The sequence below is a fragment of the Excalfactoria chinensis genome, chromosome 23 (genome assembly GCF_039878825.1).
Source record: "Excalfactoria chinensis isolate bCotChi1 chromosome 23, bCotChi1.hap2, whole genome shotgun sequence".
Lineage (NCBI taxonomy): Eukaryota > Metazoa > Chordata > Aves > Galliformes > Phasianidae > Excalfactoria > Excalfactoria chinensis.
The window spans coordinates 2,656,487-2,799,825 of record NC_092847.1 but is presented as its reverse complement, the minus strand read 5'-3'; the positions used below and the strand labels follow the sequence as shown (position 1 = coordinate 2,799,825).

General features: G+C 47.3%; 3 protein-coding genes across 10 annotated transcripts; 2 read left to right on the top strand and 1 right to left on the bottom strand.

Annotated features, from left to right (window-relative positions):
- The first annotated feature begins 28,940 nt into the window (after positions 1–28,940).
- KCND3 (potassium voltage-gated channel subfamily D member 3) lies at positions 28,941–114,402 on the top strand. 7 transcript variants are annotated; one of them, XM_072355833.1, is made up of 9 exons: positions 28,980–29,077; positions 29,290–29,380; positions 33,966–35,128; positions 88,023–88,185; positions 97,833–97,934; positions 102,446–102,538; positions 105,042–105,098; positions 106,041–106,288; positions 108,440–114,402. In XM_072355833.1, exons 3-9 carry the CDS (start codon positions 34,020–34,022, stop codon positions 108,642–108,644), a joined length of 1,977 nt encoding a protein of 658 aa, XP_072211934.1. In that variant the 5' UTR covers positions 28,980–29,077; positions 29,290–29,380; positions 33,966–34,019; the 3' UTR covers positions 108,645–114,402. The 7 variants fall into 7 exon arrangements, with proteins under 7 accessions (XP_072211932.1, XP_072211938.1, XP_072211934.1 ...); XM_072355831.1 differs by lacking the exon at positions 29,290–29,380 and having other exon boundaries at positions 28,941–29,077; XM_072355835.1 differs by lacking the exon at positions 28,980–29,077 and having other exon boundaries at positions 29,183–29,380.
- Positions 114,403–115,255: 853 nt separating this feature from the next.
- On the bottom strand, positions 115,256–121,129 carry DDX20 (DEAD-box helicase 20). The gene is made up of 11 exons (XM_072355917.1): positions 120,916–121,129; positions 120,732–120,826; positions 119,895–120,063; positions 119,701–119,815; positions 119,477–119,619; positions 119,092–119,230; positions 118,715–118,773; positions 118,230–118,312; positions 117,754–117,859; positions 117,569–117,670; positions 115,256–117,174 (listed from the first exon to the last, which is right to left on the bottom strand). The coding sequence occupies exons 1-11, from the start codon at positions 121,091–121,093 to the stop codon at positions 116,060–116,062; spliced, it is 2,304 nt and encodes a 767-aa protein (XP_072212018.1). The 5' UTR covers positions 121,094–121,129; the 3' UTR covers positions 115,256–116,059.
- A 5,180-nt stretch (positions 121,130–126,309) lies between these two features.
- INKA2 (inka box actin regulator 2) lies at positions 126,310–134,646 on the top strand. 2 transcript variants are annotated; one of them, XM_072356068.1, is made up of 2 exons: positions 126,310–126,423; positions 132,852–134,646. In XM_072356068.1, exons 1-2 carry the CDS (start codon positions 126,388–126,390, stop codon positions 133,803–133,805), a joined length of 990 nt encoding a protein of 329 aa, XP_072212169.1. In that variant the 5' UTR covers positions 126,310–126,387; the 3' UTR covers positions 133,806–134,646. The 2 variants fall into 2 exon arrangements, with proteins under 2 accessions (XP_072212169.1, XP_072212170.1); XM_072356069.1 differs by lacking the exon at positions 126,310–126,423 and adding an exon at positions 130,872–131,343 and having other exon boundaries at positions 132,852–134,628.
- Positions 134,647–143,339: the final 8,693 nt, after the last annotated feature.

Here is a 143,339-nt window from a genome sequence, read left to right as displayed (position 1 = left end):
AGGACGTCATGTAATGATGAAGCAAACATTGTGAGCATCATTGTTAATGAGGCTTTATGGGTGTATGAAACAAATACACACGCTTAACTTGATTAGTGTTATTTTCCAGTTGGAACCTTATTTTAATAGAGATACCCTGAAATGACACCATTCATAAATAATGCAAGCAATGAAACCTTTCTCTTATCCCCCACTGTGCACAAATTTGAGCTTAAATGTGGATTTACAACCAAATGGTAGAACTTGGGGCTTAAAAAATGGCAGCAATGAAAGGTTGCCAGCCACCATGAGAGCTGGGATGGTCTGAGATGCTCCAAGCAGAGGGGCTAAAGGCACTGCAACTGCTCAATCCACTACTGCTGCAACTCACTTGCTATGCATCTTCCATATAATTCATATCTCAGAGATTGCCCACGATCTCTGCTCCTGTGCTTCAAACCCATCAGCTATCCCATGCCTCTTCCTGCTGCCCAGCAGCAGTGTTTGTGCTCCTTGCTGCTCCTTGCTGTGCTTTGGCTCCTCAGGCACTGAATATTTGCAAAGCACTCGGTGTTTGTTGAAATATTCTCTCTGGATTTAAGCTCAATATTTCTTGGCTTTTCCACTCTTTCTGAGCTGCCTTCTGCTCGCCGTTGCCAATTTGCCTTTCCTTCCCGGGTTGTTAATAGGACTGAATGGCGTTTGTGTAAAGATCCTTCTGTTCACAGCACCCCTCTCGGGGTCAGCAGATTTCAGTGGTATCCCTTATAAAAATAACACAGCAAAAGGAGAATAACTTGAAAAGTATTAGAGCACGCTTTAATGAGCTCAGGGCTCCTGGCTGTGACCCTGGAAGCCTGTTTATCTTTAGGCTTGTCCCTGAGCCATCGCTCTTCCCCAGCTGCCTCAGGAGCTGTATGAGTGCACGACTATGCAGCCTCAAATCCCATTTGCCTGCATGTAATCCGGTGCTTTTCCATGGCAAAAAGGTTCAAAACTCTGCACCTGTCCTCCTTTTGCAGGGATGGGATTATGGGCCTGTATAATTATTGTATCTTCGTGTCTAATTGGATTGCCTGGGCCATTTCTGTCAACATAAGGCTAAACTGGAAGCAACCTGAGAGTGAGTTTATTCATCCTAAAGAGCTGTTAAAGCTGTGACAAACAACAAAGGGAATGGGGACACTCACACCATGGAGAAGGCAGGCAGAGCTGGGATTCGTGCTGCATTCCCACCCAAGATTCCTCTCACCATTCTGTGCCCTATTTCGTCTTTAGCCATCCTTAATTTATTGCAGCTTGATATGCCATCAGTTCATGTCCTGGCACTATGAAGCCACAAGCTGGTGTTATAAGAGAAGCTCAGTGGTTCAAGCCAATTGCTGAGATGGAGAGGCAGGAAACATTCACAAGACGATGACAAATGTGTGCAGTGAGGTATAATTACACAGCAACAGATGGGATGCTTGTGCCGGCTCAAGTGTCAAAAGGGGGCAAGCGGGACGACATGGGAGCTCTTAGCCAGGATCTGTAGCAACACAGCTACAGTGCATCCCTCGCCACTGCTCCTGCTGTGATCTCCTCCTCTGGTTTTTAGCCAAGCAAGAACAGGTAGAGCTGCTGCAAGACATGGGACAGCACAGCATGCCCAGCCGGTGCTCAGCAGCCCGGTGCTCACAGCAGCTATCCTGCTCTGTTCCCCATCTGACTACCATGCACTAACGATGCCCTCAGCATCCTTACAACCACGAGTTTAATCTCGTGATGAATATTCATTTGCTCACACTGTTGCATCTTCCCTGGAGCCCAGCACTGTGGTGGCTGCAGTAGGAGAGCACTGGGCCACTTCCCTGCAGCACTTCTGGATCCAAACACGCAGAAACAACTGTGGGGGGAAACTCCACCGTTCAGCAAGTTTATGGGCAATGCAATTTATTTTATGACCAAATTAAGCCAGGCTAATGCTGCCTTTTGTATCAGACAATTCAGTTCTAGTAATTGCTACCCTGGGGGTCTCTTCTCCTCTCTCCATACCCAGCCCATTTATAACAGTAATGGCAGCAATGTGTGAGCAGAGGGAGGATAATAGACCTTAAATAGCAGCAGCATCCTCCTGGAGGAGAGAGACAGCTTTGTCTTCCCATTTCCAGGACTTGTTGAGCCCCAAGAGGCTACAGGGAGACCTGAAATGACACCGAGTTGATGTCATATAAGGGATGGGATCAGACTGCTGCCCTGTGCCCTACAATGAGTGCTGCTGGAGCTGCACACTGCTCCTCAGCACTGCCCCATACCTGCAGCAGCCTTTGCACATAGGCTGCATCATCAACCCACCTGCTCCTTCCCTCCCCTTGCTGTTATATTTGCCACCGATTCACAGTGTGGCTTTGCAATGGCCCATGATTCGAATGAGATAAAGCCTTTGCTTGCTTCTTTTTAGTACACTTAACAAAACAGTTGTGTATAAAGCCAAGATCTCCAAAGCAGCACGGCGAGGTGAATGTGGCTCAGCATTTCTTTTCAGATACGAGGAGCTGAAATGTCACAGAAATGTTGTTAAGAAGGAAAATCTTTTCACAGCCTGCCTTGACTTCTTCTAAAAAAAAGGTGAAAATAGCTGTAGGATCTGAACACGGCATTGCTAAAGGAATGGAAATGTCTGTGCCTGCAGTGTGTCTGCAGTGGCTCCGGGCTGCAGCCACAGCACTACAGCCCTTTGCCCTTCCCTTCTCTCTGTGCTAAATATACACCTCATGGGTCTGCAGCAGCACTGAGCTGCTGTCCAGGAGTGGGATATCAACCTCAGCCCTTTTATGCCTCCCATCCTCAGGTGGAATGAATGCAGAAATGACATTTCCATTTGCATTTGCTTGTCCCTGTAGTATGTGTCTCAGTAATGGGTGTTTCTGATTTCAGGAGCTCAACAGCCCAAATGCTGCCAGCTCCAAAATTTCCTATTGATTCCTCATACTGTCCCCATGGGGCAGCTGCAGAACAGCTGGGTTAAAAATCCCATTTGAGTTAGGGTAGGTTGGTCAGGTTGCAGTTGGATTTGATGATCTTTAAGGTCTTTTCCAATCCGAGCAATTCTATGGTTCTGTGACATTTCCAGCACAGGTGGCGGATTAAAGAGGCTTGCAGATATAGGAATTATTCAGCCACAAACATGCCAATATCGAAGCAATAATCGGCTTTACCATCAAGTCCTCTAATTGCCTGAGCCAAGGCGTGCTGCCTCACATAGGGGGCTGAGCTGCTCATCTTCCAACATCACTGCATGGGAGAGACGAGCGGGGAGGTTTCCTTGCACAGATCTTCATCCGTTTCCATTTGAAGAGAAGTGTGGGCCCTGGGTCTTTTATTCTCACTGTACAAATGCACTCCACTTCTCCATCTCTTTCTGCTTGACTCATCCTCCTCTGGCTGGCTGTAGAGAGACGGATCCCTGCACTTACATTGAGATGCAGAAGTAAGTACCAGGAAAGGTGCTGCTCTGCCAACTGTGGTGAATGGCAGGTTTTATAGATGGAGACAACGTGGCAGCTTTGTAATTGCCTTTTCATACAAGGATGAGCACAGAGCTGCAGTCTCACCTCAGCACTTCTGTTTATCCCAGCTTACATCTGGCCTGGAGCTGCTGCACTGACTCCTATGTGATCAGCAGCCAACGACTTCTCTGATAGTGCAATCAAAGCATCTTCTTTGCACTTCTCCTTCGGCCATGTCCTTCTGTGGCAATAATGGGGCCATCATGGAGCCCGGATTGGGTATGGCACAGAGTGAATGCTTTGCTGCCTGCACGCCAGGCTTCACAGGCCCAACCTAAAGCAGAAACACAACAGGATGCTATCTGGCATCTGCTCTTCTCTTCTGAGGACCTGGGAGCAGCCACCAACAGAGCTGCATTGAGGGGTTGGCCATTGCCCACCTCCCCATCCAATGGGGCTGGAGTTCCTTCCAATGCACCACTGAGAAACTCTTTCACTACATTTGCCTCTTGGGTAGCGATACATCACAGCCTAATTAAACCTTTAATCGAGATGCAGTAACAGCTATGCAGATATTAATTAGCTAAGTAGCATTGTTTATGAACAGCTCGTAGAATGCTGCCAACTGCCACGCAGTGCACAGACCTGTGCAACTGATGGCTCATTGGGCTGAGTGTTCCCTGCAGTGATTTCTGGTCATTTAGTGGGGCTGGTATCACAAATGACTAAATCCAGCTAATAATTACTTTAAGTGGACATTCATTAGCATTAACTAATAACCAGATTGTTACGACACCCACGTGCTTATCCGGATGTCTTCTCCTGTTTAATGACACAGAAACAAAAGTCATAGGAATTACTGATATTTACAGCTTATTGAGAAGAATGGCCTCAGCCAGGAGGAATAGATTAGCTGGACATTACCACATGTTGAGTGGAACCACTGCTAACATTTCAGGCATGCGTTTAATTGGTGTGCTTTGCTAATCTGATCACTGCGCTGCAAAGCAACCCTCACTGCATCTCATTGCACACGAGGCGATGGCTGTAGCACAACATGTTATGGAATTTTCTGCTTCAGGAACAAATTACACTGCAGCAAGCTATATTTGGAGGTCTCCGGCACTGCTTTCCATTCTGTGTCCTTTGATGTTTTATACATTTGTCTGAGCTGCTGTCTGCTGCTTGAGCTGGCTCGAAGTTATCAAAGTTTGATCATCTTTCAGCTATCAGAACACTTCCTGCAGCCCTCCTCTTTCTCAGGTTGAGATGCAGCCGAGCTGCAGAGACAACAGCAGGCATTACCCACAGCCACCGAGCAGCATCACCAACAGCCATCCCCACCAGCATCACCTCCCCCAGCATTGTAGGGTCACAACCACAGCTCTGCCCATGGAGCAGGAAGGAATTCCTTTGATTACATTCCCCTCTCCTCCAGGGCCCTGAAAGGCTTTATCAGTTCTCACCTAAACAAAATTATCTATTTTTACACTGAATCCATATGGGGAGCTTACACTCAGATGAGCAGCAATGACCGTCGAGGGAAGTATTGTTTGTCCTTTCTCATCGTGCAGAGGCAATACGAGCGCAATGGGAACCACCAATACAATTAGAAAGTGGCAAAAAGGAGTGAAAGAAATGAGGTCATGCCATGCAGAGAAAACAGCTACCAAAGCCTTGGCTTACACCATGCAGGACCAGGAGGAAATCAGACCCTGTGGTGATGATGATGGTGCCACACACTGCTGGGAGATGATGCTCTGCCCCACAGCCCTCCTTTCTGGAATGGGCAATAAAGGTGCAATTATGCTGAGACAGAAGGAGAAGGAAGATAAATGAGGGCCTTGCATTTATATAGCCCATTTCATCCCAAACTGTCGAGTTAACTGATTGATATACAAATTACATCTTGAGAGATCACTGTATCCTTCCCTGACACACAGATATGGATAACGTAATCATTATTTTTTTAAGGCAAACTCACTTATTAATGCGAACCCTACAATTGGGGTGAGCTCTGTGGGTAAAGATGAATCAGCAGTGACAAAACCTTGCAATATGGTGACAAGGGTGCTTAAGAAGGAATGGAATAATTTAGTTCCCGAGATCCTTCCGACACGATAAGTTCAAAGCCAAACAGAAAGCCCTCTCTCCCCCAAGGATTCAAAACAGACTTTGTTAAAATGTAATTAAGCACCGAGTCCCTTGAAATCAATCACTTCCAGAAACGAACGCCTACCTTGCTGATTAGATGGTGGCTAAGCCAGGGGCAATTAATGCGTTACTATGAAAATTGTTCACCATGAAAGCAACCCGTTTTGATGGGATAATTGCTATGAGAAAGGCCGGATGGTTAGTAACAGAAGTGACGTAGCTGGGAGAGGAGAACCAGCTGCGCTAACTGCTGCTAATTAGCAACGACCTGTTCTTCATTAGTGCTGTGTTTGATTGGATCTGAGCAGCTCAAGCCGGCACACACAGTCCCACTGGCTGTAGCCAAACCCTCGTGCTGCACCGCTCTGAGCAACGTGTTGCATTTCTCCATCACCCAAAGCATGTTTGATCAGCGTGGCTGAATGGAGGTGCTGGGGAAAAACGTTTGTTTTCTGTGCTCCTGCAGTTTCATGGCCAATCTTGCGCAGGTTGTAATAGTTGAGGCTTTCTAATTGAGCCATTATGGCATGGTCCTGTTGGCTGAGCACACAGCAATGTCTGACAGCCCGGCCACAGTGGGGAAGGTGGTCAGACAGGGAAGTGTCAGCAGAAATGCTGGGTCCCAGCGTGACTGTGGCACGCTTTGTGCTCCCCTTGAGCTCAGCACCTCCTGCTCTGCACCGTGGTTCCTCTGCTCCCAGAGGCAACGATGCAATTTCTTATGAAGTCTCCAAAATCAGAAATTTCAGGCAAGATTCTGCTCTACAAGCCCTCAGGAAGGTCTTTCAACAGCCTACAGACTCCCAGCTCCCAACAGAGAACCTCCTTCTCTGCCTCTGGGCTGAACCAGTCCTGCAATTCCTTTCTTCAAGGGCTCAGGGGTAGGCAGCCCCCCCCCCCCCACACACACACATATTAACCCCTGTGCTGCGAACCATGAGCAGCAAGAAGCTGAAGAAAGAACGCTATACAGGTCAGGAATGGTTCTGCCCATTAATTATTTGCTGCTTTGCTGGCTATTGATTACCTTTTTTGCAGCGTTGCTGTTTGTTTTTCTTTGCAATGGATTGGAGGCTTTTAATCAACTGTAATTGACTGTGATTACCACTTGCTGCTCCTGAGCCTGCCTGGCTCCCCATGCCCAGCAAGGGGCTGCCATATTCCAACAGCACATAGGGCAGCAAGCAGAGCATGGTGCCAAACCCATCCCGAACTCACACAACCTCCATCAGCCAACCACATCTATGGGAACCAACAAACCCAAGAGTTCTTCCCAAGCATTCCTGGCAGCACACACTGCCATTCTGCTGCCCTCTCTGCTTTGCAGGAGAATAGTGTGGCTTCTGGTGGAGCCTCATGGAAGTGATGGAGCCTCTGCAAACTTTCCACTTGCTGAACTTGGGAATCTCAGCAGGTGTTTCGCTTGCAGCTGGAGGAATGTTCGGATGTATGTCTTCCATTGGTTTAATGATTAATTGTATCCAGTGGAGAATTATCCCGCAGGCACCACAATCAGCACTCAGTGTTTCCAAATGTTAGTTTCTTCTATAAATGGATGTTAGCAGAAAGCAGATGGCAAAGATAATTCACTGTCTGCTGTGCTATCCTCACCCATTGTCTCAGCCTGTTGTGTGAGCCTCAGTCGGGACAGATCCGCTGTTATCTCCTCAGCTGCCGGGTATCAGGCTGAGACAGGGTGTGATTTATTGCCGCCTGGGTTTCATTACCAACTTGTTGCTCTGCGATGCAGTTTGAGATCAGAAGGGACCTGGTGAGGCTGAGAGGAAGGGGTTAACACCAGGGTGCTTTGCTTTGCAGCTCAGCTCCCATCCAGGCAATTGCTGGCAAGACCAAATGCTTGGAGGGCTCACCTGCTACCATCCCCTTGCTGTCCCTCTGGTCAGGCACTCTCCCATGCAGGGCTCTGCTGAGGGTGTTCTGATGGCACTGAGACTTCTCTGGTTTTTGTTAGCTTTGCTCTGCTGGCTTTTCCCAACAAGGGCACCTTCCACAAATGTTTCTGTAACCTGGCAGTCATTCCTTACCCCCCCAAGACACCGACCATTGGAAAGACCTGCACAATCTCAGCTCTCCCACTGCTGAGAGGCTGCAGAAATTTTAAGACACATCACCTCCCCTTTACCTTGTGAGATGAGCAGTCACTGAGGTGGATGCTTAGAGGAGAAACCCTTCCCCAAACCAAACTATTTTCCTCCTCGCTCTGCAACAAGCATCAGAACTGAAAACAGAGCTTCCAGTGCAGCATGCAGCTGCTCCACACCTCTGATTCTTATGACAGCCCATTAAAGACTGCCACAGCCATCTGTTCCCTCTGCTAGGTGCAGGACTTGCTGCTGGCTGCACTGCAGGGAGAGCTGGGCTGAATGTGGGGAGTGGCTGTGGAGGCTGCAATTAACCTTGATGTGAGCAGCTCAGCACAGCAGAACCCCACAGCCCCAGCACTGCAGGCACAGCACAGAGCCTGTTCATGGCTCTGTCCCCACTACACACATGTGATGCCTTCCAAACACTACTGCTGTAACCTCTGCTGATGGGAAATGCCGTGGGTACCCCATGTGCATGGGCACTACCTGGGCTGCAGCTGGGAGCTGAATGCCATTCAGCTGAATGGGAATGTGAAGTCAGCATATGGGGGCTCAAGGATCCATGTTACATTTGTGGGACATGCTTTGCCCAGACCAGACCGCTGCTGGCTGCACCCCCAGTCCCTGTCCCATGGTGCAGAACATGGCCCTCCTGAAATGGATCTGAATGCTCAAATTCAATGTCAAAATACAAAACCCTGAAGCACACGAGAGGAATCCCTCCTGTCCTCAGCAGCACTGCACAGCCCTGAGGCCAACAGCTGGCACAGGACTCCATCCCAGAGCCTATTTCTGCACAGCATTAGGGCTTGGAGACCATCCAGGGGCAGCTACTGCCATCCGTGCTGACTCTGGGCTGACTCACAGCTGTAACTCACACGTGCCACTGTCTTTATTCAGATTTCCCACTCACGTTGCAGCATCTGACCTTGCTAATTACAGCTTCATTCTTATTACTATTATTACTATTTCTTTTGTTTCTCCCCTATATATTTAGTAGTTTTAGAGAGAGGCAAAGCAGGCACTGATGAAGATGTCCTCATTACAGAAGTCAGCACTGAAAGGAATGGGAGAAACCCTTCCTGCACCTCATTGCAGGGAGGTTTGTCCCAAAAGGAGGGAGGAAAACCCTCTGACAGGTGACAGCCCAGCAGTGAGACACACGAAGAGCTCAGAATAAATGTCTCACTCCACTTATCAACCACAGTTCTCACTATTACTGTATTTTAAGTGCGGCTGCAGTTACTTGGACCTATTGATGCCTCCTGCACTGAATCAATCCTGTTTCCTGCAGACCACGGATACAAACCTGCCGTGCAGGTAATGAAATATTTTGTACTTATCTCAGTAACAGAGATAACGAGAAGTCACCTGGATTTCAGCTCTAAAAAGCAGCGCTGAGAGCAGGGAGCTGGAGCCCAACCACACACCCTGCTGCTGCTCGAGTCGTACTCCCTCTAGTGAACAAGAAATGCACATCTATTGCATTGCTCAGCTCACAAATGAATGGGACCTCTTCATTTTGATCTCTGTTGATTCAAAGAGAGGCTGGGCAGGCCATTACAGAGGCTGTCTCTCTCTGCCTTGACCTGCCTTGCTCCAGGGAAGACTTTGGGTTTTCTACCTGAACCAGTTGGGTGCTCTCCCACCTGCTGAGCATCTGCTGACTGCTTCCTGTATGTGTCTGTGAATGACTCTGAGATCTGAAACGATTCACACTGAAAGGAAAATTGAGCTCAATCGCCCCATTTTGTGATCATTGCAACAAAGTCTCTTCTGGATCATTTCTGAGTTCATATTCAGCGCAAGCACATTTTAATGAGTCTACTGCTGGGGATCTGAGTAACTACATTGAAACATGTTATTAAACCCCATCTTCCTCTTGTTGGCTTTGCTGCATTGCTTTTCTCTTTCTGTTGCTTTTCTTTAGCACTCATATTGCATTTAAACATATGAACGTGAATCCCATCCCACGGTGCCAGTGAAACCAAGCAGCCCTCTATCCATGCCCAACAAGACTCGTGTTAGCAAACACAGCATCATTCCTCCCTTACTAGCAAGGTGGTTTTCCAAGGAGCACTTTGATAACTGATCTCTAAAAGACTTCTGCCCATCTCCGCCGTGCTTTCCCTGCCACGCGTACTCCAGCATATGCCTGCAGTCTACAGAGGCGACACAAACAGATCAGCTGTCCTCATGACTGTGCTTTGGAGCTATAAATAACGTGCCGGAGTGAATGCATTAAGTTCTGTATGCAAAACGCCGTGTGTGAAGTGTCTGTTTGCACTGCTGATAAAATGTGTGTTGAAATATCCGTGGCCTCGATGTCTCATATTCACAGAATGGGGCTTGGCAGCCAAAAATACCACCTACCACGCATGCTGAAATAGCAGCACGTTAATCTGCTTAATTTTTCCATTCTCTGCTGTTTTGAAGGTCAGGTATTTGCACACTCTACCTACCTTCAAGCTACAACACAAAGCAGTAAAAAGCAGAAAATTTGGGCTTAGAGAGAAATGTCTTTGCATAGTCCTACAAGACCAAGAGGAAAGTTCAGTTGCAATGTGCTTATGGCTCCTTTGCAGCTGACCCCCCTGGACAGACCCACTCCTTTGCTCGTTGCAAAGACTGTTAGCTTACCAAGTTTAGGTAGATTCAAGCACTCTAAGTGAATGAATAGCAATAAGGCAAGCAGCCTATCAGAGGTCCCCTTTGTATACCCATTGACAATACCTCAACAATACTTTTTCTTCTCCTGGCACTTCAAAGCTCCACACATGGGATGCCCGCTTTGCTGTGGTGCTGTAGGCAGAGATACCGACATCAGAGCTTCTTGTTCTCATCGACACCATGAGAGAGATGTCAAACTCAATTCATATAGATCCAGGTGCTCACGAAAAGGAGATCACATCAGCAGGCAAGCATAGGAATCGATGTGATTATTAATGAGTGCTGGAGAGAGATGAAGGCTGAGCAGATGAATGCATGGAGAGAATCTGAGCAGAACCATTGCAAGGGGAAGCAGCAGGATAGAGTTACTGGTGTTGGTGTGCCTGCAAACAACAGAACCAGCCATTTCCCAGGTAGCTGGGACACCTCCAGCAACCCCTCTACCACATCCCATCTATATGTAGACTCTCATTAGGCATCATCTCCCTGTTCTGTTACTGCGACAGAAGGAAAAGTGAGGATGAATGCTTAAATGCTTTCCTCAATTCAGACTCAAAACAGGCTGCAGAGGGAAACCAGAGGTCTTTTTGACATGCTTTGAGCAATGCTCCTGTTGCCAAGAGGTGCTTTTCCCACCTCTCCCATCCAGAGGATGAATGGATTCCATTTCCTTCCAAAGAGATGTTATTAATTCAGGTGTCTACGTTATAAATGTGTATTCTGCTGATACGTTCTGTGTGTCATTCAAGCCAAAGTCTCCCCCATCTCCCAGTTCCGCAGCACAACAGTTACCACAGTCTGGAGCCAATTCACCATTGAGAAAAATAATTAGCAGGAAAGTAATTAAATTAATTGACCAGGGAAGTGATTTTATGAGGCTGTGGGGATAATTAAAACTAACACATATTTTGGTGCTTTTGTATGCTGAGTGCACAGAGATGCAAGGTTAACAGTCCTCCTTGGTTCCTTTCTTCACCCCCCTCTGTGTCCATTAGGATTAATGCAAACTGGGGTTACACATATGCATAATGAGCATTTCTCTTAATTATCTTTATGCAAATGGGACCCACGTTCTTGAGGCTCACCAAGATCCAGGCCAGAATCAAGCTCTACTTCTGCAAACAGAAGGGGAGGCAACTTTCCTGCGAGTCCTCATGCAGTTGGGGTAATGGTCAATGGGCATCTCACTTCAGAACCCACCTATTTGTGCACTCCAGTATTTATTCTCTCTTTGAAAGTTTGAGTTGGAAACACATCAGGTCACCCTGGGGAAAGGCAGCCATTTGTTTCTATTAGATGAGCAGTTAAGTGAAACGGAGCCAGGTGCCAAATTCCAGCAAGTTCTCCTGATAGCTGCCATGAATCATTTTGGTTTCTTTGTTTAATGGGAAACAGCTGATAACAGTTCACACCTTCGACACCTATAGGGACTTTGCAGCTTCCTAACCCATCCCTGCCCCAAAACCAAAGTCCTCCCTTCCACCTTCTTGCCTTCCTTGAACCAGAACAAGGTTCTTGAGGCTGGTTCTCCACTTCCACTCTTTTATGTTGTCCTTGGTGAAGCTGCTCTTTATTACAAGTCATCCCACTGAAAATTGGGCCAACGGGACTCTTTAATATTAAGTCACGCTTGGAGGAAGCAGCAGCTCATTCCATAATTACAGTTACTATCGTGCTTTAATGTTGATGTGGGTGTAATCTTCTAATTAACATATATCTTTTAAAGCGCTCAACTCCTATGTCAGAAAGCGCTGAAACATAATGCACTAAACTCAATAACAGCATAACCCACTTCCTTTCAAATGAGAAAGGAGGGAATGATTAGACATCAATGCATCATTCGCTAATGAGCTGTAAATCTCTATTAATTTATCTACCAGCTCATTATATAGGAGAGATGCTATAATACTAGAGATCGTGGGTGCAGAAAACCAGTTCAAAGGGCTCACTGTGCCAGAACTCCCTTCTCCATAGCAGGATTGGATCGTTTATGAGCATCAGCTCCTGTCCCTCCCCAGGGCTGGGGCAGCAATTGGTTGGGGTGAGGTCCTTACAGCCCCCAGCAGGTAGGAGCATAGATGGAGATGCTCCCACTGTAACAGACTGACAGCAGCAGAGCAGGCATTTTTCAATGGCACTACAGCACTCTGCAGAGCTGTGTGCTTCCCTCAGGAACAGATCAACCCTAAGTTTACCTTTTGGAGCCTGGCCACGCTCTGCTGGGGATTTGCAGCTTTTGTATTGACCCTTCTTATTGAGTTCATCAGGATAATACCTCTAAAGTCAGAGCAGATGTTTTGGTGCCCACACCACAACCTTCCCAGCAGCCAAGTTAAGGCAAAACCCCACAGCTGCAGTGGGGTCTGGGCACTGGGAGGCATCTGCCAACATACAGCCCTGAATACCAACCCAAAGGAGTTTTAAAACCTAATCAGGGCCAAACAAAGTGGGTAATTCCATGGATATTCCCTGGACTTTCCTCCAGTCCCATCTGCTTTTCACATGGAGAGTGCAAAGGGCAGCATTGCTCTGCCCTGGGCACCAAGATCATGTGCAGCACTGGGCAGTGAGTGTTGTCCTCCCACACTTTGCTATGGAGGAAAACAAGAGGCTTTTCTTTCTACACAACACAAAGGGAAAGCACACAGTGCAACTGTGCTCAGCAGCCTCCCAGCTTTGAGAAGAGCATTTCCATCAGGCCTGACTTTGCAGCATACAACAAGCAGTGGGTTTGGATCCTCTGCAAAGATCACAGTAAGGAGAACTCTGTGCAGTACCCCATCATTTGCAAGAAACCCCATTAATGCTATAGCAATCACACCCCACACATATACTCCTACACAGCCTCAGCAGTGCGGCATTCAGCCATGTGGGTGGGTTACAGAGGGGGAACCACGTTCTGCTTTGCAAAGCAAAGCTCCAGCACACAGCTGGGAGCCCAGCAGGGACTGAGGGGTGTTGGGGAATCAGTGCAACTGATCAGTGGCAAATAGGGAAATATAAGGCTTTAAATGTAGAAAGGTACGAACCCAACACCATGCCCAATGTTTCCCCAAACTTGTATAGATAATCATCCCAACAGACAGCAAATGCCACAGCAACCCCTCATGCTTCCTGTGAAAATCAACATACTTATCAGCATCAAATGGGAGCTATGAATATTTAACACACAGCATTGCTGCGAGTTTAGAAGTGCCTCCTATAGCCCTAACCCAGCCCTGTAACAATCCCTAAGGTCTCCCGGGATACTTTCTTAATAAAAAGAAATTAAAGAACCCATTAAAGCTAAGTCATTGAGTGCTGGAAGTAGCAGCCAATGCCAAATGCAATCTGTGCAACCCATCAGTACAACCTCGCTGCAAGTCAGGTGCACCTCCTAATGCATTTCAGATTTATTCCTTTTGCACGACGAAGCCATAAAGCTTTCTTTGCATTGCTAAGAAACAGCAAGAGCACTTCATGGAGATGATGCTGGTACTTAAGAACTGAACCAAAGCATCAGCCTTCCAATTTGCCTTCTGCGTGGTTTGAGTTCCCTGACCACTCCACTGCCATCTGCATGCTGAGCTTTGCACCAAGGAGCCAGGCAGGGAGCAAAGTGCAGCACCCAATGGGAGCCCCATGTAGAAGTTCCACCAAAGTCAATTACTTGCATGCATAAATTACACGGGGAGCTGCCAAGGAAGTCAGCCACAAATTCTATCGCGTTGAAGAGTAATTATGGCTTCTGCTTGTTAGTAATAAAATGATACATTAGCCGAGCTTACACAAAACACAAACACCTTCTGATTTCATTGAAAGATTAATGCTAATGGGCCAAATTGTCAGGCTGAACTTAATTACTCTTTTTTATCTTCATTAAACGATAAGCTGCAGCCATAGAAATTGCTCTGGTGACCTTGGGTGTGCACAGCCCCCAGCCTTATAGTGTGTCCCATGGGAGCTGCAGCAGCAGAGCAGAGCTGGGGACCAGGCCCAGAGAGGTGGTGGATGCCCCCATCCCTGGAGATGTTCAAGGCCAGGTTGGATGGGACCCTGAGCAGCCTGGTCTGGTATTAGATATGGAGGTTGGAGCTTGATCCTTGAGGTCCCTTCCAATCCAAGCCATTCTGTGATTCTATGATTCCCCTGTGGGGTAGGAAGCAGCTTTGCCTCCATGTGACCACCCAACGCTGACCTCTGCTCCTTCAAAGCAAAACAGAAATGGGGAAAGAGAAGGAGCCATGGTATGTTTGCAGAAGAACATCATGCAGCTCCCTCCCATCACCATGGCAACCCTCCACTGTGGCTCCAATTGATAAATACTTTGCAAATCCCTGCTCCTGTACGACGGCTGTTGCAAAAATCATACACCATTGCTCACAACTAAATGCACGGCATTTAAAATGTTCTCCGGGTGAAGAGTAATGGCCTGATTTTAGCCCTTGTACACCTGAACTGCTGTTATTTGCTGTGTTTTTTCAGAGAGTGAACAATTGCAGGCAGTTTCATTCATTTCTATGTCCAAGCAGGGCAAAGCAGGTTCCTGCTTGGTGTGTTGAGAGCTGAATGGCTTCCTGTGAGATCAGGGGAGAGGGAGAGCACAGGATCCCACCTTCTATGGTTGTTACTATAGGAAAGCTGCTGCTACACATCTGCCCCTCATCCAGTAGACCCACCCCAATGCTATATAGGGAAATGGTGGCATAGAGACATCCCTGCTTCTCCCTGGGCTCCAAGCTGGGCAGGGATGAGCAGAGAACCAGGGGAAAGGAATGCTTCTCATCTACACCCTCCTGCCCAGCTGAGCCAACAGGCAGAGACACGGTGCCCACAGAACCCAAGGGACTGCTCTGCTCTCCCTCCTCCCTGCAGCCCATCCTACCTCCAACACACTGAGTCAGCACCAGCCCTGCCCAAAGGGCCCTCCTGGCAAAGTTCAAATGACCAATTAGTGTCTCCATGTACTTTTAAGCTGCTTTCTAGCCTGCCAAGGCTGACTCAGTAACCTTTAAAGATGTAAAGCTTCTCATGGGCTGCTTGCAACCACATCCGCAGACATCGCTGCCGGGCGATGCAAGCAGTGCTCTCAGTCTCTCTTATACCATCAGTAATTTAAACCTGTGCTTCACTCCTCAGTATACAGAATAAATCCCAATTCAAAGCAGAGGGTGCAGACAAGCAATGGGATGCCTGGGAGGAGATGGACATTTGCTCTTGGGTCTGATTCAGAAGGCCCAGGGATGGGAGCAGTTAGATGAGGTATCCCAGTAGTTAATGAGGCTCAAAGTTCACAATTTCTGCCTTGTTAATTGGATTTTCCTGCCTTTATCTTTAAGATATTTGGTCTTTTAATGCCTTTCTCTGAAGAAAAAGCCTTTCAGCACCTGGAGCTTCTTCCCCATGAAGGTACTTATCCACTGAAATTAAGTTACAAGCTTCTTGATAAGATCAGCAGACTGAGCTCCTTAAACCTCGCTGTAAAACATTCTCTGCAGCACTTCCTAATTCTTTATGAATCTCTTCAGCTCCGTGACGTGGCAGCAGAAGGGTAAAAGCCAGGACAAGCAGCAGAAAACCCAAGTCCTTTTGCACAGCTAAAGGGATTGCTCTCAGAGGCAGTGGGCCCAGGAGATGCAGAAGTCATTAAGCAACCGAGTGCTCGACATCCTGCAGCCACCAGGAATCAATCCTACTGTTAGCTTCCAGTAAACACCAACTTGCCCCAAATGAGGTAGCACAAATCAGCCAGAACTTGTGCACAGTGAGTCACGGAACAGCCTGGGTTGGACCACAATGATTATCTACTTTCAACCCCCCTTCTATGTGCAGGGTCATCAACCACCAGACCAGGCTGCCCAGAGCCACATCCAGCCTGGTCTTGAATGCACTGAGGGATGAGGGCAATGCATGCACTGATGTACAGACCTACACCTTATGCAGTACCTTGAGCACTCCAGTATGACACAGCCATTTGTTACATCGCTGACCCTGCTGCTTTACTCATTTATAGTTCAATTGCCAGTTAAATGGGATCAAGTACCTCCAAACTGAAGCCATTTGCATTAAAAATAATACATCCATTCCCTTATACACCCCTGTATTGAGGCAGGTGCTGCTCAATCATTCGATCAGAGCCTGCAGAAAGCTACTGATTAATTAATGAGAGATGGATGGAAGTCTCGGGGAGGAAAGCAGACGTGGATGGAGAGCACTGAGCTCTTGCACTGCAGAGATGTCCCAGCAAGGAATGGGACTTTCCCTCCTGATGAGTACATGGTAATTAATTCTCTGCAGAATCCTTGCCTAGGAACTTTATTAAATCGCATTAAGACTAATGAATTGTTGTTGTTGCCTAATGATATAGTTGTTCCTAGTTTAATGAACTGTGTATTAACAGACATAGAACAGACATTTTGCTTTTGGGAGGGAAATATTTTAAATAAGAAATATATATTCTTGCTAATAGCATCGTTTGTTGGTTACATTCACTCGTAATGAATCAGTTGGATGATGCTGTCCCTTGAATACAGATTCTGCTCGCTAGAGGCAAACCAAAGCCCAGAACTGAAACGTGTTCCAACAGCTGATGCGAAGCAGATATTTTTGCTCCCGTTAATGCGATTTCTCTCTGCAAAATAAAACCTGAAGACCTCTCCTGCCAGCTGAGCACTCCTGTCTCAAATGATCTGATAGAGAAAAGGCACAGAGCAGGACGGGTGTGCTGGGAGAAGTTCCTTCTCGCAGCTGATAGTGCTGGTGTTTTTCCAGCTGCAGCCCAGAGCCCAGCATCCCCCCCAAAGGTTCACAGAGTGCCTGAAGGAGGGAAGAAAGTCTCCCAAACTTTTCCTGAGGATATCTGCTAGGGCAAAATAGTGACACTCCTAAAATAGGAGCTGCTTCAAAAGTCAGAATTGCTGCTGCTTAAGGAAAAAAAAGAGGACAATCATCGTCTCCGATGCTAATACATATAATCTTCAACACACTGCAGCCACCCCACAGATTAATTTCAGCACAGAGATTATGGTAATATACACAAAAAAGAAGTTGTGATATTGAGTTAATCAAAGATTTTTCACTTCAGTCCCTGCCTTTGGCTCCAATCAGCGGAGCCTGCTGCAAAGGAGAGTCAAAGGCCCCTATCATGCACTGAGTTGAACAGTAATTATTACAGGGAAAACAAAGTTTAAACTAGAGCGTTGCTTGATCTTGCTCTGACATGAGTTCCTAAAGCAGTGAGGACATGATGGGGATCAGCTGCTCCCAGGGCCAGTGCTCAGCTCCATAAGAAGTGCTGACCCGGGGTGGGCACTGCAGACCTGCTATGGGTGCACAACACAGAGCTGTAAATGCCTTGAGCAGCCTCATTCCACCTCCAGGACCATCTCTCAACCCCAACACAAGTGGCACAAAACTGCTCTGCGGGCCTCCTGCAGGAGATGGATGCATTCAGCTCATTGGGCAGCATGAGGGGCTGCAGCTGGGTGAGCAGAGTGGGGCAGTGCCATTTGGGCCCTGTGGGGCTGTGGGTCCTGGCCCCTCTGTGCCTGCAAAGCAGAGAAGAGGATGGGACTCCAGCAGCCTCCCAGCAGCACCAGCCTTCAGCCACACTTTAAATACAGTACAAAGAAATGTCAGCTGTGGGCAAACCTTAACAAATCACAGAACAACCACTTAACCCCTGACAGGACCGGTTAGCTGAGCTTAACTCCAGCTCTTTCTAATCAGCAGTGAGCATTCCACTCAGGCACAGCATCCTTCTAACCTGTCCTATGGCATTTTACATCTCAGCAGTGCTGCTGCAAACAAAGCAAGCAGCCACCTGTATGGGATGGGATGCATGCAGCTCTCCGTGCATGCAGCTCTCCATGCATGCCTGCTCTCCATGCATCGCTGTGCATCACACAAAATGCTCTGTCGTAAAGCCTTGGCACAGGTACCTGTTATGACCTTGCTGCTACAGCAGCGGAGCAATATTTCAAGGCTGAGTGGAAAAGCACTCCGAGGACTCAGTTCTCTGCTGCCTCCTTGCACATGAACCCACTGCTGCCACTTGACATCTCAGCACTGACACATGTCACGCTCCTCGCTTTGTGTTTTGCCAGTGAAAGCAAAGGAAATGGAAGCAGTGCCCCATATCAGGGTTTTGAAGAGGCTGCAAGGATGAGATGTCAATAGAGGAAAGCAATACACATGTAGGAATCTTCCCACATTTCTCTCTTTGGAAGAGCCCAGGGGAAGCTGTGCTTCCTGGAGGCAGTGGCATTTTTCCCCCCACATTTCCCTTTTGGAAAGCTCTTTCAATTTATGGCTTTGCAACGCACAAGTTTGATGCTGCTCTGCATTACTCTGAAGTGCTGTGAGTTTTAATTAGCAGGTTTTCAGTCTTTCTGGCTCATTATAACAACAGACAAGAAATCACAGTTAAATTAATAAATCAAGTTCCCATCCTAAATCACTGCTGGGCAGAACTCGGAGTGTTTTTAATGTGCCTAATTATGCTCAAGGATCTTGTCAGTCACAGCATTAGCCTGACTCTCGGGGACTTTGGGAAGCAGCAGTGGGTGCAGGGAGCACAGCATTATGCTCCTTTGCTCACCCACCACGGAGCACTGCCAACCCCAACACAGCAAACAGAGCTGCTTCAGCAGGACAACGCCACTCAGCTCGGCACAGATGGGTAGCAAACCGTGTCTTTATAAGCACAAAGCACCATTATAAACTCCTGCGACTGATGTGATTTGGGGCAGCAAGCAGCAGCAGGTCGCAGTGCACGGCCAGGCTCTGCCTGCAGTTCAGGGGCTGTGTGCCCTGCTCTGCTCTGCCTGCAGAGCCCACGGGTGTTTCTTGCCTTCAGAAAAACCTTCTGCTTCTCAGCTCCCCTCCCGCGTGGCTGCACAGCAGCCTCTTGAAAACAGACATCCAGCACCTCCGTCTGACAAGTGCGTGCCTGAATCCTGTCACAACATAAGCCCCGAGTACTTCACAGCCGGGGGAAAATAATGCCATTAATACAGCAAAGGGATCTAGATGCATTAGCTACACCCAGGAGAGGGCTCGCACTGCAAATCTTAAGCATCCGAGACAGCAGATGGAAAAGCAATACCAGAAGGGCTCTGACAAGCAGGGCTCTTGTCTCTCAGTTCCATTTACGGAGCTCTGAATCACCACAGCACAATAGGAATGGGCAGCAGCCACAGCAGCACTCCTGCAGACATCGCACTTCTCTGCTCCTCGGTGCACTGCCCTGCCTGCCCCACACCGCCTCCGTGCCACAGGCAGAGTGAAAGTCACCATTCAGCTTTCACAACAAGCTTAAACTTCAGAGCTTCAGCCCCTGAGATTGTTCTGCTATCAGCAATTGCTGCTCTGTAAGTATTGAAGTAAGGTTTCCATCCATCACTGAGCTCGAGATAAGAGCACCAGATGGGCAGCAGAGCACACCCTGTGCCCGAGGAGCACCTATCCAACGCAGCTGTGGATGCAGCAGAGCAGTGATGCTCTCATTTCTGATGGAGAGGGGGACGGTAAAGAAGCGCTGCTAAGAGGTTTCTCATTAGTAGAGAAGAGCTGGAGACGGCGTGATTCATTGTCCCCTTTTTGGGCAGCCTGCAGAGTGTGGCAGCAGCACAAATACAATTTCAGTCGCAACAAAACGCCGTGCCTTCGACCATTAGCTTTGCTGGGCAGCAGTAATCATCTCCATTTATTTATTTAATCCATTAAGTGCACAAATGTGCAATGCTTCTCTAAGTACCTCGGGGATAAAGGAGGTGAAAGCATTCAGAGCAGTGGAATTGAGGTGGCTCATGGCAGGGTTTGGTGCATTCAGCTCTCGTGTTCTCCAGCACCATTGCTGAGCAGTCAGCCCCAGCAAAAGCTCTGCGCCCTCAGCTGTACCCAATTCACTGCCATCTTAATGCAGGCATACAAAGAAAACTGGGGATAATTGAACATCTACGAAAGGGAAAGACAAAACAAAAGCCTGAAGTCCTCGGCAGCCTCTTTGAAGGCAAAAGAAGTGTAATTTGCCTGCAAAGATGAAGACGCTGTTAAAGGGAGTTGTGACAAGTCCAGGTTCAGAAGTGTTTTTGTTCTCCTGTTCTGCTGTGGCACTGAGTGCTGGCAGCCTGTAATTCATTCAGGAAAATCCACAAATGAAGTGAAGGAGAGAAAACGAGGATGCATTGCACAGCTCCTGCCTGCCCCAGGCCGGGAGGTGATGGACAGCACAGGGCTGCTGGCAGCCTCAATGCCATCCTCCAGCCCACACAGCCCTGAGCAAGCAGACACTCCTCTGTTCACCCTCAGCTTTTTGTCCTATCCTGGGGGCTCCTGTGCCTGAGTTCCAGATGCAAGCAGAAAATAAAACACACAGCAATTAACAGAGGAGCTCCGCGCTGCTCCTGCAGCCACAATGAACACTGCACACTTCAGGAGACCTCATGGAAACCAGTTCTTTAGGTCTGACATACCTTATTACACCTATAAAAGAAAGCAGAGCTCTCTAATTTAGGACCACTCTTGCTGGTGGGAGGAAGAACTCGATGGTTTGGCTTTTGGTGATGGGAACAGACGGCAGCAACTGCCCCGCAGCCCTCAGCCTATGGCTGCTGTGAGCTCCTGGGGAGTGCAGTGCTGCCCATAGGGGTCCCCAGCACTGACCCCCAACCCTGCATGCAGCCACCACTCACAAGCAAAGGGGAAACATTGCTTTGTGGGAAAGGCAGCACCATGGGAACACAGCCAGGTGCATCCCAATAACCCATGCAGAGCCCGGCCATCAGATGTACAGCAGCACAAAGCTCAGCCCTCCAGCATCCTCTGGCCTGCATCTTTGCTTTTGGATCCCTGCATTATGGCTTCCCCACAAGCCAACAGTCCATGCGTTCAAGGGGTAAAAGCAACACTAAGAAGGTAGATTTTCTTTTGCCTAATGCTTTGCTTTCCACACAAAATCCTTGGCTCACGTGCAGACAAGGCTGTGCCCAACCCAGGTGAACCCTCATTTATCCAATATCAACAAAGCCTTAATTGAGAGATCAATTGGGAACCTGCCTCGTCATGCACAATTTGGAGAGCTGACAAAGCCACCTGTAGGGGCTGGAAAATAAGTTCTGCCTCATTACAAAAGAAATTGCATCTAAATGAAAAACAACATGTAATAAGAGGTCTAAAATGCCTGCAAAGCACTGCCAAGCAGACAGGTAATGCAGTGATATATGGCGCAAGCTGCGTCTTTGACAAGGGTCACCCTTAATCATTCAGCAACCGAAGGAGCTGAACTCATTTCCTAAAGGTGGAAATATATGGGGTTTTGTTATGATGATGTGTAAATTCCAGGGCAGAGAATTAATGCTCCTGAGCCCAAGCCCTGAACCTCATGGATAGATTCAAACGTTACTAAGTGAACATATAGCAAAGCAGGAGCATCTTGACCAGGCTTCCCTGCAATGTCTGGGAGAGATATCTGAGTCAGAATATCCTTCATTCCCAGCTCCTGTTCAGATGTTTGAGATCATGGTAATAAAAGACAGTCTGGAAACAGTCAATGATGGTAAAATGATGTTTTGACATGGAGGTCATACATGGCTGATGGGGAAAAATGAACCAAGTCAGTGATAGAGGAGGTGCTGGAAAAATCCTCTCTAGCAGCTGATGAGGCTCCACTCAGCAAATCCCAGAGTGATGGATTCCACAGAATAAATCCCTCACTGTCTCGGTTCATCTCCACAGCTCTCTGCTTTAGGACCAACCACTTCATCTCAGCTTTTCCTCTTTATATTTGAAGAGCTGATTGCCTTCCCCGTTGGCTCTCTTCGCCTTTTGTTTTGTGCCCCATCCCAGTGCTCCCAGTTCCCTCCTAGCTCTGCTGCCCTGGGGATGAGCACAATGCAGTGGGGTGGGACACGGCCTTGAGCAGCACGAGCCCAACATGAGCTCCAACAGTAAGCAAGGAACCAACTTGATAAATGCAACATATCCTTCCAAACTGAACATCCCCCAACCTTATTTCTGAGCCGGGTATGTCACTGATTTACAACCTAACCAAACGCAGTGCCGTTTTTCAGGTGTTAGCATCATTTCCAAGTAAATCTCAGTAATATTTCAGCCCAACCCCATCATCTCTCAGCTATTTTTCCATCTCTGAGCTGCAGCAGTGATGATGCACAGGTGGGGCAGAGGCTGTGCAGTGCGCAGCAGTGTGAGGGAGATGCAAAGCATTGATTTTTGCTACACGAAGCTCTTTTGCAATGATGCAATACTACTAAAGAAGGCTGAGGAAACTGGCAACGTGTTGGCATCACAATGTGTTTGGGCAATTAGCTCATAAAAGGAGACATCAATCCACCAGAGTGAAATAATGGTAGGTTCACGTTGCTACATGCCCTGTTCTGCATTTGATGACAAATTATTAAGACCTGATGAGCAAATGTTCCCTTTAAATCATGTAAAGGTTAAATGATCTTACACAACGCTCAGGACTGCCCACAGAAAGCCAGACTCTGCTCCTGCTGCTTCTAGCTGGGCAGAGAGGAAAACACCATGTTGTAGGTGTTTGATCCTCTGTTAGGATCGAAGCAGGGCTGCGTTGGATGGAGCTGGAGCAAAGACCATGAGCCCCAACCAGGAAGGGAAGAGGTGTGCTGCCAGGACATCCCCGATCTCATCACTGCAGCAGTGTGGCAGCCTGGGTTAATCTCAGCTCTCAGAGCTTTCCTGAGCTGCCCCCAGTATTTCCTCTCCCCCCATCCCTTCAATTTCAGGTTTAATCCTCCAGTGCAAGTGGAACTCAGCCAACCTCTTGCCTTCCAGGTCGAGGAATAATCTGTATAATTTTTGTAAATTGGTAGAATGAAGTTAAGAACAATGACTGCAAGAGACTGAAGTAGCACAAGCATGCCTTAATTCTGCAAAACCTAAAGGAATCAGAGCTCCTCCTTCAAACCAGCATTATGTTCCACTGAACTTAAGGCGTGCTGGCTGTGCATCTGCCCAGGATGCTGCTGAAGAAGTGCTTCCTGCAGGGGAAGGAGCACACAGACCCATGTCAATGTGCAGAGTGATGCACAGCAGCTGCTTCTCACCACCCCTCAAAGCATTGCTGAGCCAGAGCGCAGCTGCAGCAGTGTCAGCAGCTAATTGGGGCATGCTGGAGTTCACACTTGGTCACCAGCATCCCAGCAGACAAGGCACGGATGCTAAGATGGAGAAGGAAGCAATGCGAGCCAGCGACATCACACCCAAAGATGAATCCAACCTGCTCATCTCTGCACCCCAAACCACAGAGAACCCATCCTGGGATGCAGGAGCTGCAAGAAATGCATCAGTAACATGGAGTCAGCAGCTCCTTCAGCACAGCCCCAGTTTGGTTTTAATTTACAGGTCGCGATGGACATCTAAACAAGCTCCTTTTAGCACTGAAAACGTTACAGGGACCATTTCCTAACAACAGGAGTAGCTTGTGGCCAAAGAATAAACGTTCTGCAAAAGCTCAGCAACAGCTCAGGCACTGAATGTCATCATCTCCCTCTGAAGGATAGTGCTGTATTGTCAGGATTATGTGAAATTATCCTCAGCTCCGTACGCGGCGTTTTTTTTCCAGCTGTGCATCTTATCTTCCTGCCTGAAGGTCAATTGAGAATTATCCACCCCTATTTTTGCTCACAAATGGGGGCTGTGACTGACGTTGGGAAGTGCTAACTAGGCTTATTCAGTACGGTTAATAAACATTACTGCAGCCCTTCTGAGAAGCAGCAACCAGCCACAGGGTTTGCTCACCAGAGCAACCAGTGCAGGTGTCATCATTGCCCAGCCCCAGGGCCAAGCTCACTTTCCAGCAGATGAGAAGTCATGCTATTGTGGAGGCTTTTATGGGCAGCGATAACACAATTAGCAGCAGCAGCGTTTGTTCAGTAGAGGTGTGGATGCAGCGCTTGGGGTCGGCTTAGTGGGCAAGGTGGTGATAAGCTGGAGATTGGTCTTGATGAGCTTAGTATCATGAAGGTTAGGACAGACCTGCAAGATTCTCATTCTTCACCATTCACTTGAGTTGCACACAAGTGGTTCTGTGGGTTTGTTGTGACTGTGTATATTTGCTGCAAGACACCTTACAGGAGGGGGACTCCAGACCCACACAGTGCTATGAGCAGTCCCTACCAAGCAGTGGGTAACAGCACATCAGTTCACACTGCTCTGACATCTCTCTTCAAGCACATGCCTGAGCACTCTGTAGGGCCAGCTGTGCTGCTCCAGCCCCATAGCAGCACCTCTGGCCAAGCCCCTGGGACCAGCCCCTTAAAATAAGCAATCACAGGAGCTCAGCTAGCAGATTTAGCGGCTCCTTCCCTGCATGTTTGAGCGCTTTAGATGATTTATCTGCTCAGAAAAGGATTATTTTTGAGCTTCTCTTTGCCAAAAATGTAAGCCTTATCAGATGGAAATCAGAATCTATTCTTCAGATCAGCAGCCCGGATCCAAGCTGAGGTGGAAAGGAGGTCACATGAAATACAGACACTTCCACAAACGTTCGCCTTGCTTTTCTCAAGCCTTCCACCTGCAGCTCTGATCCCAGACAAGCTGTACCTTTGCACACCGCTGCACGCTGCAGCTCCCAGCCAAGTCAGCAGTGCAGCCAGGCAATGGGATGCATCAAAGAAGCCACTCAGAACTGTTGCTTTGCGACGCACTGAAAAACCACATTTGCTTTTCCTCCTGGTAACACGTGAGCAACACACAGCTGGGGCTCGAGGAGCAATAAACACAACGTCACACCAGACCTATTGGTTGCCTGCATCGATTCTGAGCCAGAACCGTTTAGCATCGCTCTTCAGCTGATCTCACACAGACAAAGGCAGCCTCTTGGGCACCAGATCCATGCAATGAGGACAAGGCAGGGAAAAAGCTCCTCAGTGTTTTTTATATTGAGGAAAAAAACCTGCATTTCATATTTCATTTCAGGACATACAAGGAGCTGGTTCTCCTTGTGGACAACATCTGCAAATTCAGAGCCATCCAAATAAAAAGTGCCATCAAATGGTGAGGTTTCATCAATACCAAAGCCATCGTTTGATTGAACTCTATTTGAAGCCTATTACACAGATTTATTGCTTGCTATTTAAACATTTCCTACACTCCTATTTATGCTGGCTTCTATTATTCCCCACGACATCATTCTGGGCTGTGCTGCTTTGTGCACATTAATCCTTGTACAGAGAAATACTACAGTTAAGGCAGCATTAGCTAACATTTATTGTGGTTGCTGAATGCTTGTTTTCTTCCCCAGCTACTTTCTAAAGGTCTCTTAGTCAGAAGAACTGTGGTTTTTAAAGATAAACCTCCTCTCCTTTGCCAGCCCATCTCCAATCACCAAACCAGAATGACTGATCAGCTTTCTCCGGATCCTGCCACCAGTAAAACCAGTCAGATTTAAGAACATCCCCTTGAGTAGTTTGTATGGGCAATTAATGAGGAAATCAAGCTGAAGGCAGCCTGCTTCCTGCTCTGCTTTTGGACATAGAGATAAACCACGTCCCAGTAGAACCCCCAGACAACGTGTAGCTCACCAGGCCCAGGAGAAGGCAGGAGAACACCAAGCTCAGACAGCACCTGGGTAGCTCAGATGAAGCACTAGACTACCTGACCCCAGTCACTTCCATTACCAGCCCCTCCTGCTCTGAGCTCATGTAGCCCATGCAGCAGCACAAGCCCTCTCTTATATCAATGGGCTGAGCTGAGGATTAAGATCTGAATCCCAGGTTAGCCCTTGACAACACAGACAGAGCCTCCCCTTCATCCAACAGGCAGCTCCCGCACCAACGAGGCAGAAATAATGACCTTCCTGCATTCAATAATTCAAAATATATATATATCCTATTAAGCACAAACGCCAGTTGCAGAAATTGTCTGTAGGTGCAATTCTTTTTAACCTGCTCTAAGATAAAAGTAAATCTGTGTCTGCCTGCCAGCACTTCCTACACAGAAGGAAGAGGAAAGAGCAACAGAAGGGTGCAAGAGCTGCACCAGGCAGCATCACACTGCCTCACCCCTCACAAAGGAAGGACATAGAACTCTCTAAGCAACAGCAGAAGTACATTGTTGTATAAATTCAAAGAGTAGGACTAACCTTGTGCACTCCAATCTGCTCTGACCAGCACTCCAATCCCCCAGCATGCAGCTCACAGCACACAGCTGAGCCCCAAAACGCAGCTCCTGGCTTTTGTTGACCACCCATCACACCCTGCTGTGAGCTCGTGTCAAAGCCAACGTGCAGGAGCAGCTGTTCTCAGTTGGCATTTGCAGAGAAATAATTAAGGATGGATAGAGAGGAGCAGAGCTCAGCCCTTCTATAGCTGTGTGCCTCCAGTGCTGCCTAGCTGGGAAGGATGAGCTCCCAACCCCATGTCTAATAGCAATAAAAAGGAATCACAGCGTTGCAGGGCTTGTTTCCCCAGACAATAGTGAGCTGGGCCGTATATTGTTCTATGGCCATTGACTTGATTTAAAATGCACTCTTCAAAATGAAAGAACAACTCCTTAAATTTGCAGTAAATGTATAGCTCCACAGCTCTGATTTACTGGTTATGAGCCACCCAAGAACTGTGATTGCAATTTATTGTATTGTTGACTACAGCAGCAAATGCCTCAGCATCACTTTAGCTCTGCCATGTAACCTGGCCATGTAAACTTAATCATTTATTTCAGGTTGGTTTGTTGGTGGGGGTTTTTAAAAGTTTTTCTTTCATTGCCCCCACAACTTTCAGCACCGATGGTGACTTTGGCCCAACAATCCAAGCAGTGAGGTTGGCCTGGGCTCTGATCATGTGCAGTTTTTAGCGCTGGTTGACTCATAATTGTGAGAACTCCCAACTGATGGCAAGCACCAGGTACAGGAAGAAGCATATGGCCTCCATGGCCTGTCTGACACCAGGCTGCAGCAGGGAAGAACGCACAAAGCAGCATAGAATCCATGCACTCCTGCAGCACTTCCAGCCTTAAGCCAACAGCTCTGCTTCTCCCCTGGCTGGCACTGCGTGGGGTTCACTTTAATGCTAGCAGGTTCAACTTCTTTGGTAATGGAATGACAAAAAGCTGCTCTAAAAGTTTTAATAAGGTGTATAATTGGTTCATTAGAAGCTAAAGAGATTCCTAGAAAGCAAGAGAGAAAAGGAAAGGCAAAAAGATAGAAAGGCAGAGAGAGAGAGAAGGAAAAGAGAATGAAACACTGAGTGATAGAGAATGAGAGAGAAGGAATGTTTCCTCATCAGACTATTTGCAGCTAGCTTGCTTTTGACTTTCACACTCTATTTAAAAATACAAAATCAGGAGCAATAGAAAAGAGCTCCCAAATTAGCTTTTTAATAGAGATCGAAAGTTAAAAGGGGCCGAGTCATGGGGGAAAAGCTGTTCAGAAGCACAGCCAGGCCAGAGCTGGAGAAGGGGAGGCCAGAAAGCGCCGGAGCTGAGCAGAGGCAGAGCAGCACTGACATAAATCACAGCCATGTCTTTTATACCAGTAAAAGCCAAATGGCATTTTTCTGGTTTGACTTTCTTCTGTGCATCTGCGAGAGGAAAAGAGCAAGCGGAGATAGAGGAGGCACTTTTAAGAGTAAAGTGCTGAAGACATTTAGCAAGGATGGACTGTGGGCCCTTTGATGTGCTTAAATTCAGAGGAGAGTTTCTCATGGAAGTCTTAAGATTCACTTTGTACACAACTACCCATGTGTTTCAGTAGCCATACTCTACAGATTGCCATCGGTGGCATCAGCATGAGCTCACCAAGCAGGCTGAAGGCATCGTGGTGCAGCTCACTGCTGGGGGAGCAGTTCTAGGGGAGGATTATCCACAACCTGACATTCAGAAATGATGTTTGTCTTTAATACAGCTTGCACTGAGTTACTGGGGATCAGACAAAGCTGAGCCAGTGTGCTGGGTGGACTGCGGCTCTGGCACCAGAGATGGATCGCATTTTCTGAGCGCTGAAGTGGTTGGGGCTTTGTGGTTTGGTTGGTTTGCTTGCTTTGCTCTTTGTTTTGTTGTTTTGACTGTATTTTTCATGGGAGGGTGGGGTGGGCAGGGATGCTTATCCTTAGAAGCTTTCGGGGTGAAGGGGGGGGGGGAAGGGGGGAAAGACTTCTTGTAACAGAAAGACAGCAAATCACCTGGAAAACTGATCCTGCTTAGCGGCACATCCACCTTCCCCCGTCCCTTTGCTTCGCTAGAAGCCACAAATCCGGGTCTGCACCTGGGGAAGGCACGCGGTCACTCCGGGTGACCTCTGCCGGCGGCGGAGGGCGGGGGGGGGGGGGTCAGGGAGGCCGCAGGGTGAGACCCTCTCACCTCATCCTTCCGAGCGGACCCTGGACTGAAACAAGCCCCCCCCATCCTGCTCAGTGCCCCCGGCTCAGCCCGCAGCCCCCCGACCCCCGCTCGGTCCCGGGGCGCAGCAGTTCTTCTCCCCCCCCCCCCCCCCACCCCGTCCAGTTCCCCGCGGAGCTGTCCGCCGCCGCCGGTGCTGATCGCAGCTCTCCGCCGCCGCCCCGCGCCCGCGCACTCCGCGCCGCCCCGCGCAGCCCCGCGCCCGCCCCCGCGCCGCGCTCCCGGCAGCCGCATGGCAGCGGTCGCTCTCGGCTGGGTCCGCGGCCGGCAGCGGCGGGCAGGCGGGGAGAGGAGAGACGGACGGCGGTCCGGGACCCCGCGGAGGTGAGCGGGGCCGGAGGGACGGCGGTCGAGGCCGGGGAGGGGAGCGCCGACGGCGTGGGGGGGGGGGGGGGGGGGGCGAGGGGCAGGGGCCACTCCCGCCCGTCCGCGCCCCCGCTCCGCATTCCCTCTCCTGCTCTCACCTTCCTCGCCGCTCCGCTCCCTTCTCTCCCTCCGCTCCCTCCCCTCCCTCTGTTCCACCCTCTGCCTTCCAGCCCCCGAACTCCCGGCGATAGATTAAAGTGCGGAGCTGAGCTGGGGAAGGATGCGAGGCAATGGCGAGACAGCCGAGCTCCTCTATTCCATGTACGTATCTGTCTTACTTTATGGAAGTCACTAACTATCGCTGCGGCGCATCAGTCAGTGCCAGAGCAGCCCGGCAGAGCGGAGCACGACTGGGTTGCTCTCGCTTGGGCTGAGAGTTATTTATTGAAGGGAGGTTCACCGGCAAACATAACTGAGCAAGGATGCCAGCTCTCTGAGCACCCGGAGTCCAACTTCTGACCGCGGATGAAAGAGGGATGCAGAGAGGACTGGTAAGAGCTGCCGAGGAGCTGTGCAAACAGGAACGGCAGGATGAAAAGGAAAGGGGACGTGGGGGGAGAAGGAGAGGGGAGAACGAGAAAGGGGAAGATCGGCTTCAGGCCGGGGTATTTCTTTTCATTCCTGCCTCTTGCTCGGGCTAAGGCTGCCTGTGGGCTCACGGTGCCGGAGGAATGGCTCTTATCCAGGAGAACGGACCTGGAGGGGCACAGCGGCCGCTCCGGGAGGGACCGATGGAGTTCATCGCACACCTTTCCCTCCGGCCCCCAGCCTCGCCCGTGCCGACACGTCGGCCCGCAGCGTCGGCTCGGGTGTGCGTTTAATGGCTCCGGTTGCTGTGCCTCCGGTAGCTCCCATCACCCCTCCTCTGGCTGCATCCCCCCGTAGGTCCGTGCCCGCGGATGCTCCGGGACCTGGCAGCGATTTGAAGCTCCGAGCGGGGCTGGAAAGGGAGAGGGCAAACCCAACCGGCACAGGAGAGAGGCAGAGAGAGACTGACTCCACTGCAACGAGGGAGAAGCCGTTTAGTCATCTCTCTCTCTCTATTTTCCCAATGATGATTGCATTTTCTGATTGCCTCTGACTGCATTTAGAGAGGGAATCGGGAGGCAGGCACAGCTCACCTCGTACCCTGAGCAGTGGTGCTCCCTCCCTGCTCGTTCCCTCGGGCTCTTCCTGCCCCGGGGCGCTGGGAGCAATTCCTTGCAGGTAATGGGGTGCTGAGAGATGGGGCACCTGGGCTTTCGGGGTGGGAAGGACTTGGCATGAACTTTTTGTAAGCCTGTTGCTTTTGCTTCCATATCTCTACATCTGGTTGAATGGGTGCTTTGCAGAAAGTTTGGGAAGGGAAGGAAGGGATACTTGGCTGAAAGAGGATTTTGAAGCTGTGAGTGGCATATTTTGCTCTTAAGCGAGAGTATCTCTACTGCCTGAGCCTGACCCAGCTATGCAGAGAGAGCAAGAGAAGGGATGATCTCCAGGCTCTTCACTCCCATTAGCACTGTACTTCATCAAGACACTCACTTGTTTATCAGCCGTATTTTAAATCATCGCTGTCTGCTTCCAGAAATGGAAATGCCACAAGATTTTGGTTCTGTTTGTCTGAGTCTGTGAAGAGACATTTATTAAGTAAGGCAATGGCAATAGAAGTTAATGCGGTAAGAATCCGTTGCTTAGTTGCTGACCCTTTAGGTAAACAGCAATGACTTTCTCTGAAGTTTCCCTCCAGAGCTCCATTGATCCAGCAGAGCACGCCAGGGCTTTGCTTTTAGCCTGGGATCACATCAGGGTGCACTATGGGTGGTGGGAAGGGATGAAGATGGGGCTGGAATCCGCAGAGATGGGCTCATGCCAACAGCTTTCCTACCCCATGTACTTGCACCAGTAACCTCTCCTCCTAAGTGTCCATAGAAAAGAGTTATTTTCTCCACTGATGACTTTTTAAAAGTCGGATGGAGGCAAATGATTGTATTTTGTGCACCAGGTCTTCTCAATGTCGTCAACAGGCTACTGATACAAGTTGCTTCCAAATGGCATGCAGAAATTACAGTAATTAAAGTCAGAAATGTGTGTGTAGGCAAGTACGTGCTTGATAGAGTTGCAGTGTGTCTGTTTCCTACGCGAGCTGAGGAGACTCTGTCACCCGTACACTATATTTTGTGCCCAGGCAATTGCTTTCCAGCCTGAGATGAATGGTTAGCAGTTACCAAACCCAGACACAGAGGGCAGAAAAAGGGCTTCTTTCCATAGCTAACAGATAAACTGTTTGTTATGTTTTGTTTTAAGCAAGCTGTGCAGCTCTGACTTATAAATCCAGTCCCATCTCTTTTAGTTTTCTGCCTCTTCTTTTAGAGCAGAGTCCCAAAGATTCACAGGCAAGAGAAAGCAAAACCTTTCTGAGGAGGGACTTGAGTGTTCTTTGCCCTCTCAGTCCTTCCTTACAGACACCCAACTTACATCTGACAATGGCTTTTCTGAGTATTTTGAGGACCAAATGGGACAGATTAAAGCAACTTTGCAAACAGAGCTGTGTGCGCTAAGTTCACTTAACTGGCTGCGTTCCTTTCTATAGAAGAAATGGGAACTAAACCTCTATGGAAGAATACACTTCTCTTTCTCTTGTTTTAATCCCCTGCCTGTTTCATAGCTGGGGTATTAATAGCTTCCCCACATATAGCATGGAAAGACCCATTTTATCTTTAAAAATTGATTTAAAAACGCGTAAGTCACTTATGAGCTACCAGTGCTTCATTAGAACAATTATACATGAAGTATTTATAGAGCCTCGGCAGCTAATGTAGGTAACCTGGAATTTACAGCCAAAGTTATAAGTACAGAAGAGATTTCTAATAAGGTTCCCCAGAGAAATCAGGGAAGATGAGGAGCTGCTGCATTGTAGCTGCTCAGGTCAGTGTACAGCACCAATCAGTCCTGGAAGAACGACTTGTGGTGGTACCACTAATTGAAATTAAAAGGCACAGAAGAGAGTTTACCAGCAGGGAGATGAGGGAGAGGATGTGTTATCTTGGCGCCTTGGTTATTTGCCTATATGTATGTGGTGATGAATGATGGAAATGGTTGCCATCTTTCTGCCTCCTGTTTTGCAGCCCTGTTCTCAATGCAGTGTTGCCTGAAGTTGTAAGATCCACTGCTGCTAACAGCAGTCGGCAGCTCTGTCCCCAGGGAGTCCCTCCAGCTGCAGACTGGGGCGTGCAGTCAAAGTGGTGCAGAGCAAATTTGCAGTGCTGCGCTCTGCCTCTTCCATGGATAGAAGGTTCTGGTCTCCAGGGCTGCCATTCTGGCACCATTAGCTGGATATATTTGTTCTTTAGGGGGAAGAGAAAAAAATAGACCCTAATGATACGGAACAACCCTCAGTAGCGAAATATGGTGGGATATTGGCTCCAGTGCGTGCGTATGTGAAAAGTGTCTCCTTGGGATAAGCATCACTATGGATTATTCTGTTTCATAATTACAACACTTCTTCCAGCAGCAGTGAGATGCTCGCATGAGGGACTTCAGTTGTCCTTTAGATAGTAAAATTGCACAGAGAGATACTCCACATTAAAGTGATGAATGTTAATGCGTCCTGAAGAGGAAAGAGCATTCCTGGGAGCAGTTCAGTTGTTTTCGCCACAGATTGATTCCATCATTTTTTATTCAGTATTTTGATGGCTGTTGAAATCAATAATGCTGCAGCCTCACTGGCTGGGATGGCAGCTTTCATATAATTAAAAATGTTCGGAGTAAAATTGCATAGAAGGATACCATGTAGAGGATATAATTAGGCTTTGAGGGCTTGAGTCAGTGGAATCAATGGAATGGCCATTGATAGATTGGCTTTTGATAGGGCTCCTAATGCATCTCATATGATAATGGCACCTTTCTCCAGATAATTTTCTGGCAGACTTAGGAAAATAACGGGGAAGTAAAAGTAAATGTAAGTTAAAAGATTAAGTATTTTAAGAACTCGGACCAAAGAGTGAAAAGGAAAAGAAAATTCATGGCCAGATCAGAACCACAGCAAGCACTATGACTTCCAAAGAACGTTGGCTTCCAGTGGTTGAGGGTCTGGACAAGTTGGGATATATCCAGACTGCAGGGAGCATAATTCAGTTCAGCCTAATGGTCCTTTAGTTTTGTCTCTGCCTGCCAGGAAACGATCAGGGTCTCCTGGTAATAATCCTGCTGGAAGAAAGCTCTCCAAGTTTGGAGGCTTCCCTGTTCTGCTTTTCCTGGTACTCCATTGGTAACATTTTCCTGTGGTCCAGTGGAGGGAAGCAGTGTTTCAGTTCAGTAAAACACACCTCTAAATCCACGAGACCAGCAATAAAGTGCTGCTGAGCCCAGGTCCTTAATTAAAGGTGGAAGAAAATGAATGAAAACCAGAGAGGTGATCAGCTTCAATACATGTTGAGCTTTCTGACACCTGGAAACCCAGCTCAGTCCAGTTATGGCTCATCATGGCATGCAGTTTTGCTGGGTGATCTGCAGCCTGATTTCACTGACACTCCCAGCTCCTTCTTGACAGCTGTAGTTAAATGGATGAGCATGAGACTTACACCTGGGGAATTAGTCTTGTTTGTAAGGAGGCAAATATAAATTACTGTGTTTATACTACTTTTAAAGAGCTGTTAATGAGGAATCATTTGCTATTCAAAATTTCAAACCATAATAATGCCATAACCTCACCGAGTTGCATCTTCTTTAACATCACCCTTCATACAGAAGATGAGGGCAAGCCGGTGGTTTGAAGTTCTTGTGCCCATTCTGATTTAGCTCTTGAGCACGATGGAGCAAGACACCCTGACTGACTTTGTGCTATGCTTTTATCTGCTCTACCTTTCAGATGGAGCTGATCTGAGTCCTACCCGTCCCCTCCAGTAGCACGGCTAGGGGCACAATGGCTGCGGGGGTGGCTGCGTGGCTGCCCTTTGCCAGGGCAGCTGCCATAGGATGGATGCCAGTGGCCAACTGTCCCATGCCGCTGGCTCCGACAGAGAAGAACAAGAGGCAGGATGAGCTGATCATTCTCAACGTGAGCGGCAGACGTTTCCAGACCTGGAGGACTACACTTGAGAGGTACCCGGACACTCTGCTGGGCAGCACGGAGAAGGAGTTCTTCTTCAATGAAGACACCAAGGAGTATTTCTTCGACCGGGACCCCGAGGTCTTCAGGTGCATCTTAAATTTTTATAGAACTGGCAAGCTGCACTATCCCAGGTACGAGTGCATCTCTGCTTACGATGAAGAGCTTGCCTTCTACGGGATCCTCCCTGAAATCATTGGGGACTGCTGCTACGAAGAATACAAAGACAGGAAGAGGGAAAACGCAGAGCGGCTGATGGACGACAACGACTCAGAAAACAACCAGGAAGGGTCCATGCCATCCCTGAGCTTCCGGCAGACCATGTGGCGAGCCTTCGAGAACCCCCACACCAGCACCTTAGCCTTAGTCTTTTACTACGTCACCGGTTTCTTTATTGCTGTCTCTGTGATCACTAATGTCGTGGAAACTGTCCCTTGCGGCACGGTGCCGGGGAACAAGGAGCTTCCATGTGGGGAGAGATACGCTGTGGCTTTCTTTTGCTTGGACACGGCTTGTGTGATGATTTTCACAGTTGAGTACCTGTTGAGACTCTTTGCGGCCCCAAGTCGCTACAGGTTCATCAGAAGCGTGATGAGCATCATTGACGTGGTGGCCATCATGCCATACTACATTGGTTTGGTGATGACCAACAATGAGGACGTCAGCGGAGCCTTTGTGACTCTAAGGGTTTTTAGGGTTTTCAGGATTTTCAAGTTCTCTCGCCATTCCCAAGGCTTACGAATCTTGGGCTACACTTTGAAGAGCTGTGCCTCTGAGCTTGGCTTTCTCCTCTTTTCCCTCACTATGGCAATTATCATCTTTGCAACTGTGATGTTTTATGCAGAGAAAGGGTCCTCAGCAAGCAAATTCACCAGTATTCCTGCTTCCTTTTGGTACACTATTGTAACCATGACAACACTTGGGTGAGTATTACTTTTTCTTTTACTCAGCAGCCCGCAAGCATGTAGTAGGAGCAAGACTTAGTTGCTCCTAAGCAGTTTCCTGGATGCATGTTGCAAAAGGGAATGGAAGTGTTAAAGATTTGATTGTTCTTTGCCTGATAACTGATAAATTTGTGTTTATGAGACGTATGAAACAGAAAAAGCACTTAAACCCACTTGACAAATGCTTGGCACAATGGTAGGTGAATGCAGGAGAAGCAATCTATGGAGCAGTAGGTGCCGACTTGCTCTCGTTCTGCAGGAGAGAGAAGAGGAAAGAAGTTGGCAAGTAGTGCTTGGGTTTCTTTCAGACTTTCATTTGAGCCATGGATTTTACACAGAATCTCTGATGTATATTTTATCTCTTTTCACAACGTTGGTCACAGTTTCTATGTTTGGCATGCCAGGAGTGCCATAGATGTGCTGAATTCAAACGGATACTGTGGGCTGCTGCGCTCCTGCAGTCACTCAGTGATCTCCAGGACACGTTCTGTGGGATTTTTCTCACTTAATTTAGCAAGAAATGGGCTTCTCGTCCGTGTTTAGTGGTGAGTTTAAAAACTAATTGGCATACATTGTGGTAGAATTTCAAACACTGCTATGGACAGGTGCAGAGGTAATGGAATAATCAAAGCAAAGGAAACGTAGCCTGGAGGGCGCTGTTTTTTCCCTTCTATTTCACTCCTCCCTTACAGATATTTCTACTGAGATTATAGATTTGAGCTTCTGTATGAACAAAAGCCTTTGTCAGAATGGCTGAGCCTTCACCCTGACAGGGTTATGTAAAAAGAAAGTAGGCAATCATCTCTTAATGCCACCCATCAGGACACACAACGTTTGTCGTTACTTTGCAATGAGTTTTCCCACTGGAGAGCTCACACGGTTTAATGCTCAGACGTAGACAATCCTCACTCTTGTCCTGTGGTCACCGCTCTTTCCTCTAAGCTTGATTTGAAACACTTCTCTGTGCCTATTAGGCATGGACAGGCTCGCAATGGCACTTGTAAATTATTGAAGTCGTAATTCAGCTGTCAGGAAGGCGCAGAATCTGGTGACAGCTGGAAGTCTGAATTCTTCATTAAGTGAAAATGTCGATGTTTGTCATAGTCACCAGAAGGCTGCCTCTGTTTCTGTTCCATATAACTGCACCTATCTTTCTGTCTGCAGACACGTTGTGTTCACATGGATGTCCTTCTTTCTATCTTTGTCATAGGAAAACTGGGGTTAAGGAAACACTCAGTGTTGCTTGGGAACTAAAGTTCTTGGTAAAACCCATGCAGAAAGTGCTGCAGAGTGTAGTTAATGCTCTGCTCCCATCTGTGCTTGGTCTTGTTCCCTTTCCCTTCCTCACTGTACGCATAGGTGACAAAACAGAGTGATCCTGAGGACTTGAAGGTGTCCTCAGTCTGTTGCAGTCATAGAAATTGTTAATGAATGAGTGCTTTAAATGAGTCAACAAGAGCTAAAAACACCCAGATATTTAAGCATAGCTTTGTGTGCATTCATTGGAAAGGGACTGATAACATGCTACCAAAGCCTTAAAGCTTACACTTGGAGCATTACTAATTTGGGACTTTCTGTTGCAGGGTTTTAATTAAAATAGGTGTCTCTGGCAAACCGTCTGCCAGCTGAGATTGCTGCCATTAGCACAGACTTGTAAGGCAGCTCCTGAAGAGAGATGCCCTCTGCCAACACCTGCTTGCCCCAGGCACACCTGCTATGGGTCTGGCACCTTCCTGTGCAGTACAAAACCAAACCCCCTCTGCTGGCTTCCCAAACCCCGTGCTAGACTGTTCTTGTTGATGCTCTGTGCTATGCAGACCTCCTTGGGGTCGGCTGCTGCCACCAGCCCCTCACCCAGGGCAGCTTGATGGCATCGAAATCAGCCAGCTGCAGAAACAATTCTTTGGCCCCACGTCATTCCCATCTTCCTGGCATTTTCACACCAGAGTTCATCTCTCTCTCTTCAGAAATCACTTAGCAATGTTTGGAAGGATCTTGTTACTAATGAGAGCGCTGGCAATTCCCATCTCACAGCAGTTGCCAGAAAAGCAGCCGGAGTTCCTAACACGCTTCTTATTCCATCTCACTTCACCTCTCTAAGCAGTTGCCTGTTAGCTGCTGCCATCCCAGCCCTGCTCAGAGCATCCCAATATCATCTGCTTTAGCCACTAATTGAAACAGGGAATATACAGTGCCACAGTTTTTAAGCCAAATGTATACACGTGCGTATAGATTTCTTCTTTTGAACCCTGAGACTTAAATCAGGTAATGAACATTTCCCTGGCACTGGAATGTCTTTGCCTGTGGCAGTGTGATTTGCAATGTGGAAGATAACTTCTCCTGTGTTTCCAAGCCTGTTTTATATAAAGGAAAAGTTTACCGACAGTGCAAACTGAGGTTAAAGCGAGGAAAGCATCAACAAATGTTCCAGTTGACTAACGTTAATAATTAAAATAACAAATCCAAGCCAGATATTTGCTGGAGTAAATTAAATTTGTTCCATTGGAAGCAAGGAAATCATCGCCATTAGTGAGAGGCAGCCTCCGTGCACAGCCTGGTGCACAATCGTGATAAAGGGTTTTCCAAAAGAGGTTTTTCCTTTGAGCAAAAGGCACAAAAGCAACAGAGAAAATCAGCGGCGTATGGAGAGAGGTGCAGCAGCTTTTCTGGGATGGGAAACAAAGCAAAGGAATTAAATTATTCTGACCCTGCATCTCTGAGCTCTCTGCTGTGCTCCCTCCTCAGCCCCGCTTTAACAGAGGCTGTTTTAATTTAGCACGAGGTAAATTTTGCTCAGGAGGTTTTATAATGAAAGCATTACTCTGAGGTGCGTCTCAAATCAATCTGAATCACTGAATCAACTACTCAAAATTAATGCAAGGCCAGCTATCCGATCCACATAGCAGCACTTTTCTCTGCAGCACCCATCCTCTATCTGCCAGCATTTCTGCCCCCTCTTGCTTTTAACTCACTTCATATGCAATGGCCATCAGCTTTACACCCACACCGAGACAGTTTAATTATCATAATATTGTGTCACTTTGCTACCAGCACATTGTTTCCATCTACTCTTAACTGGGGTTTGCCTCCAGGGGGGCTGATCTCACATCTCTGTACCCCAATGTGACAAACAGGGATGCAGTGCCAAACCTCCCCCATCCCCGCTGCAGCCTGGGCTGCTTCTTCCCATGTCTTGTTTCCCTTTGCTGTTTATGGTTGTTTCCCTTTCACCTGACAGCAGCAGTATGTTTAGCCTCCCAGGCAGCCTCTGTAAGCACCGAGTGGCTGCAAACCCTCCTGCCCACAGCTGTCTCCATGGGGTCTGTAATGTCCCTTTGGGGTTTGGCTGCGCTGGTCACTGTGCTGGGACAGCAGAACCGTATCTGTAGAGTTGGTTGAAGGAGCCACGTCAGTGTGGGGAAGTCATACAGCAGATGTAATGGCCTTGCAATGCCTGCAGCCTGCTCTGCAGCAAGGAGGGGAATCCTGGGGTGCTTGAGGGGGGGTTTGGGCTCAAGCTTGGGGGCTGCTCCACTATCTTGAGGTTACCCAGCTGGAGCCTGAGGTTCTGCAAAGTATGGGGAGGGGAAGCGAGAGTGAGGTGATGTAACTGACCATTTTGTTATTTGTTTTGTTGATTTCTTGGGCTTTCTTTATCACTGGCAGTTAGTCTTGGAGGAGGAAGGAATGGGATGAAATGCAAGAAATGGAACAGGATGTGAAAACTCGCAGTGCCAAAGCGCTGCCGGCTGAGCAGCACAGCCTGGCTGAGCGCTGAGCACTGCAGGGCTGCCAGCATTGCCTGATGGGCATCTCTGCAGCACCACTCCATGTACGGCCCCGGGGCCCATGGGCTGATAGCAACCCTCATTCACCCTCCTTCATGCAACCCAGGAGGAGTTTGCAAAGTCATGGGAGCCATAAATCAGCTCTGGAGTGCTGCCATGCCGTGCGGCTCAGCCCCGTAATCCTATGTTATGTGTCACTACCTCAGTAACTGCCATTAAGTGGAATCAGAAATATTGCTCTGATAGAAATGCTGCTTTGTGTGTCTAACATCGTCAGTAGGAAGATGGATGAGCTGTGGGACGTGTCCTTTGTAAAGCGAGGTGCCAGCACATCATCACTCTCCCCATTTCTTTCCTATGGGCAACAATTCTTCTGCCCACAGGCCAGGGAGCAGCTTGAATTTAATATACAGACAGCCCAATCAGACAATGAATTGATGGAGCTACACAAAGAAGCCATTTGCTTGAGCTTTCGTTCTCCTGACTCCAGCTTCACCTTATATGAAGTGTGTATCAATTTCCTTCCCCTAATGGATTTACAGGTACTGTGCAGAACATCTCTGTATCAGAAGCAGAGACAGAACCTTTTCCTTCACTGCCTTGATGCAGATCTCAAGCAAGCATCTCATTTCTGAGCTATTTGCATTCAGCAGAAGTATTAAAACGCCCGTATTCATTCTTATAGCAAGTGGGATTCAGTGCATTTTGCACTCTAAAAAAAGGAACAAACCCAACCCTGAAAAATGGGAACGTATCTAAAGCTTTTTGTGGCTTTGGTTACTTCTCGTGATTGCACACACCCCATTTCTAATGGGCAAGGCCAAATAACTTTCCATCGAGGCAAACTCGTGCGAGAAGGATGTTATTTTGAATGATGCTGAGTAACGGCACTGCCTCAAACCACAACACGACTGCTATGCTTACCAATGGCAGAGATGCATCTATAGCAACTGAGCTGAGGAAGCTTTCGCAGCTCCTCATTCCTGCTTCCCTCCCCAGCCAGCAGCACGGCGAGTGCCTGAGAGACGCAGACTGCAGAGAGCATTGTATTTTCAGTGGGGATGAAGGGTAGCGATTGGCTTGCTGATTTGGATCCGAGTTATTTTTAGGCTCATAAAATGATAATTTCATAACAGCGCTGACCCAGTAAAAGTAATTAGTTTACAGCAATCAGCTGAAAATAGGGGACAGAGTAGCCACCGTCAGTATGAAGGCGGTGAAAGGGGAAGGGAACTTAAAGGCCTGCAACGAATTAGCCAAAACGAATTACATCTCTTAGCTGATTACATCCACACAGTCAAAATCTGCTCTCAGCGTTCGTTGCTGCATGGCCACAGAGAGCTGCAGGACCATTGGAGAGGTGCGGAGCTTTGGGGTGCTGGGCTCTGCATCCCTGCCACTGTGCCCATCTGCATGGAGGTACCCAGGGACAAGAGATGCTGTGGTGCCACCAGAAGACAGAGCAGGTTTGGGTGTGCTTAATGCAGCACAGGCTCCAGGAGCAGAGGGCTCAGCCTGGCAGCTGCTTTGTGCCTTATATAGAGGGTTGCTCCATGCCAAACCTGTCCCAGCTTTGCTGGCCACCCCAAGCAGGGCTCAGCCCCATGGCTTTCCCGGACAGGCACTGTCTGTGTCACCATTTACCAGCACTACGTTAGAGCACATTCAAAGGCTGTAATTCACCTCTTCAGGTTACAAGTAAGGGTGGAAGAGTTATTTAAAAATCAATATCTAGCAGAATGCCATTGTTCCAGCATTAAAACCTGCTGGGAAATTACTCGGAGGTATGTGGCAAGTCAAATCGCTGCCTGCCGGAGGAGGAAACAATTCATTACCTCTTTAAAAGGTGCAGATCTTTCCCTGCTTTTCGTTTTGGTTTGCAGCCTGAGGAGCGATGCTGCAACATCTGGCCCTTTCCTTCTCACACTCGTTAGTGACTTCTTTCTCTTCTGGTTCTGCACTGGGGATGTCTGTGTGGGGCTGTAGGGTTTGGGTCTGGGCTGCACGCTGCTGCTCAGTGCTGCACGTGGGGTCTGTTCCCCTACAGACACATCTGAAAGCACCGTGTTGAGGTGGGCAGCCGTGCAGAGCTGTGCTGTGCCACGAGACTTCAGGAGAGGCACCGAGCACAGCGCCCGGGGCAGCCTGCTGCTTTCATCTCGGCCTGCCATCTGCAGCAGAATTAAAACACAGATCAGCCCGAGCGTTTTGCCTTCAGGACTTTGCGAAATTTGGCTGCTCTAAAGCCCTCGAGAAGGATTGTTTGCTTCTGCAGAGAGCAGCCCTGCAGAACGGGGCCACGTGCCCCTGAAAGCTGAGCTCCAACAGAGCCGAGCTCAGAGTGCAGCGGTGCCATGAGACCTCCCAGTAACAAAGACGAGACCCCAGTCCTGCACTGCCCATGTTGCTGCCTTGCAGCAGTGGGAGCTGTCAGGTTGGCTTCTGGCAGCTGCTGTTGGCCCTACAACACGTCCTCAGCCCGCTGAAGTGCCCTCAGCTTTTTCGTGCAGATAATTATTTTTCATGTTCTTATTGCTTTATCCCTTCTGTGCGTGTGACTCCGTCTAAGAGACACAAATTGCTGCTGTTTCTCTCTTGCCTGTAGATACGGGGTTTCACATCAGATGTGAAAGCAGCAGATGATAAATTCCCATTTGCTTTCAGCCTTTAAGGTTTAAACGCACAGCTCTGAGATAACAAGGTTTCCCCCCCACAACCTGACAGCCCCTTTATTTCTTCTCTGTACAAAGGAAAACACTTTCACTATTACTTCATCCGCTTTGTTTTTGCACCCGGTTGCCACAGTTCTCACTTCCACGTCAGCACGCTCTTCTGGTGTGTAATTTGTACACAACGTGTCATCAACAGGACACACTTTCTACTTTGGTAGGAGCAGTAGCACAAGGGACTCATCCTCCTTAAATATTAATTACAGTCACCACGGTAAGGACAAAAATAATGCATTGTTTTTCAATTGGAAAGGATAAGGCAAGCCAGCTATTCTTGCAACCTGATGCTTGGCAGAAGCGACCTTTTGTCATCAGTATTAAAGAAGAGCTCCAACTGCTTCTTTCTGCTTCTTCAGAGGGAAGGCAGGAGGAGGCTGTTGTCCATCCAACAAACTCTGCACCATGAGAGCCTTCTTCCAGTGTCTGAAATGAGTAGAAATAGGACTAAAATGTTCCACTTTGAGCGTGAATCGATGGAGCGCTATTGCCAGCACACGTCTTTGCTGTCACACATCTCAGCCATGCCGTTGGTTCAGGAAGATGTAGCAGCTCATCTCCCACCCCGTGCGAGATCCTCGTTGCTCTCTGATCTCTGCATAGGCTGAACCACAATATGAAATCCCTTTCTTCTGCCGTGTGTGTTCTCTGAAGCTCCCTGCATGGCCACGCCATTGTGTGCAGATGGGCAAACGCGGGCAGCTCGCAGGAGGCAATCACAACTTCTCCTCGTGCCTCTTTCGTTCTCCTGCCTACTTGCATCTGCCCCACCGTCTGTTCCTCCATCCAGGGAGCATCCATCATGGAACAGGATGAGTCCTACTGAGTCAGACGCTCGGCTTCAGTTCTTGAAATGAGCTGGCATGAGATTCTCTCCTTGGCACATTGTGCGTAAAGACTACAGCCCTTGTAGATATTTTCCTGCTGCAGAGGAATAGTGGGCCAGATTAAATAATAGAAACATTCATTCAGCAAGGCAGTTGTTGAATGAAAATATGCAAAACAGATCAAATTAGGTAAAAGTCACTTCTCTTGCTAAGGGTCAACCGAGCAGTAAGCTAGGCTGAGGGAGACAAGATTTGGGCTGCAGAGGGCTGAGCGGGATGAATTCCCCTACTAATGAGCTTAGTGAATAAGCTCATTACCTAATGAGCTCTATTGAACAAGCTTGATTTCCAGTCTAGGGAAAGCCTTCTGAACAGATAAAATGTAGGTAAACAGCAACCTCCTTTTACAGACAGAAAACATATCTGTAGCTCCAGAGCAAAGCTGCTGTCGCCATTGGGTTCTTCCTCGGAGCTGCAGACAAAGTTGCAGTGCTTTGTTTCTTCCTTCATAGTGGGGGAAAAAAAAACCAACCATTTAAATGGATGGCTCAGAAAAAGCAACAAATGGTAGATGCTGTTTTGCAGGTTTAATCGTTACTTGGCAAATTCAGATACAAGCAAGGATGTGCACTAACACAGCTAGTTCCAACACAAGTGCCCTAACACTCTTCCTTTGGTGCGGCCCTCGGGGTGTTCTCCATATAAGATAACACTGGGTAGCCAACAGAGCTCCTCTCTAAGCACAGCCATTCTGTACTTCTATGAACAAATACTCCTGGAATGGATCTTTCTCATCAGGTCAGACACAACGGAGAGGTCTGGACAAATGGCACAAAGGAAAACTCACACCCACGCAGTCTTGTGACACATCTTGTGGGCAATTCATTGCCCAGAGAGGTGGGAGTCCAAATACCCGCTGTGTGAGCAGCAGTCCATCACGTACCCACACACAGCTTTCCATTATGTTCAATTCTGCCAGACTGGATAAGAAGGGAAAGAATAAGATATCAGTCGAGGAGACTCCATCTCCAGATGTCGAAAGAGAAAGCTTTACGTCTTAACGTTGTCTTCCATATAGTCACGCTTGTATTTATTTTGATTGTTCTTTTTTTCCTTGGCCAGTTGAAGGCTTTCAGCAGATACAAAGTGCTGTTAGGACCGTTCTGCTTCCATAGCTGTGCTGCACTCACACTCTGCCACTGCCCATCCTCTGTGTGTGCCCCTCTGAGCAGTGCTGGGGTGTATCTGAACAGGGGAAGGGGGAGAATATCCAAACTCTGCACTAAGAACCAATTGGTGATTTGGTGGGAGATGAAGGATGCTGAGGAGAGAACAGGTGTTCACCCTTCACAAATATATTTAAACCTATGCATGCATGCCCTCAAGTGCACATCACAGGGTAAATAAACATGCTCACAGCTCACTTGTACGTGTCAGTATATATTTGCATGATTGCAGCATGAAAGTCTGGCACCAAATGTACTGTGAACTGAAAATGAATTTCAGCAGCTTTTATGATTCATTTTTTGTCAGAAACAAATGAGGCTTCTGCAGCCTCCTCGTTAGCTGTGGCCAGCATAGATCCTCCATTGCTGCTGCAAAGGCAGCCCTTGGCCGCATGCTTCCTTCTGGGGCCTCTTTACTGACAGCTTTCCTCCTGCAATCTCATCTGTGTCAATAATCCTTTAATGGCTCTGCCCACTCTGATTGCAATGAGCCTCGGTGTGCCTCCATTGCAGGCAGTGGGTCCCAGCAAGGAAAAAGGAGCGTTGGTGGCAGCAGAATGGGTTTGAGTGGGGAGGGCTGAGATGTGCAGTGCTGTTATGGGACAGAAGTCACAGCAAAAGGGGCTCTGGGTCCCTTGAAGCACTGAAGTGAAGCACTGTTCTTCACCCACCTTCACCTGTGGGTATCTTGTGAGGAGCAGAGATTTCAGCTCCAGGCACTGGAAGCACTATGGCTAAGTTGGATAGAATTTGTAGCCATTAATAACTGCTTCCCTGGCAATATCAAAACAATGTGGGCAGATAGCGCTTCTACCTATAGCACTTGCCTGTACAATAAATCAAACCCGCCCGCTACATCATCACAGTCAGAGAGAGGGCATTTATCTGAACACGTGTGCTCAGTGCTTTACCTGCAGTGGGAAATGTTTGCTAGTGAAAAACGTCGGTGCCCAAAGCTCCATCAGATGTGGGAGATGTGCATGGGCACAGGGGGTGGGATGGCTCTACAGGAAGCTCATCCACAAACAGCTCCAGGGCTCACTCCCAAAGCACGATGGGGTCTAAATAAAATATCAAAGAACTCCGTCTCTTCTAGCAGATAAAAGGAGAAAAGAGGGGGAAAAATATAAAAAAAAAATCATCTCCCAGAGTTATGGATGGTAGAATAAAAGATGCTCAGCAGGTCTGTTCTCCTGCTCCAGAAGGGAAGACAAAACATGAGTTGGCAAAACGTGAGCAGGAATTGCTGCCTTCTCAGAAGCAAGGTTGGGATTTAATGATGAAATACCATAAATGATGAATGGACGGCCTCCTCTCACCATGGTGCAGGTAAAGAAACAGCAAAGCACCTTCCTGCTGCAGAAGGGAAACTTGGATGTGCCTCAGGCAGCTGGGAATTCTACTCAGAACTGCATTAAGGTGGAATGAATGGACTCAGTGCCAAACAGAACGCAACCACAGGGGTCAGTTTGCCATCTAAGGTGCAATGCAGCCTCTAGGTCTGTTTTTTCCACTCATCTTCTAAATGCAGTTTTCCATCCCATTCTGTTAAGCCCAGGCTCAATCAATGAAACAAAACCAGCATTATAATACCACGTATTGCGGCAAACAACTGCTGTCCCTCACAGGAAGAGATAAACCAACACAAAGCCCAACCAACTCTTCCACAGATGGAAGGGCTTCCCCTGTGCTGTGCTGCTCCCAGAGCCAGAGGCAATGACAGAAACACAACAAATCATCCCCTTCGGCAACAGAGGAATGGATGGGGTCCAGCCTTGGAATTTAACAGCAATCACTCTGCCTAATCACCATCAGTGTGTGTTTTTTCCTTGGATGGATCTGTCGCTGGTTCATAAAAAAACCACAAGACGACTGTCACCGTTAAGCAATTACATGCAGGGTGTGTAATGCAATAGCTGGTGTATGGGAGATTGGTAATCACAGCCTGAACCTCTGATTAATCAGCTGAGGCAAGTGTGGGGTCAGCTGTGGGAGCACAGGTGAGAGTGATGGAGCTGTGCTCCCGGGAGGGGTGGAGCTTGACTCCATCCCCTCTGAGACCTCATTTAAGGGCTGACTCCCACTGGAGCAGCATCTCTTGGAGATCGCTCACCAGGGAGGACTGCCCCAGCTTCTTCAGCCAAGGCACCACCATTGGTGAGTTTTCCCTTACTTATTCATTTATACCTTCTGTACATTTTGTTACCATTTGTACATTAAAGACCAATACAGTGTGTAATGCAATAGCTGGAGATGGTGCCACGAACACTTTTACAGCACGGGGGTGAATTTCATGCCCTTTTCTATGGAAACATGCCGAGGAGAAGAAATCAAGTGAGCAGAAGTCACAGCCCACAGCCCAGCGCATCCAGTGGGCTCAAAGGACATTTAAAACCTGCCATAAGCAGTTGAAGTCCCATGAAAATCGGGCTGAATGGGGATGAAAAGATTCATGAGGATTCTGTATGAGATGTGAAAAGCAATCACACCACTATATAAACCTATGATAGAAGATAACCATAAAATAAAAGACTTGAAGGCCTGACTCATTGAGCAGTTACCCAGTGATAGCTGGATACAGCAGTTTTACCAGTGCAAATTCATTTTAAAACATTGCCATTTGTATATGGTAGAAAATAACATCCCTCTTGCAAAACATGCAGCTGTGAGTGGTAGAACACAAAACCCATTACACAAAGCCCTGAGGAGGGACGGAGCAGAACCCAGCCTGACCTCTCCCAGTAAAACACATCACTTTCCTTAATAGGTACTCAAAGCTTTGTGTGATTTAAGAGGAGTTCTGTGTGTGCTGTCGGACAGAACTGTGTCTGATGGGCTGCACTGGAAGATGGGCACAAAGAAAATCCCATAGGCACAGCCTGTGTCTGAGCTGTGACTCAGGCTGCAGAGACCGATGCTCTCCCAGCTCGCTATTGACACATGGGATGGGTAAAAGAGATTTACCTTGGCATCTCATTCACTTTTCAATCCATCTTCTCCAGTACCTTGCTCCTCTCCTGCCTGTGCATGGAAAGGTCAGTCTGTTTAATTACAGCTGTTAGGCGCCCGTGTGCCATTTGCAGAACCGCTCAGGAAATGGAGCTGGGGTGCACGCTGCTGCCTTCTGCTTTGAATGCAACAGCACAGGCCTTCCTGCTGCAGCACACAGGCCTCCCCTGGACTAGTAACAAAGAAAAGAGGCAACTGAACTGAACTGAGTTTTCTCAGTATTTCTGTTCCGCTGCAGCACAAGAAACACCTGAGAAGCCTTCCCCACACATGGCAGATCTCAGCATTAGCCCTTCAGAGAGGCATGCAACAGCTCCTGAAAGTGATGGCTTGCAACAGCTCCGAAAAGTCGCATTTTAAATTTATTTCCATAATAATGAGTCTAGCGAGAGATTCTGTCAGCAAGATTTATTTGCATACCTCACATCTCTGTTTTCACGTCAGTTCTGTGCTTCCCAGGGCCATCAGTCCCTGCTCTCCATGCACTCGCTCTGCCTAGCAGGGAGCACTCAGCAAACCCAGCTCCGGTGCGTGCCCTGTGTGCCCAGGTGGGTTTCAGCCCCACCATTATGGTTCAAGCCCACCTGCTGGGCAGCTGCCCCCCCCCCCCCATCCCCTCCATAGGCTGCTCCTGGGGGCTGCAGTGGGGCTGAGCCACCTCCCAGCAGGGACTGCTCATCCCCTGGGTGTTACGAGACCATTTGTTCTAATTCTTGTTGACGTTTCATTTCACACGCTATTAAATGAACCTCTTCAGAAGGATGAAAGAGAAATTTGCTTTGGAAGGGAGAAATATCACATGTGCTTTAGTACCAAACAAGCTGATGATCTATTTTTCTGATCACAGTTCCCGTGTGCAGTGCAGAGCAGCAACTCAACTTCACTCATTGCTGCTCTGTTGTGCACCAAAGTGCAGCTTGTGGCTCTGGCAGCAAAGTCAGTGACAACACACACTGTGTTTCAGTGCTTCTGGTATCTCATTGCCATCCTTAAAGCAATGATAGGAGTTCTCAGTATGCTGTTATTCTGTTTGTCTGTAGGTAAGGCTGCAATGCCTTCTGTAGGTTGGTGTCCATCACCATACAATGTGAGATAATGGAAGGACAAGTGTAAGGGAACTTCAATGAATCGTTTCTTATTGGAGCAATTTAGCAATGCTGTACCATATCAATCACTTCTGTGCCAGGTCTGTAGAGTAAGCAGATCCCCTGACACACTTTATAGCTTTCTTTGTATTATTCAAAGTGACCTCATGGGAGGGAACAAGTAGCTGGAGGCAGCTGTGAATCTGGGATCTGGGATCACAGCTCCCACTACCCAAAGATGCATTGACTGATGTGGGCAGATGGAGAAACACGGAGCTTCCTCCTGCCTTCCATGGGCCTGAGATCCCATTGCGGTACAGCTGTCTGCCGGGGTGATTAAACACTAAGAAATAGGCTTTTTTACTAAAGAAAACAGCCCCCTTCCCATTCCTAAATCTGCTCTCATATGGGAACCGTAACACTGAGAACTGCTGAGCGGCGGTCATCTGTATGTGGCTAATTACCAATTTTATGGATGCTATAAAAATACATCTTGCAGGGAAAAATGAGGGCCATTATTTGCAGAACCGACACAGATTCAGAAAGGAAATACATCAGAGCCCGTTACTTTCTCCCATCCCATTTATCAGGAGCTGGGTGGGACGTTGGGAGGCACTGCAGGCAGAGACTCCAAAACAGGGAAGGATTCTGAGGACGATGTGAGCTTCAACTTTCTCCATATTTAAACCTGGATTATGTCACATCATATTCTTTAAGATATACCCCAGGGCCAGTCACTTTCGCAGTGAATAATATCCCATCACCCATTTCTTCCCATGTAATACACCGCCGCCTGCTAAATTCGTCGAGCTAATTAGCTCTTTCCCCCAACACTCGGTATGATTAAATCTGTATTAAAACTTTCAGCGCAGGAGCAGACACACCTGAGCGTCCCCTAAATATAGAAGAGGGCGATATTTAATGGGTTATTTTTAATGGATGCTGGAATTGCTGCGTAAATGGATTCTGATCTGAATTTCCTCAGCCTCCTTATTTTTGCACTCCTAAAAAGCTCCCTTCAATTGTACATCAGGCAGATTAGAAAGAATAATGGAGAAGCCTACCTGCTGCCATCCATCAAGCATCTTTCAGAGCTAAATTAACAGTGAGCACTTTATGCAAAAAAAAAAAGAAGGGAAGAAACTGGGTTTCTTGATCCTTCAGCTCCATCACTGTCTAAGATGTGTCAGATGAGACACAGCTGGACTCGTCACGCACTTTCCATGTGGTTTAAGCAGGGAGAGGTGAGCACTGAGATGCTATGGGATGCTGAATGCTGCAGGTGGGGAGCAGCAGCCGGCGGTACTGAGCTGCTGGAGCGCAGTGCAGGATGGATCTCTTTACTTTTCCAAGCCTTTCCATGTCAGTAGTTAGCAGGAAGCCATGCCACATTGCTGGGGCTCTCAGATGCCTCCAGAAAGCCCCACAAAGGTCTCTATGTGCCTCCAAGCCTTTGTGCTGCAGGTGCCGGAATTCACGGCGCTGTCGTGCAGGTTGGATGCAGGAGTTCGGCCCATTGCGCTGCACGGCCTCTTCCATTTGGGTCCACAGGCTGAGAGATAACGGTTCATCTCCATAATTACAAAGACATCCTCAGCAGGAGACAATAAGGTTGTTTCTTACAGAGGATTTGAATTACTTCAATTATCGCGTCTGCAGCCTCCCATTCAGGGAAGCGTGAGGGTTGGGAATACTTCAGAGCAATCAATTGTGACGGATTGGTTATATTCAATACAACCAGATAGGAGATTTTTGGGTTGTTTGTTTCCTTTAGGCAATACAAGCTCAGAGAATTGTAACATTTCTGCGCCCACTTCAGGGCTGTCTCTTGAACACAACAAAGGCACGAGCTGGAGAAGATGGGACTCATATTCTGAGAGTGATGCAGCAGCTTCGTGCTGAAATAACAGCCCAGCCACACATTTGGTCCCCAAAAACACTTTGTGAGCAAAGCCCAGCCGAGCTGAAGGGTGAACCTCTGGCACTGATGAAGTTCCCATGGCTCTAATTGCAATGCACTTCTTTATTCTCTCTTTTCTAGTCAATAAGAGAAACAATGGGCTGGTGGGATACAAAGAACTTGCTTTGTGCATTGTGAGTTCTCAAAGATGCTTTACAGCATTAGATAAGGAGCACAAAAGCGGAGCCGCTGATGTGTTTATTGCTGTATAAATATGTTTTCCTCCAGTGTCACTTCTGGCACGAAAGAAAAGAAACGCTTCCTCGTAAACATTTCAAAATGGCCAGAGGATGTAAAGCAGATCCTCATTAAAAGATTTGTAATCCCGTCTCTTGAAGGCATCCAGAAAAATGGATACGCCTCAAAAACCCACAGCACGTTAATGGCTTTTTTTTACATAATCCACTCCCATTTGGCCAGGCATCCAGCTTGCACTGCATCCGAAGCACACACATGCGTTCCTGCTCTTACATTGAGCAGGAGCTCTTTGCTGTGCTGTGCATTGACTCAAGGCCACAGCTCTGCACTCTGGGAGTTGGGAGCAACGTGAAGAACTCCACAGGTCTCAGGATGGTTCAGCAGCTCCTGGGTTATTACATTTCCTAAAAGCTCCCCCTAAGAAAAGATGATTTCTTTCTTCATTCTCACCTCCGATCAAAACCCCAACGCCCCGTGAGACCATAATGATAAACCAAAATCAGATCATGCTTTCAGCTGTGTTTCCTCGTTGGCCTTATAATCTCTTTTTTGGGAGATGGGGAAATTGTTCTTTTTTGAGTGACACACGTATTTATGAAAGCTGCAGTCCCTCTGCCCATAGAACCAGCTCAGCTCTCCATCCTCAATCAACAGCACTTTGCATGTATTTCATTCCTTCAGGCGTTGGGACCCTCCTGCCTTCATCCCCAAGCTGCTGCCAGGCATGCTGTGCTGGCTGTGCTCTGCTGCACTCTGCTCTGCAGCTCAGCCCTTCCCTGGCATGCAGCCTGAGCCACCTCCGCTCCCCCTCCAGGAGCTGGATGGAGCACACTGCTGGCACTAACAGTGCACTCTCCAAGGGAAGCAAAGTGGTCACGGTAGAGCTGGCTGCTGCAGCAGAGAATGGAAGATGCTTGCATTATCAGTGAAGTATAAGATATTGTGTAATAGGACTGTGCTTTGGAGAGCTTCTGTTGGGGGCATAAAGTATGTTATCATCTCAGGGCAACCTTGCAGCCTGCTGTTAACGTTTGCTTTGTGAAGAAAAAGAAGGTATAACCATAAAACCCCAAACCCTGCAACTTTTTTTCTCCATCTAAGTGTCACCTGAACGTTTCAATTGAGTAATTAGAAGTCCCACTCTTTGAAAAACCTAGTCATGAAACACAAAATAAGCCCTCGGCACGATCCACCTTACATAACTTCCTCCACATTTAAAAATAACCTGTGCAACCTTCCCAGCTCTCCGTGCACATCACAGCAGCTACATGAGCAGCACCTGCACCCCCCCACCCAGACCCCATCTCCTTGCTCTCATTGCTCTCCCTTGGCAGGAACCCCAGTCTCTGTGCATTGAGTTCAGCAGGGAAAGGATCAGTGTGATCCTCCCAAGTATGGATTTGGCCTCACCCCATCAGGGCCCAGAATCCAACTGAGCAATGGAAGTGCAAGGAGCTGTGTGTGTCTGCAGCCAGAAGCAGCATCACCCCGCATTGTAACTTGGCTCCTGGCTGACTGCATTACCAGAGAATCCTGAGTCTTACGTTATTCTGGTCCAGTAAATATTAAAGTCAGGGAAGAAACTCACGACGGGTCCCAAGAGCGTGAACACAAAAACAGGACTCTGGTTTTATTCATGCTGAAATCAAACAGTGCATTAAAAGCACTTCATAAGATCTCCCTGGCACTGGGCTGTACTGAATCCTGCACTGTTTGCACATGGACAGGTCTGAGTGCTCTTCTGTTCCAGATGAGGCTCCTGAGAATCATTCAAAAAGCAGCAAAAAAATACAAATAAAAATGGAAATCAGTAGGAAGTGCAGAGTGGAAAGGAATGACCACAAGAGAATGATAAATGTGCTGAAAAATAAGGAGAGTGAGGATATACATCAACACGGGTACATAAATCACACAGATGCACAATTAATTTGTCACGCCAGCTATGCCTGCGGAGCTCAAGCAATGCTAAAATATGATCAAGAAACCCAAGGCAGATCTCTTCTTCCCTGTCTGGAGTAAATGATTACAGCTGGATTGCCAAAGTTGTTGGATCCAGCTTGGGTGGCTGCAGAGAGCTAGTGGCACTGGGCAAAGCAGCACCAGGTGGAGCAGCATTGGGCACAGCAGCACTGGGCATAGCAGCACTGGGTAAAGCAGCACTGGGTAGAGCAGCACCAGTCAGAGCAGCATTGGGCACAGCAGCACTGGGCATAGCAGCACTGGGTAAAGCAGCACTGGGTAGAGCAGCACCAGTCAGAGCAGCATTGGGCACAGCAGCACTGGGCATAGCAGCACTGGGTAAAGCAGCATTGGGCACAGCAGCATTGGGCATAGCAGCACTGGGCATAGCAGCACTGGGTAGAGCAGCACCAGTCAGAGCAGCACTGGGCACAGCAGCATTGGGCACAGCAGCACTGGGCAGCTTGGGGCTGGTGTTGCAGCCACCAGTGGGATGGGATCCTGGGAGCCCTCGGCTGCTGTCACTGTGTGGCTATTTATAGGCTCAGGCTGTGTGCAGGGAACCGCAGGATGTTGACTGTTTTTCTTCTATGAATAAAACATGGTTATATTTCCTGGCTGGAAAAAGCTGAGAGCTGCTTCAGATTGAATGTTTTCCCTTCTGATTGGGCTGATCAGCTGAGCTGGTTCCTTGCACTTCAGACACAGAGATTTGGCCTGAGAGAATGAGTTACAAACACGAGGTCAAAATGTCCTTTGCTGTGACAGAATGGCACATTCTATTAATATTTTTTTGGGGAAAAAATGATATAAAAATTCATAAAAATTGCTTTTTCTACAGATACAGCAGGGTGCCTGCATGCTTAGCTTCAAGCAACCTCCCCTAAGCACCAACAGCACACACTGTGCTCCTTCTTCATTCCAGCTCTGTGCCATACCAGAATAAAACAGCACCTGATCTCCATCAGATCCATAGGTGACAGAGCAGAAAGAAGGCCCTGCTCCTCCAACACAGCGTAGCTGTGTGTTGGTCAGTGAGCATCCTGCTGCTTGCAGCCTGCCCCAACCCCTCTCCCTGTTGTAAAAGCAATGCCAGGTTTCCTGCACTGGCATCTCAGGTGTGAAGTGCCAAAAAGAAGGTCAGTTTAGCCGATGCGTCTTTCTATATAGTTTTGAAGTAGGTCAAGTAATAGAAGACTTGGCATCACTCTCAAAGTAATCAGAAGTGGAATTAAATTTAGATCTCAATAATGAAGGTGCTTGAGAAAGCCAAGAGCTCCAGGTCTGGTTCTGTGGTCCAAAGCAAGGAGCCACCCCGCACCTCTGCCTCCATGTCAGCAGATGGTGAAAGCACAGCGCTTTCATTGTAATAATTCTGTTTATTTATGAGCTTCTATTAAAAACCAAACCCACAACCTTACAGCTACCTCTGCAAGATGAAGAAATGCCATTAGCCTCTGTTTTTACAGCAGAGGTTACTGCAGCACAGGAAGACAAAGTGAGTTGCCAGCATTGGTACCAAAGTGATGCGACCAACCTGGAGAGACTGCCCAGCCTTCCCTGGTGCCTAATGTGCATGAGGCAGAAAGCTTGACTTTCAGGTAGAGAAAGGCTGAGCTTTCACTGATCGTTCTCATGGCTGGCTAAACTGCCGTGAACTTGGGTTCAGTTTTCTCTTGTGTTTCAAACTATCCCATAGGAGAAACCTGGCAAGAAAAAAGCCTGACCTAATGAGATTATCCAGGCTGCTGCTCTCAGGGCCAACCACACTGAAGAGGAACAGAAAGGAAAGCACATTACTGACCGATAAATAAAATAAAACTCATTTTTCTGATGTATTTTGTAAACTAAAATGCTAAAAGAACCTCTAAGGCTATATTAAAGCTGAGAAATATGTAACACCAAATCAATGTTAAAGGCCATCTCAGCATCCTTTTATCTAACCAAAATTGTAAACACACTGCTACATTCCCAAAGCATAAAATCCATTTACACTTTGCATACTTGAGAAGAAGTCTAATGCATTTTGAAAGCCACAAACCTAACTGCGTGCTACTCCCATTTAATACAACAGGGCTTAACAAGATTTGCAGGAGGCATGAAAGGCAAATTGAACCCTACAGTTGAGCATGCAATTTCAGGTTCCCAGCTGAGAGGCAAACCCGGTGATGGGGAAAATGCAACACCAGAAGAGATCAGAGCAGGATAAGGGATGATTGGAGAACACCGGGGCTCACAGGGCTGCAGCTGCTTGGAGCAATGCAGACAGCAGGGGAACATCCAATACACACTTGGAGGGGGCACAGGAGATGATGGGGGATAACATGTGTCCTTTTTCCCTTACACTCTATGCAACGCTGTGCCACGTTCCACGGTTCAGATGCCACGTTCTGAACTGTGCAATTCATTCCAGGGAAAACTGGGTTCCCTGCTGCAAGCTGAGGGTACAAACTCAATGGTGCTCCTGTGCCTTTCAGCCCCTGTCCATCTCCTTCCCTCGCCCTGCGCTCTGCCATCCCATCTCTGTAGCCCAGGGAGGCAGTGGGGGTTTCCATGGCAACCCAACAGAAAGCCAGTGGCTCCCCTCGCATGCAGAAATGGTGAATGGCTGAGAGCTGGTTTGGGAAAACCTGGAAATTCAGCCGAAAATAGGAAAGTTAATAACAGAAAGTGGTAGTGGAATGCTGCCCGGGGACTCCAAACCTTATCTGGAGGTCCTGCTATCGGCCCAATGCAATTTGCTGTCTCTCTTTTTTCACTCCAATGAGAAGAAAGTAAGATTTTGTTTCCTGCTCAGATGCGAAGCATCTCTGGCTGCAATGTTCCTTCATTCAAACCTGTTATTAGCAGCAGCTCCCCTCATTCTATTTAATGAAATAAAAGCGATTCTGGGGGACCTGGAGAGCAAAGAAAGAGAAGCAGAGCCCCAGATCCCCCCCCTAAGGAACAGATTCACTTGAAGGCATCTCCTGTTACAGTAAATGGGTGTAATTGGTGCACTGATGTCCTGCGTGGCTTTACAAGCGACAAATCAATCATTACACAAACATCCTTTGATAATCAGCGTGGTTACGTTAATTATGAGAAAATGCTTTTAGCAGCTGCAGTATGAGGATGCAATGCATTATTTCATAGGGATCGTATTACCCCACTTTTCTATCCCGTAATGCAAAGTCTCTCTAAATTTTCATACTTCAGTAGCTGAACTCAGAGTTTATAATCTACTCTGCCAAGTGCCAGCTGTGGAAAATGCAGAGCCTGTTAGCATCACTGTTATTAAATATTAAGTAATATTCCTTGGAAAAAGAACCATTACCACTTTCCAAATGACGGACATACAGGAGGATGGTTTCTGACCCAGGGGATCAATAGCAGCAGCTGTTGCACAGCAACATGGTGCAGCAGATTAAAACCGTAGAATCACTGAATAGCCTGGGTTGCAAAAGACCTCAATGCTCATCCAGTTCCAACCCCCTGCTGTGTGCAGGGTCTCCAACCAGCAGCCCAGGCTGCCCAGAGCCACATCCAGCCTGGCCTTGAATGCCTGCAGGGATGGGGCATCCGCAGCCTCCCTGGGCAGCCTGTTCAGGGTCTCTTTTCAGAAGCACTTTGCATTTGTCACAGCGAGTGGCAGGACATGGGATGGGATTCTGCAGCACACAGCAGTGCTGCTTTTAGATCCCTCACATCCTAATGACTGCAAGGGGTCAGACCTTTGGCTTTATCTCCTATTGCAGAGCTTTAAGAGAGCCTTTCAGGGGATTTTGGTCAAGCAGAACAGCCACATTAATTGTGTGGGAAACAGAAAGCACATGTTTCAGCACTTGCCACAGCATCTGTGTCATTTCTGCAACAAATCCTATTGCATGGCGCTGATATCTGGATGGACTCTAAGGCGGCACAGGGGAAGGCAGGGTGAGCTCAGGAGCCCTGCTGGCTGCATGCAGCACAACGTGTCAGAGCTGCCATTTCTCATCTGCACGGACAGAGAGGTTGAGATGATGGAGAGCTTTGACAGGAGCTTTGATATTTCAGTGTTATGGGAAATCAAAATGAAGGAGAGGACAGGAGGGCTGCAGCCAAACTCCAGCCCCCAGCAGGAGCCCAACAAGGCAGCACTGCCCGGCACCCAGCTGGGATGGCACAGCACTGTGCCATGGAAGGAAGCACGTCCCCACTGCGTCTTTCAGGGCTGTAAATCAGCACATTTCCAATGTCTATAGCAGTTTTCTTTTATCAAAGAGGGGCTCAGCCCTGTGTTCTCATCAATTTCCCCTAATCCTCCTGGTATTAGAAGATCTGGAAATAAACCCTCTTTCATATTTGGTGTGGTTTTGGAGTCTGATTTAGAAATGGTTCGAGATGAGCCTTTTTTTTCTCCCTTTGTATCAGTCATTTGATCTGATATATGATAAAGCAGAGATGAGTTTAAACTGATTCATCCTATTATTTTTTTTTAATGTTTAAATGTACTCCACCGAAGCTCCATCATAATGTCACACACTTTCTAAAATGCATAATTCATCCAACCCACCTCTTCTGAAATGCCAAGAGGATGCTGCGCCTCACCAGACAGCAGCAAATAGCTTTACAAACAAGTACACTAGGAAACAGCATCATTTAAGAACCAAAACCAACCCAAAGTGCACCACTGCAAGTGCGATCTCAGGTGGGGGAATGCAGACAAAGCCCTAAAGGGAGGGAAGGCTCTTTCAGAGCAGGGATTTGGTTGTTCTCTGTTGGGCACTGAGGGCTCTGTGCTTTGTAGCAGGACTCGAGGATCTGAAAATCACTGACAGGTGCAGATAAGACTCTTCCAACAAATGCCTGTCAAGGAACTGTGTAAGAAATGACATTGATTTTATCCCCATGCTGCTCCTATTTCAGGGAGAGCCTTTGTCGGTTCTATATTTAGCTGCTATATTATGTACCTCGCTAATAGTCAGGTAGAGGTTTGTCAATTTGGAGCCCAGCGGGGATCAGGTTAAGGCTCTGCAATGAATGCCACTTTGTGCAAAACTGGTGTTTGCTGACTGGAATAAAACAGAAGGGACGATGAAAGAAACCCAGAGAACCGCAGGCAGAGGAGTTTCCCAAGGCTGTGCAGCTCAGTGCTGCCCACTGCCCCATGCTGCTGCCCTGGGATGGGGTGGGCAGGGAGCACAGCACCCAATCACACAGCCCTGCTCTGCAGGAGACAGGCTGTCACAAAGCCAAAAGCAGCTCTCCACGTTCCCCCTGTGAGTCCGGGATAAATAAAAACCTAAGCAAAATATACTAAAATAATAATAAATAACCCTGTAAAAACACCACAGTCATTTTCCATCAAAAGCCCCGTGCATCTCATCAAACATTGAAGAGCAGACTGTGAATATCTGAAAAAATGACCTCACTGCCATCCTTCAAACCTTCCCTTCAAGCCTCAGAACACAGCAGTGCTTACAGCAGGGCACCAAATGAATCTGGAATCCTGTGGCCACGTGTGCTCGCCTTCACCAACGTGTTTGCACTCACAGCTGCTTCTCATATGGTGGGAACACAAAGCAGATGCAATGGAGCCCCCCGAGAACTCAGCCAGGCTCCTCCTGAAGCTGAACAGGAAAGGAAACGATGCATCAAACAGTTTAACACTGGTTGCAAATCTTCCAGAGGCTCAGCTACAATCCCAAGGAGCTCAATCACTCTCAGCACCACGGATGTTACCCAGATAGTCCCAATTATCAGCATATCTGGGCAGGTCGAAGTGAGAGGTGCTTAGACCCCAGCTGAGGACTCTGTCTGTAATGCCTTTTAAATGACTGAATCTTCACTGGTCTCTAATTAATCTCAAAGGGCTGATTGGAAGCTCTCTGAGCCCTGCGGAGAAAATAATGTGTATGGGATCCCTTAAAGAGCAGAGCAAGGGGAAGCAGAAGGTGAAGCTGGAGATGCAGGCTGGGGAGAGGAGGGTTACAGCTCCATGCAGGGGATGAGGATGTTCCCAATGCAACACTCGAGCAGCGTGAGTCACACTGCTGTCCTTTCAGACACTGGGTGGCTCCATGGGAGCACTACAAGGCCCTGAGCTCCGGACAGGAGCAGGGGAGACAAGTTTTCCCTTTCCTGTATCGCTCAGTGGTATAAATTATGGCTGCATAGCAAAGAAATGTGTTCATTTCTGCAAGACTTTGGGCACCGAAACGCCCCCGTGGGAGAAGCAAGGCAGAGAGCTGGTAAATGAGTGCAGGATGGGACACAGCAGGCCAGGGATCCATTAGCAGCTTTTAAGCAGAGAACATAATGCTCATCCCTAGAGTTGGCTGCTCATTGGCAAAAGGCAAAAACCCTTCTGCAGAGCATGGCTCGCAGCTGATTCACTTAGTTTTGAACGATAGGAGTGTCTTCTATCAAGTACTGTAACCTCTTTCACTGCTGCTATTTATTGGGTGCCTTGGTTTGTAGCAGGCTGCAATGGGAGCTACCAACAGCTGCTAAAATAGGAATTCTCTGCTCCAAAAGCTTCTGAATTCAAGAGGAGGTGGTTTAAAAGAGGCAGGAACCTACTGTGCAGATAAAAGCCAGGGGCACACCGACTGACTCCTGTGAAATGTGCCCCTGATCCAGCTAAAGCAAGTCAGCATTGATTGAGATGGGGCTTACCAGTAACACAGGTGCTTAAATGCTTTGCTGGATGCTGGCTGGGACACTGAAGGTCTTGATGGACTCAGCCCAGTCACTTTTGTTATGTGTTGCTGCATTTCTGTCACGAGCCTTGTGCCCCGTTTGCTGTCTGTAATGGTGGCTGTGATCTGTTAATGCTGAGTTTTACATTGCATTTACGTCCTTGGTGACATGACTTAAATCCGAGCCAAGACAAAGGTAAAAGGGGTGGGAACAAAGTCCCAGTTTAGCTTCTTTAGAGATGATGATTCCACTTAGGAAACAAAAAGCATTATTCAAGCGAGGATAAAAGATCTCTTCTATAGGAACGCCTAAATTTGCAGAGGGACACACAGCTTCCATGACTCATAGGAGGATTTACTATCAGTGCCACCTTTTATCACGGCAATTTCAAGCTCATCTGCTGCAAATGGTTTCAGATTGAAGTTCTGGGGTATGAACATGCAGGGAAATGATCCACTGAGTGCAGAACCAAACGTGGGGTTTGGCTGCGTGGGTTCCAGGTGCCCTTTTGCTCCTGAGCTACGTGACCACAGCATCTCTGTGCCTCAGCTTGCTGCTGAGGACTGAGTCATCCAGCTGCTGCAGCTACACCAGTGAAGGAAGTTAATGAAAGAGACAGAGCAAACATCCTGTTTTGTTCTTGATGCACGTAATTAGCTAAGATGTGGCTTCATTAACCAACCTTCCCTCCCCATAGGACAGTCTGCCATCACTTACAGAACACAAAGCACTGCACGGTGTCCCTGTGTACCTATGTCTTTGTATTACAAACCTCTATCACGACGTCACCGCGATAACTGCACCACTGTCAGCAGTGCCAGAGATGTAATGGGCCACTGAGGCTGATGTTCCCTCTCAGCTCTAGAGCTGATGCCTCTCTTGTGAACGTCTTACTGAGGCTGTGCATGGAGCAGAGCTGATTCTTGCTGAATCACTTGGAGGCTTTTTGCTGCTTGTAAATTACCCCCAGCCCGGCTGCTTCCCCTGCCACAAGCATTAGCACGCAGCATTTCTCAACTAGAACACTGAGCAGGCAAACCTTGGCCTGTGAACTGCTGCCAGGCTCTTCCTCACACACATCCCTCTATTCCTCCTCAACAACATTCCCCACTGCTCTGGTGCTGAGCTCTGGGCTCAGGGTCCTGTGGCCATTGGATGTAGGTGAGTGCCCAGTGAGTCCCTATGCCTGGTGAGTCACTGCACCCCAGTCAGTATCCTGGCTGGGTGACTCCTGTCTGAGGCTGCCAGGGATTTTTGCCATATGGCAACAAGGAGATCTGATTAGTTGACTGTTTCCTATTTGTTTTAATTAGTAGTTTATTAGCCATATGTTAAATTGCACATTTCAACTATTCAGCAGCGTTACTCGAGTCAGAACGCGTCTGGATGGGGTTTCTGTTGTCTCCAGAGCCACGTGGGTTTATATCATGTCACACAGGGGGAGTGCATGCCCACAGTGTCCCCCACCCCCATCCCACCCCTCTGCCACCCATGTCCCATTCCCCCAGAGCAACCTCATGCATCCCAGTGCTGCCAGCACATCTCCATTGCCCTTAGGAGAGTTCCCTATTAAGATTCCAGATGGCAGCAGGATTCCTCCAAGGACCTGCTTAGGGATTTTCCAGCTCCTTAGAGTTCTCTCAATGACCGGAATCAATGGCGTTTATAGACTTATTGAAGTTCCATTTTGCCACGTTCAGGTTTTAGCACTTCTGCACACAGAAACGCCTGAATGCTCTGCTAATTTTACCCTTGACTACTTCCACTTTTTCATATTCTTATCATCTTTCTCCATTATAGCACTACACGTCAAAGTAATTGCACAGAATTAAACATCAAATTCTGGTTTACCGGCTAGGCTAATTTGTTTCAGTTTGTTTTCCTTCTTGTTTTCTTACTCTTTTGAGAACCGTGAACATCTTTTTATACAGATACACTGATGGCCCCTCCGTGCCCCTTTTCCTCCTTCATAAATATTGCGTTTCACACTTCCACCTTCTCCTGCCAAACCTCTTTGAACTGGGTTATCCAGTTCCCAACGCAGCTGACAAATGCAGATTCCAAGATGTTGAGGTTGACTTTTTCACTCTCTTTTTTCCCTCCGCGCTGTGGGCTGTGATGGTCTGTAATGCAGCACCCCCTGCTCTCAGGCAGTACATTTAACCACCGTGTTACCCTGACTTTTTCCACTTGCTCCCCACGTGGGCTCAGATCAATCTTTTAGATTCTAATGACTGACACATTCTTAAACCACATTTCAGTGCCATGCTTACAATACATCCCAGGTGTGAACTTGCTTGCTGCCCCAAACCCTTACCCATCGCGAGGGTGAAGGTGCTGGTTCACAGCCTTGCTGCTGGTGCCCTCTGCTGCTGCTGGATGCAGGATGGGGCTGCAGCAGCCTGCTGCTTTCCTCCACCCCACAGACATTGGGCTGCTCTGCAGGCTGAGCACCCAGCCCTGACTTTGCCAACCAATCCCAAGCACAGCAGCAGTGCTGCTGTACAAATGGAAGGAGACTTTGACTAGCATGCCATGGAGAATGAGTTCTACCCAGCAGTGCATCCCAGAGCTTGCTTGTGTTACTCTTTCTTTGCTGAGATTAACAGGTCAGCCTATGCACAGGTGCTTCCTCACATGCTCCCCGCACCCCTCCCAGCTCCTTCAGTCCCCACCGTGGCACTGAGCTGAGCACAGCTGAGATGCAGACCTTGGCAGTGACAGCAGGACTGGGATGGGCACCCCATGCTCCTGCATCACAAACCTCTTGGTACTGAATATCCAGGGTTGTGAGAAGGCCCCGTGTTGCCACACTCTGCTGATGGCCTCTCCCAGCCCACCCGCTCTGCAGTGCAATGGGACTATGGACACTTCCTATGGCACCAGATGCTCATCTGTGCATGCAGGCAGTGAGAGAAACTCCCCCGAGGAGCTGAGGAGTGCTGTATTTACTCTCCCTTCCTATGAGAGATTATAATGTCACCGGTCATGTTAGTAAACACTGACAAATGTGACAGAACGGAGAGTTAATCCTTGAAGCCTGCTGGAACTAATTATTCTGTCCAATTTGCTGGCAAGCGCAGATAGAAACACACCCTGTGACCTCAGTGTAGTCATATTAAATATTTAAAGTGACTTACTAAATACACAAAGGCTCTGAACTTCCAGCTGATGTCATAACACGTAGATCCCAGTGAAGAACACAGAGCCAGCAGCTCAGCATGGGTGTGAACAACTGCAAGTGATCCTTCAGCTGGAAAAGAAGACAAATGAGACGGTATTAAAGCATCAGATAAGAAAAGATGTTCCCTTTATTAAAAAAAACAGCAGCACGTTCTTTACATTTAGCATAAAATCTGCTGTAATTACACAGCAGTTGGAAAGCAATTTGCAACGGGCTTTATTGTTCAGCATCTGTGCCAAACTCTCAGGGAAACATCCACCAGGGAATAAAGTCAAATGAGATGTGCCACAGTAACTACAACACTGAAATGTTTGCACGATGGAGACTGAAACCAGCTACAACACAATTCCACTTTTGTGCTGCTGTTTTTGGTTTGTTACTTAAGGGGCTCTGGGTTTCACTCCAGCTTCTCTTTCTCCTGCACATACACACCCTTGGAACACTATAATCCACACACATACGTTGGTAAGGCTGTATTACAGAATGAGTTATTGTTAAAAGGAGAATCGAGTCTGCTGCAGCCACAGAACAAGAAGCCTTCTAGGAGGTACCACCACCAGGGCTTCATTATTCATCGCTTCTTGTCCCTCTTTGGTTTTAATCTCGGCAATAAAGAGAAAGTAAAAAAGCTTGTAACAACTAATGACTTGCAAATTCAGCACAGCATCCCAGAGGACCCATTCCATCCAGCAGAGAAAATGAACTCGCACAAGGTTTGGTAGATGCCTAAAGGAAGCTGCCTTGTGCTGCTGCTTACCCTCTTGTAACCCGCACCTAACCTCACCTCAGCTGACACAGCAGAACAGAACTGTGATGGAAACAGACAACTCAGTGGTTGTTCTGCATGGAAGCCATGCAGCAACCCCCATCTGTCTCTGGTGTTGAAACCTGCACCCCTGTGCTGTGCAGAACAGGAGCCTGATGCTCTTTGGATGGCTCTTAGGTTCCATATTTGTCACAAATGACAGCCTCGGGTTCACTGGATCCCTGTTTATTCCTTCTTTCTCGCTGATTAAATAATATCCTTCATGACTTAATTGCAGACCTGCCTTTTTCTCCCATCCAGAACTGCACTTCTGAGCTCTACCTCATGCCCTGCCCCCCTGTGTCACCCCATCCCATCAGGCTGTGTGCCCTTGAGCCTCCAGCAGCTTATTAGTCTTACAAAATGCATAGGATGAAAAGCACATCTCTTTAAGCTCCGCAGGCTGAATTTTAGTCAGCACCATTGCGTGGATACAGATGGGAACAGACCTTGATTCTGGATGCTTACAGTGTCGTGCAATAGGCTTTAACACACTCGCTTGTGATGTAAAGTGGGTTCAGTGAGGAGTAAGTCGGTGCCCACGTGCCCTTTTAGATGAGGGGTGAAATGCATTGAAATGGGGAAATCAAAGTCTTAACAGGAAAATAATTCCTTCGTTCAACAGGAAAAGGAAAATTTCAGCTGTTGTTCAAAGCAACGTGATGGTCTGTGAGCGAGAGGAACCCACATAGATGTGATGATAGGAGGAATGCACTGTGCTCTGTGGACTGGAAGGAAAGCCAGGAATAACAGAGAGCAGGGAGAATCAGACAGACATTTACAGAGATCCTAGACTTTATTCAATGAATTATTTAAAGCCTATTTCTGATCTGGCACAGGAGTTCACTTGGTCTCCAGAAGGGAGTAATGGGAGCCCCATCACTTCTGCCATCCAATGAACAAACGCTTGGAAACTCACAGCACAGAACAGTCACTATTAGACTTGATCAGCCTTCCCTTCTTTGTAGCACCCGCTGTGTTTGCAACCCTGGAGCTGGCAAGCAGCCCTCACTTCACCAGTTCAGTCTGTGCATCAGAATGCATCACCGGAGCTCTGCACAGAGCCCCTTTATTCTCCACTGTTCTTGATGCCATGGAGGTCCTTATTACCTCTTCCTACACTGCCCTTAGCTCTCTGCACTACAGGTATCCATCATGAATCCCGTGGTTGGAGAAGAACCTAAAGAACACACAGTGTGTTGACCCCATTCACAGTGGCTGGGGCTGCCCCTAAATAACCACATTGCTATGGGTGAGCGTGAACAAGCTGAGATACGTAGAGACCAAGAGAGAGAATGTTTGAGTTCTGGGCAAAGCTGAGACGTGGGGTTTCTCTCCCTCCTATTCAGTGGCTGTAATTTCACCCCTCTGGGAAGAAGGAAAAAAGGCTGCAAGCGTTGAGATTATTACATTTGGTGCATTTATAGCCTGATAGAAGCTAAAAATAGGCTCCGGTGGTTGCTAAGTGCATTTCAAAAGGCTTTTCCTTAGAGGTAAAAAAAAAAAAGGGGGATTTGATTTGAAAAGCCAAAAGGTGGGATTTGTAACAAGTGGGCAAAGAGCTGAAGAGAGAACATCGCTGTTTGTGTCGGAACAGAGGAAGCAGGGAGTTTGTGTTCCCTCTGCTTCTCAAGGGCTGTTTGCAGGGAGATCTGGGCTACAAAAGAACACACCCAGCATTCTAATGGCACCTTGTAAATGCTGGTGGCTCTTTGTGGCTGCTTTCTGCTGAACTATTCCGTGTTGCACATCCCGTGTGAAAGAGGCCATGTAAAACAGTCGTGGATGATGCTGTAGTGCAGCCTGAGGTCTGTTTGCCTTCTGTCTGACTCACACAGCTCTTCTAAGGTCTGAAACAATGAAGTGCATGGACAGGCTGCCTTTCCCATTAAAAACACGGTGATTATCATTTGGCAATAAAGAAAAGGAGCCGCCAGAACAAAGAGTTGTAATTGAAAGACGTCTTATGTCAGAACAATTTTGGAGACACACTCCAGATATTAAGAGCCATTTCCTGCTGTAGTAACTGCTGGAGGAATAGGCGACCTGCAAACGTGCCTACCTGGCAGAAAACAGCCTCAAGATCATTAGAATTACGGCCCTATAAATAGTATGAACTATTCCAAGTGCTTAGATGCTACCAGAGCTCGTGCAGAAACAGATGCAGGGGGACAGGGCATTATGGAAGCTGGACCCCAAGCACTGCAGGCACCCAGCAGGCTGTAACCACAGCTCCCCAGTGTGAGAATTTAGGAGGTAGGAGAGGATTTAGGAGACTAAGTCAATGGTTCAAGGAAAGCAAGTGTTACATTAACAGCTAGTGATGGCTTGACATGAAGGGCACGTATGGAGAATGCACTGAGGACAAGGACTGGATGCACTAAAAGCCAACAGGTCCTTCTCCTCTGTACTCAGAAACCTCATTAGAGCAAAGCTCAGCTACTTCAAGTCATATCTGCTTTTATTTATCTTATTTCCATGAAAACCACTGTTACTTTTCATTCCTGACACAGCCCTACGTTGCAAGTCAGCGTGTGATAAAACAGCAGAACATTCGCTGGTGTCAAACAGAGGATTTCAGCCATAAGTTTCAGAGCAATGTGAGATATTGCTACGATTATTCCTCGTGATCAGCACGTTAATCTTTCCTTTTCAAACAAAATCTGAGATGATTGCCATGAGCCAGCACTTCCTCCCACCCCACACAGCTCCGACCCACTGGGTGCACTCCATCTGCATGACCTACACCAACATTGCCCTCCTGGGGGATTCTCCTGTCTCCCTCCTGGCTGCTTATGAGGGTGGATGGTGATAGGACAAGGGGGCACAGAAATAGCAAGGAAGAGCTAAACAGAACTCGTTACTCATAACGTCCCAGCAGTGCTCGGGATGCAGACCTCAGCAGTGCCACAGGATTCACACTCAGGGCGCAGCTCCCAGCAAAGCAGTGCTGGGTGAGCAGCTCAGTGTAGCAAAGCATTTCTCAAGGTGATTTGAGCCCATAAAAACATTTCTCAGTGTACGTTGTGCATTTTGAAGGTCACCCTAAGCCCATAAATACTGCTCAGCGCAGAAAAAGCAAGGACAATTTCATTTATGATGTGACCAGACCCTGGTGGCTGTGGGGACACAGAACATTTGCACGATGGTCCAGACTTGTTTCCTCCCTTGTGTTTTGGTGTGACAGAGCACAGGGCCCATCCTCATGGCACAGACATGGAAGTAGGAAGGGATGGGAGTGGAATCCAAGAGAGGATTTCACATCTCCCATCAGATCCCTGCATGACCTGGAGCTCTGCTTCTGTCTCCATCACATCAGTGACTGCAGTGCTCACCCCATCCTGACCCACAGCCCCGTCCCAGGGCAGCTCAGACCCCCAGTGCTGCAGCCAGAGGTTGGGGGGCCAGGCAAGGATGGGAGCAGCTCCCAGCTCCCACATCCAGCAGCTCTCAGCCATCTGACGCTGCTCCCAGGCAGCATTTTCTCACCTCAGACAGGGACAATGAGCCTAATGTGACTAATGTCTGAAAAGAGCTCTGAGGCAGCTGGATAGAAGCGTTAGCATTATGATTAATTCCATAGACTCATGTGGATTATAATAAGCACGAAGCCAAAGCGCTGAACAGAGGATGTATGATATTATTCAGCTGTGGCTTTGCGGGGTGTTTGCCTTTCAAAACCAGCAAAGAGGGCTGTGTATTAACCATGCAGGGCACAAAGCAGCTCTCCGTGTCCTCAGAGGGATGGGCAGATCACAGAGCACATCACAGAACCGGTGCTGCCAACAGCACAGGGCGCTTCAAAGCCTGGCACACAAGTGCCTGAATCACACCAAGGTTCAAAGACAAACACCATGGTGTTGATCTCACTCCTGTCTGTGTCAGGGCTGCGGTGGTGCAGTGTCACAACACCCTGTGTCTCAGTGCAAGCTCTGGCAGCAATGATATCAGAATGCTTCAGTGAGAGATCTCCTGTTGTTGGGGAGCTGTTCCTTGAAAACAATGCGGCCAGCAATCCTTCATCTCCAAACAGAATATCTCCCTTTTTCCTCACATCTCATCTACATGGAAGGAGGTGATAAGCAGAGAAGCAGCTTTTTAGTTCAAACAAACAAACGAAAGCAGAAGAAGGTTGTTGTGCAAAGCTATTTTGACACCTAAAGTGCAGGTGAGCTCCATGGCAGTCAGTATGCAAACACCCTGAAGCCTGGTGCCACTGCAAAATCAAATTGCAGCAGCAGCAAGGGTTAGAAGGCCATGCACATACACAGAATGGGGTTTGCAAGACCCACTGGTCCAGCCTCTTGCACACCAGTGTGATGCGGCCATTGGGATTCCCTCCTTCCTGGGAAGGACAGCAATATGGCAACAGCGATACGGCACACCTTGCAGGGAGGTGCAACAAAGCTTTAAATAACCACCGACAAACTTCCTTTGCAAAGGAAGAAAATTGCAAGTCGGTTAACGCCAAGAAATCTCAGGCTAAGACTGATAAAGCAGGGCTGCCTGCTGCATCTGTGGCAAAGGAATTAAGGAGTCACGGAGTGTTTCTGGCACAGCATCTCCCATAGAGTTCTCACTTTGTTTTTTACTGAGTGTCTGTGTCAAAAGAAGAGGCTGCGATTCAGTGCAGGAATGAGCTTCGCACCATTTGATGAGAGTCAGAAAAGCTGCATCTGTTTGTAACCGGGAGAATTTAGTGCAGAAACTTCAGATTTAAAGACTTGTGGTGAAGTCCTGTACAATAAAACAACAGCGGAGAAGAGAAGGCAGGACACCGGGTTCAAATCAGGTATCCCCAGGCTAAAACATTTCACCTCTTTGGCCAGTTAATTTAAAACAGGATTAATAACTCCTGCTTGATTAGGATTTTATGAAGCTTAATTAATTAAAGGTCATAAAATGCAATCAGACTTGCCTATGACAGATACCAGAGAAGTCGGGCCCATCAGCATGGCAGCTGTATCAGCAGCTCCACACATGGCCGCATGCAAAGCCAGAACGTGTGGCTCTGCTTTGCTCTGCTCCTTTCTTCAGGGCTTTTAATTCCTAAAAACACTGCAAATCCCCTTAAAACATGCCGTGCTGGGGTGGGTCGGATGGGCTGCTCGGGTTTGAGGGAGGATCAAGAAAATCAAATGCAAATCTCCCTGCAGTTTGTGCTTATGACTAAGAACTCATCACACGGGCTCCTGCGGTAACACGCTGCTGACTGCACCTTCCAGCCCTCCCCACCTCCCAAAGCCTCTGCCCCGTGCTGTGCCCAGCAGCCTGCACTCAGGGTCGCTGCTGGAGTAGCCGTGCCTGCAGCACTTCCAGCTGCTTGCTGATTGGGAAAGGCTCCAAAGCTCTTAAGAGAGCACTTCTGTCTGGGTGAAATTATCAGGGAGGATGAGAGTACAATTCATAGCCACAAAAAGCAAAACAAAGCCAAACCTGGCCTGAATTCGAGTAAAGCCACTCCAAATCCATGTCTGGCCTCACTTGGTGGGGGCAGGTAGTGATGGCCATTTGGGCACACTGCTACACTAAGAGCCCGGTATAAAAAAGCTTATATCCTATGAGTCTATATAAATACATTAGACAGAGAATGAAAACCGCGCTGAGATTAGGTTTCCATCTCTTAACATCTACGTACGTGACAGATGGGATTAGTAAATGAACAGACCACTGAAGGAAGGAGAGAGGATTAACAATGGAAAATAGGGAGGGTGGGGGAAAGGTAGAAAACCAGCAGCAGCTCTTTGGAAAAGAGACTTAGGGCAAATGGCGCAGGCAGCTTCCATTTATTTACTGCAGCAAATGAGAGATGCAGAATATGAATATGAAAGACCAATCTGCCTTCAACCCTGGGGGAAGCAGGGCTGAGGGCAGCCCCATAGGGGCTCTGTAATGCACTGAAGGGATCATCATCCCTGGCCCAATTCAACACAGGCTTATCAAGCCCAAATTCTGTACTCCAGAGAGTAACAAGGAAGCGGTGTCTGCTCTATGGAAAACAGCCTGTATCCAGCCAATGAAAATGTCACCTCTGAAATGGAAACTTACAGAAGGTAAATAAGAAAGCGAGGCAGTATCTGATTCCACTCAGTCCAAACAATGTGATACGAAACCACATTCGCTGTACAAAAGCCCTAAACATCTGTCTGGGCTGCAGCTCTGACCTACAACAGATGTTTGCAGATGTTCTGCTCTAAGAGACAAGGTAGTGGCAGAGCGATTCTTCCACCAGCAATGCCTCCTGATCTCCAGCAAACAACAGGTCATGAATTTCCTGACCCAGAGGCTGCTTCAAGCAACCGTATTTAACCCAGCAATGACCCATCAGTTTCTTTTTACATGCACGTCTGCATTTGTGCATCCTCAGCTCCTGCATATCAGTGTGGAATAGAGCCCCAAGCTGTAAATCCGATGCCTTTCACTTACACTGAATCACCTCGCTAGCACCGAAAGGAAATCAAGTATGATTTTACACAGCCAGCTTTTAGCCCATTTACAATTCTCTGCATTAATATTACCTTGAAACCATATTCTCTCCCTTCTGTCTAGACTGCAAAAAACATGAATTAAAGATATTTGAAAGTTATTTAAGACTCGTGCCCTCCGAACAGCTCCCTTAGAAGGTGAACCATTAAGTCTTGACCTCCCATTTGGAGCGGACTAAAACACTTTTTGCTGCTTGTTAGCAGATTAACAGATGAGACAGAGGGGAGTTAAACATAGCCGAGGTGTGAGAAGTAATTATAGGCTGCTGCATCAGGTTGGGAATAAGAAAAGCCAACGTTAAGTGCCTGCTCTGAGGACGGTATCTGTCTTTAATGGAAGAGGAATGGGACGGCTGAATCTGTTTCTTTCTCACAGCACAACTCCTTGCTTCTTGTATTGCAATCAGCTGTCCTCTCTTGCATTGCACTGCAAACCTAAGCTCTCTGAGGCTGCACTTTGAGCCACCAGCACTCCAATGACTAGATAAACATCTCTGCAGTGCAAGTGCAGTAGTTGAGCACCAGTAATTCCATCAGCCAGAGGTCAGGACTTATGCATTCCTTTTCTTTGGAGTTTATGGCTGATTCTTTATGCATGCACAAGAGCTAATTGCATCCAAGAGACTTCTGTGCCTGTTGGTCTGGAGGTGTATTGCCATATGTTTGGTGTATACTTAATTAACGCAGTACAGCTGCACTGCTTTCCATTTGTATTATAGATTAGATTTCTATTACACATCCAGGCAGGAGTCGCACAATTCATATTTATTAAAATAATTACCCCAAGATTTAGGTGGTTGGAAGTACTCAGTCAAGCAGCCCAGCGCTACTTTGCACAAGGAGCATAATTCAGCTACGAACCAAAACTGAATAGCAGGACTACTTAAGTGGTTGACATGTGAGTCAGAACATCAGATTTGCAGGCAGAGGGTAAAGCAGCCTGCTGAGCCTTTCTCCAGGTGCCGGTTCTTCAGATGTGAAGGCTATTGAAGCGTGACTTGCCTACTCTGCTCATACAGATCACATTCGAATCCCTTTTTTAGCTTCCTGCAAGTTTTTTTTTCCCTCCAGGCACCGAAAGTTCATTTCAAAACTGGATTTCAGAATGTGCTCGCTGGTGTTCAGCATCACTTCATGAAGCTCCTATGGATCAAAACCCACACATACCTGGGCTCTTTTTTCCCTTAGGAAGTTTAGAAGCTTGACTTCAGTCAAGTAGGCTTCCAGTATTATTTTCCCTTTGTACAACAGCATTTTGCATAGAGATACATCGAGAATGCAAGAACAGAACAGATCCAGAATGCAAGTGCATGCACTAAGCGTGGCCTAATTGCTTGGATCCAGGTTCTAATTCCAACTTCAAACACACTTCAAGGGTCTGGAATACTAAGATCCAGAGCTGTGCTTTGGGTTTGATAGAAAGGGAGCATCCAGCATTTTATGTGAACGTTATTGTCTCATCCAACTCTGAACTGAGGAAGTAATTTGACTAATTAAAGTCCAAATCTTTGCAATTATAGACGGCAACGCATGGCTGAGGAATAATCAAATTTACTTTTTTTTTTACCCATTCATTAAGCCATCAATATAATTTTATAAGCTGCTTCAGAGCAGCATGTAGGGAAGCAAAGCTCTGCAATTACCTGCAGAGAACTGAGGGCACAGCCTGGCAGCTCCAGCTGCTCTCACACTCTGCTTGCAGCCCATGCATCTCCAAGTGCTTCTGATCCCACCCCAGCTGGAAGCAAACGAGACCCCTGGTTGTCTCATACAGGCTGAGGAGCATGGAGAGGTTCCTACCCTTGTTTTGATGGAGGGGAAGCAAACTCCTGTGTGACTGAGAGCCGGCTGGTAGTTTGGAACTGAAGTTAATGGGGCTGTAAATCTTGGAGATGGGGGGAATTAACGGGTCACTTTGAATCAGTTGCTTCTGCAGTCCTTCTGTTAAGGCTTATTAGCATGGAAATTTCTAACTTTCCAGCTGAAGACTTTTGGCTGTTTTATGTTTAGATTTGAATTACAATGGACTTGCTGTAACTGGAGGGCAGAGATAGGGAGAGGCTGAGAAATATGCTTAAACAGCCGGTAGCTCCTTTTTTCTCTTAGAGATTGTTGCCTGCTTTATGGAGTCTGTTGTCTGAAAACAACGAGAACAACAACATAAATATTCAATAGAAATCCGAGGAGAAGATGCAAGAGAAAAAGCATGGGAGATTTGGTTTGAGGAGCCAAATGCAGTCCCATTGATTGAGCAGCCACAGCTCTGAGGGCGCTTGGTGCATTTCAGCTTATACAAAGGTCTCCCCAGGAGCAAGCTTAAGGGACTCTGCCTATGTGTCTCATAAGTCCTCCCATCTTTGTGTCCCTCCTCTCTTTTCCTAACCAGACCAGCAGCATCCAGCCCCAGCAGCCTATGGACGAGCAAGTAGAAAAGACTGTTGTACACCTGCCTGCTCCTCCTTAACTTCTCATGTTAATTAACATCTTCGGCTGAAGTGGTGCTTCTGACATTGTGCGTTAATAGAAGGAATAGAATCACATCTCTTAATGAGAAAAAGAAAGGTATTTTGCAAAGGTTCTCAACTCCAGGAGAGACTGTTCCCCCTGTTCTTGCCCCTCTTTATTACATCTGGCTCTGAAAAGCCATAGGAGTATAAGCTAGGCTGCTTGTAGGCGAGGAGCTGATAGGGAAACTTTATAGCACCACAATCACCAGCTCCATCCCACAGTATCCTCAGCAAGGGAACATTAATAAACATTAAAGAGGAGAGTAAGCTAGGCATCTAATTAAGAGCGGAGCAGCCTACCAGACAAGGTCAGTCCCCAGATGGGGTTGAAGGGCAGTGTAAGATAAGAGAATAAATTCAACGTAAAGGTCATCTATATGGATTAAACCATCTGAGCAGTCATTTCCAGCCCCGTCTTCTGCAATTAATATTTAATTAAAAATAGCAACACTATAAAGTTTAGCTTTTAGCCGGCAAAATTATTTCATGTCCCATAAAACCTTTAAATACGAGATGGTGCAGTCGTTCTCTCGCCCGACACAAAGTAGGCTTCTGTGGTTCTGAGTAACCTGATAGAGCTGAGTTACCCAAGAAAGTGTGTTTCAAGGACAGTCAGCCTTTGCACCTTAACAACTGATGGAAATCAGCTTCCAGTGACCAAAGGCAGCGTTTAAAAGTGGAGGGGTCCCTCCTGCCCGCACTCAATCTGGATTTAGGTGCAATTCATCACTGAATGTTCATCAAAATTCATGGCCATTCTACCTGGGTATTTTATCAGGAGTGCCTCCAACCTGCGGTTAGTGTCATTTTCTGTCTCCTATGACCTGGCAGCCCAAGAATTAGGCCACCAAAGCAGCCACCAGAGGGATCGCTGCTCTTCAGCTCTCGAGTCCTTTGCGACCTACTTCCAAGCTTTTAACCTCCACCATCAGAACGAGTTGGAAAAGGAGGTTCAGGTTCACCCTATGAGTGCTTCAGCTCGGAATATGCAGCTGAACGTCCATTTATGCTCAGTGTGGGTCTGTGCATCCCTTCGTGGGTTGGGAATTTGAGGTTAGGGTCTGGGTTTGCTGTTTGAAAGGTGCACACCAACGCCTCCCTGCAGGTAATAGGAACTTCCTTCTGCAGGAGCTGGAGATATTTTTCACAGCACTATGAAAATTTGAAGCAATCTGGTTCAAAGACTTGTTTTTACTCTCCTCAAAGCCAACCGTAAAAAATCCCTTTACTTCATGGGTGCAGGATCAATGGTTTTGTTCTTTAAGTGCTTGATAGAGCTTCCTGACTTCAGTCCTGGAACCTGGGGTCTGACTCTACTTATTTTTTACCTGGTACAGGGACAAAACAAGGAGTTTCTCATTGTTTTCAAGGGTACCAGAGATGTCAGTCAAAAACCCAAAGCTGTTCGCTTTCCTCATTGGCTCCCATAGCTGTGACCTTCCACAATAAGCCTTGCTGCCTTGCCCACTCCCTGCTGCATGTATAAATGAAGTTAGCATCCATCCACAGACACGCACACATAATACCCTCTGGTTTAAATGGCATTTATAACTTCAAAATATAGAGCAAGAGGGAAAACTGTTGAAGTTAAGCAAGAAAAAACACAGGCAACATAATTCCTACATGTGTGTAAAAAAGAATTCGGGGAGGGGGGGGGGAATCTTTTCAAGCATCAAATATTATTTGTTGCTAATTCAGGTTTGCAAACAACTGCCTATTGCTCCTGTTAAAATATGTCAGAGCTGTTAAATGCCTGCATAAATAATAAATGGGAAGGGCATGTACTAAGACTAAGGTCTCTCTGCATTGAGACATAGCACTATGTTTTATTGATAACAATTGGAAAGCCACAATGAAGTAGGAAAATGGTTCCTTTGCCAGGTTCCTAAATCCCTGATTCTCAACCAAGCACGGTCCAGAGGGTAACAGGTCTAACTTTATCATAGGGGCTCTACCAGAACACTTAGCCTTGTCCATAGAGATTCAAGAATTACAGTTATTCTTGGTTCCATGATTACGTTGAGGCCTTTGGCTGATGGTGAATCAAGCATTGCTGGGTCTAACAGAGGCTGTTCCACAGCATCTGCAGAATAACTGTAAGAATCTTCCTCTGATTTCTACCCGTGGTTAATGATGCTGTGATTATGGAAAAGCATTATGTCACAGAAGTGCTTACACTGAATATCTCAGTTGCAATAGTCTGGTGCCTCTCTAACAAAGTCTAAAACCCATTGGATGCGATAAGCAACGATAGAACTCAGTGCACATGAAATGACACAAGCATGAAGTGCTTCCAAAGGAAGTCAAAGATTCAAAAATAGCGACATAAAACACTTCCAGCTTCGTGAATTGTGTGTATTTGGTTGCAAAAAATCTCTGGTGATGGGATCCGATCCTTTCTAGTTTTGCACTTCAAAAGTTGCTTGTTGGTACACAGTCGGTGCACAACTCTTCACAGGCGGCTCTGAAGAATAAACAGGTTCTTAAAATAACCCCAAAACTAGAGCTTAATCAATTTAAAAACGAAGCCTTGGGTGTATCTTTCAAAGATTCCTTGTGCTTCACACATTTGCAGCACAGCAGCTGCAAAAACAGATTTTACAGCTCTTTTATTTACAACACCTTTGTTCTTTGCATTTATGTAAGAGCAGTTTCTGGAGGGTTTAGCTCTAGTTTAGAGGCTCAAGTAAAGCCCAGATATGCAAAACATTCCCTGTGCTGTGAGGATGCAGATGAAGAGTAGGGACCACAAGCCACATTGCTGCAAAGTCACTGCGAGTCAAAGCAGCCCTTCCACACACACAGGAACCTTATAGGTCTGAAACAGCCATAGAAGTAACCTTATGAAGCCCAGGATGGAGCTGTGCACAGAGCGTGCCCTTCCCCTGCAAGGGCTGAAGCAAGCGGGCTGTGCTCCAGCCTGCCCTGTTACGTGCCCAGACTCAAAACAGAGCAGCAAGTCATAGCAACAACTTGGGTTCACGCGAGTGCAAAAGCAGCACTTCTCTACTGCCAAAAAGCAATAGGAGTATAGGAGTGCTAAAAGCATCGACAGCAGCAAGAGGGTGTCAGGGGCCTAGAGCAGCCAACAGCAGAGCTGGGCACCCTAACACTGCCTTTGCTGCATCATTCCAAGTGCCTTCTAGGACAGACAGAGGCCTTTCATTGCACAGTGAAGGGCTTCTAGAAGGAACTTCTGCCTTGCTGGGTCAGCAAGCAAACCTTTCCCGCAAGCTTTTGTCACCTCCAAGACTTGCATGATAAATAACATCCAATTGTACACATTTGTTTTGCATCTCAGCCAAGCAGATGGCTTGGGAGAATGGAGGGGATATTAAATAAAGCTAAGGTGAACCTTCTGGGAAAATTCAAGGGGACTTAATTGTATAGTATTAACTTTTACCTATTTCTCCTTTTTTTATTTGGCAAATACTTAGGAGCAAACTCCTCATTTAATGAGGAAGAAAGCACAGATGAAAGGAGTTTTTTCTTTAACATCTTTAATCTGAAATCCTGCTGGTGCTGCATATTTTCCCACTGGGATGCTTAAAGGTGATGAGGTTACCCTGCAGTCTTTTACTGATTACGTCCCAGGCTAAATTAGCTATGGGATATGTACGTATATGTATAAAAACTGCAAGATAAACACCAGATTTTAAACTCATCAAACAGAGCCCCAACCCCTCTGTGATTTGAAAGAGAAAAGTGTTTTATAGCAGATGCAACGTGTGCAGTTTTATTACAGACCAAAGAGATGCACACACAAGACCTCTGCATTCAGTGGCGTTGAACACCTGACGTACCAGCTCGGTCTCTGAGTTTATCTGGGATAAACTGAGGTGCGAGAGGTGTTAAATGATTTCCAGCAGGGTAAGTCATTGCAGGACTAGGAATAGAATCGAGGTTCTCTCCCTGACCCAGCTCTGGCTAACTGATAAAGTTATATTTTGAACAGATCCACTCCAGCAGGGAATTGCTCAGTCACCTTGAGCCATGTAGGACTTGACAAGGAACAAACCTTTCTAGTTAACAGAGCGCCTTGTGTAAGGGCTGAAGTCTAATGACAAAGTATCCCATGGGAAGGGTCTGTTAATGGGAGGTCAAGCTTTTTGTCTCCAAATTCTGTCTTAAATCTGAGCAATATTGGCACAGACCCAGAGCTAACTGGTTGTCTCATAGAAGAGTATCACAGAATTCAATATAAGCCATAAACACAGAGATCAGCACAGCATCTTTTATCAGCACTGATAAATATAGATACTTCTTACATAATAAGGGACATTCGGGTCATTGATTTTCAGCAAGAAGTTCTCATTGATTTCCAATAGGAAATTCTGATCTTAAATATCGTATAAAATGACATTTTGATATTATTAATGCCAGCTACTGAATGATATGAATGTTTAATCCAAGTGTAAATAATGGTTATGAAATGGCGCACTGGACACCACGTCAGTGCAAACAGCAAAGTCCCTTATATAAAGAGCAAGAGAAAATACTGAGGATTAGAGGAAAAGAAATAATATCTCCCCTGTTTTAGCATGGGGAAACCGTGGAGGAAAGAGCTTACTCAGGCTGTCCAAGGTCACAGGGAGGGTCAAAAGTCACATCCCTCAGAGCATCTGCCTGCAGCTTTAACATACTGTAGATAACATCTCTATGTCTCTCGTGCCAATAAATCTTCAGGCAAAAAGAAGCTTAAACTGGAGTGGTGGAAGATATGAGAAGCTGGCTTTGGGGGAAAGTCCATGCCACAAATGACAAATAAAGAACAAATAAGTAAAAGTTATCAACCGAATAAATCTTAAAATAAAAGGATTTAGGGATGCTGTCATGATCTCATTGCTTACATCAAGGGCAAGCTGTGCATATCTTCATATCGTATTTACTGTTATGAAAACATAAACGGGATTACTAGGGCTTAGTGCTTAAGCAGCCTGTTTCATTAGGAAGGCAAGGAACTTTGTCTGTTCTGATATTAAAGATGAGGCAGGACAGAGAAAAGACAAAGAGTGTCCCGTTTTCCTGGTCCAAAGGACAACAATTCTACTAAATGAATAAAATATGGATCTCAGAACCTTACAGGTCTGTACCCCTACATCCAAACCAGGCTGGACTGAGCTGCATCGCCCCTATAAGGATGCATGTGAGCTCTGCAAAGCCATTCAGAACATTGGTTTCCTTTGGTAACCTGAAACCCATCACACTCACGTTTTCCTCCTACTCGATTCCTAAGCCAGACTGGTAAGAACTGTTGGTAATTTACATCACTTTGTATGGATATTACAGCTGTTGCACTAATCTGCAAGGAAAAGGTACAGCAGCTTCGTTGCCAGTCACAATATGAAATGCTGGCAGATCTAAATGGCATGTTGCAATGCTTTTGCAGAACATATTGCTAGACATTTGAGTTCCGACATCTCTCTTTTTTCTATGGGGAAGACAAAGGGTGAAAATGCATGCTGCAGATCTGGGCTCCTGTTTGTTTTGCAGCCTTTATGTTTTGTTTTGGCTCGGTTATGTTTGTTTGTTTGTTGCAGAATCACCTTGGGAGATGAGCCTGCTGCTATCGCTCCCATAGATAAATGCAAATAGTGCTATTTGAGGCGGTTTGTACCTGGAGGAAGTGCAGCGAATCAGTAACTGCAAAAGAGAATGATTTCACAGTCGAGTGTTTCTATGAAGGCACCAACTCAAATTCAGTGTTCCGAGTGCGATACCTACAGGGAAAAGCTCAGCTTTTCAAGGTGGCAATGAGAAGAAAAAGATTCTCTCTATGCATCTTCCTGTAGCATCTCAGGGAGAACAGAAGCAGAATGGGAAATACAATGTGCCTACCACAACCTCTGCTGATCTGGGAAAGAAGGGCATAAAGATGTGGCTGGTCAAATGCATAAGATATAAGCTAAAGGTACCTACGGGGACAAGAGCCACTCTGCAGCTTTGTCCCAGCATGCAGACCACAATGATTTATTCCTATAGCCTTTGTTACTCATGCAGTACTTAAACGCACTACAGGAAGCAAAGCAGGGTTTGATTTTAGTGACTGTCCCTTTGTGTGCTAATGATTTTCATTAGCAAGTTAATTTTCATTGCAAGCCTTTTGCTTTGTCATCTGGGAGATGAGAAGCCAAAAGTTCAACATCAACTTTCTGAGCATTGCTGGGGAGGGAGAATACTGTGCACGTTGCACAGTCTTGCAGCAAATACATCAGAACAGAATCCTGAAGCTCAGAGCTAAAGCAAAGCATGCACTGCACACCCCTACACACACCACTGCTCAGGCTGCTGTTGTAGAACCATCGAATGGCCTGTGTTGAAAAGGACCACGATGATCATCTCATTTCAGCCTCCTTGCTATGTGCAGGGTCACCAACCACCAGCCCAGGCTGCCCAGAGCCACATCCCTGCTCCCTAACCTGATGTGTTGCTCCATGTGACAGCAGGGTTTGTGCAGCTGGCTTTGCAAATTGCACAGCAGGGAACGTCGTGCTTTGGCAAAGAGCCCACCTGAATCCCAGAGGAGTGAAGGAAGAGAAAACAAGTTTTGACTAGTAACATATAAGGTGACACTATCAATCACTGACAAACCTGGACAGCTCCAGTTAATTTTTGCTCAGAATGATAAAATACTCCAGTGGTGAGGAAAATAACAGGGAGTTTCATGCAGGGCTATTTTTCTTCTTGTGTTTTTTGTTCCGTTTAGGAGAAAAATCACATTAAAGCCGCAGCAATTTTAATCAAATACGGACAAGGGAAATGGAAGTACCCACAGATAAGCCTATGCTGTCGATTGGCTTTTGTTGCTTTCAGTTAAAAGTTTATACTTTGTATATAAATACATATATATATTTCTAACAAATCCAAAACATTTCAAGAGAAACTGATATTTGGGAGCGTGGTCCCTTAGTCTGCCTTTGAAGAAAGAGGAGGTCTGAAATAGAACAGAATTATTCAGCCAGCTTCTAGACTCAGAACACTTCCCTGGAGGCGTAGATCTGGCAGCATGTAGGTGAATTTGATTTCTTACTCAGAAAAATTATCTACGCGTTATTAATATTAACACATTCTTAGAGGAGCAAATGTATAAGATGTTCTAAAATGCAGATAAAGATGGAGCCTGGGAGCCTAAACTGCGGGGTCCTCCAAATGAAGGCCAACCCAGAGGGGCAGCAAAGAGGAAAGGTGGTCCAGCCAGAACAAACCTGGGCTATCAGCTGCACTCAGAGGGGATGCTGTTTCCTGATGGCACATTTCTGCCCTGGAAGCAGCATGGGGTACCTGTGTGTGTGTGCATTGCTGTTGTCACACAGGGAAACAAGGATCTTTTCTCCCACTCATCCATCGTGCACCAACAGAATGAATTTTGGATTACTATTTGGTGCTTAAAGCTCATCAGTTTCCTTTTAATGAGGCACTCATTTGGAGAAGATAGAAGAGCAGCTAGCAGAAGGAAAAGCACTTTGCTTTCACCATCTTTTGCAGCAATTTTTTTCTATCTATTTAGTGGGTTTTTTTTTTCTTTTCTGCTACAGAGTAACAAACTGAGGGGAAGAGACCTAAAGGCTTCCAAAGAACCCAAATGTATCCATAGAAAAGAAAGCAGAAGGAACATTGTTATGAGCAAGCAATACTAAAGTCATGCAGCTTGCAGTAAGGCACGGAGCAAGCTAGCCACAGGTGATTTTCACATCCCAGGAGCAAATGAAAGCGTGATGAATAGGGATAGCATAATGGTTCTGCAATCATAACACAGCCCTTTCTGGAGCACACTTTGCATTAAAAGAGATGGGGGGGTGGAGAAGGAGTCATTAAGTATCTCAAGGAAGGTGGAACACAGCACGCCCACACCAGCAGCCTTCTGCAATGCAGGGGGAGCACCTTAGCTCAGCTTAGAAGAGCCAGGCACCAGTCCTGGGGACAGCCTTCCCACATTTGGCTTCCAAGTGCTGTAAGTCTATGGATGAGAACACATCAAACCTCAGCTTAGGCAGTAGGAGACCCAGAGGCTGTGCTCGAGCACTATGAGGGCGCTGCTGCTGAGCTCTGCAGCATGGCCTGTTCTGATGCTCATCTCATTTCTTCCAGCCCTGAAATGCTTCTCATTCACAACACCTGTCTGATCCAAAAGCATTTCTAATCCCTTTCACACCTCGCTATTTGATGACAAGCGATCCTCCACCATTACTTTTAAATATCTATATTTGTCAAATTGCATTTATTAAGGTCCATATTTGATAGAGTTAATAGGATGCGCAGAGAAGCACGCAGCTCATTATCTTCTAGACATGCAGTCTCCCCTTCACCTGTAGCATCTCTCACTTAAACCCAACTCACTTTATATGCTTCAATATTTGATCATAATTGCCAGGCTGCTGAAAACAGAACTTCTGATCAAGGAGGGCAATTCTATGCAAATTTACAGAATTATAGCTATTCTCCACTATAAAATATTACAGACTGTTCTTTAAAGAGGAGCTTAGGTGCTTAAATGTAATTAAAGAAACCAAACTGCTAAGGAGAGGATCAGAATTAAAACAGCTTCTCTCTTACAAAAGCAGCCAAAAAGCCATCCTGCAGGAGCTGTGAGAAATAGGTTGGCTGTGCATCTGCCTGTTATTTTAGCCAGCAGTGATGAGCTGCCACCTCCACACGGGAGGCAAAGCTGCAAATGCCACAGCAAGAGAAAACACCACACAAAGATGGAGAGCATTGGCCACTCATTTCTGCAGGGCCAAAGCTCTGGTCCCTCTCTGCTCACCCTGCAGGTGATGAGGGCAATGCAGGTTTTGGAGTAGGAACAGTTCTGCACCCATTTGGGGTACACAGTACTCCACCACAACACACTCCTTCTGCTCTCTCCTTCCACCCCTTGAAACTCTTTCCAGTTCCAAGTTCTACTGTTCCAGAAGCTGAGGCTTTCAAAAAGCCACTTCTTAAAAAGCTAATTAATTCCCCATAGGCTTCCCCCCTCCCCTCCCCCCGACTCCTTTTGACTTGGTAAATATCTCTGAGATTGCTTTTTCTATAATCAGTGTTAGCAGCTCATTAAAATGCACAGTATGTGTATGGTTTTGAATGTGACACGGCCCAGCATGGACGCTGAAGCTGCTTAAAAACAGAGACAGAAAAGAAACAGACGAGGATAACATGAAAGCAGAAAGCCAACATTGCTTATGAGTTGACACCAGAGTTAAGAAGTCGAGAGCAAGGAGCCTTCAGCCCGGCGATTAGGAGAGCAGTCTGATTGCACAGCACCCCAACCACTCAATTCAGCCTGCAGATTTCCACTGAGCTTTCTTTTTCAGAGGGTTTTAATGCTCTAAAAAAGAACTGATTCTACTATCAGGTAATTGTATGAGTTTTTCACTCTGAATAATAGGAGGATTCTTCTCCGGTTAATAATGAATGAAGTAAATTAAAAGGCCTTTAGTGTACGTAGTCTCCTTTATTTCCTGAGCATACCTTATGCCCCGTGGTGGTGGGAAACAGGTTAAAGGTGATGTTTTGGGTCACAGTAAGAAAACCCAGGTTGAAGGGATCACTCAGTAACAGGTGGCTGCAAAGCTGTTGGTCCACATTATTTGAATGCCTTTAATTCTCCGTTGGATAAAATACACCTCTGCTCATCTGCAGACAAATTGCAAATGATGGGCATACCAAGATGACCACAATACTGCAGTAACTCTGCTCAGCACACTGCCATCCCATCTTCACAGCACCCCAGGCATCCTGCAGCACCTGTGGCATGAAGGAGACCCATAAATGAAACAGGAGCAAAGCCCCATCACAGGCACTGCCCGCTGCTGTGTGTTCTTGGGGCCAAGGGGAGCCCTGCACCCTTGCACAGCCTGATTCTCATTACTGAGTTTGAGTGCCCACATTAGAATTTAAATTAAACTAAATATTGACCAAAGAAGAGCTTTCTGTTGGTTTCAGGGTGAAAAGCTAAAATTACCAAGGCAACAGGAGGCTGTGGATATAACATCATGCTTTCCCTATCAGGGAAAACCAGTGAGCTGCTTCCCAACCAGCAGCAGCACCCAGCACCCACACAAAGACTCTTGGGGCATCCTCAGTACTGCCACTGAGAGTGGAGGATCAGAAGCACAGGGGACAATTTGGCTGCATGCCGGTGCTTGAGGAAAAAGAAAACCGAGTTCACTCCTGGCTTTGTGACAACCAAAGGGAACAGAGCCAAGAGAACATCCATTACTGACAGCGAGGTGCAGAGGTTAAGACTGGGGGCATTTTCTACAAAGGGAAATACAGATCTCCCTATATGAGTTCTTCACCGAAGTCAATTCCTTCTTTTCTCTACAACTGTTACCTCAGCAGATTCTGTGTTCCTTTTTGTGGCACAGCTGTGTAGGTTCTATGAGGTGGCTGTACAGAAAAGCGAGATATCATACCAAAAAATAGCATATCACTGATGAGATGGAATGATGCAGCAAAGTGCCATTCTTGTTAAGGAATAGACAACCACCCTGCACGAGTTCTTAGTTACACGGGCCAATGAGAAGTTTCAGGCTTCACTTCCTATTCCTGTCACTTTCAGCTGTGACAATGACAGCTGGAGAGTCCCAGGTCTGCCATTGAGAAGAGCCAACAGGAGCTCTCTGCCATTCGGTCTAAGAAGGCAGAGCAGAGATGCAAGCACTTCTCCATTCAGAGAATGCAATTCCCAGCAGTAGTGTGGAGGGAAAGAGAGGAGTAGTGACAGCTTGGGTTTGCAAAGCACAAAGAACTAATTCACCTCGGTAACATTTCAGAAGGTATTTGAACAACTATGGTACCATCTTCTCAGTGAACGGGAAATAATGATATGCTTGATATTAAGCAAAGGGCTGAAGCTGGGAATGTGCTGAACTGGGACCACTGCATTAGCTGGAATACGTTCCCCATTTGCTGTGAATAATAGAGAACACTTGATTAGAAGCCTTTCATCAATGTAGGAATAGGGGCTTTAGCTTTCTGACCTACTTTCCTTGCCAGTGGAATTCTGGTTTTAGCTTAAACTCAAGGTCTGAATGTTACCCAAATTCAGACCATCTGTTTTAACAGCCTACAGGCTGAGAAGTCGATCCAAGCCAAGGAGAATAAATGGAACCAGTGTGTGTGTGCATATATTAAGTATTCTTAACACTCCGTGTATTCAATAACTGACTCAGTTTATTCTTGAGTCTACATAAACACTCCTGTTGCTTTAGGCAGGGAACGCTGCTGTTGTAAGGAACGTTTATGCCACCAGATGCTACCAAAGGCCTCCACAGTTAGGTCATAGCTCTGGAGCAAGTACAGCAGTGGGCAGGCTACAACTGACCCAAGTCCAATATGGCTTTGAGGAGGGTTGTTGTGGGCTGCCCAGGAGCAGAAATCCCCTCCGTGCAAGCCACTAGAAAACAATCTGCCCTTCTTCCTTATTTGTACTGGTAGAGAAGCAGCAGAACTTGCATCTCCTCCTCCTTTTCCACCTTGACTGAAGCATGCGCACATCTCAGTGCTGACAAAACAGTCTTTTCTTGACTCGAGCAAGTTCCCCACAGTTATCCTGAACCAGTAAGTTCCTACAAAACAGCTTCTGGCGCTGTAAGGAATCCCACTCAGTATGAGACGCTCCTCATTTCATTGCTTGCACTTTCATTAGAATGAGAAAAGAGCTTAACAGCATCAACAGTTATCAATCAACACTATGTCAAAGCCCCCCACTAAGCAACTGCTGACCACAACTCTTCACTAAGCCCAAACCAGCCTGAGTGTTGCAGATAAGCTCCTGTCGCTCCTGCTGATAGGCATCTACAGAACACAGCCCCTCACAGCTTGGCTGCTGGATGTAATTTCAGCAGAATATCCAGGGAGGATGAGAGCATCCGTGTAAACATTAACAACTAAAATATGCTAGAGCAAGAGAAAACAGAAGTGTAAAAAACCCAAGCCAAATATCGCAGAAGTTGAATACCCAGCTGGGGAGCTGCCCAGCTCAAAACAAGGCAGAAAATAAGTATACTTAATGTAAGAGAAGCCTAGCATGAAATCGCTCTGCGCTTCCCCAGACACAGCAGACTGCCATTCCAGTCTGTCACTTGACAGCCTGCTCACAGTCCTCGCATGTTGGCTGCTCAGCAGCTCAGTGGTGCATCGCGCCCTGCCTGGGTGTAGGAGGCTGGAAAAGCTGACATGAGATGTACCACGGCATCCTCACCGACATCCCATGGTCTGCATCCACTAAACAACTTTACCTTTGGAAAATACCATGCCAATATTAACTAATTAATCAACACAGCACTTAATCCAAGACAGCCATGAAAATATATGCTGAAAATGGCAATGGCACCTTTGGAGATCTGGAATGGGTGACAGGATAAATGCTGCTAAGGGGGAATGTGGCACGTGTGAGCTCTAAGAGCTCTGGGTTTGGTGGACTACATCCATCAGGGCACATGAAATCAGGAACGGGGCAGAGGAAGAGGGAATGAAACCCTAAAGGGAAGATCTGACTGGCACCAGTCCTGCGTTGTAGCTTTAAAGCCCCTGTTCATTTGTCATGTGCAAAAACAAGGGAGGAATGAGTAATACTTGCCTTTGTTTTCATTGCATCATTGGAAGTGACACGATCATTATTTCACTGGAGGTTCAAAGAAGCATTAGCATAATTACCTTGGACTTGTACCTATTAAACAGAGGGACATCAGCTCCTCTGAGCTGTCAGATGTGACACAGCCTCACAATGCAACTGAGACTTTCTGGCTGAATTTTAGTCATTTTCCCCCTTTGTGCAAACGAAAGCAAGGCAGAGTGATTTACTTGCAGTACAGAAAAGGATCTCTCACACCTGAGAAGCTACACACTAATTCCATGCTTTATTCTCTCATGCAAAAGGCGTTTCAAACCATATTCCTCAATGCAACACATTGCCTTGCTATTCTGTCCTTGCTGTCCTAAAAGCAGAAGGTAAGGGCTTGAGGGAACCTGCCTTTTGACCCTACAGCACTGGGCAAAAGGTTGGAGAGAAAGAAACTCTCAGCTGTTAATGGTGGTATGAAGCAGAACAGCAAAAGGATCTGAAGCAGCACGTGGCTGCTCTGCTAAGAGAGGTGTTAGGATACAGGCTTCCCAAATGCCAATTGCACTCTGATCTCCTCTACATCACAGGAACCAGCACCAACAATAACCATCCCATAATAATATTTTATGAACATTAAGTCCCTCCCTGGGCACATTCCTGATATCCACAGTGCCTGGAAAGCTGGCACGATAGAAGGCTGCTGGAAAAGAGCATCCTCTGCAAAGCTCCTCCACTATCCCCACAGTGCCGTTTGTTACTACAAACCCCTCTTTGTAAGGCTGTGAGCATTGCACAGAGAGAAAAGATCACCAGAAATGCTGCTGAGAGCCTATTTTTAGAGTGAGTCATTTGATGAGCTGCTCAGCACCTTATTTATTGCTGTCTCCAGCTGGAGGAGCTAAGCAGCATCCAGACACCTCTGCTGCTAAAACCAGAGCTCGGAAGCAGTGACCTCTATTTGAAAACATTTCCTTCATTGACAGAGAGAAAAACAGCAGCACATTATGCTGCCAGGGCTAATAGCTACTAATTACAGTGCATGCCATATGACCCCTTTTATACTCTAAGAACAAAGACGTCCCAAAACAAATAAATAAAATACTGAAGCTCTACGCTCACAGCCTTTCCCAGCCTACAGACTGAGCACTTAGAAGTGCTTTCTTAATGCTTTGCTTCTGGTTTGTTTGTTGGGAGGCTTTACTTGAATTTTACACCACGCGGACTGTGGGTGTGAGCCTCAATGCTCACAGAGCTTCCTGAGATGGAAATGCTGCTGTAAAGGAACACCAGGAAGGAGAAGAGCCCCTGCCATGTTAAGCATGGGGTGACCATGGTGAAGCTGCAGAGCACCTGTGGGTCACAAACCTCTGCATGCAGCAGCACACAGCCACAGGTGCAGTGTAGCACAGGCAGTGAGCAGAACAACCAAACAGCTGCAAGCTGGCCAATCTGCTGCCATCCAACTGCATTGCTGGCAAAATAAACAGCAAATGTGTTTACCTCTAGGCATGTTCCACTTCTAACCTAGCCAATCCTCAGCGCTTATCTCTGGATGTGCCCACAGCCATGTACAGGCTGCTGCCTCCAGCTTTCTCTGCAATGCCTTGCATTATTAACACTGGTAACTCAGCAGCACTTGAGGTTCTCAGAGCACTCACAACCTCACCCAACCAAGCGGGCAGAGCAGGTGACCAAATGCCATTTCAGCAATGGAAAACTGAGGTCCAAAAAGCTGAAATGATTTACAAAAGGTCACAGGAAAAAAATCTATCAAATTTGTGGCCTCTGTTGTTTGTATTAAAGGCTCGAGCATCCTGTTAGAGCCTCTGAGTGTTAATCATGACCTCGCTCTTCTATCTCCTTACTGCTCTAATGAGCTTATAAGTATAAGCAGGGGTAGAAAGACAGCAAGTTACTGGTTCCATCCAAGCCTCATCCCAACCCAAATTAAAGGCAGGTCTAATATCTGCAGCACTGACATTCACACACACACCTTCCTCAACAGGATAAGACAGAGTGCAGCTGCTGTGCCAGCCCTGAGCCACCCCTTGGCACGGCTCATCAAATGCAATTCAGGTCTGAATGCTGCCACAGCTTCGTATTCTGCCTTGTTCCTCTCCCCTGCAGATGTCAGAGTAATGCATGAACTCTAAGCCCAGCATGGCAACGGTGCTGAAAGGAATGCACACCTGGAGCTAACCCAGAAACCTTCAAGGTCTGAATGAATCTTTCTTTTTAAGAATAGGTCATCTAAAAATGGCCCGTGTCACCAGAGCACAGCAACGCTGTGATCACAAAGCTAGGACGTGTCCTGTTGTTGCTGACACTTCCCTTGTAGGTCAGTAGCCCAGCAAAGCTGGAGAACACTGCTGTAATGTGCCCCATATAGCCCAGAGCCCCCCATGCATCTCAGAGCCCCCCTGCCAACAGCAATCCCTCCACAGGTAATTCTGCAGCAGATGCAGAGGAGTGATGGCACTAGGAGGAGAAATTCTCCCTCCCATGTCTGCCCCACCTGCTCCAGCCAGTGCCACGTTTCCCATCCCAATATCTCTCATAATGGTTTTGCAAGCAAAGTTCTGCACCTCCCCAGCAAAAAAAACCCTTCTCTGTTCTCCCAGATCTACTCTGAGGGTGTTAAAAGCATCTGCTCTGAAGTCACAAGTAATGAGGAAACTCAGCCTGGGTGCAAGGAGAAAACTCAACAAGGCTGTGAGCCAGACGCTTATCATTATACTTTGTACCAATGCACTGAAGGGCTTTCTCTCAGTACTCCAGGTCACCAAGATCACATTTGAGGCATATGATTAATTTTCAGCCCTACTGTGTGAAGGGGCAGCAGGAGAAATGGAGAAAGATTCTTATTCTTTTTTTTTTTTAGAACAGTGTTAAATGAGGTAGGAGACCTCGTCACTTGGCAAGAGCTTCAAAACTGTCTTGGCACGAAGCAGCAGCAGCTAGAAAGTTAACAGACATAAATAGCACGTTATTGATTTGTGGTATTGCGAGGGGTTTGAGTGCAGCGAAGGCAGGTGAATGCAGAAGGATCCTGCTTGGAACAATTAAGCTTTCACAAGTGATGTCTGAAAAATAAAGGCCCGGCTATAAATCACTTTACTTATCAATATTTGCTCCATCAAACATCAAAATACCCCAAAGAAACCCCAAACACCATCTGATAGCGAAGAGAAGCCACTTGTTGCCTCTCGAAGGGCTCAGCCTTTACTTCTAGCATCGTTTTCCTGTCTCCTACAAAACTTCAGCACTGCTTGCAATGGGGTTTCCTGTGCTGACCTCCTGAGCCACTGTGGGAATTCATGCCCTCCAGTGGTTTGCACGTGGCCATTTTGGTGCCAAACCTATTTTTTCCTTACAATAAAACACCTCCTCAATGGCTCACTGAAACAAGGCCTGCGAGTTCAATCAGTGCCTGTGAGAATCACGCTCCTGCCATACTCCAGGGGCATCAGCTACAATTGCCTTTGCTGTCACACAGCACCCAGTGAGCCAGGGCAGCCAGTCGCATGGAGGGATGACAGCCACGCTCTTTCCATTGCATTAGTGCAATTGATACAAAGCACATTGGTTTCCTCTACTTAGAGCCAATGTTAAAGCTTAAGTGTAAAACTCCTGCAGAAAACTTTTGTAACTTGCAAAATAAAAGCCACAAACTGCAGAAAGAGCCTCAAAAAAAGCACTTAGCAGAGCAGTGCTTGTGTGTTACGTGCAATCTAAAGAACCTGGGTCAACAGCGTGAGGGATCTGTTGCTTGTCTAAGCTTTGCTATCAGGATGCTCACATTGCTGCTTAGAGAACCTGAAAAGGCTTTGGGAGCCACTGCACGAGTCTGAAGGGAGAACCTCCCCTGTGTGTGTTTCCCCCCTAGCTACGGTGACATGGTGCCCAAGACCATTGCTGGGAAGATCTTTGGCTCCATCTGCTCGCTGAGTGGAGTGCTGGTCATCGCCCTGCCCGTTCCTGTCATCGTCTCCAACTTCAGTCGCATCTACCACCAGAACCAGCGTGCCGACAAGCGCCGGGCACAGAAGGTAAGTGGCCACACCGGGACACTCAGCTGCACCACACACACAACCATGGATCACACTGCAAAGCAGCTCCAACAACATCCTGGCCAGGCAGGATGCTCAAGTTGCATCCCCGTTCACTTTTTCCTTTACTCATTGGACCACGCTCCCGTTGATGGCAAGGAAACGTATCACCAAGGCTGATGCTGATATGATTGATGGCAGCTTTTATAAGGTCCGCAGTGTGTAATTTCCCCCATTTGAATTTCTAATTCCCCCGATATCGGATTAATTTCTGGGCTGAGAAAGTTTTCTCAAGTCAGAAGTGTGACTAATTTGCACATGAACTCCCCTGCATGAATACTAAAGAGAGCCAACAAGGCAGCAGCACGTGGCCGGCTGGATCTCCAGGGATGGTCAGGACGTACACAGGTGAGAGCAGAATCTGCTTTGGTAACACAGCCTTGTTCCAGCATCAACCTGCAGTGATTAAATTTCTTCTTTGGGAATAGAAGTTTAGTAATAGTTAGAACTCTGTCCCCATCTAATTAGAGTCACAAAGACATTTATGTGGCTTTTTCAGGACGGCTGGATACAGCTCATTGCGCTTTCTCAGTCCTTGATTACATCCCCCAACTTGTTATAAGCAGAGTTGAGGACACACAGCTTTGAAGGAGTAGCACAGACATCTTTCCTCAGTTCCTACCGTGCTAAATAAACCCTTTTTCTCTTTTAATTGAGGATTAGATTACAAAATTATTATAAACTGAACTTCTTCCAAAGCACCGATTCCAAGAATTGTAGCTGGGACAAGAGAGTCTGAAGGCTGCCCAGGCTACGGATCGTTCTGCTGTTGGCATGAACTCAGATGAAGTTGTCCAGTGAGAAATAATTGAGGCAAAAGTATTGCAAGAGCATCCAGCTGAGGAAGGGGTACGATGCTGAGAGCTGAAGGTTGGGGTGTGAATAAGGGGTGGCTGTTACAGCAGCCAAGGAGAAAGGTGCCTTGAAAAGAAAGGGGGAAGAACAAAGATCAAAACAAAGCTGCCACCAGCAGCAGTGATTTAGTCAGCTCGGAGGTAAATTATTCCTTGCCAAACCTGCACTGCAAGAAAATTAATTACGGGGAGATCTGGCAATCTTAATTTATTGCGCTGTGTCATCAAGGTTTGTTCTCTGGCAGGCAGCAAGGACCAGGTCACTCTGAATGGGAGACAAATTGATCATGTCTGACAAGGTTCACTTTGGTAAAATTGTGTTGGTTTTTTCCTCTCCCCCCAAAGACTTCTTTTTTTCTCCCCCCTTTTTTTTTTAACTGACGTGCTAAGAATAGACCATCCTGACATTGAAGTGATGCTGTTCTTCACTGAATGTCACAGCCTCTGGTTTTAAAGGAGAATTTGATGCTTAACAGGCTTTGACAATTGAATGACTTTGTAACTCAGGTAGTGCTGGTGCCTCCCTTGCTGCGCTCAGCTTGCAGTGTCTGGTGCTGGCCTAAGGATGGCTCCTCATGACTCTCTACCCCAGGCAGAGCAGCCAGGGGTGGCTGCAGGGCATGCTGCTCCTTTACCAGCAATAAGGAAACCCAGTCTATTGCTTAAGAGTTAGAGACTGTGCAAATAACAACCCCAAATGACAATGTTACTCCCACCTGAGTGGGACAGTAAAAAAAAAAGTGCATGGCTGAAACACTGCCATAAATACAGCTGTGAGAAGAACAAACATGGCCAGAGAGCTCGGAGCAGCAACATCCCAGAAGGGTGCATGGCTCTCCCAGGGTTTGCTGCGATGCTCTGGACTCTGAAACTGTCGGAAGTCCAGTAAAGGAGTTCTGTCCTGAGCAAACTCAACCTGCTTGGGGTAAGAGCAAAATCAAACCAGGCCACCACAAGAGTGTGGAGTGTACTGCAGAAGCCTTGAGAAAGCCTTCTCATTTCATCCCCTAAGCAATACCTTCCCAGAGAAGAACTGAAGCCCCCAGTTTAGGCAAGAAAAGGGCAACCTGGGCAAAACCGGACTGCAGAGCAGCCCTCACAAACTACTGCAACACGGGACTGAAAGCTGAAACTTTGGCTGTCAAAAAGCAGATGCACAAACAAGGTGAGGCAGAGGAATGGACACATTGCCTGGTGGGTGAATTAAAGCGTTCCATCACACAGCCAATAGCAGCAAAGAAAGGGATGCCGGGCAAGGGAAAAGCTGTATCTTTTCAGATAGAAGTTGACAAGAGGAAATAGATGGAGGGAGGTTACTCTGGAGCACAGAGCTCCTCGTGAGATGGTTGCACACACACAGCCATGACTGCAGGAGGTAACTATGGAGATGCTGAGAGGGGCTTCAGCCACAAGGAAGGACGCAGATAGCTGATTGAGGCACGTTGGAAACAGCCTGTTCCAGAGCCACCACCACTCCCAGAGGTACAGGAAACAGCCACTGAGCTGCCAAGAGGGAAAATGGTGACGAAGAGAATGCTCAGTCCCAGATTTATGTCATCATCTCACCCATGAGAAAGACAGCCCACACACCCGTCAATAACAGGGCCATTATAATAATTGATTTTCTACAGAGCATGGGAGTCAGCTTTGAAATGTTCTGTTTCTTCAGCTGACACCCTAAATTTTGGAGGTGGGTTAGTGAGCTTCATTCAGAGCATAGAACAGAACGGCCAGAAACAGCGAGCAGAGCAGAGCTGGGAGCTCAGCAACAGAGCATGACTCAGTCCCAGCAGGGGATGGGGTTGGGAACTTCAGGAGGGAGAGAAACAATAAGGTTAAATCTGGAGCTGGCTGACATTTAAAAAAAAAAAAAAACAACACATTTTTGGGTTGTTTTTTTATTAGGTTTTTCTTTTTTTCTTCCCCAACCACAATGAACCTTCACGGAATACGCTCTCGTTGTTGTTGATATTTAACAGTTACTGACAGGGAGGGGAGAAAAAAACCAACTTAGTTTTGTTTTTGCTTTGATTTTTAAAGAGAGAATTCAGGTTTTCTGGTGTGGGTCAGTGTTTGCTGCATCCCCTGATACAGCAATGGGAAAGGAATAAAGCAACCAGGAGCCCTTCCTCATCGCTTGATTTCCCGAGTGTTATGAAAGAGGAATTTTGCACCAGTTCAGCCAGTTTGAAATCCCTGGGTGCCAAATTACATAAGGCAACTAGATGCAACCACCCCGTCCTCTGAAAGCAGCGATTGAAATCAGCAAGTTAGAGCTTACAGGTTTCGCCTGCAAAGCAAGCCCATTTATCTAAATACTGAGCCTGTTGTCGATAGTGGCCCAACGCCCAGCTTCAATCACATCCACCAATATCCAGAAGCCTCTCTGCATTTGTTTCAAGCCTTGAGGCCCTTTTCATGTCACATCTCGGCCATAAACAGGTAACAGCCACAATGCTCAGGAAGCTGATGGATCCATCCTGGGGCAGCTCCTTGCAGGAGGTACCCACTCCCACCTGTTGGATCCTGGTTGTGCAGCAGCTCTGGCCAGATGGCTCATTATGTAGCACAGTCGGTAGGATTTGTAATGGCTGAGGTTGCCTGATTCATCCCAGATGTCTAAATAAACGCAATCTGAAATTGCCTTGTCAAGGAGACCAGCATGGGAAAGCGTTCAGCCAAAAACGTCATCAAGCTTTGGATGCAGGTTCTGGAGATCAGAATCTTCACTGTTACCTCTATGAATTACTTATTTTCCTGTTGCACTACAGTAATGCAGAATCAAGTGAGCCGAGTGCTGTCTAGCATCCATGCAGTCCCATCTATGCACCAAACACAACACCCCTGTGCCAATTGCAATGCATGGTTACTTCTACATTAAGGAACGTGGATGTATCCACAGGCAATAAAGTGGGTAGCAATGGAAGTAAAGCTCACTCACTGCCATTGCTCATTTGTGCCATGCCAACAATTAACAGATGAAGAGCAACATTTGTCCCTGAGACATGTGGTGCTGAGATGGCAGCAGAGGTCTCTACGTGCCCCAGTCTATATGGGAAAGCCTTGCAGCCTGCCAGCACATCGCCCAGGTCCTCTGCAAACACTCCCAGAGATCTTTCATAGCCCAACTTGAAAGGTCCCAGATCTCATTATTCCACTCCTCCCACTCCACCCAGCAGCTGTGGTCCGCAAAGTCTGACTCAGAACACATCTTTGTTGTTCGGAGGTCATGAAAATCCAACTGATCAGTAGCAGGGGATATCTTCAGCATCAGATCCGGCTCTCAACCAGCACAAGTCAGGCCCTTTCTAGGCACCAACAAGAGCCTGCCATCCTCTATTGTCTCCCCACCACAGCCTGTCTCATTGTTCTGACAAACACAGATGCTGCTGCAGCATCACCCTCCCAAACCTCCCTCGCTGTGACTCAGGTTTCCTTAAGCGTAAAACTGGGATTAATCCACTTCTCTTCCTGGCTCAGTGGCTTCTCACCATTAGTTCATGCACACGTACAGGGCTATAAACCAAAACCATCTCACAGCAATATTATCCATGACCAGGATTTTACATTTGCACACCTGAGCTGCTGCACAGCACTTCTCCCAGCCATCCCCAACAGCAAGCAGAGCAACAGGAGCTGCTGACAGTTTAAACACGTTATGAGGATGCCAGAGCCTGCCTGCAAGCATTGTGCAGGAAGAAAGAGGAGCTCCAGTCACCACACAGACCGCTCCATTGGAGATAGTTTCTCTTATCTCCCTTTGTCACAGTAGAGCAGAACTCTGCTATTTACTATGCAGCCCGCTGCCTGCCGGTAATTTGAGCCACCTGTTCCCCATGTAAGTGCAGCCATTTAAACCAAACTCAGCATCAACTCTGAACAAATACAATCATAAAAGAGTAATTCTACGCATTGTCCGGGAGCTCCAGCATCCACTGCCAGTGCATTTCTATCCACATGTGAAACAACATCCATTGGTTGGTAACTGAGTCGGGACAATTAAGAGCCATTCTGATAGGAACGTGCAACAATGCTGGAATGCACAAACAAGGGCCAGAGAAGTGAGTAACCATGACAACTGCAGAGCTTTCTGCTGACAAACCAGAGAGCGCTCCAGCGCCCGATATAGCACGAGAAGCAGGTTTTTCCCCTTGACGTTTGCCAAATCAAGGCATGTAGCCAATGTTTTGTGGCTGTCAGTGTAAAGACGTGAGCTGTGACACACATTCTTCCATAAGCCTCCCATTTACCAGATGTGACCACGGGATGGGCTTGTGAATAAAGAGCAAAGACAAGAAAGGGAACGGGTCTACGCAGGAAGAAAACGTCAATACAATGGCAGCTAATTAAACCTGGTGGTAAATACAAGCAGGCTGGAAATCAGAAGACATTGTTGAAAGAGATGAATGAGGTTCTAAAATAGATGCCCTGTAGGAGCGAGAGCTTCACTAACATTCATCCAGAGCTTAAGTTCGTGGTGAAAACATACAAGAAGTTGGCAGCAGGAAGGGACCGGCCTCAACACTACAGGGACCTCCCAACCAATGTGTGCATCCCAAGTCAAGTTTTGCATAATCTGGCTCTTCTCAAAGCTCCATTTCATCAGCCAGAATGCCCATGACCAGTACAGAAGTTGAGATCCATTAAGCTCTATGTTCTGTGCATTGCTGTGTAAATAGGTTGGACATCTTCAGCATTAGAGAAGACTAAGTGGTAACACCTGAAATGATGCTCTGATGCTTTAACGGTGCCCAGGATAAGTTATGATTAAAAGGAGAGCCAAAGAAACGGGGAGGGGAACCATTTCCTCTCTGGATAGTAACGGAGAGGTCCAAAATAAGATCTGATTGTAAGAGGATCTATCAAATTGTATGGGAATACGAGGAGTTCTACACAGTCTGGTACATAGCTCTATAACATCCCCCCCCCCCCCCAAAGCAAATGGCAGAACATTTCAGTGTAAAGAATTTGGAGGAGCAAAGTCCAAATGCACATACATCCTTTCTTAAAAATAAGAAAAAGCTGAAGTGACAGAAAGATTACCTGCAGAAATCAACTCTTCTAACTCTGCAATAACCCCATTGCCTGCCTATTGCAACAGCCAGACAGAACGAGGGTTAGGAGAATAATCACTGGTACTTATTATATGGGCCATTTGCTTTTTAAGCAGCTGTTATTCACACACTCTTCAAATGCATGTAATGACCTGAGTCCTAATCTGGCAGCCCAGCCTGCTTCCAAGCTCTGCTAAAGTTGGCATAGCAGCTTCCCAGAGCCCTAAGTAGGACAAATGAGCATCACTTGGCTGTACTGAAGAAAGCACTCTACAGGCAGTAGATTCATTTAACTTCCTGACAGCTTTAATAACAACATTTAAATATATATGTATTATCTTTTAAATAGAAGAATTTTCTATTTTCCATGTGACAAAGGGAAACTACTACAACAGCTTAGCGTGGCTTCAGCAGATAAAGTGAGATAGGAAGGATGATGCTAACAGCAGGAGCAGCCCAAGGAGGGAGCAGGACCTGACACATGTACTCCATTGCCTTGCTCAGAGGCACTAAAGATCTGGAAAGCTAAAGATGTCTGGCAAATGTGAAATTATGTCATAGGTTGTAACTTAATAGCTTATAATACCACATAAATCAAGAGTGAACGTCGTCTCCATAAGTACTAGATGAAAATCATTAATAAATAATAATTAGCTGTTTCCTGGGCCTGCCATCTGGTAAGCATTTCTCCTAGCCTGCAACTCCTGCTTCTTTCCTGCTCCAAAGCAGCTAGAAGATGAAGATACGCTTTTCTTTCTCTCCTTCATTAGTAGCTTTGGGAAGTGCAGGTACCCAGGGTGCTGCCAACCCCCTCCCTCATGTGCACAGGGCTTCATAGCTGCTTATCCCAAATCTCCTTCCTTACAAAGCAGTAAGGAGATGGAAGTTATGGAGACCTGCCTTCCATCCAGCTCTAAAGAACACACGTGCACCAGGACGACCAAATTAACCACTCTAACCTGCAAGTGGCTGTCATTAGTATTATTATTTTCATCCTAGAAATTATCTTCCAGATTAGGTCATATGCATTTTGAGATCCTGCTGTTTCCTAGCAACTCCTCTTACCACTTCACATGCAGACACAGCGTGCCTCTTTCTTTTCCTTTTTTAGCCTCTTGGTGCAGGGGTTATATTCAGTAACAGTGATCTCAGGCCCGGACCTGATGACCCTTAGTCTGTCACATCCATGAGTGAGATGCAGAAGGCAGCCATCCCCGCCGAAGGCACTCACAGCAAACTGTCAGAAAACCCACAGCAGAAGCACTGAGCTGTGTAAACAGAGGGCAACAAAACTGCACCCACAGGCGTTACAAACCAGCACCGTTTGGAGGAGCCCATCAGCCTGACGCTCTAGGTTAACTACAGGACAGGGTGAAGTACAGGGTTCACTACAAAACACTGCTCAGCAAAGCTTGCATGGGATGCCCTAAATGCAAGGCTTCAGCTTCTGTCATTTGCTCCTCTCCAACTTTGCTCTCAGCTGCAAAGCCCTGCACCTTGCACCACCATGAAGCCTATACCTAAACATCACAGGAAGCTTGCACTGCTTTCCAAGTAACACACACAAACAGGTTTGAAGTATGGCTTTCCTACTGTTTCTAGTCCAACTGTCTGGAGGGCCAAACCAATTTTAGGCACCGGTTTTAATTAACTTCTCTAGCTGACTTAATCAAGATATCTACCAAACTTAATCACGATGCAGGCACGGTTAAGTGATGCGACTCTCCTAGACAGCCTTCTGTGTGAGGAAAATAGGATTAATTTCCGCCCTGCCCCACTGACATTTTTTAAAATAACAACGTCTGTTCTAAACTACAAAAGCTATGGGGTTTAATTATTAAGAGAGCCAGTGGCCCTATTTCAAAGGAGAAAAGAGAACAGACCTCAGAAGCGAACCGTCTCCAGTCCATGTGGAGTACAGCTATTAATATTTGATCTCCTGCTAGCCTGGAGGCAAAGGGAATAATGTTCATTACAAGAGCCTAAGACTGAATCCACTTTAACAACTGAGTGAACTGATGATGATAGCAACCGAAGGCGACGATGAAACCGTTCCCACTGAATGTGAGGTGCCTAAGTTGTGAACTTGTTCTTCCTGCAGCAAAAGGAGCTGATGTTCTGTCAAGCCCAGAAAGGAAAACGAAAGGAAGTCTTCTGGAAACAAACAGACTCCTGACATCTCTCTCCATCTGGTACTTGGGTGTCTGAAGCAGAAAGCCCTTCTGAAGACAGAGGCTTCAGCCTGGAATGAGCCAACTTAAGAAATGCAAACTGCTCAGCTCCAGGCTCAGGCAATGCCTGCCTGCAGCCCCTGCACATTTTGCATGCAGAGGTCAGCCTCTGTCCAGGTCCCAGAGCAAGAGCAAATAGGAAAGACCTCAGAAAAGCAGGACTCATTTCCCACTCTTGTTGCATCTTCAGTACAGAGCAACTTTTGGCCATTTCACTCTCACAGAGTTAACATGAGACAATGAAATCGAGGTGAAATATAGAAAAGAAACACAGTTTCAGGTGTCCCCATTTTGGGGTGTCAAAAAGCATGCCTGTTTTTCAGGCTGGTCATAGCCTGTGCTTCCTAATTAAGGCTGCCAACCCACATCCACATGTTGTCCCTTGAGAAACTGCTCTTAAGGTTCAACAGATCTTCCAAACACTGAGAGCCAGAGTCACTCATGCACATACAGTAATAGAGCTCCCAGAATTATTACACTCTCTGGACCCACTGCAGATATTTGCCTCTTGGCTTTACTCTCTAGAAAGCGCTTACCCATTAGCACCTCTAATTAGAAGGGGGGGGGAAAAAAATCACGAGTTCCATGTTATTTAAAAAGATTATGCAGCGTTTTAAAATGCAGCACAATGTAATTATTTTTAATAGCCGCAGCTATTTCATGTATTTACTTCTAATGGCGTTTGAGTCAGAAATTAACAGTAGAAAAGAAGAAAAAAAAGGCAAATCAGCACTTGACAGAGGAGACAGCGTTTGAAAAGATTAACTGGGAAGCTGAAAACCTGTGGGATCAAAAAGGGAAGAGGGCCTTATTAGCTTTCCTTTCTTGTTTTGCCCTGGACTGCTTTATCATTAAACTTGCCCCTTTGGAGGTCAGGGATAAATGAAAGTGAGAAGAGCGTCGATGCAGAATGACTTCTGTCAGTTTGCAAAGAGATGCATGGTTTTATCCCAAGTCCTGCATTATCAGCCACCGAAGTTCATGAACTGACACTGCTGGTGTAGAGGACAAAAGGAACAAATAAAGCGCCTTTCTGTGCTGCAGGATGAGGAATGCAGACTTTGCATTACTATTTCCTAACATTAAGTCCACAATCCATGCTATTCAGGTGGGCAGTGGAGCAAGTTACCAAATAGCACTCAGCTCCAGACGAGCATCTTGACAACCCCCAGCCCCCCAGAAAGACTAATAACTTTTGAAAGAACAAACAGATCTGCAGGATTCTTTTCCTTATCTTTGTAGAGGCTGTTAGCATTGGCAGGTCATGCACTTCAGCTGTTTGTACTCAGACAGGCAGACCTGTGCCAGCTGATCTCAGCTGCAACCTCATCCCTTGTGCCCCTGCTTCTCACCCCCAGGTACAGAGAGACCCTGAAACATCCTTTGTCCAGATACAGCCAGTACAACTGTGCCAATGTCTAAATGAAGCCTGTTTGTATCTCCTGCAGAAAGCTCGGCTTGCAAGGATTCGTGTGGCCAAGACAGGCAGCTCCAATGCCTACCTGCACAGCAAACGCAATGGCCTGCTGAACGAAGCCCTCGAGCTGACGGTGAGTGCAGAACCCCATCGCTGCTCCTCCCCCTCCAGGCTCCCTTCTCTCCCCATTGCCACCCAAATCATTCATTACTTCACTTAGCAGCCCCACACAGCAAATGGCATTACGCTCTAACTGCTCTTGTGTACAGTATAGGCAGCGTGGAGGAATACTCAGCTGTATATGATGGGCTGGATGAGAGGAAAACAATTCCTCGGGCTTCTTCTTGAGCCAAGGAAGGATCTGGCCTCCTATCATGGACCAGCTTTGTGGTTCCCTCAGAACCCAATGCAGTGAAGCTGTTGGAGCTGTACTGATTTACACCACCCAGCACCTGCCCATGCCAGAATTATCCACGCTCTTTCAACACACAGTAATTTATTTATAGAAGTCTCTCTCTAATACAGACCATCTCATTGTGTCCAACAGGACAGGAAAACATTCCCCTAGCTCCTGTTTCAGGCAGTTTGGTGGTAGGTTTATTTTTAATAGAAAGGCATCTGGAAGCTAATATTAGCTATTCAGGAGGGGGAAAAAAATAATCTAAGTGCGTCAGATTGCTCAGCAGAATCAGTGAAAAAGGAGAGGAGGTTATTGCATTAAGCCTGATCAACACCAGAGCCAGTATTAACACATTTCATGGATTCCATTTTAAATAAATCAGCCTTTCTTGCATGCGGGGAGCAAAGAGCAAGATGAAGAATGTCTAATTGAGCCCTCACGTGAGATGCTACTGTGTGCAGGTGAGGATAACGGAGTTGGGTCCAGAATTGCTTTTATGCAGCCCCTACAAACGCACTTCACTCAAAGCACACATTTGAAAGGCAGGATTGCCTGTTCTCTCCTCCAAAACATGCCCTGACTGCATATCCAGCATCTCCTGCTCAACACTGACAGATCTGCAGATCTGGAACCATATGCTGCTCTGGAGCAGTTCAAGGAAAGTTACTGCATTAAGAATATACGGAGACCAGGAAGACAAGTCACTCATAGGCCACAGCTTTATTCCCTGTACAAGGAAGACTCGAGAGCAGGACAGCTCAGATGTCTATTTCATTTCCCATATACATGCAAAATAACTTAGGACAAGTTTAAAACTTGCTTTTGTGCTTTACATTCCTGGGTTATAGAAGTATCAGAGGAGATGAACACAGATACTCCATTTCCACTTGATCTTCCACACTGTTATCCCAACACGAATCCCCTCACTAACCAAAAACCCCCGACTTCAGCTCCACAAAGCAGGATTTTATGTCCTTCCATTTGATGGCAAGAGAACAAACTATTCTTAAGAGAGTACAAAAAGCGAATGGCAACGTAGCCTACCCAGTCACATTTTTAAGCTGCAAAAACATGAAGGAATATGACTTCTGTGGTTGCTGTATGAGAAGCCAAAACGTTATCTACATTCTGTGCATAACCCCCAGCCAAATTAGCATCCAACTGCTTTGCTGATCAGGTACACATCCTGTTCCGATCCCGTGCCCAGAACTCAAGCTAGCTGTGATGGTCTTGCATGGCCAGACTGCCATAGGGCAGTAATTCCAACTGCAGTTACTGTATGGCCACGACTAGATAGCATCCCTTACCTCGTTACCAATCAAAGAGTACCACAATCAAGCTATAATTATTTACAAGGTTGCTCTGCAGTCTGACACCTGGAGGGTCTGACCTAGAGAGGAAAATAAACCCAAACACCCGCCTTGCCCTAAAACCTGGCTGTGACTCTGCAGTCTAAGTAATAAACTAGAGAAAGAAAGGCTGTTCAAGATTTCAGAACACGTGCCAGGATTTCCTTTCATCAGTACAGAATGAACACACTGACACCATCTTTGGAGGGAACAGCACGTCTTCAGCCTGTGGTCTCCCATCAGAGCAAGGAACGTATGAAGGAAATGACTGATCCAAGGGCAGCAGCAGGAGGAAGTTCTGCTGCTAACAAGAACACAGGCTCTTGCTTCAGAAACATGGATTTGTAGCATTTTGCATCTGCCATCTAGACACAGAGTACTCAGAGCTTTTTCTTCTCATTTAGAAAGCTTTTTAGTGGGCTTTATGTCAGAAGCGCTCGAAGGATGGTGAGCTTCCCATGGCAGCAGCCTACATATCCTCTTAGTGTTAATCTCCTTGTACAGCTAGCTGAAATTCCCTTTTAGCTAAAGAGCTGGGCTGTGCGTATCCTAGGAACAGTAGGTTGTGGGGTCTTGTTCCTTTTCCACAAGCAGAATCTCCTAAACCACAGATAAGCATTATGGTCACTCCCACTGCATGGACAGCCTAACCAGCAAATCAGCTCATCTCAGTACACCGGAGTCCAATTCTGTGTGCCGAAGCACCAAGTGGACAGTAAAACAGAAGCATCTTCAATATCAGAACCAATGCTACAGGGTGTTTTAGTCTCCCTCCAAGCAACCAACAGCTCACGAATGCCTTTCAAGAACAAACTGAATGGGAGCTGGCATCAAACTCTTGTAAGATTAGCACCCCAGCTCACACAGCAAGCCACCTCCCTCCCCCCCCCATTACAAAACATCAACTGCTTGTGCAGCCCTTGGCATTGCTGATCAAGGAGCAATACTTCCTGCAGACATTAGGTTGCCCTTAATGGATTCTGTTTCTGAAAACACTCATCCAGCTGAAGAAGGGAGAAAGAGAGATAAGGGAGAATCATACTCAGTGATACCACACTTTATTCTTGGTCTCTGCCATCCCTTGATCCATTTCCATCAGTGGCAAGATTGTTCTTGTAATGGAAGACAGAGGAAGAGACTGAACTTTGCCACCAAAATCTGACATTTGGCTTCCTTCTTCTGTCAGAGATCGGAAGGCTTTATACGAGGATTTGCTTGAGACCAAGACAAAGATGCTTTCTCAATATGTGCTTTTCCACTCTCATTTTCCAGTGTTTTAGTGCAGCCTCATATTTGCTTTAGGGCTTATGAGGACCTCTTTGGGAGATATTCCAACACAGACTTAGCAGAGTCAGTAATCTCAGCAGGGTAGGAACAGGACCTGCTTGATTTGTTAGCACACCAGGAGAATAGTTAATAAGAAAAACCGAGCTGATTTTTCTTCTTAGGCTACTCCTAAAAATACTTATGGGAACGCTCAACCTTCCAGAACAACAGCAACAACAAAAAAAATCCATAACCTGCTAAAGAAGCATTCCTATAGGAATCTATTAATTCTGTGCACAATAAGTCAGCCTTATAAATGTACCAATTCAGCTCTGGTTTGGCACCTGTCAGAGAAGGAATTTTTTCCTTCACTTAAGGATCACAGAACCATCCATGAAACGGCATCCAGAACACGTGTTTGTGATGAATCAGTGGGACGCATGGGTGTAGTAAAAAGCAATGCCTTAAGCACAGCTGAATTTGACCCCCCTTGAGAGCAACAGACAAGCCTTGGCACTCCTGCTAAGATGCTCTGCTGCATCTCCCATCCCACCTGCTTTCTCTCCCAGCAGTAGGATTCTGCTGTTTTGTGTCTAAGCAGAGACACCCATTTCTGACTTCCAGATTCAAGGCACTGCAGGAGAAACCAGGCAACTCTTACTTCGGGAGCACAGGGAAGCATTTCACAGCACCTAATTGCCATTTTCATGCATTTAATTGTCTTTGAAAACGCTACTCATCAAAGACGTGCTCAGATTGATGTGTCACAAAGCCACGATGAATTTTAACACTGGAGAGTTTAAACAGTGGCAATAAGAGAATATCCTGAACAACCCAGATCTTAAATCTGCCATTGCTGAACAGAGACAGCGAGAAAAATAATCCTGGCTCTTCAGCATCACAGGTGCTCTCTAAACAACCCATCTCTTGCTTCCATTTCTGAGGTGTATCTGATCACGGTGCAAGTGACAGATGCTGCACTTTGAACACAAGCATCTGATTGAGGATCAGAAGCACAGAGCTCTGCTTCTCCCCCCACACCCAGCTGACTCAGTTGGCCCATCCACTGCTGCTCTGACAAATGATCCTAAGCATTATACGCGTACTGAACTCCAGCTCTCAACCTCTCATCCACATCTATTTTAGATCTTTCTAGCAGATCAAGCCCCTCAGCTTAGCAGAGATTGGTCACTTATCCTAAGTGATGCTAACACCACAGCTGAGTAACCCCTTCGCCAAAGCAAGCACATAGCTCTGATACCAAAGCTGAGCCCTCAGGACCCACTACCACCTTCCCCCAAAACACCAAGGCATTTCTTCTTTTTAGCTTCTGTTTCCAGAGCCTTCACATCACCAACCTGCAGCACTTCCAAAGCTTCCTCTGCAGCTACAGGATGGCTAAAAACAAACTGGGTTTGAGTCAGAGCTCATTTGCCCACTTGAGCTTACAAACCAAATCACTAAGGGGAAAAAAAAGAGGGAATCTGTAAGAAAAACCCTGAGACAACAACATGGAAATTGTTATCTTTATCCCTTTGAAAGCTGAAGCTGGTGGTTCTTTTTGTGGCTTTACACCTGGTTTGGGTTTTTGTTTCTCCCCCCCTCCGCCCCCTTTTTCCTGCTCTTTAGGGATCCACTGAAGATGAGCAGCATCCGACTAAAGGCACCTCCTTAATTGAAAGCCAACATCACCACCTGCTGCACTGCCTGGAAAAAACAACTGTAAGTAGCAACACAACCCTTTCCTCATCTTATAGCCCTTGTGCCTGTCCCAGGCTCCATGCAGAAAAGACATGTATGCAGTGTGTCCTAAACCGGCCCTCCACAGGACATCAAATATGGACCTATAAACTGTGCCAGAGCAGACTGATGCTCAGGTTCCCAAGAACACTCTGCTATGGATTAAATGCATTTAGATTTCATTACCTTTCAGTTAATAAATCACTGTAGACAGGGATAAGGATGTTGATGTCTGCTACTCCCCAGGCAACCACACCAGTGCAAAGTTAATAGCAAGTGAACTGAGCAACCTAAATGCAAATCACTTGGAAGATCCTGCAAACGAGGTGCACACTGAGTTCCATTTATCCAGTGCTTCCTAAGACAAAAAATACTGTGCTTGTCTTGTGCTGTCGGTCACACATCATATATATATTTGTTGCTTGTGCTAATTAATAACTCCGGACAGTTCTGCTGTCTTAAGTGGAGGAAGCTGCTGTCAATGAAGCCAAACTACACGTGGTCTTCAGTGCCAACAGAAGACTGACTTGGAAAAAATAACCTTTAGCCCTTAAAACAGAGCAGAGGGGTTTAAAGGTTACATGTGTTTTTTCTCTGGTCATAAGAGAAGCTAATTTACCTTAAAGCCAGTCAAGCAGTTTTCTCTGACAAAGACCTTTCTGTTTGTGTCTTGCAATGTGCTGCTAGAGAGAGAACCTCATTTCTCACAAGGTTATTCTGTATGCAGAAGCCTCTTGGAACATTTCAGATGTTTATCTGGTACATGTGTTTTCCTTCCAGGTTTATATAAAAGGTTATGCAGTAAAGGCACACATAATATATACCGTGATTCATTCTAGAAAGAATGAAAAGAGGTTAACATTTGAAATATTCATGACTTTCTCCTATCTGCATCCATCATCAAACGTACTTTTGATTTCTGACTTGCAAGAGCTTTCTTTTAGATAAATCACCTCCACTTCCATAGTTTGGCTTATGCTGGGATATCACTTAGGCTTCAGCGATACACTGGAAGAAGATGTCTGGTTAATTACAGTGACCTGCTGAGTACAGCCGGGTTATCACACCGAGCTCTTAAGGTCACCATTCTAAGGACTGTGAACTGATTCTTCCTGTATCAATGACTATTTGGATTCATTCGATAAGACTCATCTCGCCTCTGGTTCTAGCAATTTTGGATGTTCAATAACAAGCAGATATTTCACAATCTGACTCTTCAGTTTAGAGCTTAAAGGAGGCTGCTGTGACCCATCTTTCACATGAATACTTCACTTGAGAACTTTTACAAGCTCCCTGAGGCAAACAGGAGCTGGCAGCCATCCCTGCCCCAGGGTCTGCCCTTGACAGCCATTCTGACCTCTGCGTGGGATGGGGGGCATCTCTTAGAGCTGTGTGAGTCACTCCACTGCTAACAAGCAGGCTAGGCTGCTGGAAGTAACACAGCCAAAGCATAACCTCATTTGTGGACGCGTCAGCCTACCATAGTAACAAAGCTTCCAGCACACAAGTCTGCTTAAATAGCGAGTCTCAGTGCTTTAAAAAAAAAGCAGTGTTTGAAACATTTTGATTATTACTATCTGCAAATCATGGCAATAAGAAATCCCATAGCCAGTTGGGATTCTGAAGCTATCAGTCCAAATGCTTCAAACTACCTTCTCTTGAAACTCTAAAATTCACACAGCCTAAAGAAAAGCCACGCCACGCTTCTCCCCCTGGAACATTAAACTGCAGTAAAAGCATCTTGAAACACTGAAGAGTCATTTTGTGACGAAGTTGCAGGAATGGAATGAGGAATGGTTGCAAACTTGTTTCAATGGGCAATTCACTTCTCCTAAGAGTAGGCAGAAAAATCCCCCAGGTACCTTATTTACTGTCATGACATCTCCAGCCTCGTGAGCATGCAGTCTTAGAACTGAATGGCTCAGAAATCTGGTGTATATGATGACAAAGTGACTCTAAGTTACATGCAGCTGCCTTCGTAAAGGTTACTTTGCCATATTAGCACAACAGATGGGAGTTTGCTCAAAGAAAGAGTTTTCCATTCCTTCTGATCCCTGGATTCAATACGGATACTCACAGGCCATACTTTCTCCAAACACTGAACTCACTGAATCCAGTCTTTCAACCCAAACCATCCATCTGTGCATTTCCAGAGCATAACCAAAACCTCAAATCCACTGGAGATCCAATGGCAATGCAATTCCAATTGGTTACCTGAGAATCAGAAGCTGAAACTTTGTTCTCCTTCGCCTTTGGCTCTTAAAACATCAAAACAACAGATCTGTTATCAGGAACAGGAGAAGGAAGGAACAAAGGGGTCTGATTCGAGCAAGGTTTGGCAAAGAGAAGGTTAATTTGCCCATTGAAACTTGAACAAGCCGGCTGGAATGCTAAGACAATATTTGCAGTGCTGGCAGTAAATTTCTGAATGCTGGAATGGACAATCAAATGTGTTTTTATCTTTTGTTGGCATGTTGTCCCGTAGGGATTGTCCTATCTTGTGGATGATCCCCTGTTATCTGTACGAACTTCCACCATCAAGGTATTTCCTTTTTAATTCAATTTGCTTTCCTCTATGATCTATGTGATGTGTCTTGAGAGTGTTGGCTTCCTTTCTCGTTCCTGGTCTTGTCCTTGGGAGTTTGTGCACGTGGCTCTTCCTGCTACCCAGTGCTCGTTTCCTTTGAGAGTCATTAATTGCTCCAGTGAAAACGGGTGGCTGCCTTCACCACGGTTGCTGTTGTTTCCCATCCTTCCTGATGCTGACAGGGGCTGGATAAAGTATGTACACTAGAACAACTTGAGTGCTCGTGTATGTGTGTGTGAGAGTTCTTTCTTTCAGGCTGCATTGTCCCTTAGCACAAAAACTCCTTACAGATACAGCATTATGAACTCCCTTCCTCTACATGCTTCCTGCTGTCAGCTGCCATGTTTATTTCCACTCAGTTAATAGCAGCTCCTAACAAACTGCAAGTATGCTTTGCATCAATACAAGCCACATCCTGTAAATAACATATAGGTAAGATGGCTCTCCCAACCCAATACGATCCAACCCCCACACATACAAAAAAAAAGGGATCCTGAATCTCCTCTGGGGTTTAATGATCACACAGCAATGCGTATCACTGCTTCCAGAATCCAGACACAAAAATAACAGGAAAATCAGACAATATATTAACCAGCTCAGGCTGCATAAGTGAGGCAGCACTGACAGACTATCACGTTTCTGTCAACAGAGCAGTTTCTCTTATTCCGCTACTGATGCAGGACAGCAAAGTCTTCTCTTGGTTGCAGTGAGCAGTTATTCATTTTCAGATCTGCCTGGTGCAAATAGTTTCAGGCACGGGCAGAGAGCAACCTCACAGAGACAAGGGACTGACACATCCCACCAACCTAGCAACAGGTGCTGTTGGAAACAACCTGCTGCTGGGTCACAGCTGTTACTGCTACCAGAGAGTAACGACACTGTTCTTTTCCCTGCCAGAACCACGAGTTCATAGATGAGCAACTGTTTGAGCAGAACTGCATGGAGAGCTCAATGCAAAACTACCCATCTTCTCGGAGCCCTTCCTTGTCAAGTCACCATGGCCTGACCACCTCTTGCTGCTCTCGCCGTAACAAGAAGACCACGCACCTTCCCAACTCCAGTGTGCCAGCCACCCGCCTCCGCAGCATGCAGGAGCTCAGCACCATCCACATCCAGTGCAGCGAGCAGCCCTCGCTTACAACCAGGTACGGTCTGTAGGCTCTCAGTGCTACTGCATGCAACCTCCTTGGGTACGTTATCCAAAAAGTATGTTTGAGCAAGTTGTAGAGAGCTATTTTCCAGCCAAGGAGAAGGGTCTAAGCTAGAAACATCTTTGTTTTCCTGCCTCTAATGATAACCCAAGGGAAACGACTCATAGCTCTTCTCTGTAACTGCTCTGGGGGGATCCATGTGAAACCTATGCTCTATAGCAGCTCTTCTCTGACCAGACCAGATATAGAGGAATCAATTTCAGTCTAAGAAGTACTAATCACACAGGCAGGAACCAGCAGTTGCCAGCTCTGAGCCAGACACTGATAGCAGAGGACTGCCCTGCAACCCAGCTCCCAGCCAGCCCAGCTGGAGCAGACAAGGACAACCAGCTGAACACACTGACCCAGCCAACAGTTCACTCCTCATTACCCAGGTCTGAATCACAACTGAGAAACAAACAAGGAGAAATTCCACAGTAACATTTTAATGGCTTTCACCTAAAGAGGCATTAGTAGTGCAGGCACAGAAACTTCTCTTTCAATAGAAAACTTTATACAGAACCTGCTGAAAAAACATTTCCTCGCTGTGTATTTCTCACGATTATGAAATGACTTGCTATAATGCAACGGAAAGCACAGCAAAGCAGCAAAGCTTCAGGTTACAAAAAGCAAATGTTTGTTCAAATGCAACAGCCATTAGCGCAGAAACAAAGGAAAGAAACTGCTTACCTTCAGAAGGCCTCTGGTAGGTAGGGGGGTCAACAGCAAGAGATATCCCCACCCCACTGCCAACCCTTAAATGAGGTCTGGAAGGGATGGATCCCAGCTCCACCCCTTCTGGTCACCCAGCTGCATTGAATTGCATACACCTGAGCTCCCCTGGGTTGGTCCTGCCTTCACACCAGGTGTTCAATCATTGCTTCAGGCTGTGACTCAGCATCTCCACTACACTTAACTAAATTCCCTCAGCCCACGAGGCTCCTGGAGCACTGGGCTGTTTCTGAACCTACCATTTTCCCCTTCCCCACTCTTATATCACAGGGATCTGGAAAACGAAACAAAGATGCCTTGAGGGCAAAAAGCAGATACTTCGTGCCAGGTAGAAGTAAGAAAGGTATTTCAGAGAATGAATTATGAATGAATAAGCAAAGAACAAGCCTTCGGCTGCTGCACTTTAAAAATGACAGCAGTTTAAACCAGCACCTGGAACAGTAATTCAGGGAAACGTGAAGCTTTCCCACGTGGGTGCTACATGATGCCAGCGATTGTATTTTTAATGGCAGCCTGTTTTTCATGTGGGATGCAACTCGCTGGGTGAACTTGAGTGGAATGCAATGCAATGGGTGTGAGCTTACCACTGACAGAACCTCCCAGCCCTTATTGCTGTCCCATTCTCTGCTTAGGACTGAGGCAGCCAAAGAGCAGAATGGGTTCTGTGGTGTTCTGGGGATGCTTGAGAGATCAAAAAACATCCTCTTGGTGACTCACTCAGTGAGATAACAACTGCAATAGCTTTCCAACTGGGAGCTTTATATTTTAAAAGGACAGGCCTTGTGTTTAAAATGAACACGTTGGGTTGGTAATAGCAGACTCCGGTAGCTGTGCAGATGCACAGAAATCAACCTATCATTTTCGCTCCGTAATTAATTATAGGATGCAATTGATGCAGATCTAATAAGAATGCTCCCAGCTGCCAGATCCTTGAAACTACCACAGAGATGGGAAAGAAAGAATAAAATAGAAAGGATCAAGGGACAGCAGTTTTGAAAGAGGCATACAGAATACAAGGAAGACAACAGCTCTTTCTCAGAAAGAACTACCTGTGCTCCAAAAAGATGGAGTGCACCGTATGGTGTGTTTAGATACGCTCTGCATTATATTGAAATTATACAAGAATGAAATGTGGAACAACCTGCCCTGTGAAAAGCCATATCTTACCATGAGGAGTATTAAGTGAGCTTAGTGTAAGCTAGATAGAAATGAACAGCACCTAGCAGGGACCCGGGGGAACATTAAGTGGATTCTTGTGAGTATTCCAGTGCTCTTCTTTCAGAGGAATAAGCCATTGCTTGAGAATAAACACCATCCCTCTCCTCTCTACTGCCTGCTTTTTAAAAGGGCCAAACCACTAAATCTGTTTTCCAGTCGTTCCAGTCTCAACATGAAATCAGATGATGGGCTGCGACCGAACTGCAAAGCCGCCCAGATAACCACAGCCATCATCAGCATCCCCACGCCGCCGGCTCTCACACCAGAAGGTGAGAGCAGACCTCCACCCAGCAGCCCAGGCCACTCCACGAACATTTCCACCACCACCACAAGCAACATAGTCAAGGTCTCTGCCTTGTAAGATGTCTCATGCACGGAAGGCGGCTGAAAGACCGGTGCCCCTCTCCCTCCACACCTCCACGTTCCTTTCTTGCTGCAAATTGTGCCTGGATGGACAAGCCTGCCGGCTGGTTATCAGGTTAGAGATGGAGACCCAACGAGGCAGCTTTCTTCAGACTCAAGGACGTGCTGTGGGCTGAGGAAGGATTAGGAGAGGGAGGAAGAGCCTTGGTAACAGTAAAGCCTGCGTGGAGAGCGCGTTGTGCCGTGGGACAGGGCAGAAAGCACCCGTGGAGGCTGAAGGGAAAGAACCGTCGTGGCAACAAGAGAGTAATAAAGAAAACAGAAATATAACACTGTGTATCGCAGCACCTTTTTAAAGGTTTTTTAAATGGATAATATTTATTCATGAGGAAATGACTGAAAAAAGGTGAAAAACAATGGATTTTGTGATTATTTTTTTTTTCTTTTCTTTTCTTCATGGAGAAACCTTTAAGCCAACCAAAACTTCACATTTGGTTCGTTTGTTTTTTTTTCTTTTATAGGAAAAGATTTAGACAAAGAAGCCACCTGTCACAGAAACCTATTCCCATCCCTGTGTGTGTGTGTGAGTGTGCAGCAGAGCCGTGTCAGAGCAGCAATGCATTTCAAAGGGTAGAGCACATCGTCATCGCTGGGTGCACAGTAGGAAAACACAAGCATGTGCCAGCACATGTGTGCACAAACACACACACACAGCTATTTCCCCTTGGATGGCATTCTTTACTTAGACACTTTTGTATCCGCCTTTTAAGTCAATACAGTGCAATTGCAAACAGCGTGTTTGTCTGCTAATTATTGTCTGTGAAAACATATTTGTGGAGATAAAAAAAAACAACAAACAGGACAAAAAAAAAAAGGCTGCAGTAGAGTTTTAGTCCCACATAGGTACCTGCTTCCTATTTCTGTTATCACTTACTTGTAAGGGTGTGATTAGACCTACCGGTTCTGTATCTTTAACAAGGAAAACATGAAAAGATAGGTTGGTTTTCTTTTTAACTACTGTACACACAAAGAATGAGCAAACACTGAACTCAGCTGCACCAAGCATTCTTAAGCCTGACAGAGGTTTCTTGTAACGTACGCCCATGCGTTTTTACTTTTGTTTTCTATATACTGAATTTCTTTGCTAGCACTGAACGTACAACCCATTGTAAATAGTAGCCAAATAACGTCTGGATCTATACTTGATATTAAGTAACCCCACAGCCAAATATCTTGCATGGACGGGGAGCTATTTGGCTTTTTCACAGTCTAGGTGCTCCCAGTTGTCTCATCAATGACTTCTGGGCTGCACTGATTTTGGGGGTAGACTAGGTTAGCAATTTTAGTTACCCATTCCCAGCACAGGATGTACAGCATGCACCCACTGCAGAAGTGGGAGCAGCACTGGATTTTGGAAAGCATTTGATCAAGTGTTACAGACAGCATTTTCTTTTTGTGATTCTACATTTGGTTCGGGAGAATTCCTTTACTTCTAGGCAACCAAAACCTGTAAGTAACACTGTGTGGTACTGACCCCTAATAGGAAGCTAATACAGTTAGCTAAGGTGTGGTCAGTCGTAGCCCCTCTTTCTAGGAATGTTTTGTTATCAGGAAATACACGGTCCCAAATCATAACTCATTTCCCCCTCTTTAAGAATAACAATATTTCTTTTCTTCCACTCTGCCTTTCCCAAGTCCCCTTTCCATACGAAGCATGGAGGGCACGGTGAGAACACATCACCCACCTCTCGCTCCCTGAGCCCTTCCCACCCATCATACACTGCCTGGCTAACTATTGTGGTTATGCACAAACACCCTTCAAGGCCCCCTATACACACACACACACACAAATGGCCACCAACCCAGCCCCCGGCAGCCTGCAGTAGAATAGATTTCATCTACCTTGTTTCTGAACACCGATTTTACCAGCATTACAGAGCATGTTTGAGGCTGTTTCAGCAAAGGGATGCTTTTCTTTAACATCTGTCACAATCTATCCTGACGTAATATACACATATACACGTATAAATAAATGCAGACACATACATGTATAGATAAATAGACCTACATGCTGACTTAAAACAGACAAGCTAGCAATCTGCTTTGTTAGCACTCCTAACCTGTTAGTCTATGAAGTAGGCAGCTCATGCATTAACTCAATTACCCTCCTTAGGAACCTACAACATTCTAGGGATATTAGGGCTGTGGCAAAGCCTTCAGTAGCTGCATCAGCTTATAGTCATTGACCCCGGTGCTGTAATATGTTACCCAAAACTACCTTTAGTCCTGTTTTAAATGATTAAATGCTCTGCCTTCTCTGCTTCCTGTAGGAGGTTATACTGCAGTTAATCTTGCCATTATTGAATTTTTTCTTGATGTTTTAATTTAATCTTCCTTTGCTTTATTGAATTTCATTATTTGTCATCATATCTGCTCCCCATCCGAACACACTCAGCCTTGTAGATCAGAGGCCTCGCTCTCCACCACTTTCAACCTCACAATCTCATTTACACTGGCACAGAACAAGCATTAAATGCCACCGTGCTGACAGGGTACAGCGTTCCTTCCAATGCATGGGAGTAAATGATTACAAAGAGACAGGGACTCAGCAGGGATTCTCAGTGCTGCCTTTCTTTTTCATGATTCACTATGGAGCGGTAAATGGGACGCTTCGACTCCGTGCACCCACTTCTTGATCTGTAAATAGCAATCGTGGCAAGCCCTGCCTAAAGCACAATGGGTGGATTTCAGTGTTATCGATCAAATGCTTTCTAATGTTTTTAAAGAAGCAAAATCAGGAGGAAAGCCAGTCCTTGGGTTTCTGGCTGGCTGTTAAGTCCCAGTTTAAAGCAGTTTAAAGCAGCGTTATCCTTGCCTTGCCTCTTCTACCATTAACTCAGCATGTTCTGCCCGATGCAGCCGGTACCTCAGCACAGACAAAGGACAAAGACAGGCAGAATTGAGGAAGTCTGAGCCTAGAGGAATAGGACTAAAAATATTTTTAATTGAGACATTAGCTCCCTTTATAGGCTGATCTGAAGCAGAATGAGTAATGCTTCCAAAAGCACTTAAAAAACGTGCTTGTACAAAACCTCCCCGGATTGCCCAACGCAGCTATATCCTCATTATGGGAGCACTGTGCATTCAGTGAAACAGCAAAGACAAGAATCTATCGCCAGCGTATCAATGGTTGGTAGGGCATGACATAACATCCCTCAAATGAAATGCAGGAAAGAGGCATTTGCACACAAGAGCATGGGAACTGTGCAACAGCTACTTTTTTCCTACAGCAAAAGGAAGCAATTAGCTTTACTGAACTGCAGGGCTCTTCGTAGTCTCTTTAAATAGCAACGTATAAAGCATTGCTGTGATAAAGCCAAGTCAACCCTGTAAATTCCTAGACCAGAACTTTAGCAGAAAGACTTGGGCCGTTCTCTCCAGTGGTTCCCATTATTGTCCTGCCTTACCTGCATCACTCTCCCCACTACCGTGCATGCCCAGGGCCAAACACATACACTGCTATGGATACAAAAAGAAAAGCACATACCCCTGCAATCCTTATCATTCCTGATTCTTATGGAAGAGGGGGTTCTTCAGTTGTGGGCTGCCTCCAGGAGAAGTATCCAGAAACACAGATAGGTTCCAGTCCTGACACCTTTCTGAAAGGTACAACACAGCCTGATTGGTGAGACTGCTCTGCAAAAAGGCAATAGCATATCAGCAGCTCATGGCGAAAACCTGACCCCTCCCCCTTTAATTCCTTGCAGGTTCTTATAGTCTTTCTAAAACCAAATGGTTTGCACATAAAGCAAAGGAGAAGGGGATTGTTTTTTCCAGCCTTCTTTAAAGCAATACTAAAAACATGAAAGAAGCAGCACCTTTATCCAAGCAGTTTGCTTCTTTCCAAAACCATCTCTTGAGGGAAACGTATTTCCATGGATTTTCAGCATATTCTATTGCTTCACTCTCTTCCCACCTGGCACTGCATTGCTAATAGGAGGAAATACACCCAACTGGCAAAGAACAATGAGAAGCACCTTTCCCACCTGGCCTTTAACATCCATCCATTCATTCCAAAATCCATTTTTTTTTCCTTGAAAAATCTTAATGATCTCCACTAGCAGCAGATCCTTCACTGCAATGCATCAAAATGCTTCCTGCACATCTCAGCTTCTCCCACTGCTTCCCTGCAGGGCTCATTCCAGCCTAGTAGATCTCAATGGCAAAGATTATTCCCTTGCTGTTCAGCCATAGCTCTTATTTTCCTTTCCTTTATTACTGTTACACTCTTTCACGTCTTTTAAAGTTATTCTCTCTTCCAGAGGGTGAGAAAGCTGCCTTTATTTGTGTCACTGTATAAACGTAATGGGGAAAAGGTAAACTAAGTAACACATGTGGCTGATAACGTGCTGCAAACCAGCATCTATCATTCCAGATTAGACAGCTTAAGGGATGTGTATCAATGCCAGATAAGGGAAGATTCTCCCACTATTTGGCTCTTTTTAGTACGGAGGTCATAAATGTGCTGTATCTTACATACATTACAAATTGGACTCAGGTTTAATTTATGGCTTAATACAACCCTTGTTTTAATACGTTATTTATGTCAAATGACCGCACAGCTACAAAGCCAGCAGTCACGGATGGCTTACAAACAGCAACAGCTTTGAGCTGAAGACTTAATTCTGCTTTTAACATTAGATAAATAACACGCCTCTTGCACATAACTTACCCATGAAATCTATCTTAATTAAAGATGATAACTCGATTAAAAACAAAAGACTTCCTTCAACACTTTAAGCGACCGCACTAGCTAACTTGAGGTTTTTAGCCTTCACGTTTATGGATGCCATAGATGCTCTTAAAGTGGTTTTATACTTGGAAAACTTTAAAAGCAAACTCAATGCAGTGTGCATACTGATCGGAGCCAGGAGAGTTGGCCTCAGGAACCAATGCTCTACTCTTCATTGTCTTGATGAATCACTAAGCGATCTCCGAGAAGTCATCTCACCTCTCTTTGTCTATTTTATAATAAATAACCTGAAGCTCAGTCCCCAAAACCTCCAAAACAACAGAGAGAAACCTGAAGCGTACCAGGAAAATACTATTGCCAGAATGCAGAATACACTGTGCCAGAAAAAACCATGGGTGGATCGTTCAAAATGACCGGGTGACAAAGACCATGTGAAAATTCCTCCCTGAGTTTTTGATCTCAGCCAATAGTCTGTTACTTTCATATGTTTGTGTGTGTGCACGTGTTGCTTTTTGGTTTCCATTTTAAACTAGAGCTAGTCACAGGAGGTGACGCAGCTGCGCGGGTGAGGAGTTCACCACCACATCCAATGCCATGACTGGGAGCTCCCAAAGGCTCCTCAGTTCAATGAGGTATCTGACAAAACACGGGTGATGGTCTATTTTTGATAAAGTAATAAGGCATTCCAATAGCATTTTCTTTAGTTCTATGTTACGAGAAGCTCTCAACCTTATTGTTTTCTATTTTCGTACTATAAATGGGCTTTGCTTACCAACATCAGAAGACAGATACAAAATGTACCGTATACAACTGCAGGTAGCTTCATTTGAGAACAACTTTCTAGAAGAACCAAGTTTCCTGTTGTCTTCTTTTGGAATTGTAGTGCATATGTTGATAACTTGTATATCATTTACAGTATTGAGTCTTGTGCCACTGCTGTACCTGATGTATCCAATCTGGATTAAACAGAGTATGTGCCACAAATATCAAGATGATGCTGTAGATTTCTTCTAAAAACCTTTTGGGAGGTTCTTTGGCCTCAGCAATCTGAGTTGCACTGGAACACAGTATACGAACTCTTACTTGAGCAAGAGCTGATGAGAACAGAGATAACTGAGATGCTATAGGATAGCATCAAAGCAGATGCCTAAGGGAAACTCTTACCAGCTACCTCCTTTTGATTGTTAAGACACCCACCAATCTTCATGTTGGAAACAAGAACACTCAGATCAGGCAGACGTAATGCAGGAGAGCCCTCTTGCTGTGGTAGTTTGTTGTGGTACAACGGAGTACAGCAGAGGGAGGAAAAGACAAGGAACAGTCCTGAGTTCACAGTTAAAAGCACACGTTATGCCTTCCTTTTCAAAGGTATTTTGGTCTTGGGAGCTCCTGTTAGGCCAAGGCTAACAATCTGTATTTCAGATGGGTCAGCTTGTTTCAAATGGGAAAAAAAAAGAACCCAAATCAGCATTGCTCTAACCTTGATTATATTAGGAAGAATGGCTTAGGGGCATTCTTAATAAATAATATTTAAACAAAGTTACTTACTATGTAAACTAACACCCAAGCAGCAGCTGCATTTAGTCTTTCATGTAGTAAAGCCAGACACCCACCAGGGGGAACCATTTCCCCAGCTGAAAAGAGACAACAGGTGTATCTCCTTATTTAAGCCTCTGAGTTCCTGTGCCATTCATGAGCTAAAGCAAACCTGAGGTTCTTCTGACAGCCCAAAAGACGCAGCATGAAACGTAGATATCCACAATACACAAAAAGGTTTGAAGTGCTGCCAGGGACACCACAAGATTTGCATGAGATTATTGCAACAACGTTAAGAACTCTCACAAGCAACAGAATTTATCCATAGAAGCGTTTTGTATTTCCCCAATATTGATTTGGAAGCAGCTGGAGATGAGCAACCAAGTATCCTTCAAACGAAGTTCCAAAATGAGCATGAAGTCAGCCTCGTGTCTATAGCCTAAGCCAGCCATTACTTTCATCTTGTCCTCCTTCCAGAGAGCCACATAAAAAAAATACAGGGCAACCAAAACAGGAAATACAAATGAGATTTAGAAATAACAGGTAATTTCCTTTCTAATTAAAGCTTTCCTGTAAGCATGGCAGGTCTGAAACTGCTGCACCCTGAGGACAGCTGCGCATCTCGTACATAATTAAACCATCCCCTACTGCACAGCTTGCCATTTATCTACTAGCTCTAGGAATGTTCTTTAAGCAGCGTTAATTAACTGCACTTAAATTAACAATACAGGTATCGAGATGCAGGTTTTAGTCTGCCACTATTAACTGGCATATTACCAGTGCCCTCTGGTTAGGAATTAGAGAATGATCTCTGATTGTAAGTAACTTCCACAGCCTCACAGTGAATCCATCTTCAGCCAAAAATCACCAGGGGAAAAAAATCAAGTGGAAAAAGCTGGGCTTGTTTTGCATTTTCTCCTTATTGTTTCTCACATAGAAGCAACCGACTTGCCTTTTGTTTACGTAGCATTTTAAAGACCGCAACTGAACGTTTAGTTGTCTGCTCTTTCATTTTATTAACAACTTGTAACAACACCACGGCTGGAATGCATATCAAACATTTATCTGGACACAGCCTGCTTATAGAAAAAGACACTTTACTTTGCTCAAACAATGCCAGCACATTAATCACCACCTTCCAGCAGTTCCTGAAAGTACACTGAGTTGATGTAAGCATTCATCCACATCAAGTGTCTGTAACTTCTCCTGTAGTGAAAGTGAGAAACTGCAGCATAGTAATTCTGCCATGCTTGATAGTAAGATTTCCAGTAGTCTTCGTAGCTCCACGTCTCATGAGGAAAGCCAGGAACACCATCATCCCAAGAGCCACAGGAGCAGTCATCTCCAGTTTTCCTTGGGGCAGGCTCAGGGTATTGACAGGATTGCTGTTTCTTTTCTTTGGCATTTTGTTTCGGAGCTTTCTTTTTCACCTGATTTTGCTCTGGGACTTGCGAGGGCTCCTTCAGCTTCCCCGGTGTGGGACAGAAGCCTGTAAGATCCTGACAGGAGGTGGGGACAGCATTCTTTGCCTGTCTGTCTGAAGATGCTTCAAAGCATGAGTTATTTTCACTACTGTGAGAGGAAGCCCTTGAACTGTATGAAGAATCGCTGTCATCAGACAGAAGATCATTTGCTACCGTGTCTCTATTATGTTCCACCTCCTTCCACTCTATACCACCATTCCTGGGGAGTTCACGTTGATCTCCTGGGCCTGAATAGCTTCTTACAATTTCAACATCTCTCTCCAACCCTTCCTTAATAAAGTATTCATAGTCTTCAACAAGGTCTGCAAAGTTCCAAGGACTGCTCTGTTGGTTTTTGAAAGATGATAAGCATGGAATCCTGGGCAGATTTCTTTTGAAGGCTTCCTCATCTGGAACCTCTGTGTTACTCTGCCCAGCCGTTCTGGAAACAGCTTCTACCTGATTCTTCTGCTTTGTATTACAGCTGGAGGTTTTGGAGTTTCTGCTGCTTTTTTCCACCTTAGCAGAATTCGTGTACGTCTTCACCTGCTTTTCTTCCAAAGCATCTTTTGGCTTCTCTTCAGAAGAATTACCAACTGGAAGGTTAGAAGGAGGCTGAGGTACATCTATAGAATTACTTTGGACAGGTTGAAGTACTGGTTCTTCTGGTTTAAGACACGCGGTGTCAGAATTCACAGAAGCCCCTGTGTATACAACAGGTTTGACTTCAACATCCCAATCTTCAAACTGATCCATCATTCCAGGAGGAATAGGCTCTGCACAAAAGGGCAACAAGCAAGCACTCGATTACATGCATCCTCCCTTCTGGAATTCAAATGAATACTGAAGTCAAATGCAGAAAGGCTTAATACTAAGTTCCTAAAAGTTCCAGGAGTTCCATAATTGTGTAAGAAACAGCTGGATTTCGAGTTCCTGTCTCCATCTACAAGCATGCACTGCAGACATTTTCTATTCCTTTGTATTGTTGCAACAGTTACACAAGTGGCCACAAGCACTGAGGATAAAAATCCTGACTGTACCGAAGTTAATTCAGCAAATATTCATGTCAAACCTGAAGTCTTGAATGAACAGCAGAAATAAACAGGAGAAATATATATGTATATATAGAGAGATGCATAGATACAGCTGCATTCACAGGACAGAACATACCAGGTAAAGGAAGAAGCCGTAGGTTACATTTCTGAGCAATTTTCATCATCATGTTTTCTTCCTCTCCACGGCAGCAATAGGTCACAGATAAGCCTAAAGTTCCTGTGGTACAAAAAGTATAATCACCGCACTAGACCCAGCAGAACTGGTACAACCTTGAGAAATCCACATGACAGTGTCCTTACCAAAGCGCCCAGCTCTGCCAATACGATGCATGTATGTTTCCCAGTCTACAGGGACATCCAGATTGATGACCAGATTCACCTTTTCAGCATCAATTCCACGTGAGGTCTCGAGAAAACAAAGACAAAAGGGGATTTGTAACTGAACGTGCTTAAAAAGATGTTTTTAAATGCAACGCATTTGGGAGCAACTGCTCATGTAGTAACTCGAGTTGTTGCAACACACTATAAAGCATCTAGTTTTCCAATGAGTCTACAGGGAGAACAGATGTCCTGCATTGGAATGTAAGAATTACAGCTGAGTGCTTCAAACATAACCATTGCTCTATGTGAAGTTGTATTGTGAATATACTGCACTAAGGAAAGCCTAATCCCAAGCTCAAATCAAATACTTTAATAGCACATCTGTATTCTAGTCTAATTGGTTCTGAAATGGTTTTGTTTGCAGCAGTCTCATACACCATGAAACACCGACTCACCAAGTCTGTGGATATCAGAACTCTACAGTGGAATTGCTTTAATTTAGCCATAGCATCAAGCCGCTGGCTTTGATTCATGCTGCCTGGGGGGAAAATAAACCAAATAGCTTACGTTCAACAGATTTATGCCTCTAGAACTACTGGAAGACTCTACTTATAAACTATAGATGATATGAGAGGTAAGCTTGAGAGAAGCTTCCTCAAACAGCAATTCTAAATGAGTAAATATCAGCAAGACAAGTTTGAAAATAAATACACTTGGACAAGTATTCATAACATGATTCTCAAACAAACTAGAAGGCCGAAAGCTTCTTCAAAGCAAAAATGGAACTAACATCCAAGTCTTAGAGACCCATGAAGATTCTATTGCTGTTCTTAGTTACTCAAACAGAGGCCATGCAAATCAAGCTTTCAAAATGCATATTCTTATGTTAGGTCATATTTACACATCATTTCAACCAACAGAAAGTTCTAAACAGGCTTACCTGAAATGCACTCAGCAGGAAAGCCTCTGGATGTTAGTATTTCAGCTAGATGCTGAGCCCTAATAGAACACACACAATAAAAACAGTAATTAAGAGTGCACGTATAGCAGCCCATGTACGTTCCTTAACACAACACTGTTCTTTACAGGCAAGGACTCCACTATCGTCTTATGGACAGTCCCCTTATAAACAGACATGAGCAACAGATAATAGGACTCAATGTAATCTAATGTACAAGGTACTTCTGTGCTGAAGTTTTACTATTGACATTTCAGACTATTCCAACATTCCTGCTCTGTATTTCAGAAACCTGCATATTGCTTTGAGATCTTTAAAGGTGTTAAAGACAGAAATTCATCCTTGAACGGGTTTATTACCTGCTATGCAAATTCGAGAAGACTAATGCTTGATTAAATGGAATCTTGCTGAACAACTCTTGTAGGTGCTGAGTTTTTTCCTCAAATGTTTTATGTGGAAGTGGATGGGAATTCACGATTTTATAATACTGCTTCAGCCCTGAGCATGAAACCAAGACAGCCATCAGGATTTCCATAAAGACACAAAAGCTATGCCGCTATTTTAGCTGCTTTAACACATTGGCAAAGACTTTTAAATGCAAACATATTCACCAAATAAAACCTTATAGGTCATGTCTTTTTCTTAAATGGAAGAAACACAGAAAGAATCCAAAACTGTGAAGGCATGCTTTGATCTCAGTACACTGCTCACAATCTATTGACGTGATCAATAAACACGACTCACCAATGAGACTCGGATCAGTAGGATTCAACCTCACAAACGTTGGTTCTCTCATGTACATCGTCAGTGCATTAGCTAACGATTCAGGGTAAGTAGCTGAAACAGCAAGCATCTGTTTATTGGCTGGCAGTGAAGAGTAAATCCAACTATGAGAGATAAAAATGGGAATGACTAACAAAGATTAATCTAATCTGCAGATAAATACACAGAGTAAGTGCTTTTCTCACTTGATTTGCTCCTGAAAGCTGCCTTCTTCCAGAAGCTTGTCTGCTTCATCAAGAATGAAGAGCCTGATACTGGCAGTATTCAAGTAGTCCAACTCTATGAGCTGCTTTATTCGACCTACATGTGAAGAAATACAAGTAAACTCAGCTTCTCAAATATTAACTTGAAGTTTAAGCTAAGTGAAGCATGCCCGTACCTGGAGAGCCAACTGCTATGTGGCATTTCTTTAGTCTGACTTTGTCCTGGCTCAAAGGAGTACCTCCAATGAAGACATGGCATTCCAAACCTTCCATTTTGATCCCAATGGTTGTGATAACAGCATGAATCTGCACAGCGATCTCTCGAGTTGGAGCCAAGATAAGAACCTGCGAGTAACAAACAAACACAACAGCTTGTAAGATCGAAGACACGTCAAGTCGTGATGATTTAGAACCATAGGATGGTTTGGGTTGGAAGGGACCTTTAAGATCATCTAGACCTAAACACAGTGATAGGCAGGGATACCTCCCACTAACCCAGGTTGCTCACAGTCCCATCCAGCTTGGTCTTCCAGGGAGGGAGGAACCTCCACAACCTGCACCAGTGTCTTACCATCCTCACATTAAAGACATTCCTCTTAATATCCAGCCTATATCTCCCCTCTTCCACTTTAAAACCATTTCCCCCCACCCTGTCACTATCCGCCCTTATAAAAACCCCCCTCCCTGGTTTTCCTATAGGAGAACCCACCAAGGCTGCTCTAAGAGCCTGTCAGAGCTTTCTACTCTCCAGGTTAAAGAACCCCATCACTCTCAGCCTGCCCTCATAAGGGCTCAGACTTCAAATACAGCAGTTCATATGCAACATACAAAGGGCTGAGCCACGTTCTTAATTACAAAAGCGATACATCGGTCGTTAAAATAAGAAGAACAGGGGATAACTCCCAACAGCAGAACGCCGCCTATAGGCGCACACCGAACCCAAACCAGCCCCATAGAACAAAACCACGGCCATAAAGGGCTCGGAACGGCCCATCGCTGTGACCGGGGCTCACCTGCGTGGCCGGGCTGTCCATCAGCAGCGCATCCAAAGCGATGGTGGAGAAGACGCACGTTTTGCCGGTGCCGGACTTGGCCTGAACGATGAGATCTGGAAGGAGCCCGTTCGATATCAGTGTGGGAAGAGCTTCTCACAACCGGCTCCCCCCAGCCCCCCCCATCCCGCGACCCTCCGCTCACCCAGCCCGCAGCGGCCCAGCGGAATGGCCTTCAGCTGGACGGGAGACGGTCGATGGAATCCAGCCGCTTCCAGCCCCGCCAACACCGGCGGCGACAGCAGCAGCGACCCGAAGTCAGACGGGCCGCCGGGCAGCAGCACGTCGCGCGTGCGGAACCGGCCTTCAACGGGCGCCGCCATCTTGCGAGCCGGAAGAGACCCCTCGCCTTATCTCGCGAGAACTACCTTCAGCCCACGCCGCGCATGCGCTCTGCCCGCCCTCACCGCACGCCGCACCGCTAGGGGGCGCAACGGCAACGTGGGCGCTATGGGCTGTCAGGCTGTCTATTATCCGTCTGTGTTTGTCTGTGTCTGACCTGCTCTTTTCTGCCTAAAAACACGATAAAATAAAGCCGTGCTGCAGCCAATGCACCTCAGCCACACGCTGACACCTCCAGGAAACCTCAGTGCGCTGTAATGGCTGTGGCTGTTGCAATGGACTCCGTTCACACCCGTGCAATTCATTCATTGCTTATAGGGAGAAAGAAGAAGTGTCTGTTTGGTTGTTGGTTGGGTCTGTTTGGTTGTTGGTTGGCATTAGATGAGATCTTGCCATAGATATCTGAGCCATCTCAGCCCTGCAGGGAGGGCAGATGGTGATGGCAGGGCTGGGCTGCTCCCAGGGGGTGACATCCAGCATCCTCTTAACCCCATTTGTTCTTTAATTGCTAAGTGGATATTTTCCCCTTTGAACTGGGTCTCCAATGAGATAATTCTGTAGATACATCTGGGAAAAGGAGACGGACAAGGAGAGTTGGGTGTAAGAAACGCTTTGGTTAAACGCAGCCTCTTATAACCCTTTAAAACTGATGTGATTCAAGGAGACAGCAGAGAGCAGCCAGGAGTATCTGTGCTCACTGGGGGAGGGCAGAGAAGAGGTGATAAAACAGCCCCGTTGCAATGAGCTGCTCCTCCTTTCTGCTTTCCTCACCTCTCCTTGTGATAGCAGGTCGTGTTGTGCTCTGGGTGCAGAGATGACTGTCCTCTGCCATGCGGTGTTAGTGACACATTCAGACGCATCACCTTAATTCACACAGGCACTGCTGGCTCTGGAGGCTTAATCAATGGTCTCAGTCCCCGCTGGAGTTTGGAGGGAGGGATTCCAAACCATCTCCGTGTCTCTGTGCTGCAGAGGACACCAACACTGGCAGATTCATTGCCCATCTCCCCCTTGTTTCTTGTCCCTTGCTGCCTGGGCTGCATCAGATCAGCTCCTGCAGTACACACACAGTCTGTGGCTGAAAGCTGTGGCACAGGCTCAGTCTCTTTACTTCTGCATGACTTCCAAAGTAACACCAGACCCCCTAAGACTAACACATGGAGTGCAAAGGAACATCCGTGCATCTCAAGTGCCAGCACTGCAGATTCATCCATCTCTGTAACTTCTCCATCCACTACAGCTAAATCCCCATATTAACTCTTTGAAAGCCATCCCAGGGAATCTCTACTGGCTTCCAGAGCTGTCAAGCTGTGTATCTCCTTATAAAACACATTCATTATGAGTCTGAATGTAGTTACTCTAAACAAGCACCTGCCTTGTCTGATTCCTTTAAATTCAAAGCATTGGTCTTTTATATCTGCTGAGACGTGGAGTTACTCAGAACAAGTCTTGGTTTCCATAATGTTTATAGGATAGTTTCAAAGTGAGATAATCTCATCCTCCCTTCTGGTTGAAGGCATTCTCTGTTCTTTGCAGCACACGGAAGTCACTCTGAGGAGCAGAGTGTGTATTTGTGTTTACACTGCCATAGTAACTGTGTGTGTTCTCCGTACAGTCAAAGTGCCATTGATGTTAACACAGATAGTGGATTCATGTTCACCACCACTGCAGAAGCAGGAGCTGATGCAGCTACTTCCATTAGCAATGGAATTAGTAATAATTAGTAATAATCTGGAAGGGAATGCCCCAAAACATGCATAGTGCCAGAGGGGCAGCAAGCAAGCAGAGCTCATCACACCACCGCGTTCCCCCATTCCATCTTTAATGCCCATGACTTGCAAAGACAGAACGTTACTGTTTGATTCTTCCCACATTCCACTTCCAGTCTTTTTCTGACCCTTCGCTGCAGCACGCATGAATTAAATAGCAAGCTGTCCCAAAGGCAAGGGCCCTGCATTATTTATCCATGCTGTTTGGAGCCTAACACGGTGGGTGCTGAAGGAGGTGAGGAGCAGAGGTCATGCTCACACAGATACACAAACACGTGTGTTTTCCTTTCCCACAGCTGAATATTTCTGAGGAGAAAGTTAATAAAGTCAAAGCAAGCTCTTGGCTTTCAGATATACGTTCCCTTTTTGTTATTACGCAAGGCTTGCAATTGAATGAGAACTTCTAAACCCTTAAGAAAACAATTAGGGTGGGTTTTTTTGTTAGAGAAAGGCAAGTATCATGCGGGATTTCACTTCAAGTATGATAACATTATAGAGACACAAAAAGAAGCCTTCAGAATATCAGCTCAGATAACCTATTTCAGCTACGGCAGTGATGAGGGGTTTACCACGACCGCCCAGAGTTTGCCATAAATAAATACCATCTCATTTTAATCTTGGATAAGCTTTTATATGAAGGTTTGCTAAATTATTTTTTCAGCTCGTATGAAGATGATTCAGGTCAGCGAAATGCAGCCAGCCGAGCTGTAATCCAATCGTTCTGGAGCTCCACATAGCACAGTGAGTGCAGCAGTTCTGCTGCCCTGGCACTTACCCCACACTTCAGTGCTGGCTGGGGAGTTTCTGGGGCTGGAGCCCAGCTGGGGCTGTGAGAGCCTTTACTTCTAGGCTGCAGACATAGCGGGGTATGGACCCGAGAGGAATTCAAGAGCCACAAGTTGCAGAGATTGCATATAACCCCATGGAATAGATGGTTCTGTTTGCAGGGGAAACTTCACCACTTAATGCACAAATATAGAAGCAGAATCCAGGTTTTTTGACCTGATATTCTTACCTACCTTGTGGCTGGCTGCTTATGGCCCAGTGGATTTTAAAGGCGATGGATGCAATTTAGGTCACGCTGCAGCTTCAGCAAGAAGAGATTTGCCTTTGGTGTGCAATAAAGTAAAACTGGAAGCAAATTCAGAGATAAGCACGGTTGTTAGTTCAACAAAGAACAGCCTCGTGAAAGCACTGGATCAATGAACTGAAAGACAACAAATGAGATGAGGAAGCCCTCAGCTGTGAAGGGATGGATGTGTTCTCCAACAGAGAAGGAACGAGGCAGTTCACGTAAGTGGGTGCAGCTCTGAAGCCGTATTCTATTTTTTACCCAAGGATCTCGGTTTTTCATGTTATGCTGCAATAAACCACGTTGCTTTCTGCTTAAGGGGGTTTTGCTTTCAACTCTGTGCTTTCTTGGAGTCCTGATTTTCCACCACGCTGCACCATCTGCTACTGCGGAGTGGAAGGGAGCAAGGCCTGCAGTGTTGTCCCCACTGAGAACCCAAATGTTGGGCTGTGGGGAAATCCCACTGAGGAAATGCTTTTCGTTTTCCTGTTCCCTTCCAGGTTCCTGTTAGTTTGGAGCACACGGATATTCAGCTCCTTTCTATATCAGCCTTACTGGACATATGCAATCCTGGAGGCTAAAAAACTGACCAGAAGAATGACCTTAAACAGGAGCCAAGCAGAAGCTAAAACCTTTTTGCTGCTCATCTGCTGGCAGATCACAATGCTAAGTCCTACAGCTGTTACAGAGCTTTCTGGAGCACAGTATCTGCCCATTGCCATGGCCATAGGTCCTGGATGCTGGGCATGCTGGACAATGCAATATTGCTCAACTTAGATTTGATTCTTCCAATAATAATATGCATGCTGGTTTTTGCTTGTTTTATACTGGAATATCCCAAGTGCTGGGAAAAGCACCAATTAATATAATGATAAACAAACAAGTGCTGTAAAGGAAACAGTGGGGTGAGAGTGTCATGCCTGGGATAATCCCTGATCTGATTTCATGCTGGTTTTGAAGATGCCAAAACCACAGTGCAAAGCAGCAGCTTCCTTTGTGTAGACACAGCTAACCCGGAGAACAGAAGTGGTTCCTTCTTGATGGCTGTTGGTCGCCCTGCAAACAGACCCTTCAGGAAGGCACAGAAAGAGGAGGGAGGATCTTTCAGTGTAGCGTGAATAATGGGTGGAGGCAGGAGTTCCAGCCCATGTTCATCACACGATGCCATCTTTCTGATTTTCTACCACTGACTGGCTGTTCAGAGCTGCCATATGACACTTGACATGCTTGGATAGGCAAGGGAGCAACAACCCCCAGCCCTGAGCTGTGGGGAGCATCCAGCTGGCCAATGAACCCAGCCAGACTGCAAGAGAAGGTGATGGCCGGGCCAGTTGGCTGAGACCTTAGGGAAGATCAGGCCTGGCAGGTGTCCTGCTCACCTCCCAGCGTGCTGTTAGAAGCAATTAACTTTTTGATAAGGCCATTTCTTTAATGCATTTATATCTTTGCAGCCACACGTTCTATAAAACCTCGGAAAGAGGTGCAAGTTTTGTGCCTCCCTTCCTTTGCAAGACATGGAAATCCTGCAGAAAGAGGCTGGGAATCTTGAACAGCAATGGGAGAGATGCTGGAAGGTTCAGCAAATGTGAACTCCTAAGCATTTCCCAAACATACATGGAAGCCCAGAACACCAGCTTGTGATTTAAGCTGGGTTTTGACACAAAGGTCAGCTTTCAGAAGCACCGAGGCTGACTTCTACAAACAAAAATGTCACTAAGGATAAAAAATGTTTTCCTTCAAAAGAATTAAAGACCCGAAGAGCAAAGGCTGCAGTCGGTCTTTGACAGCGCTGACATTTACAGCAGAAAGCAAGTAATTGTCTCCCACCCCAGACGTGAGAGCAGTATCACTCATTCCATCAAGTTCTTTCCCACTGCAAGAGTGATTCACACAAGCCTTGTTAAGCCAGCACAGGGATCTCAGCGTTCATTACTCCGACAAGGCATTGTGCACAGGAAGGGAGAACAAACAACACCATAAAAATACACGAGAAAGGTAAAAAACAAAGCCTTCCAAATGGAGTGCAGCAGCCAAAGCCCGGCTAGAGGTGTTTCCTGGCTCCCGTGTCCGAACGGGGATGTGACCGGAGATACCCCGCACAGCAAAGCTCAGTTCTCTCCCAGGACAAGGAGCAGTTCTACGCACCAGCTCCCGCACTGGCGGTGGGATGGGCCTCTGGGCAGCCCCTCAGCGCATCCCCCTCCCACGATCTGAGGGTCTCCCATCCCCGCACCGCCCGGACCCAACGCCAACAGAAGGGATGCGGGGCCGCCCCGCCGCGCTGTTGCCCGCACGCAGCAGCCTCGGGTTGGGGCCGCCCAGCGGGGCGGGCAGCGCCGGGACCCCCCTCCCTTTCTCTCCCTTCTCCTCCCCTCCCCGCTGTGTGCAGGCGGAGCGCGGCGCGGCGCATGGAGGGGCCACGCTGAGCCCGGCCATGGAGCAGCACCTGCGGCGGCTGAAGCAGGAGCTGGTAGGGGGCAGCGGGCGGGGGGCGAAGCGGGGACACGCGGGGCCGGGGGGGAGCGGCGGGGCTGTCCGCAGCCGGCGGGGCGAGGGGCGAGCGGGCGCTTTAAAAAGGAAAAGAAGCGGCTGTCAGCGAAGATCGGGAATGAAAGGAGCGTTTGTGGGAGCGCGCGATGAGAGTTAAGTTGGTAGGAATCAAAAGGATGCAAAGAAAGCGTGCGGTTGTCAGCGTCGGACCTTTGGGATAAGACCTCTTCTTCAATGGGAAAGCCTTTGTCGTCGATCAGCGCTGTTTTCTCGCTCGGATTCGGATTGTAAACTCGCTGCCAGAACTTGCAGGGGCTTGTCTGATAGCCGGGCATTGTTGGTGTGCGGGGCTTTGCTGGGGATGGAGCAGCGTTGGGAATCGTCTTCGGAGGTTTAGGGAGCAATGCAGCCATCCAATAAATAGATAACGAGAACAAAAGGGGAAGACGAAGCAAAGCAGAACGGGTAGGTGAAGTTTCTGGTGGAGGTGGTGATTTTGGATGGAGTTCTGTAGCAGAGGCTCACCCACGGTGTTCCTATCCTTACAGGAAGCATTTCATGTATAAGCAACACTGCTGAGTCAATAGAGAGACGTGCCAAGGTCCAGCTGTGCTGCGGGCAGCTCCGGAGCCTCAGCACGTTGTAGCCTGGAAGGTCTTTAAAACCCGAACGAGCTGGAAGGTGGATTAAATGAGTGACTTCCAAAAGAACGTGCCTAGAATAACACTGTAGCAATACGTACATCTCATTCTCCGTGCGGCTTTTTAGTAGCCAAACTATTGTCGCTTTGAAAACTTATTTCAGCCTGTAATTCCCAGCTTGGTGCTGCTCAGAGCACAGCCGTGCCACGGTGCTCCGAAGGCACTGCTGTCATCAGCCATGCCAGCCAGCAGTGATTTACTGAAGGTAGGAGGTCTGTATTAATTAACATAACTGTAAGCGATAACCTCAGCAATAATAGCTTTTAAGAATCAATAGTGTCAAGATAGCCTGGAATTAAAATAGATTAATGTTTCTTTAAAGGCCGGCTAGCAGGGCAAGAGACAGCTGGGGCCATCTGCGCTCAATGGTGAGTGGGAACGGAGCCTCCTGACCCTGCCTTCCTGCCACTTTCTGCATTACATGGCAGGTCTTGCCTCCAAATATTAAATGCACCAGAACCAAGATTCGTATGGGAAGGATTTGGTTTGTTTGCTCTGCCAGATAGAGACAACAGCTGCCTTCTGGGCAGCTGAATGGGTGCCTGGTCAGAGAGCATCGTCCTGAGCTGAGAACCAAGGATCTGCAATGTGTGCAGGAGCTGATCTGGTCAGGGGAAGGGGTGCTGTGTAGAGCCGGCCTTGCTGGTGCTGGGCAGCACAAGGCAGAGGTGTGAGGCCTCCTGACCTGTGTGCCTGGCTGAGGCTGCTGTGCCCAGATATCCCAGCACAGTTGTGTGCTGAGCTCACACAGCCCTTTGCCAGACAGGGCACAGAGCAGCATGGGCCCAGGCATGCAAACCCAACCTTGGTGTCAGGCTCTGGGAATGCCCCCCAGGCTTCTCACAGCAGCTCCTGAAGATAAATGTGGCCCATTTCAGTCAATGAGAGCTCTCATATTCCTATTGCATGTTTTCCATTGTAAGGCGATAGTTTCTGGCATGTGTGGTGTCCCTTTGATTGGAATTCATTCAGAAGCTTCCACTCGCAGGCACTGGGAAGCCAGGCACAGCTCAGCTGATGCAGCCATTCATCACAGCCACACGTGAGCCCGGCGTGGAGCTGCATCCATTCCTGACACCATGGCCCCTTCCCAGTGCTGGCATCGACTTCAGAAACAGCTCAGCAACCCCATTCACAGCCCTTCAGCTTCCGGATATAAGATACAGAGACTTTGTTCACCTCTTCTAGTTTGTAGGGCTGACATGGGGTACGTCATGCTCTGCCACTCCTTCTGGCATCTGTCCTTCATATGGCAGTCATGAAAACCTGCCACAGCGCTTATGCAACTTCCATTAATGCAATTAAGCTAAATACCGAAAGACTGAGCAGCCAGACTCTGAGTCTGCAAAGATCCTCCCGAGGCACAGAAGTATCTCAGCTTTCTGAGCTGCTGTGTGTTGTCTCTCAGCAGCAATCTGTGAGCATTTAACTGGGGTGTGGGCACCAGCAACCAGCTGGGCACAGGGAAGGACACCGGGGTGTCCTACTTAACAGCAACAGGATGGGAGGTGGTGGCCTCAAGTTGTGCCAGGAGAGATTCAGGTTGGATATTAGGAAACGTTTCTTCTTAGAAAGAGTGGTTGTATGGGAAACTGGTAATCACAGCCTGAACCGCTGATTAATCAGCTGAGGAAAGTGTTGGGTCAGTTATGGGAGAATTCTGGGCTGCAAAATGCCATTACAAATGGTGCTTGCAATTGAATGGAAAGGAGCAGAGTAAGGAAGACAGCTAAGTGCTGTGAACCGTGTCTTCCACGGCCAACATCTGCTTGAGATCTGCTCAACCTCCTGGGAAAACCTTTGGTAAAGTTTCAGCATCCTTCCTCTTTTAGATGCACGCTCACGGTTAACACCCTCATTTACTCTGGAAGGAAAAGAGCTTAAGATGACTTGAAATCCATGTGAAGAAATTCAAGGACAGGCAGAACACTGCAGGCCGTAGCATCCAAAGAGCACAGCTGGAGGGAAGCTCCCTGCACAGTGCAGACCTGAGCTGGGACAGGAGATTAATCACAACGACCCAAACAGAAACGGAAACAATGTGATCAGCTCAGCACTTCTGAAATCATTTTGGTCTCCATTAGGTCACCCCTTCTAAATACCAATTGTTTCTGTCTGGTTCTGTTGCCTATCGGCCCTATTATTACAAGCTGCTATTTGCCGTTCGCTCTTTCCTGTCTTCTCAGGAATAGCTTCCTCCTGTTGCATTGCTTTTACCTCAGAGCCGGACATCTGTCTTCCTCCTCATTACACAGCCGTGCTCAGAGCTCTTCTGCCCTGGTTCCACTTCAGCTGCAGCCCTTGTCAGGCAGTGCACAGAAGGACTGAGCGGGCACTCATTAGATTTGGGATCATAGAATGGCCTGGGTTGCAAAGGACCAAAATGCTCATCCAGTTCCAACCCCCTGCTGTGCGCAGGGTCACCAACCACCAGACCAGGCTGCCCAGAGCCACATCCATCCTACTTGTTGAACCCAAGCTTGAGGCATCCAGCTTTAACTAACAAATTCGAATGCCCATGAGCTGTCGTGGTTCCCATCTGTCTGCTGTTGGAAGCAGAGGTGAAGCTTTGCAGCCCCTTCCCCTGCGCTCTGGCTGGGATTTGCAGCTCACAGGAGCACAAGGAGGAACATCTCCTGCTGCCCACAGAGGCTGGGTTACATAAAGCCACTTGCATAACCTCTGTGAGTGCATTCGGGGGCTCTGTGCCAGATGAGGGTTCTATGGGGTTTGTGCCACACTCTGTCTCAAGTTGCATTTCAGTTCCTTCCACGTGCAGGCTCTGTGCTCAATCCTGTGTTCCCAGTATCCTTCCCACTGTGTCACTGCACAACCTGGCTCACCCAGCAGCCCAGGTCGCTTAATGTATGGGAGATTGGTCATCACAGCCTGAACCTCTGATTAATCAGCTGAGGCAAGTATGGGGTCAGCTGTGGGAGCACAGGTGAGAGTGATGGAGCTGTGCTCCCAGAAGGGGTGGAGCTCGACTCCATCCCCTCTGAGACCTCATTTAAGGGCTGACTCCCACTGAAGCAGCATCTCTTGGAGATTGCTCTCCAGTGAGGACTGCCCCAGCTTCTTCAGCCAAGGCACCACCACTGGTGAGTTTTCCTTTACTTATACCTTCTGTACATTTGCTACCATCTGTATATTAATAACCAATACACTTAACGTCACCCCATGGCCAGCACTGTGCTCTGATGGAGGCGTTTCTGTTTTTGCTGCTTAAAGCCCAGAGAGATGCAGAGTGGGAACCTGGGGAGGTGAGATTTCCCCTTGGCAGAGGGGAGGGAATGGCTGTTAAAGTGAAGGAAGAAACTTTTCTCCCCAGAATTCTCTCTCCAGGGTGCGTACTATTAATTACCGCAGAGTAATTACAAGTGGATGGGATCCAAGGCCCTGCAAAATGATCTCCAGTCGGTGACTTCACTTGGGCTGGGTCTCATTCAAGGCTGATCCTGCACTGTGAGTAGCAGAAGACAGTGCAGGCTTCTGTAGGATCGGGGTTTGTTGTCTTTCCAGCTTCCACAACCTGAAGCTTCAGCAGCGTTTGTAAGCAGAGTTAAAAGCCTCGGGGCCTTTGAAGCCCTTTTAGTGAAAGTGGGATCAGCTCCTTTTCACAGGGGGGATGCTGCAGCCATCCCCTAAATAGCATCCAAACCTCAGTGCCCTTCATGGGAGAACATCAATGTAGTGCAAAAGGGCAGCTCTGCTTCTCCAGGGGCTCTCGGTTCCTAGGCTGGCATTGGATCCTTTGCTTGGGTTCACTTCCCAGCATGAGGGGAGTGCTGGAACGGGGCTCTGGGGCTCAGATCCCATCCTGGGGGAAAGATGAGTCCATCTGCAAGAAACGATCACACGGATGACAAATGCTGCCCCCATGAAATATTAATACTTAATAAAGCCTCTCCGGATGAGGCATGCATTGTAATGATACCACCCATCATGGGGGAGTTAATTGAATCAATGAGGTGAGCAGTGGAGCCGGCCAGCATATGCTGGGGTTTGCTCAGCCCAGTCATTACCAAGGACCCTTGTCACTCAGCGCCGCGGTGCCTGCAGGGGATTTGATGAGGGGCAGCCAATGGGGGGCCAGGCCAGCTCCAAATCCAGCTTTTTGCAAAGCCCCAGATAAAACAGACCTCCATTAATAAGGCGAGAAAGGTTAGGACGAGAAGCATTACAGCAAATCTGGAGAGGTAAGGTGATAGTTTCGTCTGAAGCTTGTAGAACATATGGCCTCAGCTTTTGTGCTGGTAACCCGAGTGCTGGTAGTCTGGAAGTGGGGCATTATTTGCATATCTGCAGAAGTAGAGGTTTATTTGCTGGTGTTAAAAAATGAGGTAGCTGGGGAGTCTTGGCAGTAATTGGGAGGCTGAGAGCTTCTCTGGGTCTTCATGGGCAGCACATTTGTTCTGAGTGATAAGTTTCTTGGGAGGGAGGCGCTGGAAAATCACTGCAGTCTGCTGGCTTGGTTTTGGCTCTGGGTTGTGAAGTGCAGGTAGAGGTTGGTGGTCAGAAACTGGCGTGGAGCTCGTTGCTTTTGGACTTGGGTTGTTGCAGAAGAGCAAAGCTTTTGGTGACTGCTCTGGTGTAAAGCTCAGGTCTGGGTACGGAAATGAAATGGAGCAAAGAATTGAATTCATTTAGCAAAAGCAAAGGAGAGGTGGAAAGCCAAAGCTGGAGATGGCAAAGCTGAACAAAAGGCACAGCTATTCTTTACCTTAAACCTGAAAGATCTGTGGCTACACAGAAAAGAAATGCAGCGAGCCTTTTAAAGGGTTTGTGGCAGCGTAGGCTAAAGCTTTTCCTAGACAGTGCTAATCTGCTCTGCAAACCACCTCGCATGGATGCCACGTCTGCACCTCCAGCCCCATCCCCTGCTGCTCTCCCTCTCCTTCCCATCCCCTCCCTGAAGTGGCAGCTGTTGGAAAGTATCGCCCATTTGTTTTATGGCTCAGCTTTGGGAATGTGATCCGGATCCCACCTAAAGAGAAAGCAACGGAGCAGAAGAAGATGGGAATGTAGAAGCTTGTGGAGTTTCTCAAGCCTAATGTGGGAAGTGAAGCCTTTATGGCAAATTTCAGGGATAAAGCAGAGCTGCTGCTAATATTAGTGTGGGAATCAAAGAGATTGCTGCCTTCTTGGAAGTAAGTTTGGAGTTTGTTCGATGTTACCTCTGAAATTTGGAGTGCGTTGATGTTTCTTTGTCCTCCAGTGGGAAGTGCCTGTAAGGAGAGAGTTCGGCTCTGAATAGGGATTCTGTAGCAATGTGTGATCCTCGCTGGGGTTTCATTTACTGCTAGCACTTTGGGTATAGAAACAGTTCTCGGGGGAAGGCTCAGTCTCATTATTCCCACTCCCGATTTCCGTTTGTTCTCTGCACAGTGCAAACAAAAGCAGCAGTGAAGGCTCCAGCTGCAGGCAGCCCCGGCTGCTCCCAGCCCTGCGCCTTGGGGCTCTGCCAGGCGATTCCTGCCATCTCCAACTATTTGTTTTTGTTGTCAGGTCACAACACCCCTCTTCTTCTGTCAGCTTCTCTTGTTTCCAGAGGGTCTGACTTATTTTTAAACTGTTTCAAATCCCTGGAGAATTTGAGACGGATCCGATGGCCGTTCCGTGCCGTGTTTGGATGAGGGGAGGGGAGGGAGCTCTGTTGCTTTTTGGGGCTCCCAGACACTGACCGGTTCCTGCTTCTTCCCTGCAGCTGTCCATGAAGGAGGTGGGCGACGGGCTGCACCAGCAGATGAACTGCATGATGGGCGCACTGCAGGAGCTGAAGCTGCTCCAGGTCCAGGCAGCTCTGGAGCAGCTGGAGATCTCAGGGGGCCAAGGACCCATCCCTGAGCAGCACTTGCACTGTCAGGGAGGCACAGCGGGGCTGGAGGAGCAGTCGCAGAGCTGGGCAGGGGCTGGGGGCTGCAGCCCTTCATCCCTCACCTGCTCAGTGCCACAGCAAGCATTGCCCCGTCCCACCTCGCTCCCAGAGAGCAGCCACCTTGGAGACATCCCCTCTTCCTCTTCCTCCTCCCATGGCCAGGAGAGCTTCTGCTCCAAGGGATCTTCCTCAGCTCCAGCCAGAACAGAGCGTGCGCATCGCAGGACATCTGAGTGCAGCAGCCAGGGCATGGCTGGGGGATGGCCAGTGTGTGATGACAGCCGTGACTGGACGTCCTCCCTCATGTCCCAGAGCAGAAACAGGCAGCCCCTGGTCCTGGGGGATAACATCTTTGCAGACCTGGTTGGGAACTGGTTGGACCTGCCAGAGTTGGATAAGAAAGGGGAGAAGAGCGAAGCATCGTTGTCTGCTGGCCGGTCCCAGGAGCTCTGTAGGAAGTTCTCCCTCACAGCCAACATCTTCAAGAAGTTCCTGAGGAGCGTTCGGCCAGACCGGGATCGACTTCTCAAGGAGAAGCCTTGCTGGCTGCCACCTGAAGACAAGCAGCCTGAGATTTCCAAGAGACCTAAAAAGACAAACAAACTCAAAGGGACATTTTACTTCCCTCTTCATGGGAACATCCAGAACCATCACAGCAAAGCGGAGAGGTGCCCCAAAATGGAAAGCCATATCGAGAAACCTAAAATGGGCACCAAGAAAGTCCATGACACCATAGACTACAACCAGTCCGGGTTTGATATCAATACAGCTGTTTGGGTCTGAGTTGGTTGGTGGTTCCACCAAGCATCTTCCAAACCAGGGACTGAGGCCATATGCTGTGCTCTGCCAGGACCAAGCAGGTAGAGCTCCCTGTGGAGTGAGCTGTAGCTTTGGCCATCAGCATGTGGAATCTCTGCTGGCTCAGCCCCATGGGAGCCCTCAGGGGCTGTTTGTGAAAGACATTGGCTTCTTTGGCAGCTCTTGGGGTGAACCAGCTCTCAGAGTCTGCAGATTTGGGTCAACCTCTGGATGAAGCAGCTGCAGCACAAAGTTCACTCTGTGTGTGTGTGTGTGTGTGTGTATGAGTGTGCAAATATACATATAGTTTTATAAGGGAAATCTTCTCCTGCTTGCGTGCACTTCAAACTGGGTTACGAGCCTGGCAATTTCAACAGTGACCCCAAAGGACTTCATTGAAAGGAAGGAAAATCCTGAATTCAGAAGGCAGCTTTACTCAGACAGTCACCCACTGCAGGTGTTGGATCCCAGCTTTGCTGCATTACAGTTGTTTTTTCCACCCAAGCTGCATCTCTGCTGTACCTGCAGCTCTCTCCTTTCCCTGCAGACAGAGCAGCAGGATGAGCTCCATGCTCAGAGCACTGTGACATCGGCCTGTTTCAGCAGCTTTGCCCTCTTTCCCCACACTCTTCTCCTGAGACTCAACACAACGTTGCCACGGATGTTTCTTGTTGCACTGTGACACAATTTTGCAAGAGACCTTTGTGATGGTTTTGTTTCTTATGCTGTGCTGTACAAACCCCGTCCTGAAAGAACCAAGTTCTTCAGCATCCCGCTCTCCAAGAGCAACCAATAAAGCAGCATCCATCCCTACATGGAAAGCTCCATATCATGGTGTTGGTGTCCAAACCGTGCATGTCAACCTAAACCCCAGCGTGGGTGCTGAGCTCGTGTGTGTGTCTGCAGGTCTCATCCCACCAGGGATACATCCCGAGGGGCTGCAGGGCTCAGCACGTGTCTGAGTTCTGTGGTGTTGGGTTGCAAAAACCTGTTGTGGTCACTCCAAGTTTAGGAGTGTGAGCAGCAGCGTTTGGTCTTTCAAACACGCAACTCTTTCAGCCTCAACCCTGGACACAAGGGCTGATGGAGCAGAGGCATGGAGGGAGAAATATTTCCTCCTCCCCCCCCCCTTAGAAATTAAATATAGGCACAAGACAAGCCCTGCTTCTGCCCATACAAGGAGAGAAGAGCGGGTCAGCATCTGCCAGCGCTGCTCAGCACTTTTTCAGGAACCTGAGTTGCAAGCAGCTTTTGTTTTCCTTCCTCGCGGGCTTTAGGGCTGATTGTTTTCTCTCCCGTTTCTCTGAATGCTGAAAAGCTGCTTTTGCAGTATCTTATTTATCGGCAGCCCTTCCTGTTTATTACAGATGCCCCCCCCCCCCCCCCCCCCCATCCCTGGTCCCCTCCAATCCTTTCCCACCAGCAAAGAAGAGCTTTCTATAAGCAGCAACAAAGGCTCCTTCCAGCACCAAGAACCAAACTGCCCCTTTTCACTTGAGAATCACGAGTCGCTGTAGCTGTATCTCCACATCCTTGGGAGAAATATATACATATATATATATTTAATTCATGTGCCTTAAGAGGCATTCAGACAATAAGGACTATCAGCCGAGCCAGACGCCCTACCCCTTTTTGTCTCCGGAGCAGGATTTGCTAATAGATGTGGGGAGGATTTGTGAATTACCATTTCACTTCTCCAGGGACTTTTCCCCAAATGATAATGGCTTTTTCTCCTCTTTTTTTTCCCCCCATGAAACTGCCATGAAACAGTTCCCTGTTATTAAGTATGAGACCTACCTAATTAGCACGATGACAGTCTTTAATGAGGTCCTAGCCGTGTTCTGCATCTTTGATAGGTGCGATTCATACCAAACCCTGTCTGGTAATTAAAGAGCCACGTTCCCCTGTCAGCCTGCCCTGTGGAAGGCAGCACTTGAAAATGAAGCTCAGGAGTTTGGATTTATTAGAAATTTCAGTTCTTGGGCTCGTGCAAAGCCCAGAGAGGATCAGATGTGCTGGAGTGAATCTGACACCAATAACATTCATTCAGACGGGGGGGGGGGGTTAATGAGGCAGTGTGAAGGATGGTCCTGTGCTCACTGGTGGGAGCAGCAGCACTGCCCTGCTCTGCCCATTGATATCCACTGATGCCCATTGACTCCCATTAATGCCCAGCACTACCCAGTGCTGCCCATTGACTCCCATTAATGCCCAGCACTACCCAGTGCTGCCCATTGACTCCCATCACTTCCCATTGCTGCCCACTGATGTCTGGCACTACTCAGCACAGCTCAGCTCTGCCTATTGATGCCCATCACTGCCCATATCTGATGCCCACAGACCCCACTGATGCCCAGCACTGCCCATTGCTTCCCATCACTGCCCATTGATGCTCAGCACAGCCAATTGCTGCTTGTGCCATGGGCCCAGGGCAGTGCTTGTATCTGTCCCAGTTCACTGTGTGCAGAGCTGTGGGCTCTCCCATCTGGTGCCCTGATTCCCAGGGCTGCTCCTCACTCTGCTTCCATGCTCTCCCATCCCAGGCAGCACTGATGCTCACAGTGCTTCACGCGGTCAGATGGCCTCCAGAAGGCTCACAAATGTGCCTGTAATTAAAAAGCCCCTATTTTCAAAAGCATTTCACAGCTTGTTCTTCTGACAATGGGGTGGGCTGATGCTGGGCAAGAGGAAGGCAAACACGGGCATTGCCTTCTCACTCCCCCCAGTGCCACACTGCTGTGCCCCGCTAACCAGAAAGGCTCCTGAGCGCACACAGAGCGAATCCAACAATCAGTTCCTCTCATATGGAGTCTGGTATGAGAAAAGAAACCGATTGTCACATCATTACCCTTCACAGCCCACTGCTGCTCTGCGCTCTGCTACCCCAACACATTCCCCACCACCTTCACTGAGTTACTGACCATCAGCAGAATCCCTTCTCCCCCTTTAAGCAGAGCTCCCAAGAACCGAGCCACGCTTTAACACCCGTGTCTCCGCAGATGAGGGTATGTTTATCTTCCCTTTTGTTTATTGTACCCACGTGGCATTTCTAATCAAGCACTGGAGCTCTCTCCAGCTGGCGGGCAGCCTGTGCTGCTCTCACAGAACGCATACAGACCCCTTTCTGGCACCAATATCCCTCAGCTGGGAGCTGTGCTGTCCCCACTCAGCTGCAGGGGATGGGGTTTTGCCCTTGGATTAACCTGGGGATGGCCCTGCTGCCCACTCCTGTCCCTTCCTGCAGCCTTTGTGGTTATCTGCCCTGCTGTGAGCTTGCAGCCTGCAGTGAGGTGTCCGTGCTCCTGGAAGGAACACTTCTGTGCTCAGCACAGCTCCAAGCTGTGCTCCGGTTTATTGGCCTTCACCAAAGCAGGAGAGCAGAAGGGAGAAACCAATCCCCAGGCAGAAAAGCAGCCGGAGCAGGCAGAGGCTAAAGGGCATCTCAGAACCACAACTCCCAGTGCTGCGAGTGCTGGACCCCAATGTGGGCACCGGACCCATTAGCAGCCAGAGTGTCCATGTGAGATGGGCCCTCCCAGGGGCCTCCTTGTGCTCACACCACCAGGCTGGTGCTGGCAGTGTGACATTTGGAACCCAGAGCTAACGAATGCGACGTGCTGTCAGTTTTAATTAGTCCCTTTGCTCTGCCTGTGACAGGTGAAAGCTGGAGCTGGGGCCCCGGAGGATGCATGGAGAGGGGAGTGTCAGGATGGGACTTGGCAGTGCACAGTATAGCAGTGCCTTCCTTCCTCCCTCCCATAGAGGTATTTCTGCCCTCTGCAGTCTATAGCAACCTGCTGGGCCTGAAGGTGCAGAGCACTGCCCGTGTACTTCAGGAGGAGCATTGCAGAACGCTTTCACATCTGCTCCAGATAAAGGACGTTGCAGCAGCCCCGTCTGAAGGCAGAATCGAGGTCCCAGGTCACCCCCAGCGCAGTGACAGCAGCGCTGGCTGCAGTGATGGCAGCAGTGCTGTGCAGCTGCAGCTCTCCCCTTTTCATTCCGTTCCAGCCCCATTACAGAGAGGTTGCACCCGGAGGCAGCTCGCCAGGCGTTTATGCATGCAGCTGCCTGAGCTGAATGCACGCATGTTAATGCGTGGAAATGAATCGGGGCCACTTTTGTACCAAGTTTTCTGCTCCCTCAATCAAGCCAAACTGCTGCCAGGCCCTGGCTGGGTTTGCTGCTCCTGTGCCATGCGCTGCTGCTGAGCTGCTGCTCTGCCCCTGCTGTCCACGCTTTGGTCTCCATGGACCAACCTGTCATTGCTGCAGCATGTCAAAGGTAACGCTTCCCTGTATCTCTACCAGAGGGGATTATGTTCCCAGCAGGGGTTCGGGTTCTTTCTTTTGCCATCGTATGATTTAATGTGACAACTGTAATTCGATGTGACGCTCCTTCGCAACAATTCACTACCTTGGAAAATCACAAACAAGCTCAAAATAAGAACAGAACGCGGGGATTCGCATCTCCCTGCGTGATGCAGCTGCAAAAATAAGCACTGACTTCAGGATTTCTCTGTGCTTCCTTTGGGAGACAGCGAAGTCATGGACATGATACTGTAAAACAATCATGTGGATCCCAGCCCCGCAGTGAGAGCTGCCTGACCAGATGCCTTCACCTTCCCAGAGCCCTGTGGGGTTCAGAGCAGCCATGTAGGAGCAGAGGTCTTTGTGTATCTCCTAATGGGCCGAGGCTTCGATCCCTGCCCTGAAACAAGCAGGATTAGGACAAAACAGACTCTTAGCACTCAGCATCCTGTGCTGTCGAGCTCCCTCTGAAATTAAAGAGAGCAAAATAAACCTACAATGGCTGTTGAATTGAAGGCCTGCATTTACTGAGCCCTCTGGTTCCAAACCGTGACACTGACACTAATTAATCCTGGCACACCCACTAATTGGCTGTCCCAGCGGCTCCCAAGGTGGAGGTGAGGAGCTCTGCACTGGGACAGCCCCAGCCCTGTGGATGGTGATGGAGAGAAGGGGCTGCAGCAGCAGCAGGCAGGGAAGCAGTAAAGAGTTTCCAGCACCGCTGGGATTTCCCCTCTCTGCAGTGCTTTGTGATGTGGACACGATGGGTAAATCCCCATGTCAATGGGCAAACCATGCTTCCCTATGGGATCCCCAGTGCTGACCCTATGGAATCCCACACCATAGGGGCAGAGCTGGGCACAACCCCACACAGTGTCCCCCCCCTTCCTCGGGCACAGACAGTGAGGAAAGGGTTAAAACTGTCTGCAGGCAGGAGAACATCAACACTACTGCACTCCCCTAATTACATTATTTAACAGGATACTCTCCCATTGATTGTAATTACTCATATCATTTGGGAAGGTAATTCGCAGCCCATCGCTGCAGGGTGCACGGATCTCAGCTGGGAACAACGTACCCAACTCTTCCTGCCATGGATGGAAGCTCTGCACCCCTCCAGCCATCCCCAGGGCTCCATGGAGCACAGCAGCTCCATCAGGCGGCCCCAGCTCTCCATCCACGTGTGGCTTTGTTGAAGATGACCGCATGCGGTTGGGTAAAATCAAGCCATGCAACCCCAGCCCACACACACTTGCTTGGATTCTTCACCCACTTCTGTAAGATCCCGATTTAATTAAGTTCCAGCCATCCCAGAGGAATGTTTAATTAATGGCATAAGGAAACAATGGGATGATTAAGCAAGTCTGGGCTGTTGCCATGAGTGGGGCGCGTGGCACTTGCTGGGGGGTGTATGTAGGAACATCATTCTATGGACCTCTGTGCCACTTTATTCATTGTTTCAATCATCCTCTCCAGTCCTTCTCTCCTCTTTGTGCTCACTCGGGCAGAGCAGAGGAGCAGAGATGGAGCTCAGTCTCTCATTCAGTGCAAGCTCTGAACAAGGAGCCCTCCCACTCCTCCTCCATCCCCACTCTGGAACAGCCCAGCAGCAGCTCTGGGGCCACGAGGGCCCTAGAAGTGGTCCAGGAATAGCATCAGGGAGAGCCCTGCGGCAGAAATGTGCCCTGAAGGCAGCACAGCAAGATGAGAGCAGCTCGGGGTCCTGCCCCACAGCTCCTGGGGTGGGACACAGCACAGCATGGGCTGCCATCAGGGTGTCTGCAGCAGCCAGCACCGTCCATCCTCCCCCAGCCCCATTTGGCTCCTGTAAACGTTCTCAAATGGTTAAAGGATGCTCTCATTGCACGACGGCTTCGTGGCATTGATTTTAGGCCAGTTGCTATTTCAAAGATCATTCTCGCTGCTCAGAAGCCTGCTTTGCAACCTGAAGTAATTGCATTTGCCTTGGGTTGAATTCCTTTTGCAGCTTCTAAAAATAACCCCCACCAACCCCCCCATCTCTTCTGCTTTCCACAGAGCATCTGCACCGAGAGCAGTGAACAAGAGCTGGGAGGGATGTGAAGGAAGAGGAAGTGGAACAGCAGTGAGGTGAAGGAGCAGCAGCCCTGCATCCCATCGGGGAGGTGCAGCTCAGTTCAGCTCCCTGTATGGCACTGAGTGGGGCTGGGAGCTGCAGGGCTGTTGCCAGCAGTGGGGGGTTTATGGGGGGGGTGGGCACTGTAGCAGGATGGTCCTCCCTGTGCCCAGCAGTGCATAGGGACAAAGGAGTGGCCCACAGGGGCTCCTGCATAGCTGCAGCTCTCAGCATACAGTGCTCCAGGCCCAGTGAGCCCTGAATTGAAGCTGTGGCACTTCCTGAAGTGAAACAAAGATAGTGCGATGCAGGGAGCCTGCAGCCCTCCAAAGGTTACAGCCACACACAGTGGGAAAGGAAAGGCTGCGTAAAGGTGCACACCTGGAGCTGGTTTGTGGGACAATTTGTGCCCACGTGGGCAGGAAGGGCAGCAGGGCATCCTCCTCCCCTCTTGCAGGGGCTGAAGGCAGCGCTTTGTTGGGGAGCAGCCTGGAGCTGCCCCATAACGCGTGCAGTGTGCTTGGCCCCATGAATTTCTCCTTTGTGCCTCAATGTGCAGCCCACAGCTGCCACTATCCCACTGCATGGGGCCAGAGCAACCCCCAGCACAACAGGCTCCTTGTTTGCCCTGCGATTAAAGGAGAGGCTTTTGGCCTTGAATGTTGGTACCACCCAAAGAAAATGTCATCGGTGTGCAAACACAGCACTGTGCTGGAGCTGCTGTGGCTGAGGCAGCAGCACTTGGGGCACTGGGCTGTAACTGCAGCTCCAAACCTCTGACAAATCATTGCCTCTTCCTTGGCTGCTGCTCTCCTGGAGCACAACCCTTTGGGTCAGGGATGGAGGCTGCACGACCCTGCAGACATGGGGACATCAGTCCATGCTCTGTGCCTGCTGATGCACAAATGCTGCTCTCTGTGCAGCACTGAGCTGATCTAAAGGCAGGAGGGCACGGCCAGGAGCAGCCACAGCAGCACGGCTCGTGGCCTGGCTCATTAGCCTTGGCCTGGCCGCTAATTAGGCTGTTCCTGGTGCTGCCCCATGCACTGGCAGGGAGATGGGTTTGCAGGTGATTGCTGCTGAACCACCACAAAGCTCTGCTGGGAACCGACTCAAACCCAGTTCCCAGAAAACCCCAGAGGCACTGAGCTCAGATGAGTGCTGCTTTTACTGCTGGGCATTTTCATGCACCAAGTCCCAGCGTTTGCCCTCAGTCTGTTTCAACATCCATCACGCCCATGGGGCCACTGTGAGAGGTCTGGGGCTCTTCTGGATAACATGGGAAGAAGCAAAGCTGCTCCACGTGAGCTCAGGGAGGGGGCAGCCATCAGCTCCCATCAGCTCCCATCAGCCCTGGGGATGAATTCAGGGGATGCTCTGCTGAGCACAGCCCTGCACAGCGCCTGTGAAGGACGTGGAGCTTTCCCATCCCTATATCCCAACTGCTGGGACAGGGCCAGGCACGGTCTCATCCTCCTGCACACAGCTGCCTCATTGCAGGGGGGGGGGGAGCAGCGTGGGAAAGCACTGGGAATGGGCAGTGTGTGCCCCAGGGACCCCAAGCAGCCCCTCCAAGCTCTGCTCACAGCCCTTGCTTGGAGCACAAGTTCCCACAGGCTTCTCTGAGCATGCACAAAGCCCCGTGAGATGGCACAGCTGCTTCCACAGCTGTGTGGGGGTCCTGCCCCATGCATAGGGGCTGGGGGGTGCAGAGGGGACCATGGGGACAGCATTGGGATGGGATGGACGGGGATGATATCACTGCAATGAGGGGCTCTGTCTGATCTTCATGGCTGCATCCAAGCCATGAGAACAGACTGTACTCACACACAGCATAAAGAATGAAAGCCCGGCTCTTCACCGAATGCTCCACAATAGGAATTAATTTCATTTCCTTGGAGTCAAGTCCTGGCAAAACGGATAAAAACACTCATTAGTTTTAATGGTTTTTGCAAAGGTCAGCTCCGAACTTCACATTAATTAAGTTTCTCATCCTGCTGCAGGCTATGGGAGCTCGTGTGCACCCGCGTGGTGACCCTGCAGCCACTCTGACCAGCCCACAGTGGGGAAACGCCATATAAAATAACCTTTAGAGAACAGAGGATGAGATAAATACGCGTGGATGGGAGTTTAAAGAGCAGTGAATGGGTACAGACAGCCCTGATTCACTTGGGCTGTATCTGTGCTCCATGCAAAGCAGCATCAAGACAGGCAGGGTGACTTCAGGGCTGTGGGGCTCAACTGCAATTGTAAATGCTCCCTTGGAACCCAGTGTTACTTTGCTTCCTTGGGTAAAGCAGAAGCACATGAGGGCACTCTGGGGAGATTTTCTTTCCCACTTCTCTTTAGGACACTCTTCAGTAAACACATCTTTAAGCCCACGAAGCATTAAATGCTGAATGCTTTGGGGCACGTCCTGTTTGCAAATGAAAACTATGCCACGTTCACCAGGGAACAGAAATGGGGCTGTTGTGCTGCACATGGGGGAGCCAACACATGCACCAACAGCTCCGGGAGTGGGGGCTGCAAGCAGGAACTGATCAGGGAACCCCAAAGGGATCCAAAGGGATCCAACAGGAACCAGGGACTCCAAAGGAACCGGGGGGACCCCAAAGGAATCTGGGATCCCAAAGGGAACCAGGGAACCCACCACAATTCAGCGACCCCAAAGGAACCCGGGGGACCCCAGAGGAATCTAAGATCCCAAAGGAACCGGGAGGACCCAAAAGAAAGGGGGGGGATCCACTCGGAACCAAGGGGCCCCAAAGGAACCGGGGGAGCACCAGGAACCTCAAAGGAACTGGAGGGACCCCAAAAGGAAGCAGGGATCCCAAAGGGACTGGGGAAACCACCACAATTCAGGGACCCCAAAGGAACCCGAGGGGAGAACCAGGAACCAGGGGACCCCAAAGGAACCGGGAGGGGGGAGGGGAAATCACCACGATTCAGGGACCCCAAGGGAACCCAGGGGGACCCCAAAGGAAGCGGCGGCTGCGGGCAGACAGCGCCCCCTGGCGGCAGAAGGCTGCCATTCCGCAGGCACGCCGAGCAAGCAGCACGTACGTGAAAATTACCTTATATTAAATGTACAAATAGTTGAGTAATAAAGATAAC

Bases quoted from the DNA above. Each gene is read 5' to 3' on its own strand.
- DDX20 (XM_072355917.1), bottom strand. From the start codon at position 121,093: ATGGCGGCGCCCGTTGAAGGCCGGTTCCGCACGCGCGACGTGCTGCTG. The intron at 118,774-119,091 runs GTAATAAACCCG...GTGTTCTATTAG, and splicing joins TTCTCGAATTTGCATAGCAG to GGCTCAGCATCTAGCTGAAA. The intron at 118,313-118,714 runs GTAAGCCTGTTT...TTTTCCCCCCAG, and splicing joins TCCTGCTGAGTGCATTTCAG to GCAGCATGAATCAAAGCCAG.
- KCND3 (XM_072355831.1), top strand. From the start codon at position 34,020: ATGGCTGCGGGGGTGGCTGCGTGGCTGCCCTTTGCCAGGGCAGCTGCC. The intron at 102,539-105,041 runs GTAAGTAGCAAC...GTTGTCCCGTAG, and splicing joins ACTGCCTGGAAAAAACAACT to GGATTGTCCTATCTTGTGGA. The intron at 105,099-106,040 runs GTATTTCCTTTT...TTTCCCTGCCAG, and splicing joins TACGAACTTCCACCATCAAG to AACCACGAGTTCATAGATGA.
- INKA2 (XM_072356068.1), top strand. From the start codon at position 126,388: ATGGAGCAGCACCTGCGGCGGCTGAAGCAGGAGCTG. The intron at 126,424-132,851 runs GTAGGGGGCAGC...TCTTCCCTGCAG, and splicing joins GGCGGCTGAAGCAGGAGCTG to CTGTCCATGAAGGAGGTGGG.